Source organism: Salvia splendens, chromosome 4 (assembly GCF_004379255.2).
Source record: "Salvia splendens isolate huo1 chromosome 4, SspV2, whole genome shotgun sequence".
In the NCBI taxonomy this organism is placed as follows: Eukaryota; Viridiplantae; Streptophyta; class Magnoliopsida; order Lamiales; family Lamiaceae; genus Salvia; species Salvia splendens.
Genome location: NC_056035.1, coordinates 13,431,092 through 13,571,634, shown reverse-complemented (window position 1 = coordinate 13,571,634; position 140,543 = coordinate 13,431,092). Strand labels below are relative to the sequence as shown.

Genomic DNA, 140,543 nt, shown 5'->3' with positions numbered 1-140,543 from the left:
GTGTATTTCGCTTTTTCTTATGCTTTTAATTATGTTAAAAAAGATATAGTAGAAATTTCACAATATTTATTCATCATCAATCTTTACTCTCCCCACCATATTTGGAGGGGTTACAATGTTTCATTTTTATTCAACAGTGACATATCTCCAAGATAAAGAATATGTACTGTCATTAATATTATGCGGTAATACAATTTATAAACCCTCAACTAAATCATTATCTCAAAACCTTGCGTCCGGCAATTCTACCTTGTAGAGGACTGCAATTAGGGTCTTTTCAATATCACGTAATTGAACTGGAATTTGAACTAAATTACAATATCAATTCATCGCTATTCCACAATTTGAATGTCTTATCAAAAGCAGACTACACTCATATTACATATATACACTTCATATCAATTCCTTCAAATTCAATTTTGTATATCAATCTTACTGAACAAATGTTTTGGAATTCAATTCCAATTCAGCAGAATTCTAATTCAATTATGTATATCGAACGGGCACTTAATATTATTTAATAAATAAATATGATTTAAAATAAATTAATTAAAACTGTAGTTTAGTATCCATTGGAGTGTGTCTCAATCATAATAGTAGTACTATATGATATCAATATTATAGAAACGAATGTGATTTGATTCCTCGTCGTTGTCAACAAGGTCAAGGAAATGAGATTTAGGAGAAATGCAGTTTTCTTTAGGCAAAATGGTCAAAGAATGATGTGAGCGAATCATGGCTCATGACTGAGGTAACTTTGTTCGCCCACCCTACGATGAGGTGATTATTGGTTTTCCCCACCAGGGAACCCTAAGTAACGAGTCCATTTTTACAGAACAAGAAAACATACAAAGCTTGTTAATGTTTTACTTCTCCACTTTTAATTGTAATGATTTTCTTGTTTATGTTTGTCAAAAATATGCTATAGGAATTGGAATATTTGGTGGTTTTAAGGTAGGAACAATATTTCTCCATCAATTTAGATTGGCCACTACAGCAAATATATGTCGAATTACATATGATCAGTAATTAATACTATCAAGTAAGAATTTTACTAAAAATATACAATAGATTCATCTTAAACCAATTATGTTGAATGCGTGAGAATAATAAGCTCGTTTGGAGCATACCTAACATAAACCTAAAGATAAACTATATAGATTAAAGCAAAATAATAGTCAATACGATGAAGTATAACACAGTTGGCAAATGTTTCACCTCCATTTAATAGGTTGAGGATTTAAGAGCAACCACAATGGGTCGCCCGATGGCATGTCTGATGGCGTCCATCGTCCTCGAGCGCGGACGATAGCACCATTGTGGGTGCCGGCCATAGGGAGCGCCCAATGCTCACGCCCGATACATCGTCCGCAGCGTATGGCACGGACGATGGCCTATCGTCCGCGCCACTGTGGGATCGGCGGACGATGGTCGAGGACGATGACACGCGTTTTTTATTTTTCTATTTAAACCCCGTTTCTCATTCACTTTTCATACGAACATATCGCATCTCTCATTTCGCTCATCTCTCACGAATCTACCTCTCTCGCATACCAAAATGAACCACGACGACGACACCGATAGTTCTAGTTCCTCGGAGTCAAGTACTTCGACATCTGAAGCCTTAGATGCAGCCGTTGAAGAGGCCATGGCGGAATGCTTTGAGGAAATGCAGCGCGAGGAGGCGGCGGCGGCAGTGGCGGCCGAGCAGGTCCATAGGCCTATTCGACGTCGGACGTATGTCCCACCCGACCACGCGGCAGCTCACCAACGTCTGGTTGAAGACTATTTTGCCGATCGACCACGGTGGGGACCGACTGTTTTCCGCCGCCGGTTTAGAATGTCGCGTTACCTTTTTCTCATCATTGTTCGGACGTTGTCGTCACGTGATGAATACTTCACGTATCGGGAAGACGGCATCGGCAAACCCGGCCTTACACCATTGCAAAAGTGCACGGCTGCAATCCGTCAGTTGGCCTACGGCACTACGGCGGACATATTCGACGAATACCTCCATGTCGGTGAAACAACAGGCCACGAGTGCCTTAAAAGCTTTTGTAGGGGGGTTGTGGAGGCCTACGGCGACACATATTTGCGCAAGCTGACTGCCACTGATTGCCAGGGCCTGATGAAGATGCACGAGACGGTGCACGACTTTCCTGGGATGCTAGGGAGCATCGACTGTATGCACTGGCAGTGGAAGAATTGTCCGATGGCGTGGAGAGGCCAATTCACTAGTGGTTACAAGGGCAGCCACCCGACGATGATCCTCGAAGCCGTCGCTGACTATCGGCTCTGGATCTGGCATGCTTACTTCGGCGTAGCCGGGTCGAACAACGACATTAACGTCCTCAACTCATCCACCCTCTTCACTGAGCAATGTAACTGCAACGGTCCGGTCATCGAGTTCACTGCCAACAGGCGCCAATACCACATGGGGGCGACGGCAATGAAACGGCAACGGCCCGGGCATCTACCTACGGTGGCCTGTTTTTGTGAAGACGATCAGCTGCCCAATTGGTGAGAAGAGGGTTTTATTTGCGCACAAGCAGGAGTCGGCGAGGAAGGATGTCGAGCGGGCATTTGGTGTGCTCCAAGCGCGGTGGGCAATTGTGAAAGGGGCCGGCTCATTTCTGGTTCAAGGAAGTCATCTCGGACGTCATGTATGCGTGCATTATCATGCACAACATGATAGTCGAGCATGAAGGTGGGAGCATCACCGAGTGGAACGATGATGACAGTGCATCTAGCTCGTCCAGCACGGCGACCGAGCCCCCCGCTAGAGGATTGTCGTCGGGCTTCGATGAGGTTCTAGCTAGACAGGCCTCAATGCACAACCAACAAGATCATGGTCAGCTCATGAACGACATGGTTGAAGAAGTGTGGGCCCATAACCATCGTCGCTGAGTTTGCGTATTTTTTTTAATTCTTATTGTAATGTATTAATTTTTATAAATGAAATGAAGTTTTTTCCTAATTTTTGTAGTTATTTAAATATTCAAATAAAAACTGATGACGTGGCGCGCCTTAGGGCGCTCCACTGCAGGTGGGGGTTAGGAGGATAAAACTGATGACGTGGCGCGCCTTAGGCCATCCACAACGCTGTTCCTATACCGTTCCTTAAACCACTATTTGAGGGCCCCACTGTACTTTTTTACTCCATTCCTTAACTAAGGAACGGAACCTGCAACCCTCCGTTCCTTAACCGTTCCTTAACCGTTCCTTAAATTACTATTCATTCTATTTCAATTTTTATTTTTATTTCCAACTAAATTAAATTAAATAAACACACTTTATTAAAAACAAACATACTTTATTAAAAAACAAACATACTTTATTAAAAAACACACAATATTAAAAAAAATTACAACTTAAACTTAAAAAAATTAAAAAAAACACACAATTCAAATCCTAAAAAAATAAAAAACACACAATAAAAAACACACAATTAAACGTGGGAAAATAAAAAAACTACTCCGCCGGCGAATCATCCTCCGGAGGCGGTCGAGGTTTAGGGGGAGGGGGAAGACCAAGTAGTCCTGCCATATGCACAATTCCGTTCCACCAGGCCGTGTATTGGGCGTACGAGAAGCGGGAAGTGTCCGCCATTGTGGCGGTTATGTACGCCACCATAAGTGTGTTCGAGCCTCCTTGTGAGCCCGATCCCGAGGCCGACTGGCTTGATTCTCCTCGGCCCTTCCTCGCTCTAGCCGCTTTCGCCGCCTTCGTCCCTTGCGGACGACGGCGCCCACGGCTAGATCCCTCGTACTCGGCGGCCGTAACCCCAACCTCCTGCGGGTCACGATCACTGGGCGCATCGGTGTCACCAGACGAGTACTGGCCGCTCGTCGTGTGCTTCGTCCGCTTTGAGGTTGATCCCGAGCTGGAGCGGACACCACCGGCCCACCTTTCCTCGTCCTTGACGAGCTGCCAAATATCAACATATTTGAACTGTACACCGGTGTCCTGGTGGAAGGCGCGCAAAGCCGCCCTCAGTATGTCGGCGCCCGAAGCTCCGCTTTGGTAGTGCGCCGCTTCGGTGGAGTAGATCCCGCAGAATTTTTTGACCTGTAAATCGACTCGGCCAAAGTGAGCACGAAGCATTGTATATTTGCGCTTCCGGCCCCCTTTCGGCTTAGTCTCGTGGTAGACATCACGGACCTTTTCCCAGAAGCACTTGGCGGCTTGTTGGTTGGTACCCACCCGGCGTCGCCGACCCCTGCGTGCCCGGCGTCGATGACCCAGAACCACCAAGTGTGTTGTACATGGTCTCCCAATCGCCGAACGCGTTGAGATCCCACCCTCCGGCGCCGCCACCACCGTAATTGCCGTCGCCGGACATTTTTTGAAGAGATAGAATATGAAAATTGGAGAGAAATTGATGTTGATGTAGGAAGAATAGATGTGTAGTTGTGTATAAAATGAATGAATTAGGTGTATTTATAGAATAAGAAAATAAAAATAAAAATTAAAAAAATTAAGAAAAGTTAAAAAAAACGGTAATGTTACCGTTTAAAAATTTTTTTTTTAAAAAAATTTGATGTTTATAAAAAAAAATAATTATTGCGTCATTGCTGACGTGTCCCACTCGCGGGCCGGCGAGTGGGAAGCACGCACGCACGGGGATCGGCCACGTCGCCCAGGCGCGTGGCGGCTTGTTCCGTGCCGCGTTACGTGCCGTCGGCACCCGGCACGGAATGGGAACGGGACGGGAGCGGAATGCAGCGCCGCAACGCGTTCCGCGGCGAAACCGTTCCGGCGGAACGGCACGCGGAACGCCGGCGGCACGCGTTGCGGGTGCTCTTAGGGCGCCCCACTGCTAATGGTCTAAGTCATCACGAATCAAATAAAGAACTATTAGGGGTGAGCATTCGGGTTTCGGTTTTGCCGAAAAACCGAATTTAGTTTAAAATCTAAACCGAACCGAACCTGAAAAAACGGAAAACCAAAACCGAACACCAAACTTAAAAACCCCAAAAACCCGAACAAAACCGAAAAAAAATAATATATATATATATATGTAATTTATTTTATTTTATTGTATATACTAATAGGATATATATATATATATATATATATATATATATATATATATATGGTTGTGATCAATTGAGAATTTTAACCTAATTGAAAATTGAGAGGCATTATCAGCCACTCATTTTTATTAAATGAGTGGTCCAAAATTTGCCACATGAAAAATATTTTTAGATTAATTAATTATGAAAGGGCATAATGGTAATTTCATGGTACATTTTATTCAATAAATAATTTTTTTAGATTTTTTTACTTCTTTTTTTTTAATTTTTACTTTGTTTTTTTGTCAACAACATATACAATTCATGTCAACTACACACATATAATGTCAACTACATATACAATTCATGTCAACTATACACATATAATGTCAACTTCAAGTTGTTGACATTTGATGTGCAGTCTATTGACATTTGATATGCAGGCTATTGACGATAATACCCTCGAGTTGACATAATCTACTTACAGTTGACATTTCAAAAATGTTGTGGATGAGTGGCTAAAAATGCATCTCTATTCTCAATTAATAGAAAATGTGGTAGAATATATGAAAAGAATATATATTGTACATAATATAATATATGAAATTAATAGAAAATATATGTATATAATTCGGTTTTTCGGTGTTTTTTTTCTTCGCCCGAAACGAAACGAACCGAAAAACCAATTTTTTTTATTTTCAAAACCGAACCAAACAGAAAAAACCAAAACGAATTTCAAAATCTCGGTTTGGTTTTGTTCGGTTCGTATATTCGGTTTCCGGTTTTTTTGCTCACCCCTAATTTCAATACATAACCAAAAGTAATGAAATTAGTCATTAGAAATAAGCAGACGGTCGACCCACATAGAGTTGCAAGTAGAGATGTCAAATGGGTCGGGCCGACCCAGCCCAACCCCAGCCCACCAATGAAATGGAGCGGGCTTGGGCTGGGCTCAATAGATTAATCGGGCTCCAATTGGGCCTTTTTACAAACCCAGGACCGGCCTGGGCCCAAGCCCATTCGAAGCCCGGCCCTAACCCAGGACAGACCCAAGCCCAGCAGATTCTAACTTAAGCACTTATATTTGTATTTGTTTTCTATAATTACATAGATTAGTTATTTACTTTTTTTTCAAAAATAGTGAATCCTATAATTGATTGTGTTATAATAATTTTGATTTGCATAATTATTACATACAATTAAATTTAACTTATTTTGATATAAAGTAAGTTTTTTGTGTCTAAAATATTTTTGACAATTTCCAATTTTTATTCATTTATGAATATTTTATTTTATCTCACAATTTTTACGAGCGCCATATATATGTGGACTAGTATGTTTACTTCATTTCTTTCCTAATAGGTAAAACGTTTCTTAATATGTCTTATTTCATAGGAATGTATACAAAAATTTTACGAGATTTTAATTCAATATAAATTAATATTAATATGGGTTAAAAAGAATGTTAAGATTTACATAAATAAGTGTCTGTTTCAATATTTTGACAGAATTAGTAACGAAATAAATTAATGTATTGAGATTAGTTGTCAATGATTTATCTCTTTCAAATATAGTTCCATAAATATAGTGATTGATTAGTTATTTATATGTGTATAATATAATTACATAGATTAGTAATTTACTTTTTTTTCAAAAATAGTGAATTCTAGAATTGATTGTGTTATAATAATTTGATTTGCATAATTATAGAGATTAATTGTCAATGATTTATCTCTATCAAATATAGTTCCATAAATATAGTGATTGATTAGTTATTTATACATACTATACTATATAAATCTTAGAATATTCAATCTATTCTATCTTTTTATTCGTTATGAATAATGTCTAATAAAGTTGTAAATAAGGGTGAGAACTAATTTCACTGGAATTGCCAATATATATTTAAACATGTCTCGACCAATATCAATTTAACACCCTAAAAATATATAAAAACAAATTCATTTAAGTAAGCTATAAATATAGAGTAATCAAATTCCAACACCCATTTTTTTAGTTTAATTAGCACAATTAAAAATTTTCAACTAAAGGTCAATATTATTCGATTTACTCTATAAGTCTATAAGGTACAGCTAGCTTTCATAATTATGCGATATTAATATGTAAATTGCATCATTACTTATTGGAAGTATATATATAATCATGAAGTGATAAACATCAAACATAATGCAATATTTATAGGAATAGTTGTCTGTTTCTTTGCCAACATTATATAGCATCCATGTTGATTAAAATGGTTGAAAGGCATGCATGTGAATATGTGATGATGGTAATGATGATTGTAATGCTAATAATTACTATATAGTTGTAATAGTCATAATAATAGAAATTAAAAAGCATGACAAACACCTAATCATTTTGTCCCCAAGGATACTTCTATTGCATGAGAAGCTGTCTTTTCCGTAATTGAAGATATTTTTCTTTTACCTTTTCTTTTATATTAATAATATAGATTCGATCATAATATAGTATTTTTGTTATAAGCATATAACTGGCTGCGATCATAACATAACACTACTCCCTTCATTCCATAGTACTCGAAGCACTTCTTTCTCACATAGAGATTAAGAAAAATTATGTTAAGTGAGTTAAGTAAAAGAAGAATATAACAGAAAATGAAAAATATAGAGAGGTGAAGAGAAAATAAAGTAAGATATAGTAAAATAAGTAAAAAGAAATGTGTTCACTTCTACAAAAAAAGAGAAATTACTCTATTACTATATAGAACGTACTCAAATAATAAAATAACTCCACTACTATGAAACGAACGTAGTACTATTTATAAATTATGTGACATGCTACCACGTATATTGGTTAAATCCTAGCTACATTGACGTGATTAAAGCTTCCTTGATTTTTAAATACTTTTAATATTTTATTTTTTCTATTACTATAGTTTTTGAAAAAAAACATTAAATGTAATGTTAATTATCATGCGAAAATTCTTATCATAAATAATTTAAATCACCAATAAATGTTAGTAATATACACATTTTTGTCAGTATTATACCCATGTATTAAGTGTATTTGGGATTACATGAACCACGCCTGACCGGAACCGTAAAATCAAATCTTTGGATTCTGACAAAAGTGAGGGAGCCATCTCATATTTTGACTAATGCATTCTTCAATTAGCAGTCCCTACAGATCTATTACGAGAAATATTTATCTATATTTAGGGTCTATTTATTTTTTGGAACAAGAGAATCATGTGAATAAGTCGGCTCAGATAACACTTTTGTTAAGAGTGAGTGGTCTTAATTTATTCATTTAAAATCCAAGCAGAAAATCTTTTGAATCCCTAAGTTAATACTACGAAATAAATTGTGATTTGATGTGAGCCTGCTTCTGTTGTTTGGCTGTGGAGATACAAAGACTGATACCAAGAAATCATCTCATTATGATGAGGATCTTTCTAAGTAAATGCTCTTTCAATTACACATTCAGGTAATACTACCACCTAGTCCTTTTTTTCTAGTTTCAGAATTTTTAATTTCACCTACCCTAAAAACTAAACTTTATGTACTCAATAATAAAATGAGTAAACTTTTTAATTTGCTGAAATATCATGTAATTAGAGTGTTGTTTTTTTATTCAAAATTATGATATTTTCCACTAATTTTAAAATTAAATATCAAAAATTTTATATTTTGTTTGTTATTTTTCAACCTAGCCAAATAAGATATTTATAGCAAAAATTATTCGTCATGACAACCATGAAACGTTTATGATATTTTAGACTACTTTTTAAGTTCGAGACATGTAGGATAAAAAGCCACATGGAACTAAGTTATTTAGTTGTGTCAATTAAGATAAAAAAGTCATATGCGCTAGTCGAATATGGCTATGGACCACAGGCCGTGGGAAATAATCCATAGAATGTAAAGTTTTTGACATTTTAGACGATTTTTAAAATGTGTGGAAAATAGCATAACTTAGCTAAAGTTTGTGATTTTATGGATCAAAATCCCTTCATAATTCGACCAAAAAATATTTAATTTATTTAGTTGTCTAAAGTATGAAACAATGTTCACCGGTGTCGTGTAAGTAAGTTATCAACATATATTAGTGGTGAAAGTTTGATTGGTTAAAAAATCAAAGCAAGTCAATAATTTACAGACATGTTTTAAATTTATTTTACAAAATAAAAATATTTAGTGAAAAATTAATTTAAATAAAATTAAATTTAATGAAAAAGTATATAAAAAAGAAGAATATATAATGGAAATTAAATAAGTAGTGGAGTATTACGTCTGTTGATATATGAAATCCGCAATTGATATCACACGATAAATATATCTTTAAAACGGTGATGTAACCTCTTTGACAAAGGAAATTGATTAGGTCTAGTTAGTTGAAATTAATTCTGGTTTGAACTTTGATGTAAAAAGCAGATAATCATAATTTAGTGTAATATTTGACTATTTGTAGTTACATTTCTTAGTGAAGGAAAATAGGGAAACATTGATGACAGAAAGGATTGATTCAGTAAAGAAAAGGACAAGACGATGGGGGCTAAACGACCTTTCAATCACTCGGCAATTATTGTTGCAAAATATTTGATGCTGTATCACCTTATTTATGACACAATCCACTCTTTCTGCAAACTCAAGTACATCAAATTAATTTTTTTTGGGTGGAAAATTAAATTAAAATATGTTGAATGAGTTTCTCACTTTTTATATGTGGAAAAAATGCGCCTATACGAGTACAATGTTGGAAACGTTGGTCTTGGTCCTTTGGCCTTTCCTATTATCTTTCAATTTTTAGAGGATTTGTACTACTAGTAGTACTCTATCCGTGCTAACTAAGTTGAGTCCTATTTTTTTAGGATGTGCTAACTAAGTTGAGTCATTTTTTTTCTTGACTAAAAACAAAACATCCTATCACCCTTATTTTTCTCATTAGCTACTTTACTCTCTATTTATCTTTCATAATTTATTCATCTCTCTTACTTTTCAACACAATTTTTTAATCACCGTACCCAAAGTTTTGTACTCCCTCCGTCCCCGAATAAGAGTCGCTAATTTCCATTTTGGGCCGTCCCCCATTAAGAGTCACTCTTCATTTTTACCATAAATGGTAGTAGGCCCCACATTCCACTTACTCACTCCACTCACATTTTATTATAAAACCAATATAAAAAAGTGGGTCCCACATTCCACTAACTTTTTCAATCAATTTTTCTCTACATTTCTTAAAACCCGTGCCCGGTCAAACAACGACTCCGCTATTAGGGGACGGAGTGAGTATCAATTTAGTTGGGACGAAGGGAGTAGTATTTTTCCACTCAGGGACCTTAAAGCTTCAATCTTATTTCCCAAAAATTAACTTGAATTTCACTCCTTTTAATTACTTAAGTTACTTCAGTCTAATGCTAAAAATAACAAAATATTCTAAACTAACAATGAAAAGTTAGCGATAAAAAGGAACTCTTTGCAACTAGAACCAATAGTTCTATTTTTATATACTACTAGTATTCACCTTAAAAATTAGTCACTTTCGACTTTATAAATTTTTCACTATAGTGAGCTGAATATTATTATTTCTTAATAATACTTTAAATATTTTTAAACCTATTATTTATAAAACTTTTACATTAAAATTTGCATTATTCTCTATTACTAAAGGGCCAGTGTGATAGTATTTAATATAATTAAGTATTAAAGGTTAAAGTTAAAAATTATAGTGAATTAATACTATTTTAGGGTTGCAAATATTTATTCCATCTGTCCTAATTAAATTGAGCCATATTTTATTAGCAATGTTTGGAGTTCAATAATTATTTAACTTTTATAAAAACAATCATTATATATTTTGTACGATATTTTTCTTCATTCTCAACTTAACTTTATATTTTTAGTTTTGTGTAAAAAACCGTATAGATTAACTTAGGATAACGAACCTCGAATCCTATTTGACTTGAAAGAAAAGGGCAGAATGATTAGTAGCGCGGAATTTGTCCTGATTAGGGCGGTGCAAAAGCAGCGTCTGTCCCCATCTAAGTGAATGCTTATGCTTCGCCTAATCAATATGTATTATACACACGGGTCTCTCACGTGACCTTTATTTCTTCATTTTATTTAAATTTTTTGCATTTCCATCACATCGAATTTATGGAGTGCCGCTCCAATCTGGAAACAAATTCCATCTCTCACCAAAAATCTAAAGGAAATAATATTCATTCCTTCCAATTCAAAATGTGTATATACTTATTGGCACGAGATTTTAGAATAAATTATTAAATAGCTTAAATAGAGAGAAAAAAAAGATAGAAGTAGTAGAATATTTTAATCAAGAGAGAGTAATGGAAAATTCATTTATAAATATAAAAGATGACATTTTAAGTTGAACAAACTAAACGAAAAATATTGGATATCTTGTTGAATCTCCATGGCTTCAATTTATGAAGTTATACTACTAGGCCCCATTAGTAGGGCTGGGGAATAATATCGAAATACAGGAATATCGGACTTATTGTGTCGAAAAAATACCAAAAAATAGCAATTTTTTAGTATGCCGTAGTTTTCGGTACGGTATATACCGTACCGAAAGATTTGGTACGGTATCGGTATTAGATTTCCTATATCGTGGTATACCGAATCTTCGGTATACCGGTATACCGATTGATTATTGTATATATAAACACACACATATATATATAATATTTATGTTATATTTATACTAAAATTTAAAAATGGAATTCTCTATTACAAAAATAAAAATAGAATTTTTTTTTGCATATTTTGGGTATAATAGATTTTTTCCGGTATTACAGGTATAACGGCATATCGTACCACAGTTCGGTATACCGAAATGCGGTACGGTATACCGAAAACACGGTATGGTAACGGTATAAAAAACTACCTTACCGAATTTTAAGGTATACCGGAATTCGGTATGGTATTTTGTCATACCGTGATTTTTGATACGGTATACGGAATGACGCTCACAGTACGGTATACCGTACTGAACCACCCCTACCCATTAGCCATTATCAATTTTTATAAATTGTTTTATTCTGAATAAAAGTATGAGTTATAATTTCAAAACTAATTAATTTGACTCAGCATACTATTTTATGAGTATTTATAATAGTCAGTGGAGTTTGAGTTAATTTTAAAATAAAATTAAAGAGTTAAATGTAATGTGTAACCTAACTACATACTACTAAATATACAACTCCGTATTTTTTCGACACCGGCAAGCGAACCGGCGTCATTACTGGTTCACTGGTTCAACCGGTTCACTGGTCGAACCATTGGTTGAACCGGAATACTGTTTATATATATATTTATTTATTTATTTAGTAGTAAGTAATAAAATTTAATCAAATGTTTTATCAATAAATATTATAGTATTATACATTTAATAGTATTATTATAGAAAACAAGTCTTGTACTAGTATATTAGAATATTTAATGACGTTAAGTTTAAATACAATAATAAATTATAATACACAATATTAAAAACTAGTATTAAACTCTATGTATAATTATAAACTCCTATATTATAAAACATTAGTGATTGTAAAAGTATAATTAAAATATAAGAAATATATTAAAATTAACAATTTCTTAAAAGAATATATAAAATTAAAATGAATTATCTTAAAAGAATATAAAATTAAAAAGAATATATTTTTAGTGAATGATAGAATTTTATTAATTTTTTATCAACAAATATAATTAAATATATAAATTATACTAGTAGTAAGTTATTGTAAATAAAAAAAATTAATATTTATGTATAAAAATAAATAAGTTCATAGTATTATTTTCAAAAAGTAATGCGGCAAAATAATATTATACACAAAGATATATGAATAAACATAAATTAAAAACATATATTTAGTAAATACTCCTAGTATATAATCAAATAGTAGTAAACTTTTAATATAATTAATCACATATTCTTAATATATATATATATATATATATATATATATATATATATATATATATATATATATATATATATATACGTATTAAACATGAATTATTAGTTTATATAGATAAATATTTTGTGTTTAACATATGAAAATAATTTATGTTCATATTACTACCAAGAAGTCCTTGTGGTGTAGTGGTAGAATTGTTGGTAAGTTCACCGGGAGGTCTTGAGTTTGATCCCTATCAAGGCAAAATTTTTATAATAAAATTTTGAAAAGCATTTGAACCGGTTTCCGGTTCCTGGCAAGACCGGTCCGACCGGCCGGTTTCGATGGTTCATGGCGGTTGAACATGTCACTGGTTTTATAGTCCTAACCGGACCGGACCACCTACCGGTTCGCGGTTGAACCGGTCGAACCGGCCGGTCCGGTCCGGTTTTTAAAACATTGGTAGAAAAGGTAGATAAGGTTTCTATTGTCGAACCGTCATAAATGATTATATTACTTCTAATTACTCCTATTTGCCGAACATAAAGTGATAGAGATGATAGCTTATAATCATAAGTAAGGTGGGATGCATATAATTGTTTAAAGTGTGATGAGAGTATTAATTTATTATGGACCACGAAGACAAAATAAGACATTGATTTATGAACGAATGCGGTATTTTGATTCATCATTTTTTTGCCATCCCCTTGAACAATTGAATAGACAAAAGCCATGCTCCATGGGGCCAAACTCATGTCCTCTTTTTAGATTATTGATATTATTTTAAGCCATGGACTTAATCTATAGTTGTGACATCATAATTTAATGACTACTAGTATAATTTTTCCTAATGGCGGCTTCATTTGCACTGCAGATGTCAAAATAATGATAAAAGTAAATCCTGAGAGCAATCAAGTGTCAATTAACAACTCATGATGCGTACTTTAAAACATACCGGGTTTATTTAATTGATGAAATAGAAAAATAGAAATTCAACAAAAATATGCAAAAGTCGATACTCTTAAACTAGTTATAGGAATAAAACGCAAATGACAATATTTGAATCATAATTGTCGTGTTGAATCTTTTCCCTTTATGGTTTGCTTTATTCTAATCTCTATGTTTTATAGTAAGTTATTCTGATATATTCTATAATAATAGAGTCATTTTTTTTGGTATATATCAATACATTTCTTCTACTCATTCCGTTCCATGTTAATTGTATCATTTTATATTTTGAAAAGTTCCATGATAATTGAGTCATTTATATTTTTCGCAAAAAGTAATATTCACTTTACTTTATTATCTCTTTTAGTACTTTATTCTCTACTATTTTATTAACCATCCAATTAACACACTATTCTTAATCTCTGTGCCGGAAAGAAGTGTCTCTATTAACAAGGAACGAATGAAGTACTTTACTCAATGAAGGGCTATTTGACGTCCAGTCTTACTGGAGATGCTCTAAGTACTACTACGATTTAACGGATTTCTACATTCTTGACACGTGCCATGACATTTCACACATGAGATAATGCTCTATAGACTATAGACATTATACATACAGAAGTCCAATCTAATTTATATGGTTTTTTAAGATCACTAATTCTTCATAATAAAATTATTGAATAAAATCCTCAATAAAAAAGGTAAAAATGTGTTGCACTCCATCATACAAAATCTAGTTAAAAACGGATGGAAAGCAATAATATAACTAAAATGAAATGCAATAATACTAGTAATAAAATATAATGAAAAAGTATATATATGTTGGGTGTTAGTTATGATTAAAGCCTGCCTGAGTTCAATAATTGCAATGATCCCAAAAGCATGACACAACTGACCAAGTCACCTCCTCTAAGATAGAGATAATGATATGATATGTATATATCTCTCTCTCTCTATTCAAACTAGTGTGGGACCCAACACCTACAACTCTCTATTTACAGAATCAATTGAATTTTAATGAACAGTGTATTCATTATTCTTAATCTCATCTTTTCTCGGAAAGATGATTGAATAACGCATTTTTAATTTAAAACTGTATAAATATGCAAACAATATCAATAAATAAACAAAGCAAAACCTAATTGGACTAGTTGTCCTATTTTTCAGTCTTCCAATCAAACGAATAAAGTAACGTAGAAGGGCTATAATAGATTGGTTGCCTTTATTGGATACGGTTTTATGATCATCCAAGGGCAAATCTGTCCCAATATCTGCGTCTTTGTTCAAGGATCATATAAATTCGTAAGTTTTATTTTGGTTATCTAATTTAAATCTAGCCTATCTAATAAACAATTTGTACATACTACAAAATACAGTAAATAAATTTCTAATGAGGTAATTTTATTTATAACCATTACTTTCTACTCCTATAAACAAAAGTTAAAACTAATTACGAATTTACTTATAGTAGTAAATCGTAGTAATAGCTTGCAGCCCATATATAACATAAATGTGATTCCTATGAATCAATAACTGTTTTGTTTTCGACACTACATACTCCTTCCGTTTTTTAAAAATAAAAACATTTGAAATGACACGAGTTTTAATGCATAATTTGGTAAAGTAAGAGAGAGAGAAATCGATAAAGTAAGAGAGATGGAGAAAAAAATTGGTAAAGTAAGAGAGAGAGAAAAATTAATGTTAGTGGATTATGAGGTCCACTTTATTAGAGCATTAGCAATGGCGTCCGTCCCAGCGGAATTCCGACCGGCGTGCCGGAATTCCGCGGCGGACGTCCGCCATTGTGCATGGTATGCACGGATACGGAATTTCGCCGAGGACACCGCAGTTCCGCGGCGTTACGCGGAATTCCGTCGCGACGGGCGTGCGGACGTCCGCCATTGCGTTGACTCCCATGGACGTCCGCGCGGAATTCCCGTTTATTGCATTGATTTTTTTAAAAAATTTCTATATATACGTCCGCCATTGCGTTGACTCCCAATGTACTTTTTTTTATTTATTTAATGGAATTTTCCCCCTATTTGTGTCGAAATTTTAATTCCGAAAATTATTTAATTTGTGAATTTGTGGTTTTTTTTAATTGTGGGAAGTCCTTTGGGAAGTCTTTGGGGATGTCTGCCACTGTGCAGTGAGAAGTCCTTATGACGTGGCAGTGCAGTGGGAAGCCCGTATGACGTGGCAGAAGGTGTTTTTGGGAATTCCGCCAGAAATTCTGTGCCACGCTGATGCTCTTAGTGTATAAGTGGTAAATAAATTGATGTATAGGTGTGTAAAGATTTCTTAAAATAGAAAGTTTGAAAGTTACTATTTTTAAGGAATTGACAAAAATAGAAAGAGTTATTATTTTTAAAATACGGTGAGAATATTAAATTCAGGAAAACATGAGAAGTTTTTCTAATTCGATCGGAGGTGGAGGGAGTAGATGAGTAAATAAATAAATGAAAGCAATAACACGTTGGAATAATAAAAGATGCTAAGCTTGTCTGGTTATGAAAAAAAAAACATATGGTTGGGAATTTGTTATTATCGAATTTCATGTTAATCCGACCAAACTTACTTACACTTTCCAAAAGTGCGTGCTTTTGTGTAGATCGTGTTTCTTTGTAGTATTCATTTATTTATTTTTCTTGTTTAGATGTTCCATTGATTTTCCTTGACAAATATTCCTCAGATTCTCTGTAGTTGTATCGCATTTTTTTTAACATTTTATTATATTGGAGTTTAGTTTCTTACTTTATTTACTTTTAATTTTCCTATTTTATTTTATTCTTCCTCTTTAACTAAGTGAACATAATTTTCTTAAATTTTGTGTTTAGAAGAAATGTTTCTATTATAAAAAGACTGAAAGGTGATGTTAGCATCCGCATATAAATTTCTTTATTATTTATAGAATAGAAAAGGTTGATATAGACCAATTACAATGTTTTAATATAAATTTCTTTAACTAAGTAATGGAATGTCGTGATAATGAGATAATTAATGATTTGTGAATATATTGTCTTCTCTTTTTGGGTCAGATTAAGACAGCCAAGAAAATATTGTTTGCAGGCAACTATCGATTGGGCTCAGAGTCAAATCATTTCAATTGCAGTCAATTAAATTTTCTCAAAGTGTGATGCCCTAATAACGTCACAAAGAAAATATAATTAAGTTTGACCAGATTATTATTGGGAAATTGTTTTGAAATTAGTCAAGCTTATTGAGATTTAGTCCATGGCCGCTGCAGTGTTGTAAGTATTCAAACAGTAATTATAGCATACGAAATCCAAACCATTTACTACTAGAATTATTATACTAGTATACTAGGACTCTAGGAGTAATTTTTAAGCTGACAATAATTTCTCACAAAGGAAACTACCTACAAAATACATAGTACCTTCGTCCAACAAAAAATATCTTACTTTTCTTTTTATTTTATCTTATTAAAGATGTTATATATCTTGTTTTAAAAAAAATTCTCTTTCATATTAATATAAAATTATATTCTCTTATACTTAACATGCAAAACAAGACCTCCTAAAATCTCGAATCATCTAACAAGTGTAACATTTTTTGTGAGAAAAAGAGAGTATTTTGTAAGGGTACAAAAAGGGAAACACGATTAGTTGTGTTGGAAATTTTTATAAAAAAAATTTCAATTTAGGATACATAAAAATCATCTTTATATTTTTATAAAAAAAGTTACGATTAAAAAAAATTGTTTTTCTAGGACTTTTCAATTTGGATCTCTTAATTTTAATTGTGACATCAATAATAAAGATGTTTTTAAAGTGTTTGTGGACTATATTTACAAACACAAATTGGCGTCACTAATTACATTAAAAATATTCATAACCATTATTTTTTTATATTGGATATAAAACCTTAAATTTTTTGTTTAAATAAGATGCCTACAAGTATACATCTGTATACTATCACCATCCAAGAAACGTAACTCATTTGTTAAGACACAATCACTACAAAAAATAAAGTAAGGGGTACTATATAATAAAAGCACAAAATCGGAGATGCAATTACATGCATTGGAAAATTTTGAAAAATAATTACAAATTAAGAATAAAAAAAACATTATCAGGACGAGTGATTTAGATCATTGATACAACTTTTGCATATCAATTTAATTAAAATTTAGATAAAATAAATAGTCCATACAAAAATTTAAAAATTAAGTTTAATAGGTCTTAAGCCCTAACTTTCATTTGGATATGCCTGTCTGTAAGCCAACATATTTGTTCAGCTTCGGTCAAAAACGTGCTTTTAGTTACTAATAGTCTTTCGATCCACGACTTTACATATCCAAATAAATACTCATTCTGTTCTGAGTAAAGTAATGTGTATATCTTTTCGAGACGTATCCAGAGTTAAGTGAAACATAGTATTTTTTTGCAATAATTAACTTTCTTTTCTCTCTTATGTATTAGTATCTGTTTAATTTTTTTAATTCATTCTCATACTTTATTTTACTTTAGAGCATCCCCATCCGTGTTCTTGCCAACGAGCACGGATGTGTGCCCGGACCCACTTTTACTCCCTACTCTTAGTCAAGAGCACAACACTCACATCCGTGTTCTTCCGCAAGGACAAGCTCAAGGGTCTCACCATTCTATTATTCAATTTAAATAAAAACATTTCCACAAAATTAAAATGCATTAAAAATATCCGGAATACTATTACAAATTACAAAAAAAAATTAAAAATTACATAATTAAAATCCTAAAAATATGAATGAGAGATGAATGGGAGATGATTTGATGTGAAAAATGAATGATAAATGTGCGTATTTATAAATGATTTTGGGAATAAAAAAATAATAGAAAAAATTCCAGAAAAACGGTTAAAAAAACGGCCATATTTTTTGGAATCTGAAAATATATATTTTTAAATTTTTGGTATTATTTTCGATTTTAAAAAAAATGAATTTCCAACGGAAATACTGTTGGCCAATAAGAACGCGCCACGACAGCTGCTCGCTGGCACGGACGTTGTAATAATGGAGTGCTCATTTCAGTTGGAAGAAGAAGAGAAGAAGAAGGAAGCTCGGCTTTGAGCTCGGCTTTGAGTTCGGCTTTGAGCCGAGAAGACAGTTGGTCTTGAGCCGAGAAGCAAAGGAGTTCGGTTTGTGTACCGAGAAAGGAGTTCGGTTTGTAAACCGAGAAGGGAGCTCGGTTGTGAGCCGAAGAGAGTGCTCGGTTGTGAGCCGAAAAGAAAGTTCGGTCTTGAGTCAAGAATAGAGTTCGTCTTGAGCCGAAAAAGAAGAAGCAACAGTTCGGTCTTGAACCGAGAAGAAAGTTCGGCCTAGAGAAACTAGCCGTTGGTGCAGCAGTTAGTTAGCCGAGATGTAGCAGTTATTCTTCTTGCTTTCTTGATTCTTCTTGTAGTTAGTTAGTAGCAGTTGCTACTTGATTGTAGAGCTTTAAATAGCTCAAAACCATGTACGTAGTTAGTAGTGAAAATCAATAAAGAGTTTTCAAGTTTTCTCTCCAAGATTACCATCTTCGATACTCTAAGTGTGAGTGTGTGTTCTTCTGCATTGTGAGTTATCATACAACTGTGAGTGTGTGTGTGATTCACCTGAGTGTGTGAAAGTCTTGTGCGTATTGAATCCCAACAAGTGGCGCCGTCTGTGGGAAGGGGATATTGAAGCTGATTTGCAGAGGATCAAACGGTTTCAGAGATGGCAGCAAGGCTTGATGCAGAAAAGTTCACAGGCAAGAATGATTATAGCCTGTGGAAGATGAAGATGAAGGCGGTCTTGATTCAACAAGGCTTGGCCGCAGTTCTTGCAAATACAGAAGAGAAAGGAAAGGCTCCAATGCTTGATGATAAAGCTCAGGCAAAGATGGAGGAGATGCAGCTCAAGGCACATTCTGCAGTGATTCTGTGCCTTGGAGATAAGGTCTTGAGGGAAGTTCAAGAAGCCAAGACTGCGGTGGAGATCTTGAACAGGTTAGATGAAGTTTACCTGGCAAAATCTTTGGCTAACCGGCTGTATCTCAAGAAGAGGCTCTATGCCTATAGTTTTTCTGGTGAAAAATCTATCATAGAGCAGTTGGAGGAGTTCAATAAGATCATTGATGATCTGGGCTCTGTGGATGTTAAAATTTCAGATGAAGACAAGGCCATTCTTACATTGAATGCCTTGCCTAGCTCGTATGACCAGTTGAGTGATGCAATTATCTATGGCAGAGATAAGCCTATCACCTATGCAGAAGTCTACTCGGCCTTGATGGCTAAGGAACTCCAGAAGACTACCAGCAGAAGCTCTGCAAGCTCCAATGTTCAAGCAGCAGAGGCCTTGAATGTGAAGAAGTTCAAAAAACAGAACTTCAAGAAAAAGTTTGAGGGCTCTAAACCCTCAAGTTCTGATGCTCAGAAGGAAACCAGAGCATGTTTTTGGTGCAAGAAACCAGGGCACTTGAAGAAGGACTGCCATGCCTGGAAGAGAAAACTAGCCTCTGAGGGCCACAACACTTCTGATTGTGTAGAGAGTACTGATCCCCCTGCTCAACTCATGAATGTAAGTGATAATGGGATCAGTCACAGGTGGATAATGGACTCAGGGTGCAGCTTCCATATGTGCCCCAACAAATCTTGGTTTCATGATCTTCAGGAAGCATCAGGGACTGTAGTTCTTGGAAATAACCATGTGTGTCAGATCAAAGGGATAGGGAAAGTGAAGCTAAGTTTGCAAGATGGCTCTATAAAGATCCTAACTGGGGTGAGGTATATTCCGGAAGTGAAAAGAAATCTCATCTCATTGGGAATGCTGGAGGAGAAAGGGTTCACCATATTGATGAGTCAGGGAAAGATGCTTGTGAAATCTGGGAATGCAGTGATGATGGAGGCTGACAGAGAGCACATTCTCTATTATCTGAAGGCTAAGGCTGTTGATGGAGAAAGCAATGTAGTGTCAGATGATTCCATAATGCTATGGCACAAGAGATTGGGCCATCCAGCAGAAGGAAGCTTGAAAGAACTCATCAAGAAGGGCCTGATCTCTGGAGATTTCAACAAGATGGACCCCTGTGAGCAGTGTATACTTGGAAAAGCAAAGAAGGCACCCTATCCTACAGGTATTCACTCTTCTACAGCCCCATTAGACTACATACACAGTGATCTCTGGGGCCCTTCACCTGTAAGCTCAATTGGTGGTGGGAAATACTACCTTGCTATTATTGATGACTACACTAGGAAACTGTGGGTGTATATACTGAAAGAAAAATCAGAGACATTCACAAAATTCAAGATATGGTGTAAAGAGGTGGAGCTAGAGAAGGGAAGGAGTGTTAAATGCCTAAGAACTGACAATGGCTTGGAATTCCTGTCTACTGAGTTTGATCTGTTTTGCAAAGAGAAGGGTATGAAGAGGCACCGCACTGTTCCTGGTAACCCCCAGCAAAATGGTGTTGTGGAGAGGATGAATAGGACTATCCTAGAGAGAGTAAGGTGCTTGTTACTCAGTTCTGGTCTGAGCAACAGATTTTGGGGAGAGGCTGTGTATACAGCAGCCTATCTCATAAATAAGTGTCCATCTACTGCCCTTAAGTCTGAGACTCCTGATTACATGTGGTATGGAGCCCATAGTGACTACTCAAAATACAAGGTGTTTGGGTGTGCAGCCTATGCTCATGCTAGGCAAAGTAAGCTTGAGGCTAGGGCTCTAAAATGCATATTGCTGGGGTATCAGAGGGGTGTTAAGGGGTATAGGCTCTGGTGCATTGAGCCTGGTAGGCAGAAGGTGGTGGTGAGTAGGGATGTTGTGTTCTTGGAGGATCAGATGCCATACTTAAAAAGGAAGCTGAACTCCAATGAAGTTGAGAGTGATTTCCTCAAGGTGGAGCCAGTGGGACTTTGCCAAGGAGCAGGTGGAGCCTCTGACTCAGAAAGTGAGTCTGAACCAGAGGATGATGGTGCTCTAGCTCGAGGTAGAAAAATTGATGAGCCTTCAGCAGATTCTGCCAGAGAGTACCAGATAGCAAGAGATAGAGGCAGAAGAAATACAAGACCACCTGAAAGGTTTTCTGATGTGGTCTACTATGCACTTTGTGCTGCTGAGGGCATTGATATTGCAGATCCTCTCACATATAAAGAAGCCATGAAGAGTAAAGACAGAGAAAGGTGGATTGAAGCCATGAATGAGGAAATGGAATCTTTACTCAAGAACAAAACATGGATTTTGGTGGATAAATCCAGACTGACTACAGATGGAAAAGAAAGGAGGCTGATCAGTTGTAAGTGGTTGTTTAAGAAAAAGATTGAGACCACTGATAAAGATAGAATCAGATTCAAGGCAAGGCTGGTGGCTAGGGGCTTCACACAGCAAGAAGGAATTGATTTCAATGAAGTATTTGCTCCAGTTGTTAAGCACACTTCGATTAGGATCTTGTTGGCAGTTGTGAACCAGCTAGACTGGGAGCTACAACAGCTTGATGTGAAGACAGCCTTCCTCAATGGGGATCTAGAGGAGACTATCTTTATGGAACAGCCAGAGGGCTATGTGAAGACTGGAGAAGAAGGCAAGGTGTGCCTGCTACAGAAAAGTCTTTATGGACTTAAGCAAAGTCCTAGACAGTGGAATAAGAAGTTTGATGCACAGATGAAGAAGATTGGCTTCTCCAAGTCAGAATATGATGATTGTATTTACATCAAGAAGGCAGGCAGGACTCCCATTGCCTACCTATTACTCTATGTGGATGATATGCTACTTGCAGGCCCTTCTATGACAGAAATTCAGAAAGTTAAACAAGATCTGAAGTCGAGCTTTGAAATGAAGGATCTAGGAGAGTCAAGGAAGATCCTAGGCATACATATTCAGAGAGATAGAGGCTGCAAGAAGCTGTGGATGCTGCAAACTGATTATATTGACAAAGTTATGCAGAGATTCAGAATGGAGAATGCTAAACCTGCCTCAACACCCTTGTCCCAGAGTTTCAGATTATCAAAGGAACAAGCTCCTAAAACTAAGCAAGAGGCTGATGAGATGGAGGCTATCCCTTATGCTAGTGTTGTTGGGAGTATCATGTACACTATGATTTGTACAAGACCAGATCTTGCTCATGCTATCTCAGTGACTAGCAGATACATGGCAGACCCGGGGAAGGAGCATTGGAATGCTCTTAAATGGATATTGAGGTACATGAAGTCAACTAAGGACTGGGGGATTGTGTTCAATGGCTGGGAAGGTGGATCTGAGGAGGTTGTGCAGGGGTATTGTGATGCAGACTATGCTGCAAATCTGGACACCAGAAAGTCTCAAACAGGTTATTGTTCACCATGTTTGGAACTGTGATCAGTTGGAAATCAGGTCTGCAGAGTGTAGTTGCTCTCTCAACTACAGAATCAGAGTATATAGCTCTCACTGCAGCTGTACAGGAGAGCTTTTGGATCCAGGGAGTAATTTCTGATTTTGGTTTTGACCAAGAAACAATGGTGATTCATTGTGACAGCAGCTCAGCTATATGCTTGGCTAAACATCCGGGTTTCCATGAAAGGAGCAAGCATATAGACATAAAGTTGCACTTTATTAGAGATGAGATTGAAAGGGGAAGGGTGAAGGTGGTTAAGATTAACACCTTGCACAATCCGGCAGATATGCTAACTAAATCTCTAAGTAGAGACAAGTTTGATCATTGCAAGAAGTTGATCAATGTTTGTGCGAGAACTGAGATGAGCCCTCAGGTGGAGAATTGTAATAATGGAGTGCTCATTTCAGTTGGAAGAAGAAGAGAAGAAGAAGGAAGCTCGGCTTTGAGCTCGGCTTTGAGTTCGGCTTTGAGCCGAGAAGACAGTTGGTCTTGAGCCGAGAAGCAAAGGAGTTCGGTTTGTGTACCGAGAAAGGAGTTCGGTTTGTAAACCGAGAAGGGAGCTCGGTTGTGAGCCGAAGAGAGTGCTCGGTTGTGAGCCGAAAAGAAAGTTCGGTCTTGAGTCAAGAATAGAGTTCGTCTTGAGCCGAAAAAGAAGAAGCAACAGTTCGGTCTTGAACCGAGAAGAAAGTTCGGCCTAGAGAAACTAGCCGTTGGTGCAGCAGTTAGTTAGCCGAGATGTAGCAGTTATTCTTCTTGCTTTCTTGATTCTTCTTGTAGTTAGTTAGTAGCAGTTGCTACTTGATTGTAGAGCTTTAAATAGCTCAAAACCATGTACGTAGTTAGTAGTGAAAATCAATAAAGAGTTTTCAAGTTTTCTCTCCAAGATTACCATCTTCGATACTCTAAGTGTGAGTGTGTGTTCTTCTGCATTGTGAGTTATCATACAACTGTGAGTGTGTGTGTGATTCACCTGAGTGTGTGAAAGTCTTGTGCGTATTGAATCCCAACAGACGTGCTCGCCAGCGGCGAGCAGGCGGTGCCGCGCCGCTGGCACGGACGGACGCACGCACGCACCGCTGCGGATGCTCTTATTTTCTACTAGTATAATACAACTCACCAAATATCATTTTCTAAATTCGTTCTCTAAAATAGAAGTGTCACACTTAACACAATTATTTGAAATTTGGAACACTGAATTACCAATATATAAAAAATACACAAACTAAGGCCACCCGTAACGCGTCACGCGGGTGACCCGTATTCCGTCACGGAGGGATGGGACGACGGCGTGACGCGTTGCAGTGTCCCGTCTCGTCCCCAGTTCGTCCCCGGCCAGTTCCGCGTTCCGTCACTGCGTGACGAGTGGCAAGACTTCTCGCCACGCGCCGAGGCGACGTGGCGAGCCCCGGCGCCATGCGTGACGCCCACTCGCCGGCCCGCGAGTGGGCATCGTCACGCTGACGCAATAAATCATTTTTTTAAAATTCGAATTAAATAAAAAGATAAAAAATTAAAAACGGTAATATTATCGTTTATAGCCGTTTTCCATTTTTTACTCTATAAATACTCCTAATTCATTCTCATTTCATGCACAACTACACATCTATTCTTCCCAAATCATTTCCATTTCCTCTCCAATTTTCATCTAACATCTCATCACAAAATGTCCGGCAACGGAAACTCCGGCGGTGGCGGCTCCGGCGGGTGGGATCTCAACGCGTTCGGCGACTGGGGGAGCATGTACAACACATTGGGTGGTTCTGGTTCGTCGATGCCGGGCACCCAGGGTTCGTCGACGCCGGGGGGTACTAACCACCCAATTTTGACGTGGATGCATACGTCTGTCCCTCCGCCCCGCGGTATTCGCAGGGATTATCCAAGATTCGGAGGATTATTCCGTTGAACCCACTCCGGAAGAAGGCCGAGGCTGGGGAGGAGGCCGAGGCGGTGGAAGCTCCAGGGCGGAGGCGGAGGCGGACAAGGAGGAGGATCTAGGCCGGCATCCGTACGGCCCCAAAGAAACGCTGGCTTAACGGAATTACGTTTATGGCAGCACAACTTGGCATTCCGCCTCCTCACGGCTTCAGTGCACCTCCACCGCCTTCGGGGGATGATTCGCCGGCGGAGTAGTTTTTTTTATTTTCTATAAAATTGTATTTTAAATTATGTCATTTTTATTTTTTTAGGATTTTAATTATGTCTTTTTTTTTTGAATTTTAAGTTGTGTTTTTATTTTATGTTGTAATTTTATTTTTAATGAAGTGTGTTTTTTTAATTGAATTTGGTTGGAAATAAAAATAAAAAATAAAATTAAATGAATAGTAATTTAAGGGAGGGAGGATTGCAGGTTTCGTCCCTTAGTTAAGAGATGAAGTAAAAAAGTACAATGGGACCCGCAAATAGTAATTTAAGGGACGTTTTAGTGACATCGTTGTGGATGGCCTAAGAAATAAAAACGGTGCTCATTAACTAAATTAGCAGTCATAACATTATTAACTCTTTAAATGCTAAATAACCTATTTTCTTACTTTAATGTAAGCTAATTCTAGTTATCAACGTGAACTTTTAATTATTGTACAATTATTTAACAACAATTAGTTATCACTTTAAATTATATTCCGCCAGGCGCCAGCCGTGAATTGGTCTCTTCTTAATTAACTTGTAGATTTGCCAAACCTATATGCAAATTATTCATCTACTTGTTTCTTTTTCTTTGAAATCAAAAAAACGATTATTTATAATTTAACATAAAATATTATTCAATAAAAATACAAATTAAATACCCTTGGCGTATCATGACCTTTACACCTACCAAGGAAAAATATATCATAAGCTTTACAGCTTGCCGAATGTTTGTCCCCGAGACTGTGTATATTATAAAAAAACCTCCGTATCTAATTGAATATCTTACTACTAATATTTTTCTTGCATTACACAAAATCTACAATATAATATTGATAAAAATGATTGCATTTGGCCAAAAGCAATTAACTTATTTTTTTTATTTTTTTTTTCATACAGAAGAAGCATATAGGCCTGTGTTTGAACCAATGTTTCGATCAGTATATTTCGTTGGATTCATGTGCGATTGTCAACCCTAGTGCACATATATTTATCTTTTTTCTTTTTCCACTAATATTTCCCTTTTGATTGCATAAGCCAAATCATTAATAAAAGCCCTTTCTATTTGATCGCCTTTTAAATTGGCTCAGCCTCTTTCAGTTCCCATCCATCCTTCTCCTTCCTTTAACTCTCTCTCTCTCTCTGATCTATCTATGGAGTTAGCTCTGAGCTTGGGTGATACACCGAAGCCCTTTTCGTTTCATGAAAAACCCCAGAAAATTCACAGCAAAGATTTAGGGTTCTGCATGTCTACCGGAAAAGTGAGTTCCGACGGCGGCGACAAAAGCGACGAAAGCCGGTTCTCCGACGATCCGATTCGGGGTTCTTCATCAGATCCACCGGTTCAGCTAGATCTTCTCCCATTCTCCCCGGTTCAAAGAAGCCACCCCTCTTCAGACAAGCTTCCTTTCCCTTGGCTCAAAGACAAATGCAAATTTTTCTCCTAATTTCATTGCTTTTATTATACTATTAATTAATTTGTTCGGTCAATTAATTAAAGACTTTTTTATTTTAATTTCCGCAGTGGAAGGCGCGACGGAGGCGAGCAGAAAAGGCGACGACGGCAGCAGAGATCATGAAACGGCGACGGCGGCGGCGTCATCTCCAAACAGCGCGGTGTCGTCGTTTCAGATGGATTTCTCCATGTTCCGAAGCGCGAGGGGGAAGAGAGATTTCGAGCAATTATCAGCCATTAACGGCGAAGCAGAAGCCGATCGCGGCGGCGCAGGAAGCGACGATGAGGAAAACGGCTTGGCCAGAAAGAAACTCCGGCTCACCAAAGACCAGTCTGCTTTCCTCGAAGAGAGCTTCAAGGAGCACAACACCCTCAACCCCGTAAGTCTCTTTGTGTAGTAGTATTTCTTTTTTTCTTATATTTTATGTAATTTAAATTGATTGTGGTGTAAAAATATATATATATATATATATATGTGCAGAAGCAGAAGCTTGCACTAGCGAAGCAATTGAATCTCCGAGCTCGGCAAGTTGAAGTGTGGTTCCAAAACAGAAGAGCAAGGTAGTACTACTAAATGTAAAACAATAAATATTTCAGCCCCTTTTCGTGTGAAGAAGAATAAAGCAAAGAGTTTCTTGAATCTCGTGAGTAATTAAATGTGACAATAATTTGGTAACATTTATGATATTTTGGCAGGACCAAATTGAAACAGACAGAGGTAGATTGTGAGTATTTAAAAAGGTGTTGTGAGACGCTGACAGAAGAGAACAGGAGGTTGCAAAAAGAGCTCCAAGAATTAAGAGCTCTTAAAGCTTCTCAGCCATTTTACATGCAGCTCCCAGCCACCACCCTCACCATGTGTCCTTCCTGTGAAAGGGTTGTCACCACCACCGCCACATCCTCTACCGCCGCTTTTTCACTCTCGCCGCCGCATGCGAAGACGGCTTCGTGATGATCAGTAGTTGGTAGTTGAAGACTAGCTAGGGATGATAGATGATGATTAATTAATTTTTAAAAAAACACGATTATGTTTCTAGTTTGTTTAATTGCTTTTTTGGGCCTTCAATTTTCTTTCTTGTGTATATATACGTGGGTTTTTTTTTTAAATTTAATTAAATATTTTCTTGTTTCTAATCATGATTTTTCTGATTTGTAGCGCTAGCTTGACTATTAAAAATTTGGCAGCCCTCGTAATTTGACCGAGCGTGGGAAATGAGCTTTCTGATTTTATGGTTTAATACACTAATTTTCTCTGTAATGGTAATGACACGTCTGGAAAATTTATTAATTGCCTTCACACGCCTTGTCTGAATGCAGGTTTATATAATTTACTAAGATTTTGAAAATTGAGTTCAGATTACGTTGCTGTTGTCTTATACTATATGATGTCTTGTTGTCTCTTATTCATTAATATAGGAGTATATAGATTTGAAAATGTCAAATTTGAACGGGAAATGAATTCGAGCATAAATTGATAGAGCTTGAGTGACAAAATTTTATTCAGTCATCTAACGACTTTAATGTGACTTTTATAGTATGCATGTTTATCGTTTTAGAATTAAAACTGAACTATTAGGACTTTTTTAGAGGAATGTACTCAATTAATGAATTAACAAACTATGAAATGTTATGCAGTTAAGTGACTCAATTATGAGGCATGGTGATTTATTTGGCGTGCGAGAATATTATTTTCAAGAGTTTAATGGAGAAATGAATGATGAAGTGAAATGAGTGCTAACTAATGTTGTATGATTTCAATAATCACTAATCAAGCCATGACAATATTATGATAGTGTTATAATATTGCAATAAACAAACATATCATGAATCTGGGGTAGCCAATTAGTTAGACGATTTCAATGTTTAAAAGTTATCCAAGAGAAAATCACAATTTTGAAACCTGATAAATTTTCAACATAATTTTCACATGAAACTAGTTATTTTCATGGTATATTGTGTGCATTCGTACCATTTTGTTAACGCTCTGATAAATTGCATTAAAATTGTTTTTTTCTTTCAATATATGGGTAAGTCTAATGGAATTGGACTGAAATAAATTCCATGTGATAGCATGATAGCGTCATTATTTCTCATAAAAACAGTTAGAACTTCTTTGCTCACACATTATTTTCAGCAAAGAAATTCAAAATTCAAAAGGGTTTCCGCAGTTCTACTAAATTATTATCTCACTCATGTATATAAGACAAAAAAAAATTTGTAATAGCAATTTGACGAGGTAATTAAGTCGAATATAAAGTAGACATTTCTATGATAATATCATTACCGACATTTTATCTTATTCCAATATAATATTGCATTATTGGATTAGATAATATGCACGTCATCTGTTTACAAGTTTATACCGGTCGAAATACAGAAGAGAACAATTCATATTTGATTATATTTACACATTAAAACTTAGTTCAAACCAAAGAACTATATATTTTATCCTATATTGCAAATCAGTTATTCCTAAACGTGATGTGATCTTCTAAATATTCAACATAGCTCATTCAATCATTATGATTACGTGACTTGTTTGTGAAGGAAATATTGACACAATACATTAGTTCCTTAAAAAACAAAATAAAAAAATACATTGATTTGCATCAAATCATTTATTTACATCGCCAATAAAAATGTCAAATACTAGTTTTTTATGGAATGTATAATTGTCAACACACCATTTTTATGCCTTTTCGATTGTCAACTATTAATTGATACTCCTACTAGTTCTACTGTTTATTCGTATAAGATAAAGTGAATAATCAACTATTTTTAATGCGGTTTAAAATTTTAAATCGATTTGACCAATTTGATTACGTTACCTCTTGAATCTAGTTAAATAACACTATCATATGTAACTACTGGATAATCAAACATTCAAATGTGTGCTAAGTTGTCATAATTATTATAGAGTTACTGCCTTGATGCAGTCCAGACATCATATATACACATGTACTGATAACTTGACATTAATTATCGCAAAACTAAAGTTGTGTCTACATAATACGAATGATTGCTCCATGAAATGATTTTGTCTGTATTTATGTTATGGAAAATGTTTTGGAGACATAATGTCTAAGACATAATGAGGTTAAAGTAGTCATTTTAGCTTGTTTTATATTTTTATTTAAATAAATGTTTTGTATATATACTATACTACCCTTATGCATATAAAAACATTTATTTATATATAACAATTACTTGATTAGGAAAGTTGTGTGTATTTATTTGATGAGAATGACGATTACTATTTCGTTGGACGATAACACTAAGAAATTAAGTATGTATATGCATGCAGTCATTTTAATGACTTGGAATTTTAATAATTATTTAATACTACTAATAAAATAATTTTATGAGAATGACTATTACTATTTCGTTGGACGATAACACTAAGAAATTAAGTATGTATATGCATGTAGTCATTTTTATGACATAGAATTTTAATAATTATTTAATACTAATAAAATAATTTGATGCAAATGACTTACTATTTAGTTAAAGAGTGTAATTTGATATGAGTTGACTTTTGATAATAATTTTATTGATGTATAATTAGATAAAAGATAGTAATTTGATATGAATTGCCTTTCCTTTTATGATTAATTGATATATATTTATTTATTCAATTATTATTTAATTCAAAATAAGGGTATGTTAGTCTATATAATAATTTGGTTTATGTCAAATTGACATAGGGGTATTATGTCTTGGAGACATTATGTCTCTAAATCATCACCCTTATGTTATTTAGTCAGAGATGTAGACAAATGCATCAACGTTGCAACAGGTTGACATCATTAATAAGCTCAGTATTTTTATTTATGTATTAAGATTGTAGTGACATAATTGATGATACAACCGAAATATAGGCCATTAGATATTGTGCCTAACTTAAATTATTGATTTCGTCTTCTTTTTTTTTTGTATTATATTTTTAAAAATAAATTGATTTCGTCTTTTTTTTTGTATTTCGAAATGGGCTTTCATTTAACATATTAACGGTATCACAGGAGCTGAATATTACTTGGGCCTCAGCCCAATATATTACCGCCTCTGTTTTTGAGGCAGCACAAACATAAATTGTGTATAGTACTACTAGTACTCCTTATACAACTCGAGTTGATTCAAAATATTTAGCATCTGCAAATATGTGTATAATTATGCATAAAACTTTTATTCTCCCAAAAAAATGTAAGTACTACATAACTATAGTATCCGATAATAGAAGCGAATGCACAAGTCATTTAGTGATGATTATGATGCTACTTATTTAACAGATAAATAGCATAGCCCAACAAAACGCTGAATTATCGTATTAGTTATAGAGTGAACTACATAAATGGTACCACATCTTTAACTTTTGCACATAAATGGTACATAAACTTTGTTTTATATATCGTTTTTGGTACCCCATGACAAAAATAACTGTAGGTACCAAATATGTGATTTTTTATTATGGAGGATACTTTTAGAAATTTCAATCAAATAGTACCAAACCAAACATGTGATTTCTTTTTTCTTCCTTTCTTATTTCTTTTTTTCTTCTTCTTTAGTTTCTTCTTTTTTTTTCATTTCCTTCTTTCTTTTTAGTATTTTATCTTCATTTCTTCTTTCTTTTTTCTCCTCAATTTATGTATCATCTTTTTTCTTTTCTCTTCTTTTTCTTCTTTCTTTTTAGTGTATTAGGGGAGCGTTATTCTCCTATTCATCCCTTAGGTCATTTATTCTTCTTAATATGGGCCGTTAGATCTCATTCATCAACGGTCCAGATGATCTGCATTATTACACTATAATGGTGCATTATTAGTCGGTGTGCATTATTCAACTGAAAATCTGCATTATTAAATGACACGTGACACTAATCTAACCGTCGGATGACAAAATCGTGGGGCTGAGATTAAAAAGAACAAAGAACAAAAGATACAAAAAGGAAATGAATACATCCATATATATATATATATTATATATATATATCTAATTACATTCATAATATAAATAAAAAATAAATACCTAATTAAATTAATTGAATATTTTTAATTAAATAATATACATTATTTTTATAATACTAAAAATGTTATAACAATAATTGAGCCGAAATTTTTTAAGTATATTTGAATGATATTAAAAAATAAATTAATTATTAATTTATAACATCAAAATAATAATTAATATTGATTAATAATAATAGTATAAAGAGTGAGGAGAATGAGGAAAGATAGTATAACTTTTGGTACTAGTTTTGTATATGTTCAAAATATCTTCTATGACACAAATGGAAAAATGTATTTGTTTAGAGGGTATTTTGGGGTGAAAATTGAATTAGGTACCAAAAATGTGATTTATAGGTAAAAAAACGATATAAAATAAAAATCAGGCATGTAGTTCACTATTAGTTATAAAATTTATCATGTTCACATAGAGAAAATGAGAGACGACAGTCAAAAAAGGCTTTGATGCTAATTTTGCCTGAAAAATCGTAAATCGGCTAACTATTAAGTGCTTGTGTAGTTTTGGTTATTTTTTTTATGATCAAAATTGGCTAGAAATCGCCTCGTTATCATATTTACAATCATATGCAACCAAGGTTGGCATGATATAAAAATAGTTTGTTTAATCAGTCTGTATATCAAAATTAATCTCATTTTTATTGAAAACAAATTCATATATTTTTTTTCTCATTCTATTTTATTAATTTTCTCTACTAATTATTGGCCATAATGAATATATTCTTTATGGAGAAATTTATCCATTTTCTCTACTAATTATCATCCGAATATTTTTTATGGACGGATGGGAATAGAGTGAGTTTGAAATTTCAAATCAAGCACGCTGATGACCGACAGTTGCAGTTCACTCATAGCAAATCAGTCATATGTATTTGTCAAAACACCCCATGTGATTGTAGAAAAATTTGCTAAAACAGTCAAACTTAATCGTTTATTTCTAGTTTGACGCTTTTATAATTTATTTATTTATGCCGACGAAAAGTACGGCATCTTCGCATCAAAATTAAATTAATACAGTTGATCTGATATGAAGTAGGAGTACCACTATTCTTATATAATGTCATATCCCATATTTTTTCGTTTAAAAACTACACTCTATCAATGAGTAAAGACAGCAAGTATCTAAAGTAAAGAATGACAAATAATACTATAAATTTGATGGTTAAGAATAGAATAATCATTTTACATTATTTCTGTAGCAAATGGTAGAAGAGTATAAGCTTTAACCTGCCTCCCCTCCCCTCCATTTTCCGCATATAAACATACACCAGAGTAAAAATCTCTTCCTCCAAAAAGATACCAACAACATATTTACCATGTGTATATGTATAATGAAACTGTATATTCTCATCAAGTAAGCACATGAGAGGAGTGTAATGCCCCTTTCTTTAGGCTCATCACAGCGCCCTCTTCATGTAACAATATTTACTGGACTTCATCGGGTGGGAACTCGCGCTCGGTAGACCACCATGGGGATCTGGCTGTGGCTCTGATCCTACGATTCACGTGTTTTACTTACGACCTTTTCTGTTGTTGCCACTGTCTCTGTTTCAACAATAGTTCTGCATACAAGATCTCGTTCCAGGTATCGGGCACGCCTGGGAGGCACCAGTGGCTGCAGTCCTGAAAATGCAACGGCTTTATCTTCTCCTCATCCGACATGTGTTGTTTCCGGTATATCGATGGGTGGCCATCCTTGCGGTAATCCGTCATTCTGGTGACATTCAGATAAGTAACTTGAGTTTTTTTCATTCCTTTCAACACCTTCTCCAAAACAGTCATCTTTGAGGGATATGGGGCGAGATAGGTATCGTTCTTTATTGGCTCCGTCTCGTGGTCACATTGCCCGCCAGAGTTCCACTGGCCACCACTGCAGCAAGATATTGTAATGAGACGGGACCATATACAATGAAAGATAACTGGAAAATTAGAGTTTAAAATGGCTCATCAAGCAGTATTGTGTAACATTTAATTAGTTCTTATCTTAAGACATAGGTGTCATAAACAAGTATACAAAGCAAAACTACAAATGGCTGAACATATTGCAACAATAGAGTGGTTGTGAAAAACTTCGATCTTATCTTATTACACGTTGTAACATACACAAAAGTGCAAGAAAGCATATCATATCCCTCACCAGAATTTGTCATTTTGCTGACTTATTTATATTGAATCAAATCAAATACTAATTGAGAAACAACATCATCAATCAACTCTCAAGCCAACGACTAAACTATTTCATCATCACTTGTAAGTTAGTATTACCTGAAATGAGATGCGGAATAGCCTCTGAAGAATACAAGTGATTTTTTGGGATTGACATTGGAATCGACCCATCTTCCCCACGTTGTTAAAGCTTTGCGGAAAGCCTCATGAACATCGAGATCACTATACACATGGCTGCCTTCCTGATAATAGTCCTTCCTAAAACATTCAAGAATCATTTAGCACGTATTCAAATATTTACCAACGTAAATCCACTACGATCAAAGTTACTACAGAAATTTACCCCAAGGAAGTTTTGTCGTGAGTCCACCAATGCCCTGTGTTAAACACAATGATATCTGCATCCTTATATTTACTGGCACCTCTGCTGAGTAAATCAAGCCGAAGAGTCTCCTTAGTGCCATTCTTTCCAGTTACTTCCCATTCTTGAACCAAGAATGGAGACACAAAGAACTCCACTTTGCATTTGTAATCCTATGAAAGATCACACAAGTTATTACTCCACAATATAACTGTGAACAAAATTAACTACATCAAGACTAGAACACATTCTGTTGAAGATGCAACCATGGATTTTGCTGTCGAAACTTACTTCAAACACAAAGGAATATGAAGCTTCTTCTCGAAAATGATGGCGACCGAATTCTTCATAAACCTTCTTCTTATCTTTCACAGAGTTCCTCAGTATGCAAATAAGGGATTCCCACATGTTCCTATTTAGAGAATCACCAACAAAAACTAACCTTTTTCCTCTCAACATCTCCAACATATGACTTCCATCCAACCTAATTATTCAAGATCAACAAAAATTAGTTTGTCTAAATTACTAACACATCGATCATACACCACAGCTTTCTATTCTCACATTATCAAACAACTCAAACTCGCAACTAATATCAATCAACTGAAATGCAGGAAAGTAGATTCAAACACAAAAAATGGGGGGGGGGGGGGGGAAGCTCATTTGATCAAAAACTAGAGTAAGATTCATCAATATACCTCGGAAGAGTGCAGCCCTTGGGCTTCCATTTAAGCTTGTAGTAGTCATTATCAGGTCTTCCGTTGCGGAAACAGTTGAATTGCTCATCAATCAGAGCACAAGAACCAGGCTTGTACAGTGGATACGAGTCATCTTTCACCCAATTTCCATCAAATAAATCGCAATTCATCAAAGATTTAATCAAATCATCCTTCCCCTTCACCTGAACATTAGTGCCATCGTTCTGTTTCTTCATCAGAGAAGAAGTTAGATTCTTGGGCAAACCCTTTTCCGCAATTCCCTTTTCACCATTTGTAGAGATGTTCTTGGCTACGGAGGAAGATTCCGGCGATGAATTAGCAGTGGTGTTAGCTAGGTCGGGAGATTTTGTGGCCGGAATTACGGTCTGATTTGGCTTCAAGACTCCAGCTTCATCTTGAATTTGAGTTTGATTTTGCTTCGAGCTTTCAACTTCCTCTTCAATTTGAGTCTGATTTTGCGCCGAGACTTCAACTTTATCTGGAATTTGAGTCTGATATTGCTTCGAGACTTCACTTTCACGACTGGAAGTTTGATTCACTTGAGATTTCTCTGGTGAATTGGTGGAATTAGTTGGGTTAGAGAGTTCGACTTGATGAGGTGGAGAATGAGCAGATCCGGCATTCTGGGGCAGTGAAGAATTTGGGAAAAAATAGCCATAAATTGAAGAGAAATGGGATTGATCTGAAGATGAAGATGCATTAGTGGTGGAGGGGAGAGTGAAAATGTTAGTGAACCATGGGGAAGAGGAGGTTGAAGAAGGGGTAAAAGCAAGGAAAATGGTGAAGGCGATGAAGACAAAGACGAAGGCGTAAGCAAAACCAACGGTTTTTCTAGTTCTGATGATTGAGAATAGAGATTTGAACTCTGAGAATAAGTTGCCGCCATTAATGGGTGCGTACTTGGCTATGTCTGCCATGCGTGTTTTTCTGCAATTTTCCCAGAAATTGAGTGACTAGTCTTTCCAGAGAGAGGAAGAGACTGTGTTCATTTGCGTGAAGACTCTTGAAATTGAGAGAGAGAAGTCGATTGTGAGGACTCTTTTAGATAGCGTGCTGTCTCTCACAGTCTCTATGTGCAATGTGTGTGTGAGAGAGAAAAGAGAATGTGGTGAGGACTGTTGTTGCATAGTTGTACTAGTGTTGTCTCTTTGCGTAAGTGTGAAGAGATAGAGAGAGAGTGAGAAAGGAGGGAGAAGGAGGGTGTTGTGAGTGTGTTTCAATGCGTGAGAGAGAGGAACAGAACATGGCCGTCGGTGTGGTGTGGTGTGGTGTCGAATGTGGATATGAGTGAGTGTCATGTGACCAAATTAAATCAAGTAAAACCAATTAAAGTAAAAATTCATTACAGTCAATGATTATTAACATTAATAAGTATGACTCTGTAACTAACTTCAGATGCATCAGCAACAGTAAGACGTGGAGAAAATAACGGAGAATTTTACTCATACAATACACGCAATTACTAAGATATCCACTGTACGGCGGACACGTCTAATAGCCTCACTCCAGTTTTTGTTCATAGCCCCAATTTAGTTGTCTACAGCCCTAAAATTCTATTTCCGCCACTATGGTAGACACCTCCAATAGCCTCCAAATTTTATAATCAATTTTCATTTTAAAATGTTTTTAGTGTTAATCAGGTATAATTAAAATCATAGCATTGTAAATAATTAGAAAACGAGGTAATTGGGACTGAATATTCGCTGCCATAGCCCGATTCCTGAGAGTCGGGTGATTCGTCGTCGCCTCAGTGCATTTTTAGAGAGTGGTTGTGTAGATAGTGAGATGATGGATTTTGTGAAAATGGTGAAAAATAGGTAGTGGTATTTATAGAGGTAAATAAAAAAATTTAAAAAAAAATTGAAAATGAATCCGCCGCGTCGGTTGTCCGCCCCCTATGGGCGCCGCGCCTATAGGCAAAGCTAATTCTCCCCAGCCGCAGGCTCGCCCCAACCCCGCCTATCCCGCGTCCGCCACCCCTACCGCCCCCAAATGTTGTCCGCCCGCCCTCCGAACAACTTCCCCACTATAGGCGCCCGCCCTCCGCCCCAACCCGCGGCTATAGCCGCGGGCTGTCCATAGTGGACACTCTTAACATGGCCGTTTATCGGAATTTTTAATGATGTATGTGATCGGAACAAATACCATGTTTAATTCAAAAAAAATAGAAATTGTTTTACATTAATTTAAAATACTAAAATAAGCAAAGTTTCTCTCCTCCAAAAAGAGGTTAATTGCAGAATTGCCACCACCGTCAGGCTAGCTTTGAGAACTCACCGCTACGATTCGTCCACGTGGCTCGCCTGTGATCCTCTGTCGCATTCCATGGAATTTCTGCTCACCCTGTCCCATGTCATTAAACAAAATACTAAAATCTTTGGATATACAGTTGTCAATTTCAATGCAAATTAATGCATAGCTGAATAGTGAATACTTTATCTATCTACCCTACATGTTGCCTAATACTTTTCCAAAATACTCAAATAGAAATACAAATTAATACTGTATTTCTACTTCTATTTCGAATTATTGATATTGATCATTTAATACTAGTAGAAAGTTTAGTACACGTAGATTGAGTAAGCAATTTCAGTATCCGGGTAGTATCTTTTTCTCGGCCCGTTTATTGGAATTGTGTTGACTAGTTAAGCTCTGCATTAATGATTAATGGTTATGAATTTAAGTGGATAGTTGAATAATATTTAAATAAAATTGGTGAGAGACTATAAAGGGGGGATAATAAGTAAGGAAGGGCGATTAAAGTGAATATTAATTTTCTGGTGGATGGCATGTGTTGGGAGGGGCATCATGTATGTCTTTTTATTTTATTACAAAACCTAAAAATGGAAAACAATTCTAAATGTAAAATAATTAGAGAAAAAGAGTCATTAGCATTGTATTGACGTAACACGTGTTCTATTCCGTACATTGAAAACGCAAACATTATTAGCACCAAGAGTCGTGTCAACAACTCCTACGCTATACGATTTTACTATACAATACTCCTCTAACTTTGTTTTTTTTATCTAAATAAAAATTACAGTTCGACATAGTAGCTTTAGATATTGCAAGTTTGCAACTACCATCTTCTTTTGTTAGATAAACATTAAAAATACTTATTTCCGCCCAAATCTCATTATTATTCTATGTTTCGTTATTTCTCAGCTAAAAAATCTCTATTTATTGTATTTAAGAATTATATTTAAATAAATATTCTGGTGTAAAAGTAGCTGGAAATTGAGCATAGATGATAAGAATGCAAAGTTTATAGCATAATTTTTAAATTTTTGCTTATTTTTTGCACAAATAATGCATTAGGTACAACAATCATAGTTTGGAATTTGATGGAAAAGCTTTTCTTTTCTTATAAAAGAATCCATACATGTGCTGCTTAGTGCATCCGCAACGGCGTACGTCCACCATTATGAAAGGATATGTGCTAGATTAGATTAATATGAATTAAATAATTATAGTTGGGCTACAATTATAATTAGTCCATAAGCCCAACAATCATAAAACCCTAATGACTCTTTGTCTATATAATGGTTATTTATTCTCCATTGTGGGAGATGAGAAAGATCGTAATATTAGAAAGAAAATACGTAAAGCTTTGTAGAGAGAATTCCTAGCTTTCTTCTACGAAGCAATTGTACCGGGATAGTTCCTGCATCGGATTGGAATACACGTGGATCTCGATAGTAGTGGATTCAACTTGCAGGACACAATCGTAGAAGAAAACACAACAACAAGTAAGATTTAGTTTCGTTGTGTTTTACATGCTCAACTTGCAATATGATTATGAATCTAGATCTGTTATTCTTGTCTGCAATTTCTGCTGTGCTCATTAGATGAATACAAGAATTCCTAACAGTGGTATCAGAGCCCATGGCTCGATTCTTAATTAACTTTGTAATCTAATTACTTGTGGAATAATTTTAGAAATCAGAATTATGTGATTCATCTTATTCGAAATTTGATTTCAAAATTTTCATGAAATTGGTTTCATAATTGCTAAGAAGTTGAAATTGGATTTCGATTCCTTTAACAAAATTTTATGAAAATTACCGCAAATTGCAAACCGTTTTGGAGTTTGACTTCAAAGTTACGTTTTTGAAAAGTTAACAAATCATGGTTTGAAAGGATTTATCATTGAAATCTATTTATGGATATTAGATTTCAAAATTCTTTCATCGTCTTCACCGGGCAGCAGCCGTAGTCTTCGAACAGCGGCAGTTTGCTTTCCGGGCAGCCAAGGCAGCGAGCGAAGGGCTGGACAGCAGCAACGCTGCAGTCACAGCAGCTCCTTCTCAACGTGCTCCAGCAGGCGGCAGCTCCGGCGGTAGGAAACAAACAGCAGCTGCGTCGTCCTCAGGCGGCGGCGGAGGAACTGTCCTCGTCGGACAGCAGCTGTGTTGTCGCCGGGCAGCAGCTGCACAGCCACTGGACAGCAGCGGCGATCAGCTACAGATCTTGGCAGCTGCGGCGTCGTCTTCAATCTGCACCACGTCTGACAGCCGTGCCCACCGCCGGCTTGTGGACAGCGGCAGCTCTGACTTCGGTTGGGGCAGTGGCCACGGCGTGAAGGCAACGCTATGGAGGGGGCGACTTTTTTTTTCCGCAGAACCCTAGCTGGTTTTGAAGATACGGGTCGGATCCGAATCGTGGTTTTGGTCACTGTAAATCATATTATTAATTTAGAATTAATAATATTAATCAAGACAATAAATTAATTACTGTCATTATTTTGAATGGTAATAGTAAATATGTTTTTAATATTATTTTAGAATTAATATTAAATATCTGTTTATATTAGTTTGGAATTGATATAGATAAGATGATAAATTTATTAATTGGATTAATGGATTAATGAGCTAGAATTTGTTAATATTATTATTTTGGAATAATAAATAATATATGTGCTTGATGATGATTTGGAGTTATTACTTGATTTAAAAATTTATTAATTTAGAATTAATATAGATTGAATTAATTTCGTTAATTTGATTAACAAATTTGGACATAGTTATCATCTGTAAATGATAATATATACTCTACATCACAATATTAATTTGGAATTAATATTAAATATGTATAATTATATTAATTTAGAATTAATATAATGAAATCCACATTTAATTAGAGAATAAAATTTGATTTTATTTGTTGAGCATTATTTGATATCTTATGTGATAAGCGTGCTATTTGATTTTATGCTTATTTATTTCAACTATAGTAGTTAGAGACCGTTTATTGTCTGGGTAGGCGGCGCCCAGTATGTGTAGTCCGTGTTATACTATGTCTGGGTAGGCGGCGCCCAGTATTTGTAGTCCGTGTTATACTATGTCTGGGTAGGCGGCGCCCAGTAATTGTTTGAAATTTAATATTGGATATTATATTCACAAAATTAGTATCACAAAATTATTCCCCACAAAATATAAGTCTTGTTTTGAAACAAACGCGTCGTCCATCACAATTGTTTGATGCTCCTAGCCTTTTCGACCACGAGTTTTACGCCCTCGCGTTTACTCTAAATCTACAAGGTTTAGGCTCATTCATAGATGCATGGTTGACATCGTGTGATGGGGTTGACTTGCTTAAATTATTTTGAGTAGCCCTCGCAACCAGAATAATTTATGGACGTATATTAATTAGATTAATAAACCAAAAATTGTAAAATTGTTGTTATAATTGGCTTGGAGGCCTACCTGGTGATATTATTGTAGTCATCAGCCATCGCAGAGGTTGCAATAATATAGACTTGGATCTTGGACCACTAAAATTTATATTAGATATAAATTCGTATTTTATGTTTGGGGGACATAATATATGTTAAAATTAGTGGGAGCTAATCAATACAATAAACCCTTGTTTGATTAGTGATGCGATTGTGATCTTTGTATGCTTTTCTAATTTGCTTTTCGTTTTATTTTCTGTTCAGATAATATGTCAAACTTATCTTATGAGTGTATGATGGAAACAAACAAATTGACTAGGTCAAATTTCACGGGGTGGCAGAGAGACTACCCAAAACTCAAGGCACAAGGTGCAATGAGTGGGAGCTCAGCTATGTTTGTCATTGAGATAAATATGTCTATGAATAACTCACAATCCTGGGTATTGGATACCGCTTGTGGTTCACACATTTGTAATAATGTGCAAGGTTTAATTGACAGCAGGAAAGTGAGGCCTGGGGAAGTAGACCTACTTGTAGGAAATGGAGCAAAAGTTGCTGTCGAACGCGTGAGAACTTATAGATTAGATCTTCCCTCAGGACATAGACTAGATTTACATAATTGTTATTTCGTTCCAGTTATTTCAAAGAATATTATTTCCATTCCGATGTTGGACATCGAAGGTTTTTCCTTCCATTTTGCAAACAGCAGGTGCTCGTTTTCTAATAATGGATTGTTTTATGGAAATGCCTCTTTAGAGAATGGATTATATATGCTTGAATGCAAACGGGATATTCTCAATGTGCAAAATAAAAGACTTAAGCTATGTAATACGGATAATGCTACTTATCTTTGGCATTGTAGACTTGGTCATATCAATGAGAAAATGATAGCGAGATTGAGAAAGTTAGACTATCTAAATTCATTTGATTTTGAATCATATGGTGCTTGTGAATTCTGTTTCAAAGGAAAGATGAGTAATAAGCCACTTTCTGGGAAAGGGGCGCGTGCTAATGATATACTAGAGTTGATCCACACAGATGTGTGCGGACCGTTTCCAACTCAAGCAAAAGGTGGTTATTCGTACTTCATTACTTTTACTGATGATTTAACAAGGTATGGATATGTGTATCTTATGAAACACAAATCCGAGGCCTTTGAGAAATTTAAAGAGTTTAAGTGTGAAGTTGAGAAACAACTTGGGAAAAGTATAAAAACTCTTCGATCAGATCGAGGACGGGAATACTTGAGCCGAGAATTTCTTGATTACTTGAAATCGCATGGAATTCAGTCGGACTGGACACCTCCTGGTACACCACAAATGAATGGAGTATCTGAAAGGAGAAACCAAACATGATTAGATATGGTTCGATCCATGATGAGTTTAGCTAGTCTTCATTTATTTCTCTGGGGTCATGCTTTATTGACTGCTATTTACATTCTGAATAGAGTTCCATCTAAATCAGTTGAGAAAACACCATATGAGTTATGGTATGGCAAAAAGCCTTGTCTTAACTATATGCGGACCTGGGGTTGTCCAGCTTTTGTTAAGAAACAAATGACTGATAAGTTGGAATCTAAAAGTGAGAAGTGTTACTTTGTGGGATATCCTAAACAAACTAGGGGATACGATTTCTACTGTACTGAAAATCACAAGTTGATAACATCAAGGAATGTGACGTTCCTTGAAGACAGTTATGTCTCCAAGGAACAAGGTCAAAATACAGTAGATCTTGAAGAAATTCAAGAACCACAAGTTAACAATGAGGATGATGTATTGTCAAATGGTTTGAACAATAACTCAGTGGGAGTTTTTGATGATCTATTGGGAGGGGAAAATACTATTAGAGGAGACCTTAGAGGGACTCTCGAAGAACCTCCTCAAGACAATGAGATGCATCAAATACAAGATGATACAATAGTTGCATCACCTCTACCTCAAGAAGATCATAGTGATACATCTGAACCTACTCACATTCAGAATGAACAGCCCGAGCCAGAAGAAAACCAACTCAATAGGCCTAGAAGGATTCGTCGTGCACCTGAGAGACTGAATCTAATGGTTGAGAACCAAGATGATGAAGCTGATTTAGATGACGATGAGCCTAAGACCTATACCGAGGCGGTGTCAGACACCGATCGAGAGAAGTGGCTTGAAGCCTTGATATCTGAAATGGACTCGATGTACTTCAACTTAGTCTGGGAACTAATTGACTTGCCAGATGGGGTTTACCCCATAGGTTGCAAATGGATCTTCAAAAAGAAGAGAGATGCAGATGGCAAAGTACAAACCTACAAGGCTAGGTTAGTGGCGAAGGGTTATAGTCAGCGCGAAGGCATTGACTATGATAAACCTTTTCGCCAGTTGCTAAGATCAAGTCCATTAGGATATTACTTGCAATTGCTGCATACTACAATTTCAACATTTGGCAAATGGATGTGAAAACCGCATTTCTCAATGGAGAATTAGAAGGCGATGTCTATATGACACAACCAGAAGGTTTTGTATCGAAAGAAAGAATGCAGTGTGCAAGCTAAAGAAGTCCATCTATGGACTTAAGAAAGCTTCGAGGAGTTGGAATATTTGTTTTGACAGAACAATCAAATCGTTTGGTTTTGTCAGAAGCAAAGAGGACCCATGTGTTTATAGTAAACGCGAGAATGGTAACGTTGTCTTCCTTATCATATATGTTGATGACATCTTGATTATGGGAAGCGATCGTTCCATGATGCAATCCGTGAAAGGATGGTTGTCTAGTTCCTTTATGATGAAGGATCTGGGTGATGCTTCCTACATCCTTGGAATCAAGATCTATCGAGATAGACCGAATAGGATGTTGGGATTATCACAATCCACTTACATAGACAAGTTGCTAAGGCGCTTCTCAATGGAGAATTCTAAGAAATGTTTTCTTCCTATGGGACATGGCATTGTATTGTCAAAGAAGGATTGTCCTTCTAATGACAAAGAAAGAGACAACATGAAAAGGATCCCGTATGCCTCAGCTATAGGATCTATTATGTATGCCATGATTTCTACTAGGCTAGATGTGGCCTATGCGCTTAGCATGACATGCAGATTTCAGCAAAATCCCGGTGAGAAACATTGGAAAACCGTTAAGACTATTCTTAAGTACCTTAGAAGGACTAAAGAATATTTCTTAGTCTATGGTAGACAACCAGAGTTATCAGTTACTGGGTACACTGATGCTAGTTTCCAAACAGACCATGACGACTATAAGTCTTAGTCTGGATATGTTTTTGGCCTCAATGGTGGAGCAGTGAGTTGGAATAGTTCCAAACAAGGTACAACTGCCGATTCCACCACCGAAGCCGAGTATATTGCTACATCTGAAGCTGCCAAAGAAGCTGTTGCTTTGTTAGAGTTCGTTAAAGAACTGGGTGTCATTCCGAGTGCCAATAGTGCAATACCTTTGTATTGTGACAACACTGGTGCTGTTGCGCAAGCAAAAGAACCCAGATCTACGAACAGGAACAAGCATGTTCCCAGAAGATATCATCTGATCATAGAAATAATTGAAAGAGGCGACATAAAATTAGAAAGAGTACCCACTGATGATAACTTGGCTGATCCTTTCACCAAACCGTTATGTATAGCAAAACACAACAAGCACTTTGAGAGCTTAGGTGTTATGCATGTTGGTAGATGGCTTTGAATCAGTGGGAGTTACAGTTTTATATGTCTTAGAAACATTTTGTGTTGAGACAATATTACTTGATCACATTATATGAAAATTTTATTTTCTATGGGTTTTGTGCACTTATTGGAATAATTATTTTAAATGTTTGATTTTATTCTAAATATTTGTTCCCTTGAATTATGACTGTCGTTAATGGTGTGAGACATTAATGATATAGTATAATTCTAAAATAGCCCTAACCAATGATCATCAAGAATGGGATATTGATGATATGTTATAGGTTAGCATGGGGTTTGCATCACATTCTTCGAGAATGTAGTTGTTCTCACAACTATGAGATATTAGATACTCGTGATGGACACATGGTATACTTTGGAGAGTATTGGTATACCATACTATTAAATTGTTTTGTTGAGTGTCTACAGTTTATTAGTACATGAAGTATGTAATAGTCCTTGGATCTGAGGTCATTACACATTTTGTTTGTTGAGTGGTGTGCTTTGACCTTGTACAACGCTTTGCCTCCCCTCGGAGGATTAAGACACGGACTTGTGTTGGGTACATCATAAGATAAATGGAAATGGTAGTTGAGCCAAGAATGAGATTCATTCCTCGATTAGAATTTCGAGAGAACACTCAAATTCTCTATATTACTTGACCATTAAGTCATTGGCCAATGCAAAGATATATTCAATTAAAGTAATTGAATATGATCGAATGGGTCATTTAATAAAGATGATATAAAGTGATTGAGCTATTTGGATGACACATGACAAATCTTAGGCTCAATCGGGTGGTTCGTGAATGAAAGGATGTTACTATAAACTTTGTGTAAAGGCTTGTTTACCGAATTCACGTAAACGTCCTTCATATATCAAGCTACGCTGCCAACGCAGTCTAGGAGTTTTGTGCAGACTTCGATTAGATCGTCGTCGATAATGAGGGCCTAAAGGGTCACACTATAAGTGTATTTTGATCCGCTCAAGGGTACAAAGTTGGAACTGCGTATTATATCTAATGCTAGTCCAAGTGGGAGATTGAAAGGATATGGGCTAGATTAGATTAATATGGATTAAATAATTATAGTTGGGCTACAATTATAATTAGTCCATAAGCCCAACAATCATGAAACCCTAATGACTCTTTGTCTATATAATGGTTATTTATTATCCATTGTGGGAGATGAGAAAGATCGTAATATTAGAGAGAAAATACGTAAAGCTTTGTAGAGAGAATTCCTAGCTTTCTTCTACGAAGCAATTGTACCGGGATAGTTCCTGCATCGGATTGGAATACACGTGGACCTCGATAGTAGTGGATTCAACTTGCAGGACACAATCGTAGAAGAAAACACAACAACAAGTAAGATTTAGTTTCGTTGTGTTTTACATGCTCAACTTGCAATATGATTATGAATCTAGATCTGTTATTCTTGTATGCAATTTCCGCTGCGCTCATTAGATGAACACAAGAATTACTAACACATTAGGCAGCAGGAAGGCTGACGCGGACGTGCGTTGCGGACACCGTAGTTCCGCAGCATTTCGGGGACGATTGTCGGGACGTCCGCCATTGTAGTGCCACGACGGACGTCCCGATTTTTAATTTTTTAATAAAAAAACTTTATATATACGGCTCGTTGAACTTCATTTCATTCGCACCACTTGTTTTAACGAGTTTCTCTCTCTACGTTTAGTTTATATATCCAAAATGGCTAGTGGTAGTGGTAGTGGTGCGGGTGGTAGTGATGGGGGTGCTGATGACGTACGCCGGTGAATTAAATAACAGTTGCGGGTCGTTACATACAGGGAGATAAATCGCGCGATACAAGCGGCCTTGCAGCAGCAGCAGTAGCCGGCGGTACCTCGACCCATCCATCGTCGAACTATAGTACCCCGGGACCACATCGCTGCACACCGTCGGTTGTATGAGGACTACTTCGCTCCGGAGCCGCGGTTTAGGGAGAACATGTTCAGGCGACATTTTAGGATGCATCGTCCGCTATTTCTACGTATCGTGGGCGCTTTAGAGCGTCGATACGAGTATTTCAGGATTAGGGAGAATGCGGCTGGTAAACCCGACCACACGCTCATACAGAAGTGCACTGCTGCAATCAGGCAGCTAGCATACGGAGGTGTGGGCGACATGTTCGATGAGTACTTCCACATCGGCGAGACGACTGCCCGAGAATATCTGAAGTATTTTTGTGAGGGCGTTAGGGTGATATGCGGGGATAGGTATCTTCGGAAGCCTACCCACGAAGATTGTCAGGCTCTGATGGATATGCACGGGTGTCAGCACGGGTTTCCGGGAATGTTAGGCAGCATAGATTGTATGCATTGGGAGTGGAAGAACTACCTCGCCGCCTGGAAAGGGGTGTTCACTACCGGTTTTAAGGGCAAGAATCCCCCGATGATCCTTGAAGCGGTAGCTAACTACCGGCTGTGGATTTAACATGCGTATTTTGGAGTAGCCGGGTCGAACAACGACATCAACGTCCTCCAAGCGTCGCCCCTTTTCAACGACTAGTGCATGGGCGTTGGTCCGACCGTCAGTTTCGTCGCCAACGACAACCAGCACAATATGAGCTATTATTTGGCAGATGGGATATACCCTATGTGGCTCGTCTTTGTGAAGACGATCGGATGTGCAACAGACGAAAAGAAGATCTATTTTGCGGGTCGTCAGGAGGCAGCGAACAAGGATGTGGAGCGAGCATTTGGTGTGCTCCAAGCTCAATGGGCGGCAGTGAAGGGTCCATCACGGCTGTGGTATATTGACAGCATCGCTGATATCATGTACGAATGTATTATCATGCACAACATGATTGTCGAAGATGAAGGTCCAGCACTGACTGATTAGGCCAATGATGATGTTGATGTTGCCGGTCCAAGCCACGGCGTGGCCACCTCCAATGTACGTATGGGGATACCCCATGAAGAGGCCGATCGAGTTCGTGCATTTGCCGACATGCGCCAACGACAAGCCCATATTCGACTTCAGAACGATATAATTGAAGAGCTATGGACGCGGAGGGGTCGTCGTTGATATTTATAATGTAATTTGTTTAGACTTTTTTTGTTGAAATGTACTTTTTTTTATTTAATGAAATTATCATTGCACTTTCTCCGTCTGTATTCGTGTCGACATTTTAATTCCATAAATTGTTTAATTTGGTGAATTTATGAATTTTTATTATGCAGTGGGATGTCCGTTATTATGCAGTGGGATGTCCTTATGACGTGGCAGAATATGTTTTTGGGAAGTCCGTCGGGATGTCTGCCGGGACATCCGTCTCACTGTGGATGCTGTTATGAACAAATAATTCGTTTCTCCTTTTAATAATGAAACATTTTGTTAGTACGTTATTTATCTACTTGTTGTCCTTAATATTAATTGTCTTCATAAAATTTAAACAGGAAATTACAATAAATTATCGGGGAAAAAATGATGGGATTTGTGTAATGTTGGTGTAAACTGTAAAGCGGCTTTTCAATCAGTCTACCGATAATGCTACATTAATTGAACGGTCCATTACAGCAATGATCTACTATAAAACAATCCAGATGGCACAAATTCATAAAAATAATTGGTCCGGTTTTGATTATTTTTAAATTTATAATCATTGAAAAAATCCAATGCAGAGCCTGCTTAGAGTTTGTTATTTATTCCAAAATACTAAATATCCATTTGGCTTCAACATAAATGCTCTATTTGAAAATTTTCATTGGAGCTGAAAACAAATGTCACATTCACATATAAAATTGGTAAATAAATAATAACGGAAACATTGTGCCTAATGCCAATCCCTCTAAATAGTACTACTACTATCAATTAACCAATGTTGTGTTTTTTCTGTACGACATACAAGTAAGATGCGATCAAAATTCAGACTAAATAAATGTATTCGATTTGGAATAAAGAGATTGTGAAAATTCAGAAAATTAAAAGTTATAATGATAGAAATTCATAGTTCCATCCTAAAATTAATTGGTGATAGAAGAAGAGATCTATGAGACTTATATATATAGTCTTTGTGTACACCGATTTGAGATATTATTATATTTATTTTTATGTTTCAATTGCCAACACCCTCCCTCAAATCCTTCAAGGTGAATCTTTCACCTTAAAGGGGTTGAACTTTTTCGATCGGTTGGACTACTGGCCCAAATTTTCAGCCCAATTATACTGCTGGGTCAGTATAATATGACCCACAATTGACAACCCGCTCTGATACCATGATAGAAATCTATGGGTTCCTTCCTAAAACTAATTGGTGATAGGAGGAGAAGCTTATGAGACTTATATAGTAGATTAAATTCTTGATGTATACTGATAATATGAGATATTATTATATTTATTTTTATATTTCAATGGCCAATATATATAAGAGGAAGAAATAAATTAAAATAGCATATGTTTTCAAAGATGTGTAGGATTGAGACAGTGACTATTGATGAACCAGCAAAAACTGGGCCCAATTTCATAAATTGCGAACTTGACATTATTTCCATCATCTATCCAACGACTTTATTCCACCGACCCACATTTTGATTTTGTGCTATGCTTAGAGCATCCATAATAGGGCTGGATGTCCCGGCGGACATTCCGACGGACATCTCAAAACACCTCCTGTCATCTTATAAGGACATCCCACAATACTGCCACGTCATAAGGACATCCCACTCCACAATAGCAGACATTCCCAAGGACATCCAGGCGGACATCCACAATAATCAAAATTCACAAATATGTAATTTTATGGAATTAAAATTTCGACACGAATACGTCAAAATTGCAACCACTTTATTTCAAAAAAAACATACATATTTAAATTAAAAAAAAAATACATAGTTCACCAAAAAAACCATCCCAAACCAAAAAATGATTCAAACAAAATACATGTTATACCCTTGAATCTGTATAGTTTGCCGCTAGCCGAACGAAGTCTAGTTTGAATCTATATAGAGTTTGCAATGAGCCGTATATATAGAGTTTTTAAAAAATAAAAAATAAAAAATTCGGACGTCCGTGCGGACGTCCGTCGTGTCACCGCAATAGCGGACGTCCGCAGAAACCGACGGACGACCTCTCATCCGTCGCCGACGTCCGCGTCCGTCGTTTTTGACGCAATAGCGGACGTCCGCCCCGACGTCCGCTATTGCGGATGCTCTTATTATGCCTTCATGATTAGTATATCCAGTATGTCTAATTTACTTCCTTATTAACTAAATCCATATTCAAATTTAAATTGTACGAAATGAACATTCATCACCTCAAGATGCAACTCATAACACAAAACGTATATTTGAAATCTCAGAATTTAAATTTTTAATTATTTAAGAGAAATCTTGCATGCAAAGCCGCAAAGGTAATCTTTAACCTAGGCGACTAGGTCTAAGTCAAGAATTCAACTTTGGGGTAACTGATTATACTCCCTCCGTCCCGCGTTACTTGAACGTTTCCTTTTCGGCACGGAGATTAAGGAATGAGTGATAGATAAAGTCAAATATTACGGCTGTAGGTGATAATTTTTACTAAAAATGGAAAGAGTGCAAATAACTTGGGACGCCCAGAAAGGAAATAAGTGCAAGTAACACGGGACGGAGGGAGTATTAATTAAAGAAATACCATATTTTACCTGAAGAGTAGCATGTAGTTATATATGGAGATTACACCAATAAGCCTGTTTATAAAATAACTTGAAGAGTTTGATTTGTTTTATGGAGTAATACAAAAGAGAAATAATCCGTACATGGGCCAGGTAAATTTTCCAAATAAAGTTGCAAAAAGGAGGGGAAAGGCCCATTACTAGATTCATATTGGTGTTGGACTAGATTGGGCTGATAGATATCGAGTTTAATTCACATAAAATTAATAGGAGTAAAGACCAATGGAAGTTCAAAATTCAAACTGAATCGCCTATGATAAACTTAAATACACAAGGATTGAGCAAAAATCAGTTTGTCGTCGCCTATCATAATCATTAATGTTTATGTGCTATCTATAATATTTAAAAAACAAAAAAAAAAAGAAGATAGTTATCGATAGAGTTCCTGTTCGGTAGTAGTAGATATTAGTATAATATAGGATCAACTACTAGGGTGGGCTTTATTAATGATTAAATTATATCTAAGATAATTTTAATAAGATGTTTGATAGTTTCACAATTTTAATAAATTATAAAATTAATTTTAATGGATAGATTAATTAATTTCAGAATAATTAAACTCAAATCAAAAGTACCTTAGAGCATCCACAATGGGACGCCCTATAGTCCGCCTTATATGACGCCCTATACTCCGCCACATTAGCATTTTATCCTCCTACTCATTTCACTTGCAGTGGGATGCTCTATAGGCCGCCATGTAGTCCACCCTAAGCATTTTATTTATTTGCATCGGGCGTGCTATCGTACGCATTGCCTGCAATGGGGCGGACAATAGCACGCCTGATGCGTGTTCCATGGCCTATCGTCTCTGCGGACGATGCATCAGGCATCGTCCGCATAGCTACAGTGGCGGACGATAGCACGTCCGATGCATCAGGCGAACCCACTGTGGATGCTCTTAATGAAAACTTGCTTTATTATTGTGAAGCGGATTTTAATTATCTACTAATTGACTTTGTTTATGAAAATTTGTTAGGGTTTCTTGGCAGCCATCTCCAGCTGCCGCATACCTCCACCCTTTGCCTCCCATACTTGTGCTTCCATTTTTATTTGTGTTAAGACACTCAGTTCAGGGTTGATTTTTGACGGAACCCCTGGTGAAGAAATTGCCAACCATTCAGGCTAGACCTGACTGAAAATATGATTTGTGTTGCTTTGGTGTTATGGGATTGTGAAAAAAGACACTTGTTGACGGGGAGAGATGAAGTGATAGGAGTCGGACAGAGTTTGAGTAAACTAAATTGCGAACACATGACCTATGTAACAGCGATTATGCGAGTAAATGTAGGCCATGTAAATACCTGTTTCAATAAAATGAATCCCAATTAATTTAGCAGTGCCGAGATGAGTGCACTGCTACAAACTACACAATAGCATTAGCAGGGCTGGACCAGATGCAACTATGTAATAACGATCAAATCTCAAAAATAACGACATTATCGTGTGCAAAGTAACCGGAGAAAGCATCAAAATTACATTCTGATCAAACACTTCATCAAATTTCATCAATCAATCATCAGTTTGATTAATCTCACATCCTGGTTTGTAAATGAAAAAAACACAACATAGTTTAGTTCCACAATTGTGTCTCAAAGCAAACATATTCTAGATGCCGAATCCAAAAACAGCCCGTATTTTGTGGAAGATGAGATCCCTCCATCCTCTCTCAGTGTTTTCAACCACGGTGGCATTGCCATACCTGCATCAACAAACCTTAAGAAACGGAAATGCTGAAGCCAACAGAAATACTATCAATCACTCAAGAAACTAACCTGTCTTCCTCTGGTACATCGGTGTGAGTGAGCTTGACGACAGTAGTCCCAGATTCAGGTTCATCAAAAGCAAGACGTACCTGCATTCATGAGCAAATCGCTTATCAGAGAGACAACAAAGTTGCAGGGAAATAAAGTTTATAAGATCAGACTCCAATCTGTCAAACAACATCATCGAATCAATATATACAACCAACTCAGAGTAAGATAGTAATAGCTGATCATCATCTATCTATCACCATTGCTCAGACAATTATGCCTGTGCAGTGTATCAAGAAAAACAAAAGCTTCCAGTTTGCATACTAACAAGGATTGATAAAAATTAGCTCATTCAGCATCCAAAAATCATAGTACTAACTAGACGAGAGACCTCCTAACTCTCCTATAAACAATGCCAAATCATTTTCTGGTGCCTGTGCACATCATATCTATCAAAATCTACATAGTGAGCTTCAAAATCAGCTTCTACTTCCCACAGTTCTTATAAGGAGCCTAACGCAAACACACTCTCTAGTCAAAACTCAAGGACATTAGCAATATAACCCAATAAACCGTAAACTACGCAGACGCTTTCAATTTCTAAACAAGATTCAATAGAACTAAACTAGCATTCACAGCTGCAGAAAGATACAAGCAAAACACACACATGTAATCCACAGTTGCTAGTAAAAGAGAATCATCAGTCGCAAATAAAGTAGTGTAACAGAGATTCAAGGTTTTTCTGCACTATACCGTGGATGTGATGCCATCAGGCCAGCTCCCAAATCTCCATTGCTGAACAATGAGTTTCCCTTCCTGCAACTCGAGATTCTTCCCTGTCACTGATCCATCAAAAATGCTGAACTCCCCATCCACCTCCTTACTGATCCTCGCATTGCTCTGTGTAAACCCTCTCCACCTATTCTCATCCATTAAAATCTCAAACAAATCCCTCGCTCGACAGCTGAACTTCTCGCTCATCGTTATCGTCTTAAATCCTTCCTTCCTCTTCTCCACCTTCTTCTTCACCTCCTTCACGGCGGCAGTCGCAGCCACAGCCGCCCCGTTATTATTCGCAGCAGCAGCAGACTCAGAGCCAGGCTTCTTCACGGAGACTTTCTTCACTTCCAAATCCTCCTTAGCAGGCCCACCTTTTGCCATTGCGTCAACGTATGCCCTAATTTGCGCAAACACAAAAGGTTTCCCCTTCGCAACAAACGCTTCCTTGAGCGTTTTCCCAATCGGTCCATCGTCTTTGATAGTGATTCTCAAATCGGGATCCTCGCCGGCGTTCTCGTCGGAGATGTAGGGAACTTCGACAGAACCCTCGGTTTTCAAAATCGATTTCCCATCGGAATCCTTGGCCTCCGCATAGTAGGAGACAACCAAATTCAACTCGTAGCCGGGGATAATCTTCCCCTTGCGAACATTGACGTAGGCCTCTCCGTCGAGCTTCTCGACCTTGTTGATCTTGATGTAGAGATTGCCCTCGCCGGAGAGGATGGGCTTGTCGCACAGAAGGTGCTCGAGGAATTTCCTAGACCAGTCGAGGCAATTGGTTTCGGCCCAGTGCCAATTGTGGACGTTGGTGCCGTCGGTACGGTCTTCGACGATCCAGCGCTTGTCCCCTTCGCCCAATCTCGCCATGGTTAAGTAATTGAGATACGGATTGAAGAGAGAGATGTGTGAGTGAGAGTAGTGTGTGTTGATTTAGGCGTGCGACGGCGGGCGAGCGGTGGGGAGATGAATTTATACAAAGATCTGTGAATAGAAAGGTCTGGATTCATGTGAACAATTCCATTTCTTTTTGGCGGAAATTCTGCTCTTAGAATGATCTAGAAGGAGTAAGAAACCTAGCTATACATTGTACTCAAATTAACATGTTCTTTTCTTTAAAAGAAACAAAATACTTGGATTTGATCCAATAAAAATGAAAAGTTTTTTTTTATATTATCATTTCTCTTATTTAACTCTTTTTTCATTAACTTATAAAATAACACTATTTAAAATCTTATGTTGGAAATTAAATGTTTCATATTTATTGCGACAAAGAGAAGATGATTATCGATACAAGAATTAGGCATATAAGAATACATTTATTGGGAGATAACCCAAACAAGAATGCATCTAAATACAGAAATGCAGCATAAATCTTGGGCCTAAGGTTAAGTGACATAATAGTCAATAATTAACCAAAAACACGTGGTCATTATTACACAGTTTTATGTCATATTATAAAATTCAGGTTTAAAGTCATGATAAAATCATTTTAGATCATCTTTTGTTAGAATGACCTAAAAATGCCTTACGTATAATTTTGTTTTGCGTTTCTGTATTTAATTCTAATTTTTCATAGATCAAAACCCTTTTTAGCGACAATAACAGAAAAATATAATCTGAATATTTATGTGCGAAAATATTCTACTACTCCTTTTATAAGTCACATGCCTCACAAACTCTACAAATATAAAAATAAATAAATAAATACAAATTGAAACTAAAATTAAAATTGGAAAGCTACTCAGTGAAATGACTCAATATTCAAGAAGAGAAGACCCTCCTCCATTACATATGTTTGTTGTTTCGATCAAAATTCAGCTCCGCTTCTTTGGGCAAACTAATCTTCTCTCATCACGAATGGACAACAATCAAACCATTCCAAACCCCATAAAGGCAGTCAGAGCTATACGAAAATCTACCCGCTCTGCACTCGACACAAACACTAAAACAAAAGCAAGAGCAAAACCCAAACAAGAGGAGCAAATACGGCCTACAACATCAATCTCTTCGACTCTCTTGGAAAATTTTCCCATCCTGAGTCGTGATTTCTACCAGATTGATGCCCTTGATCTTGCCCCCCCGTTTGCTGGGGAGGCATCTCAAGAAGGACGACGTCGTCCTCCAGATAACTGAGGTAATCGCTCGCTTCATGTATGTACTTGGTTTTGGGACTGGTTATAATTTATGCATTGTATGTGTTTGATGAAAGGTTGAAGCTTACAGGCCTAATGACTCAGCTTGCCACGGTCGATTTGGGATCACTGCAAGGACAGCCCCTGTGGTACGATATTCACTTGTGCAGCCATGTTTCCTGCTTGCTTTGTGTAAATTGCTGTTGCCTTCTTATAATGTAATGTAATGTAATGTAATGAATGGATTTCTTACTTCTAATGGAGTAGTTGTTGCATTGATAATTTGAAACGTAAGTTAGGAACATTTCTGATATAACAAGGTCAAAAACACTCTCAGACCTCTCTAATTTGAAGTGTTGTGAGACAGGGTCACATGTGTATATTGAAGTCAGACCGCTTTCTGCTGTTTTTCTTAACTTGGGCGGTGACAGTGAGAGATGTATCACTGCCACTTTTTGTTGTGTTTGGACGAAGTTTGAATCTGAGAAAGCTTTGCTCCTCTACTAATGTTAAAGAAGGATCAGTTTGAGTGTAATCACGATTCATGAATAGCATTGTCTCAGAACCTTTATGCAATTTTTTGTTTCTTTATTGTTCAATTGAGTGGAATTATGGTTGCTCAATTTCCAGTGTGATAGGAGTATTTGTTTACAAACATTGCGCACCAAAAGTTGAGAAACAATCAGAATTAATGTACTACTTATTTTGCCGCCTATAAATAGGTAAAGTATATGTGTACAAAGCAACATAACAAGCTGGCAAATTATTTTCATAATATGGTGCTTGTATAAGTTGCAGAAGGAGGCTACACTTGAAACCTTATATAATTCACAAAAAGAACACCGGATACTGTACATAAAGGTTAGATATGTTTGAGAATCTAAAAGGCATTGTATTAATAGCCAATTCTCTGAAGTTTAATATTTGTGACGAATATAGAGGTTTTCGGCGGCGGTGCATCTCAGATGAATGGCACTTCCTTCCAATCTAAAAGTGTGGGGTTCTCAGAACTGCTGTCACCTGCCCTCGATGGCCAACCTTTGCTGGTAGCTATGTTATCACTTGTGCAATTTATCATTTCTGATGCAGAGATAGGGAAGCATTTCATGCTGCACCTATGCTAAGGTGTAATGTTTGAAGAGAAAAAAAATCCCTGAATTACCAAATTCTCACACCCTAAAAGATATTCAAGTTAAACAGTTGGTTGATACTCAGAGAGAGAGAGAGAGGCGAAAGAAGAATAGAGAGAAACCTTCCAAGGATCAGCATAGAGGTAATTCTATAAGGGCAAAGGGAGAATTGATAAGAACACAACAAATCATCCACCTATTTATCAGCAAACCAATACAACGAAGCAATGTGACAAAGCTTGGCACAAATATATTGGAGAATAGAAAAAACAACAAAGCAACCACCAATTATAGATCTACAAGCCATCTAACATTAAGCTTGCATAACCAAAACAAAACCAACAAACCAATACAATACACATAGACTATGGCACAATAACCTGGCTACAGAGTCATACCTTCAGCTCCCTCTTTTCTACCAAGCTAAGTGTCTTTCTTAAACTGGAATCCTTTCCTGTTATGGAAAAGAAAGATTCAGATCAACAATCACAAATATAACCAGAAACCATTAGGACAAGCATATCTGAAGATATATCATGCACACCTGTAAAGGCAACACACTGTACAAGCAATGCCAACGTAAACTAGCATAAGGAAGAGCATTGGTTCACAAGTCTGCAGCAAAGATAGACTCAAACGAGCATAAGATAATCTGAACTCTTCAGCATTTTCTTAAAAGTCAGATACTAAAACAAAAGCTTCTGGCCTTTGCTGGGTCTAAACTGGCTGTAAAACTCAGTGAAGTCCAATCGAAACATAAGGAACTTCAAGTCAACATGTTGTTGTATGGGCAATTGAGAAATAAAACCCTCAAAGACAGTTGAGTACTCCTTTGCAAGAGCATCCAAGTCTTGTGCCATGTTTTGGAGAAATTCCCCAGCACGTCTTGTTATGTCTTTCCTGCCTTCACCTAACCATGGACCCTGGTCTGAAGTTTTGTTACTAGAAACTTTCTTCTCTCCTACTTTAGCACGAGAAGTAGAGTCCATCGTTCTACATTTTTTACACAAATAGCTCAAATCAATAAAGAGGATTTCAAAACAAATCATATTCTATAATTTTTATTGGGAAAAGAGGTGCAAAAGAAAATCAATACCTTGACTGCAGCTCATATATGCCTTCATAGAGTCGATCTGCATGGCTTCGGAAGCGCAGTATGAGATCAAATAAAACAAAGAGTGTCTTGCTAAGATTTTGGGACCGTTCGCCAAGAAGAGACTTTTCAACAATTGAATAAAGATACTTTTCATGTGCCCCAAGTAGGTCATCAAGATCTTTAGCTGCTTCCAATTCCTTTGAGAAATCAGACCAAGACTCCTCCAAGACTTCAAACATTATATAATACTGTAGATTTGAAACAAAATGATTCATCTCATCCCAGAGAACTTGGCACTTCCTTGATGTCAATATTAACTGCAATTTAACAGCCTGGGGCAACTTAGAAAAGAACCGAGAAGTAACACAATTTGGTTTCATCATTTTCCAAACACCAATCAGTGCGTGCTCTACCCTTCTAAGCTTCCACAAAAAGTTAAAGATTCTCAGATACCTAGACATAACAGATTCTGTGAAAACAGTATTCAAGGGAACTCTAGCATCATATTCCAAAGAAAACACATCCCAGCCTTTATCCCCTGTGTTATGCGGCATCATTTTCACCCTTAACCTATCAAGTATATCAGGGTCGTCGTATTGGGCATTTGATGATCTAATTGCACTTTCCAGTAATCCAGCTAGCTTGAATGCGCTTATGGTATTGGCAGCCTCAGACAGATCTGGACCAACAATATCCATCAGGTACTGAACAAAATCACCTTGCCCAAGAAGTAAATATCTCTTGATTGCAAGGCAATGTTCCTTGAACTTATACTGTTTAAACATTACATCCAACAAATGCCTATCTATCCTCTTTGCTGCTTCTGTAACCAAAGATTCAAGAGCATCAGTCTCACCGTAACCAAGACCACCTCTCCTAGTACTGGTCCCAGCTGCAGCTGCAGCTTCAATGGCAGAATCTGCCCAGCCTTGATCATCACAACAAACTCGAAGGAAATTAATTGACTTCCCTGTCCTTAAGATGCGCTGAGCAAGGGACTGAGAAATGAAAGTAGGAAGCATAGATGCATGGAGTTGATAACCTTCTCTCCATAGAGATTCTGCTTTTACTGGTTGACCTAAGACAAAAAACTCTGCAAAGATATCCTCCAGCTCCCCCTCCAAAACCCAACTCCTAACCATTTCAAAGAGTGGGGAACATACCCTGCGGAGTAACCTGTTCATAAAATCATGCACAAGAGGATCACCATGTTGAGCATGCATATGAATAGCCCCAGCCATGCCACCACCTTTTAAGACCTTACAGCTATCAACTAAAACAGCCATAAGCTTCATCTTCACCATGGGTTCAGTAAACCAAACTGACAGCCTCCTCAATGAAAGATAGTTACCTGAGCTTGCATTTTCTGAAACTAATGGAATTGGATTCATTGCCTGTGCTTCAAGCACAGCCAGTAACTTATAATAATCTGACAATTCATCTTGTAATGCAGCACAAAAGGCCTGTCCAACAGTCCCGACATCTTCAGCTGGATACCTATCCATACTATCTGTTATATACCCCTTCACTTTCCTAAAAAGCCACCCAAGTTCACAGAGCTTCTGGGCCATAATCCTAGTAGCTCTGGGCACCTTAACCAACTCCGGAAGCACATATGCATCAACCTTCTCATCAAATTTCACATACTTCCCATCAATCCCTTGACACACATACAAAACATCTCTCACCAAAACCACTTCGGAAACCTCATTTTCCTCTTTTATCAGGTCCACAAACTCCCTATATGCCATATCACGGATATTTTCAGGGTCCTTAGATACCAGCAACATCCCTCCACCAAAGTGTTTCTCCAAATTCTCTCTTGTATTGAACCCCCTGGATTTATCTCCCAAACCCTTTAGTTTCTGCATATTTTCAGTCAAACTACTAAAGTTATCAAAATTAGCACCTAAATTCTTTTCGCCACTCTCCAATTTCTCCAAGTTACTCAAACCCCTCAAATTCCTAACAGAGTCAGAGGAACCCTTGAAACAATCAAAACCATTGCCAAACCCTCCAACCTTCGAATTCTTATTCAAATTCGCATACCCCCCAGAACTAATACTCCGCCCATCACTCTCATGTAATGCGGGTAGCCCGCCGGCCAATGCAGAATCTAAAAATCCGTTAGAAATCATATTAGGAAACTGGTTTTTCCGAATTTTCCGATCCTCCGATATAGTCTTCAGCAAGTACAGCACAGACCACTTATTTTTCACGCTTCCCTGCCCGTTTTTCAAAGAAAATTTCGAGTACAGATCGGCAAATGTTAGGGCTTCGGAGGACTTACCGGCGGTGGCAAGACGCCTCTTGATAGATTCCGCCATGGCGGCATCGTCCACAGCAATGGACGGCGTCATGCGGCTGGATAGTATCCGGAGCGAGTATTTGACGGCTTGATTGTAGTCTTGCTCGGTAGGAGCGGATGCGCTAGGGTTTTGAGTGTTGGACGTGTAGAGTAAGCGTTGCACTAGTTCTTTTACCAGATCTACCACTCTCTGGTCATCGTCTTCCATGGCGGCACCGGTAGAGGCGGCGATTAAAGTGCGGCTGCAGGGTGGCGATTTCTATTTTCAATATTGGGCGGGTAAATGAAAAATATTTTTGATGGGAATAAATTTCATAGAGCTAAAATATTACTCCCAACCATGTATATTACTCCTATCAGTATAAGTGATATGTTTTTCCCAACCATATAGGAAGGAAGGAAGGAGTATGATACTAATATGAATTTCTATTTTGATCGATCGGAAGAATAAGCTGTATCTAAAATATTGTTCAAAGTTATGCGATACTCATGAACCTGTTAAATAAGACTTTTATATGTTTAAAACGTGTTTCTAAAATTCTTCTTTGAAATCCAAAATTCGTCATAGCAGTTTGAGCAAATTCAACCTGACATTAAAATTTAAATGTAAGCTGCATTGGTTGCTTTACCTGACCAATACAGAAATCGAAATCTAAATTTGCATACATAATTATCGAAGGTGATTGCAAAATTCAGGCGGTTGAATAAGGCTCTTCGCATCTATCTAGACAAGGAGGCCCAATTGATTAGCCCAATAATTCGGACACTTGGGCCCCACAGTGCCAGGTAATGTAATCCTAATTTCATTAACTTTTTAAATCATTGCCTTCTTATTTGATGTTACCCTCTCATGAAAAAGGTAAATCAATGTTTGGATAGGCCAAATTTTTATTTGAAATTTCAAAAAATCATAATGTTACAGCAACACACTCTAATATCTCAGTCCACTAAGTTGGGGCACTGGAACTGCTTTAAAACCGGGATGTTAGTAGTAGATTTTATTTTCTGAGTTATCATGTAATTAGACTTTTTTAGGGTATGTTTGGTATGGAAGGGATAGCATAAAACTCGGTTGACTCAGAAAATCAAAGAAAGTGGGTGTTAATAAGACTTCTAAGGGCATGTTTGGTATAAGGGATAGGCATGAAACTCAACTAGAATTTGATTGAGAAAATCAAAGAAAGTGAATCTTTGATATAGTTTGAAAGTGATATTGATTATTTTTCTTTTTATTAGATTGAGGTAGTGATAAATTTCGTTACGACTGGCGTGGCAGGGAGGATTGATAACGGCATCCACATCAATCATCCTTTATCTAACTCGTCCCTAAAATATTTATGGGTTATACATGACATTTTATCTCATCCCTTATCGAAGAGACAACGCTTACAATCATTCATCACTTAACTATCTCTTTCTTTCACTATTCATGGTCTCGCTACTTCATTTTTTGTTTCTTTTCACACAACCGATTTAATTTAAATTAAACATTATATTAAAATTATAAAAATAACATATCATTGGTAAAATTAAAATTCCGCAATTGAAATCTTAAAATTACAATTTATTAGACATGATACAATACAGATCTTAAAACGAAAGGCTTCGGCTACTCATTACCAAATCTCACTCAAATGTGTTCGATTAGATCTTCCTGGTGTTGGATGTGGGCAGCAGAATTGTGTGCCAGTGCCCGACGATGTATGTGCTCGCGGAATGGTGCGTGGGCACCCTGGCTTGGGGGACTGCTTGTTGTGGAGTTGTCGGGGGTCTCATCGTTGAACCAATTTGTCACACCCGACCCTTCGTCTTCAATTATCATGTTGTGTATGATAATACACGCAAAAATGATGTCGGTGAGGTATTGCTTATACCACATACGACCCAGGACTTTGACAATGTTCAATCGTGTTTGTAGAACCCCGAACGCTATTTCCACATCTTTCTGAGCACACTCTTGACATTGTGCAAAAAGAATTTGTTTGGGTTCTTGTGGCATATTGAGCGTCTTCACGAAGGTCGGCCACCTCAATTAGACACTATCGGCGAGATAGTACCCATGTTGTATTGTCGGTAGTTGGCCGTGAATGATATCTTCGATGTTCTACCGTTTAAAACCTGGTTGAACACGTCGGATGAGTTGCGCACGTTGACATCGTTGTTCGATCCGAGGACGCTCAAATATGCATGTCAAATCCTTAGGTGGTGGTTGGCAACCGCCTCTAGCAAAATCGCTGGGTGAGTGCCTTTGTGGCCTGATGCGATGTGTAATTTTAGAGTTTCTAATTCTTTGCACAATGTATCTCAAGTTAATAAAATGGCTCTAATTCTACAACAGTACTGTAGTCGGCAATAATATAGCATCAGCCGTCAAGTGTAGTATTTCGAGTGTCGATTCACAGGAATGAAATGTTAGTTTAAAAGCTTAATAAATTTTTTTTGAAAGGTACTCCTTCCGTCCCATTTAAGATGTTCATATTCTTGAATGACACATGATTTTAGATGAAGTAGTTGAGTGTGATAAAATAGAGTGAAAAATGTGATTGAATATTTTAATAAGTAAATAAGAGAGAAGATTTATTACCAAAAATATAAAATGAACATCTTGAATGATACAAACTAAAAAGGAAATGAAGACATGTTTTTAAGTGGGACGAAAGAAGTAAATGATTTCTACAAACCAAATTACAATACTAAAGAAATTAGACATAATTTTAAAATTGAAATATAATTGTCTTCAACCATACACCAAATATCATTTTGATTGCGAAAAATGTAACCTTTTCAATTTTATATGTATCAGTGCAAATATATAATTATATCAATAGAAAAATGTTGATATACTTATACCTTTGTATTATTATTTAAATTTAATATCGATAAAATTATGTATGTTGTGCTAGACAATTTTAATAAATATTGCATTCAAGATTGAAAATTACTTTTATTACAACAAATAAAACGCGACCTATTTTTAGATAGTTTAGTTTATTTTAAACTAATATTGGAGTAACATTTCTAGATAGTTTTAGTTTATTTTAAATTAATATTGTAATTAATACTCCCTCCGTCTCGCGTTACTTGAACGTTTCCTTTTCGGCACGGAGATTAAGGAATGAGTGATATACAAAGTCAAATATTACGGCTGTAGGTGATAATTTTTACTAAAAATGGAAAGAGTGCAAATAACTTGGGACGCCCAGAAAGGAAATAAGTGCAAGTAACATGAGACGGAGGGAGTATAATTATAAGCGGGTGGATAGTGGTAATATGTCCGGACGATTTAACTTTTACGGTCTCTTCGAAATTAAATACGCCTCCTTCTACAGTCTCTTTCAAATTGAATTTTAACTTTGAAATATTTAAGTAGCTCAGGTACCAACAATTACAACTGCAATCCCTTTTGTCTTGACCCCATAAGAGTATCCACTATAGTTCCGCCGCGGCGGTCGCCGCGATTGGGGGCGGAGGGGGGCGAAAGGCGCGGCTATCATAGTGAGGGGGGTGTCCGCCTCGGAGGTGGACGCGGCGAGGGGGGAGGGAGGCGGCGGATGCGGGATAGCCGCGTGCGGGGCGAGGACGCGGCGTGCGTCCCTATAGGCGCGCCTCCTATAGCGGAGGACAACCGCCGCGGCTGGCGATTTTCCGAATTTTTTATTTTTTATTTTTACACTTCAATTCACCTATAAATACACCCCACTCCATTCATTATTTTCACACCATTCCAATACAACATCTATACAAATTTCTCTCACTACAGTACAAGTCACGGTGTCGCCTCCGCGCCCATCCAGATGGGTGTACCACGGAGCAATGAATATTTGATCCAACGCTTCGCGGATATGCGCAGGACCACATCACATAACACACTGCAGACGGATTTGATTGAAGAAGTGTGGGCACGTAGGGGAGGTGGTGGCGTTGGGTAAACTTGGTAGTGATTTGTACTAGATTCAATGTAGTGTGTAATTTTAATTTTAATTTTAATTTTAATTTTAATTTTAATTTTAATTTTAATTTTAATTTTAATTTGAATTTGTATTTTAATTTAAAGTTAAATTTTATTTTATTTTTAATTCGTATAGTTGACTTTGTCTACGTACGTATATCCCGATAAATTTGTTCGTAATTACTTGAAACATTAATAAAATGAAAGTTGATTATAAAATTTGGGAGCTATTGGAGGTGTCCACCTTATAGTGGACACCCTAAGTATAACCAAATAAAAACCTTTTCCCATTCGGTTGAAATTGAGTTAGATGACAAGAACTGAATACAAAATGTGAATTTAGTTTCTGTAGACAAAGTATAAGACAATTGCATCTTGCTGCATGGCCCGTTTCACTTTCTTCCAACCCAGGTGATGAACATTAATTCCTGCAAAAATGTTGTCTCTTCTTTGCATTTCAAAACAGTGAAAATCGAAACTCGTGTTGTCGGTTTCTTGATTTTGAACGGAGAAAAGGTGTGAAATTTCTAAGCTTTAAATGGGATGAATAAAGACAGTGATGTTGAAGATCTCGAGCTAGTGTTTATTTGTATTGTTTCGCTCAAGGCTGTCTGGTTTGTTGATAGAGATAAAAAGACTCAAACTTTTTGTTTGAATTTTGACGGATTTAATGTCAAATCAGCATCTCTCTTGTTTGACCTTTTCCCCAATTTTCTGGTTTTGTCCGTGTTGGAATTTTTTTATTTCCTTTTTCTTTCTAATATTAGCACTATACCTTTCTGGGAATGTGATATAAGCTTGTTTTTATTGTTGTTCCTTCTCCTATAAGGATTATACTTGGGTTTTATATTGCATTGTTACACATGAAAAATGTTTGGTTAAGGCAAAATAGAGTGAGAAGGTGGATTTGAAGTGAGCCCATTGGGTATTCTTTCTCCCTCCTCTGATGCTGAGCCCATCGGAAATTTAAAATTGTGTGTTACTTCATAATTCACATGTATACATACTGCTGGTGGAATGAGGTTAAGCACAAATCAGAATGTTAGTGAGAGCAGCATAATGATTGAGGATGGAAGTAGACTAGTAGTTTTGCAGTAATTTCTTCTTCTTTCTACTCTTACTTAATCCTTATCCTTCTTTTCAATCTGTTTTGGTGTGTGTAAATATAGTGAATTTGTGAGAGAATTTTGAAGATTATTCCTTTGTAGCTTTGCCAATAGATGGTAGTCAACAGCTAACCCCATGAATTTGAAAATTCAAGTTTTATATATTTAGTAGACACAGAATATTAGTTGTGGGATGGTGAAGAAATAATGTTGAAATGGTTGTTCAGCTATCAGTTCATATGTAGAGCTGTGTTAAGCTGGGACCTTTGAAGGTGCTGTCTTCCATATTCCTGGTCTCTATGGCATCGTTATTATTGCATTTCTTTGTTGTTGGAAAGCCTTGCAGTTTGGATCTTTACCTTCATATTGTTTTATCTTGGTGAAGGAAATCATGTCAGTTGAAAATTTGAAATGAGAATAAAGTTTCATGTGAAACTCTCTACACGTGTTTTCTGTTCATGGTGATCACTCATAGAGTCGTTTTCATATACATGTCATGAAAGCAACAAATCCATATTCTTGAAAGAGAAAGCTTTATCTTCTTCTGATTTTATATTGAGGTCCTAGGGTTGGTGGTGGAATCTAATCTGATATAAGTTAGTTTTATAATCTACCAAACCCCACCAAATGTGAGGAAATGGAAATAATTTCTTTATCATTAGGTCAGGGATGATTATTTAGCTACATAGGTTTCCATCTATTTTAAGTGAATATATATTAACATCAGTGTCCTCTGTCCATTTTGCCACACTTCTTCTTCCCGATCAAAAACCAATTTAGCTAAAAACCGGATGTGTTCATTTCTCTAATCTCGGTGTTCTTCTTGTTTGATTGTCATTGGCAGGTTATATTTGTGATTTGGGGAATAGATAGCTAAATAAGTAACTCAGCGTTGGGAATAATCTTGGATTCCACATCACTCATGGCACCAGGGAGTAGTGCCTTCAAAGAGGTTGTCGAATCACATCCAAAACAGATGAATCATAAAACGTTGAAGATGAAGGCAGAGAGTGGTACTGTAAAGACTAGTATGTCACCGGCAGAGAAACACAACATACATGGTGTTCATGAGCTGCTTCAGTGCCCGACTTGTGCAGATTCTATGTATCCTCCTATTCATCAGGTTTTTACTTTGAACTCTTCTTCTGCAGTAGATTTTAATTAGTTAAAACATGTCTGCAAAATGAAATTTTTTTACCTTACATTGACACTTGATCCTGTTGTTTCCTTCTTGGCTTCCATTTTTTCCCCTAATAGATTAGTAAACTTGAAACATGAGGTGTGAAATTTTTGTTTAATAAAAGTTATTCAATTCTATGCAGTGCCCAAATGGTCACACATTGTGTGCAAACTGCAAAAGAGTTCATAAGTGCTGCCCAACTTGCCGTTTCGAGCTAGGGAACATAAGGTGTTTAGCTTTGGAGAAGGTGGCCGAATCTATGGAGCTTCCCTGCCGATATCAGAGCTTAGGCTGTCAAGATTTATTTCCATATTATGACAAGGCCAAGCATGAGAAACATTGCCCATTCCAGCCTTACACCTGTCCTTATGCAAGCTCTGAGTGCTGTGTAACTGGTGACATTCCATTTCTCATGGCTCACTTGAAGGAGGATCACTCAGTTGATATGCATGATGGATGCACTTTCAACCACAGATATGTCAAGTCGAACCCCCATGAAATCGAAAACGCTACATGGATGCTAACTGTAAGTCCTTAACTACATAATTCAACCATTCAGGTTAGTATAATGAATCGGTAGAGAGAGTTAATTATTAGGACCCTTAGAACTGCTGATAGAAGAATTTAGCGACTCCCATAGCCTCAAAACTCGCGTTTCTGTCAGTAGAACTTGTATATATGATCTATGCTTGACCTACAAATACTGCAAGTCGAAACCCAAGTTGCCTACCCGTCTCATCTTTGTGCAGGTTTTCAACTGTTTTGGAAGACAATTCTGCTTACACTTTGAGGCTTTCTTGCTCGGAACAGCACCTGCCTACATGGCATTCGTGCGTTTCATGGGGGAGGACAGTGATGCCAGGAAGTTCAACTACACTCTAGAAGTTGGGGCATTTGGGCGGAAGCTCATGTGGCAAGGAATTCCAAGGAGCATCCGCGACAGCCATAGGAAAGTACGCGACAGCCAAGACGGACTGATCATTCCAAGGAACTTAGCACTCTACTTCTCTGCCGGTAGTGGTCAGGAGCTTAAGCTGAGGGTCACAGGTCGGATGTGGAAAGTTTGAGGCGTCGAATATATCGATTGTACAGTTCGTCTGAAGTCTGCACCTCCCAGAGCTTACAAGCCCATATAGCATTTCTTGATTATATGTTGTTGTATCATTAAAATCAGTTTTTTTGTTGGCCCTTTGGATCTATGAGGATGCTGGCATATGTTATGCTTCCTCTTGGATGCAAAAAAATGGATCTTCTTCAAATGTAGCCTTTTTGTTTCTGATACTACTTACTTTATATTTCCTTTTTCGTTTAATCGCTTGTATGCTCTAACTTAATGAAACAAATTCTCCTAATGGATATACAAAGGAGTGAAAAAAATACAAATTTAATGAGCCAATAACTATTTAAGGGAATAAATATATATTTGGAGATACTATATATTCAGGTGGTGAAAATCCTAGTCAAACATCAAAGAACTGAGATAGGTTTGTTGTTGGCATATAACATAATAATAATAATAATAATAATAATAATAATAATAATAATAATAAATATAATAATAATAATAATAAATAATAATAATAAAATAAAAAATAATAATAATAATAATAAATAATAATAAAATAATAATATAAAATAATACTATAATAATAATATAATAATAATAATATATAATAATACATAATATAAATAATAATAATAATAATAAATAATCATAATAAATCCTACAAATCATAATCATAATATAATATAATAAAATCATAATAACAATTAAAATCATAATTACTATAATACTCCTCCTCATTATATCTATAAATAATAATAATAATAATAATAATAATAATAATAATAATAGAATAATATATATAATATAATAATAAAATATAAGAATAATAATAATATTTCCCTACAAAATTACGGACGTTTTGTAGAATGATTTGGGAGTTTAAGTAGATGTGCAAGATGAAGGCATTTGCGGTTGAAAAGAGTTTGCATGCGTGTTTGTCGCCAAAACAAAACAGAAACTGAAAAAGTCTTGAGAAAACATATTCCCTCGTCCTCTCTCCCTCCATTTTCTGCTCATCTTTCTGTCTCTTTACAGGTTCCGATCTCTTGATTCTTGATCATGTTCTTTTTTTTTGCTTTGATGTGATTCAATTTTCTAAAAATGAATGTGTTTCCTCTTTGATCCATTCTCTTACATGCATACTATGATGTCTCTATCAAATGTGTGATTGACTGTAGGACTATTACAGCCTCATAAGAGATCAGCAAATGTGGGCGTCGATATCTACGACGTTTGCCTAAGCTGAAGATTTCTGCTGCCACCACCTCAGATTTGAACAATGTTGTGTTGCGGAGGAGCAGAGGAGGAGCCTAATCCTCCGGCCAACCAATACACTGCTCCACCTAAGGCCGGCATTCCCTATGCTGGCGCCGGTGGAGGTACGTACGCACGCATCATTCTCATCCTCATCTCTCTCATGACGTCTCTTGGTTGAATGTATAGGCAATGGGAGGGGAGAACCGAGGTCTGGTGCAAGAAATGGACCGCCGCAGAAAGCGTTGCCTATTGAGATACCAGCATTGTCATTGAGTGAGCTGAATAGACTGACCGGTGATTTTGGGACAAAGGCCTTTGTCGGAGAGGGCTCCTACGGCCGTGTCTACTACGCCAAGCTCAGCGATGGCCGTGAAACCGCCATCAAGAAGCTCGACACCTCATCAGCCGAGCCAGACTCTGACTTCTCAGCCCAGGTGAAAAACAAAGTTCAAATCTTTGTGTTTTAGGACAATGTTTGAGGCTGAATGAGGCTGTTTTCTGCAGTTATCTATGGTGTCGAGGCTCAAGAATGAGTATTTTGTGGGACTGCTGGGATATTGCCTTGAAACAAATACCAGAATTCTTGCCTATGAGTATGCCACAATGGGATCCTTACATGATGTGTTGCATGGTATTGGGATGGTGCAGTAGAATTGATGCATTTTTTGAGATAAAAGTGGTTCTTGGTCTGAAAATGTTGCTGCAGGTAGAAAAGGGGTGCAAGGGGCTGAGCCTGGGCCCGTTCTAACATGGAACCAGAGAGTGAAGGTTGCATTTGGGGCTGCAAAGGGGCTTGAATTTCTGCATGAAAAGTGTCAACCTTCTATTGTTCATCGCGATGTTAGGTCAAGCAATGTGCTGCTGTTTGATGATTTTGTTTCGAAAATTGCTGATTTCAGCCTAACGAACCAGTCGTCAGACACGGCGGCCAGGCTGCACTCGACAAGAGTCCTTGGAACATTCGGCTACCATGCTCCAGAGTCAGTTGATTGATTGAGTGATTCAGTGTTAAGATTCAGAGAGAGTTTTGATAGGGAGTTTGATTTGTGTGATGATTTTTCCAGGTATGCAATGACAGGGCAGATAACTCAGAAGAGCGATGTTTACAGCTTCGGGGTCGTGCTTCTTGAACTCCTCACTGGAAGGAAGCCAGTAGACCACACCATGCCTAAAGGCCAGCAGAGTCTTGTCACTTGGGTGAGTACTTGCTTCTGTTTTTGGTTCAAAAATCAAACCCCCCTAATTTTTTTTCTGCAGGCAACTCCAAGATTGAGTGAAGATAAGGTGAAGCAATGTGTTGATCCCAAGCTAAACGATGATTTTCCACCAAAGGCTATTGCAAAGGTCTAAAAGCACACTACACTCTCTCTATATATATAATACATTGGCATCATGCATCATGATAAATGCAAGAAAATGTTTGTCCATTTTCAGATGGCTGCTGTAGCAGCACTTTGCGTGCAGTATGAAGCAGATTTCCGGCCAAACATGACTATCGTGGTAAAAGCGTTGCAGCCGCTTCTAAATGCTAAACCAGCTGGACCTGATTCTAATGCATAAAAACTGCACTAATGAAGCAGCAAACATAAGTTTTGCGTGTAATACTCTCTGTTTTTCATGTATTTGAAAGAATCCTATGTAACAGTAGCTGCTTCTTCAGCAGTGGTACCATGTAATACCTCATATGCAGATGAATCTATTGCCGTTGTTATAGACCAAAAAACAGTTTGATCCAACAAAGTTCAGCTGCCATATTGTTTAGAAGCATAGAGTTTATTATGTGACCTAGCAGATTCAAAGTGTAACTGTAAACTCGTACTGTTAATGCTATATATCGCGTTTTTGGCCAAGTTAGACGGACACCATTAAACAACAACTCCAATAATTTTTACATCAGAAAGACATTGTGACCACATGTTCTGTACCATTATGATGTCTTAACTCTTAGCTCACAACATTCTAGCTACTTCCAGTAGTTGCCCAAACCAAGAATGCAATAATGGCTGCTTGTCTGATTAGTTTGACACTCAACTTAGTGGCTGAACTAGGCAATGTCTCTGCAATCCATCGAAACTGGCAAGAGGGAGAGAAACAGAGAAAATAAATATGGGAGTAAAGAAGACAAGTAAGCTACCTCCAGCATGTGTACTATTGCCAAATTGGTCAAATATCTGAGCCTCAGGCGAGTTCGGGGATAGGTGCAAGAGTTCTGCTCATACCAACAAGTTTAAAAAAAACGAGAAGTTTTAACTTGAGCAGGATATCTGAGTTGATGGAGTACAGTTACATACCGGGACAAATTGTAGCGTTTGAGTTGGTTTTACACAGGGAATTAAGGCTCAAAGCTCGAGTGGCATTGAGCTTGAACTCAAGGCTGGGCTCATTCCTGTCTCTAACAAGGACGCCGACACAGAATTTGGATTTGTCGACGTCTTTGTGTAGCTCGGTGCAGCATGCTGGGGATGGAGCTTTGGCATCTCCAGTGACAAAATTGAGACATGAAGATAGGTTAACTAATTGCTGTTGGCACACTTTCTTGTCCTGCCCAAAATCAGAACCCGAACGACAAAACATCATTAGCATCGTCAAACTTATTGCTAAAACCTTACCGGCCATTGCTGATATGTATGTGTTTTTATGTTGTTTGTTTGGTGTTCTATTCACATGTTGCAGCTTTGATCACTTATTTGTACCAGTGGATTCTTTCTTGAAGAAGAATTTAAGCCAATTTTGGGTTATGCGACTTGCAAGTTATAGTAATGAATAGATGAAAATGACATGATATTTCTGAAATCGACGTTTGCACCAATCCTTCGTAGAAACTTGAAACCTTAAAACATTGTAGATCTAAAATTATGAGCTACTACAATTTTTTATAAAGAAAACACTTTTTTCTACTTAATTCTAGCAACACTTCATAAAATCTCATGCCAAACAAAAAAAAGTCATTTTGCAGATTGTATAATTCATTTCTTACTGTTATAGTTGTTGAAAGAAAAAGAGGAACCCATGCAAAAGGGTAGTGAAACAACAACACATTTCGATTTCAAGAATGTTAAAAATGGCAAACTAATGATAACATTATCATAAATAAATTTTCTTTCAGACAGAAGGTTGCATGATACAAGGGGGGTACAACGGGAAAATCAACATGTAGAATGATTTCATCATTACAATCACTTTCGTTATCCTCTTCTTCAATAGTTTGTCACCACTCGAACTCCTCCTTTGGGTGGAACGGACCTGCACGGTACAAATCGAAAGGTAAGAATCATAATTTCCACACAAACGTTTCTCCTCCAGACATAAAAACCAGTATAACCAGAGAGACAATTTTGATGGAAAATGTAAGCAGCAACAAGAAATATCATACCCCATCGGTTAACGTCTAGTCCTAGATTTGCAGCGGAATTCAGCTAAGAGTGCTATGTGATCCGATGACCACTCAGGAGATGGAAGAGCAGTATCTTTGCGCAAACTCTCCTCATCCACCAGCTCCAACAGAGACTCCACGGTTAAGGAATCAGCTACACGGATAAAGCAAGTTATGGTCTTCATCGAATTAAAAAGATTACCATAATGTACATCAGATCCAGAAATATAAAGATTGTGGGAGGACTACTCAATAATACCTGAATAGAATATATAATCATGAGTTCCAATAAAATCACGTGTGCAGTTTGTAAAAAGGGGTTCATTGGTAGCAGGATCCATTTTTCTTCTCTGCTCCAGTCCAAGACCAACCCCAGCTCTGGCAAAGGATGAGTAAGCACTAACCTAAAGTACGATGCCAAAAAAATAAATCAGTATAAGTATGAACACAAGCTTTGGTAAGTACATATTCAACAGTCATTGTCAAGTGGTACCAATGGCAGCTGATGTGTTAGTTTGGTGATAGGTCGAAGAATTGCAAGTGGGTCTACAGTTAAATCTGGATGAGCTGGATCGACTTTTCCCATAGCCAAGAGAGCATGAGGAGCACTGTACTTTGCAACAAATAACAAGTTACTCATCACTTACTAATCCCTACACACCAAGGCTACTTTATGCATGCAAACTTAGATACCACATAATAATGAAAATAGCTAAAGCACCTTCCAGGCACTGAGTTGAAATCCCCACACACCAGCATCGGTATATTTGCACTTGCAGCTATTTTTTCCAGGCCCTTCAACAGCGTGTGGACCTGATATGTACAAAGCATAACGCAACTTGAACAAAGTGAACTTCAGAAAGGAACCATGTCAAGAGAGGGGATCACTCATAAATAAACCTGCCAAAGCCGAACATCCTTCAAATCTTGGTGCATATTTACATGTGTGTTTGCCTGTGTTCAGAAACATGAGAAGGATATTAGTTATCAGATGTTACACCAAATTGACTAGACAAGACATTAAATGAAAACAATGCATTATAAAAAGTATTTACCACATTAAAAAGTTAAGACACAAGGAATAAGATTATACCCGAAGGAAGCATCAAAAAATTCAAACACTTTTGACCATTTTGAAGGAATAAAAGGAAAAGCATATCAATGGGACTATTAGTAAAAATCATGATTAAGTCCACTGAAAACAAAAATCTGCCCTTGGTAAGGGAGAAATTGTAGTCAAGAAACCTCATTCTCAATCCATGAGCCAAGCTTTGCAGTTAAATTTAAAACCAAAATGTCATGTTTGCTGCTGATGTATTAGGAAATCTTACCACACAAACAAGTTGACGCTTCCCAGGGCTATCAACTCCCTGGTTTCCGAACTTGGCTTCAAGAACTAAAATCAAAGCAACATTATCCTGTATGCCAGAAGAGTAGAACAGGTTATTGTGCCTAGAAGATAACTGATGATAGAATGCAAAACTATAGAAGTACTCAAGAAATAAATATAATTATGAAGTTCATGAATACCTTCACCAATCGATTTAAGGCATTTTTCTTCTGTGCAAGTGGAACCACAGCATCAGTCAGAGACTGAGCGGCTTTGTTAAACTCAACCTGCATTTAAAAATATTTATGATTAAAACATTGAAAAAACATATGATTAAAACAAAAAGAAAGGCTCAGAGCATGTTAGATGCATTTTAGGAATTTCAACCACCTCATATTTTTTGACATGTGAAAATCTATCACGACGAAAGAAAGTTGCACAGCCATCAAGTGTGTTCATGTTCCCGCTAAAAACCTCTGCCGTTTTCCTTTTAAAGAATGCTTGATAACCATATTTATCCAGCTCAGGTGCAAAAAACTCCTCAAAATGATTGCTTTGAACCTGACACAAGAGAAGATGCCAAACTTCATTAGTACTGGGTCAAGCGTGACATATCAACAGCCTTTAGATGAATTACACAAATATTTTTGTTTATTCCCTGGTCTAAAACCCATAATTAATAAAGCTATGAAAGGCATAATTTGATCCCCCACTGGGTCTTTTACCTCCTGAAGGCAAACAATGTCGGCACGGTAGCCAACTATTTCTCTTAAAAGGTTTTGCCTGCGGTAGGTCCAAGAGAGAGCCCAAGTGGGGCAGTAGCTGTAGAGTTCATTTGTAGCATATGCATCACATAAGATGTTGTATGAGAGCGCAGTAAATGTCCCTCCAGAAGAAATACGACCATCCATATCTAGATGCCCAGAAACATCCATCCCACTCACAGAAATCAAGCGTCGTGGAATAGGAGATGGAGCTGGAATCACACGCGAAGTTGATAAGGCTACTGGAGCTCCCACAGCTAACTTGGTTTCAGCATCTACCACAACACACTCAAATCTGAGGACATGGCCAACATCATCAGCTGTAGGTGTATAAGTCTTCGAACGTCCAACTTCAAACAATGTCTCACCACCACTCTTTTGGGTAACTGCAGCAGGATACAAAGCAGTCGTGCCATTTGAAAAGCTGGGGTTTGATTGAGATGTACTCATACTAACCATACTCGATGTTGTACCACCAGTACTATTAAATCGCCCAAAAACTTCGTCCTCCTCATTTCCATTTTCATTTACCGCACTAGCAGCACGTTCATGCAGAACACGATGATGTTGCCAGGAATCACAAAAACACTTGGGAGAACAATGGTAACTTTTCGAAACAGGTAATTTGGCCTTAAGACATCCAAGGCATTGTATTGTAGCTTGTTCTGTTGGGTGAACACTACAAACTGCAACATTTCTATCACTCTGTACGCGGTACCTGCATCAAATATACAACAATTGATCACGAAAGTCACATCCACATACACAACGAAATTCTTCTGAGCCCTCCTTTCAAAACAAGAAAGCATCAGTATTCAATAGTAGCAACGGGCGGTCAAGCCACATGTTTAATCACCAATACAGAAGCTATAAAGATAGTCTATCGATTGAGGACAGTAAAAATGGAGTTAGTATTTAACATCATTAAATCCTGTACAGGAATCACTCCATAAATTTTACGAAGTACTGTAACACATAAAATTAAAAAAGCACCCTATCCAAGTGTGAAGCAATAAGCTAAAAGCAAAGCACAAGATAGTAGCAGAAAAGAAAACAAACACAATAATAAACTAAAAAGAGGAGGCAAAGTAACATGTTGATGAAGGAGGTATTAAGATGCACTTCTTAAAACAGCCAATGAAACATAAGTGACATGATTCACTGAGCAAATTAACCACAGCTAACACATTTTTTTGCACCCTACGTGTGGAATTTTCAGAAGGAAGTCGTGTAAACTAAAATCAATTCCTCGATTTGTAAAGCCTCAGCACTTGGCAGATACACATGAAGAAGAAACTAGCTAACATAACTAGCAGGAAGTAGATAAAAATAACGAACTCACCATCTATATCTCAAGAAAAGGCCATCGATGGGATTGAACTCAGTAACATCCTCTGTCACAACGCTCTTATCGGGGCGCCTCAAAAGTACATACGGCGTCAACTCGCACCCCACAATCGGTATATCAGACGGCAGGTGCACCCGTCCCACGCTCAGCATTTTATCCTCGTAAGTAGCAACTTAAAATCCTCCCTCCCTTCTTTCAACTTCGTTTCAAACCCTAAATTCACAGAAATCGAAGATTCTAGCACAAACTGTCGGCGGACTTGTGGCGGTCCTGGCGGATCCGCCATCACCAGTGGCCCTCGTCAGTCGCCAGACTTGCTATCTCGAAATCCTAGTCAATTACAGAATCGATGGATTAATCCATTCAAATTTTGACGGGGGGAAGAGCAAGCTTGAAGATATTTCGGCAACTTGGATTTGGATGAGGGGATTGGGAGATTCAAAGAGAAATGATTGCTAAGGAGCTGCGCCGGCAACCTTGCATGCTAGTGCCGAGAGATAATTGGGTTGGACTTTTAAAGAGAGATGGAGAAAAGGAAACGGGGGAACTGTTGATTGAGAGTTAGGGTTTTACCTGAAAAGACTGGTGTAGACTACACCAGTCGTGTAGTAATAGATGAAGATGATGTTATGACACGCACATATTAATGGGAAGGACAGTACTTTCGAAAATGATATATTGTCTTAATTTGTCTATTTTTTAAACATTATTCAATTTTAATTTGATAACTGGATTTTCTATTTTTTATCTTTATTCAATTTAAATTTCAGATATACACTTTAATAGTTCAATTACTCTTTAATTTGATAACTGAATTTTCTATTTTTTTTAACTTTATTCAATTTAAATTTGAGATTTACACTTTAATAGTTCAATTACTCTTTTCTTTTGCAACTAATTTTTTGATTTTAGAGTTTAATTAGTCTATTTGTCTGCAAGATTAATAATGAATGTAACATTTTACTATAAAACAAATAAAAAATATAAAAAATAGAGTGAAAAGATAATTAAAATATTATTAATAAAAAATATAATTCACTTTATTATATCTGAAAAAATTACCAAATATTACGAACATATTAACGGGAAGGGCATCGTACCTTGAAAAGTAACATGTCCGGCATGTCTTAATCTTGCATTTTATTAACTTTATTCAATTTGATTTTGATATGTATGCTTTAAGAGTTCAATTACTCTCTTTTTCCGCAACCAATTTCCTGGTTTAAGAGTTTAATTAGTCTCTTTGTCTGCAACCAATATCTTCATGTTAATAGTAGATGCGACCAGTTTCAATACAAGATTAGTAAAATATAAAAATAGAGATAAAGTTATTAAAATATTATATAAAAAAATATAATCCACTTCATTATATTCAGAAAAAATACCAAAAATTACTCACATATCAATGGGAAGGACAACGTACCTTCAAAAGCAACCTATTTAGTATGTCTTCATTTTCCATTTTATTAACTTTATTCAATTTGAATTTGATATGTATGTTTTAAGAGTCCGATTACTCTCTTCTTCCGCAACCAATTTCCTGATTTAAGAGTTCAATGTCTCTCTTTGTCCGCAACCAATCTCTTCAGGTTAATAGTGGATGCGACTAGTTTTAATATAAAATTAGTAAAATATAAAAATAGAGATCAAAACTGATTAAATATTATTAATAAAAAAATATAATTCACTTCATTATACTGAAAAAAAATACCAAACATTACTCACCTGGGAAGGACATCATACTTCGAAAGTAACCTATGCAGTGTGTCTTAATTTTCCATTGTATTAACTTTATTCAATTTGAATTTGATATGTATGCTTTAAGAGTCAAATTACTCTCTTCTTCTGGAACCAATTTCAGAGTTTAATTACTCTCGTTGTTCGCAACCAATCTATTCGGGTTAATAATGGATGCTGCCAGTTTTAATATAAAATTAATTAAATATAGAAAATAGAGAGAAATGATGATAAAAATAGTATTCATAAAAAATATTGTTCACTTACTATATTAAAAAAACTGCCAAAAATTATGACATATTAATGGGAAAGAACGTACCTTCGAAAGTAAGCTATTCAGTATGTCTTAGTTTTCCATTTTCTTAAATTTGTTCAATTTGAATTTGATGGCGAACAGAGGGAGTAGTATGCTTTAAGAGTCCAACCTATCTATTCAGGCTAATAGTGGATTCGACCAATTTTAATATAAAATTATAATAACATTAATGAAAAATATAATTTACTTCATTATATTAAAAAAAATTATCAAAATCACGCACATATTTAAGGGAATGGCATCGTACCTTCGAAAGTAACCTATTCGGTATGTCTTAATTTTCTATTTAATTAACTTTATTCAATTTGAATTTGATATGTATGATGTTTTTAAGAGTTCAATTGCTCTCTTCTTTCGCAACCAATCTCTCAATTTTTTAAGAGTTTAATTACTCTCTTTGTCCGCAACCAATCTTTTCATATTAATAGTGAATTCAACCAGTTTTGATATTATAAAATTAATAAAATATAAAAAATAAAATTGGATTAAAATATTATTAATAAAAAATACAATTCACTTCATTATATTCAGAAAAATTACCAAAAATTAAAGCAGATTATTTTCATGCATCGATCAAAATGAAAAAAATAGAATTATTATGTGTGTGTAAATCAAATAATGAAAACCGAATTATTGATTGAGATAGAAAAAGTAAATTTATATAGAGGATAATACGTCCATTTTTTCCAGAAAAAGAAAAAAAGAACAAAGAGGGAGAATCAATATTGAGCTTCTGTATATTGTATTTAATTTTGATAAATGAAAACTACAACAATAGACATAGCATAGTTATAGTTGTCGAATGTGAATATGGCATGCAAACAAGTATTCTGTGGTGAGATGAATGATCTATGCTCTTATTAAAACAAAACAGGGTGCAAATACGAACAAATATAAATTCAGACATCAAAATCTCAATTTAAGAGAAATGCAACTAATTATACTATCATTTAGGCCAAAATTGGTCTTGAGTTGATTGCGAAACCACAAGACATAAGATAAATAAATACTCAGACTTAGTAACCACCCTTGAGATCATTAACCACATCGTATGGAATGGGCGTGACAGTCTCTAGTGTAGCACCCTCCACCATGAAACCGGGCTTGGGTCCCTCTGGCTGTCTCTTGGTGCTGATGATTTTGCCCTGAGCCTTTGCATCAGCCTTCAATTTGTCGTTCCTCTTGATCCTCTCTTGAATCTCCTCATGACATCTCGAAGGTTGGACGTGCTCCACACGAACATGAATCCTCTTCCTGATGATCCTGTTTCCAACCTTTACCACAGGACAAGCAACACAGCATTTTAGTCAAACTCTGCTAGATAAGCAGATACTCCTACTTTATAAATGTACTACTGGAATGTAGACGGACCAAGTTTCACTACAACAGAGTGCAAGGAAAGGAAATGCCGTTTAGGGAAACAACTACAGAGAATGTATCACAAATTCATCAATGCTCAAACACACAAGAAATCACCAATTAGAAATATATTACTCCACAAATTAATAATTCAAACATTGTTTAAACCAATTAATAGATTAGCCAAATTAGGAGATACATGGTCGATTTACGACTCCAAATTAGCCAAATTAGGATATACTTGTACAATATTCAAAAGAGATCTAACCGTTCTACTCATTTATTAGTAATGTATAATACGGATTTAGAATTAGAAATGTTGGAGCTCCAGAATCAACATACAACTCTAATTTCTCAAATTGTAAAATCATACTACTATCATCCGCAAAAGGTCCTAACCAAATACTACAAAACTACTATAACAAACAATACCAATATCACAGCTCAAAAAAGCAGATTTTTCAGCAAGAGACAACAAAATACAGAAACGTGACTGAAATTAGGGTTAAAGAGCAAGCTCAAAAGACACCATACCTGTTTGTTGACTTCAACACCGACAGCGCGCTTGGTGATGTTCCAGACGCGACCGGTGCGGCCATGGTAAAACTTATGAGGCATACCCTTGTGGATGGATCCGTTAACCTTAACGTCGACATAATCGCCGATTTTGAAGATCCGAAGGTAGGTGGTGAGATGAGTAGGACCCTTCTTCCTGAAGGCGCGGGAGAAGGAATCTCTGGTGCGCGACCTCAAACCGTGACCCGCCGGCATTTTGCGATGTTTTCAGTAGCGGATTTGTGGGGGAAATGAGGGCTTTTAGGAGAGGGAAACGGCTTATACATGAGTTTACGCTATTCTGATGGGCCATAGAGTTTATGGAATGGGCTTTTATTTTATGGCCATTCATCATGTTTAGTATATGGGCCTTCTGAAATAACACCGAAAGAGATCAATTACTTGAGAAAATAATATGCTGAAAAATAACACCGAAAGAGATCAAAATCAAATACTGGTGCTTGCATTTTAATCCATTTCTCTTTTGCAAAACATTAACAACAATTTAATATAAAAATAATGGCTCCATCAATGAACTTTAAATAATACCAACATTGAATAAAGATTGACTGAATTTTGTAAATACAAGCAAAATTTGTCGCCTAGATAGTGAAAAATGAACGTGAAATTATCATTTAATTCAATAAATTAATCATTACGGGTACAGGTGATTAAAATTCTATTTTCTTATAATGTTGTTTATATCCCAGAAAAATTATTAATCTGTGAATTGATTAAACAATCAAGATAATAATTAAAGGAAGACTAAAATAGACATAATTTTTTGTAAAAGATTTCTCTAGTTTACTTTGTGTTGAATATGATTTATATCGTTCTAGTTTATTTGTATTTGTCTAGAAGTATCTAAACATTTTCGAATTCCAAGGTTAAAGGTGTTTGACTATGATGTCCTTTTGATTATTATGTCTACTATTCAATATCACACCCAATTTTACTTTAATAATTAGCATTGTTTTTAGTGGTTTTAGTTATTTAGTTAATAATTGAATGGGTTTTTGTGTTGTTTTTGTGGTGAAACGTAATGATTGATTAAATAACCAAATATCGTAGGGCTTTCTTTTCTTTTTTTTTTTCTTTGTTAGGAGGAGAAACGTCTTACTAATTAGGTTACGCTTTGTTGCCAATCAATATTATAAGGCAATGGAAGTGAGAGATTTAAAATCAGGTATATAAGGAAAATTATGAACTATTAGGCAACATACATATGATATGCTAATATGGTGCAGAAGTCCTAATTTGTAATCCACGATCTGAACGCTTCGAAGGAAGCTTCAAGGTTATTTGTGATCATTCTAATATAACTTGAGTAATAATCAGATGTTAGATTAGTGATCAAATTACTGAAGAGTCAATGAAATTAATACCTTAAAATTGAATTTATTAATTATTTAAAAACCAGAATTTTAATTTACTTTCTTTATTGTTACTGATTATTTTTATTTATTAGTTAAAACAAATCTCCAACTTTTATGGTCTAGATAACTAGATAGCACAAGGTTGAATTGGGGTACTTGAAACCTAGATATTAATCCCTGTGTATATAATATTCGTATATATCTTTAGTCATACTATTAGAAAATTTTAGAGCTGATGTGCAAATCTTTGATGAATGGAGCTGATGGGCTGGACGTTTGGGCCATTAATGATAATTTTGTGAGCCCAAATTGTTGTTCATGTTTTTCGCGCGAAAAGCCTGCAGTCAAACGACTTCAAAATAATTAATCAAGAGAAATGAAAGTTGCAGATCAAAAACAAAAGCAAGCCGCGCGCTAATTCCCTTGGTATTTGTTCGATGCCTACTGTTATTTTTTGGGATACGGGAAAATTCAGTGCCACTGATATGGTGTGCACAAGCCGGACATTTTGATGTGTAGTTTTAAACCTTTTGTTTCTGCCTGTTATTGGATTAGTTTAATTCGGGTTTAGTGAAATGAATTTGTATTCGTTAGACTGTTCGGTGGTGTGAAATGCTTCAGATTTCAAGTCGAATGAATTCTCATTATTATAGAGATGTTAGTGTGATACGAGTATATCTACGTACTATTCCCATAGGTGAAGGCATGATTTACATATTGGCGGCCCAAATTACGTTAACAGTTATAGGATTTTTAGAATCACAGTGGGAATCGAACTCTCGACATGGAGAGTGTGAGGCAGAAGGGAACACTATCTACGCCAATACATTAATACATTTGATAACTTAGGGCATCCGCAATGCTGCGGATGTCCCTCCGCCCTTTCTGACGGACTTCCCAAAAATCCCTCCTACCACGTCATAAGAGCATCTCCAATAATAGGCTAGCGGACCGGCTAGCCGATACCGGCGCTGGCCGGTCGCTAGCCGAACTATTGTAGGCGGCGAGCGGCAAAACGGCTAGCCGATCGGCGAGCTCTAGCCGATTCGCGGGCTCTAGCCGATCCGCTAGCCGATCTGCTAGCCGCCATTGTAGGCCCGGAATCGGCTAGCCGATTTATTTATTTATTTATTTTTATAATTTACTTTTTTAAACTTAACTAAAATTATTGCATTTTCCCGTATCTGTGTCATAAATTTAATTCCGTATTTGCGTGATTGTAATTTTTAATTTTGTAATTCCGTAATTCGTGTGTGGAAGAAGGGGTTTTTTTTTAATTATATAATTTTTTTATAATTTACTTATTTTAATTTAAATAAAATTATTGCATTTTCCCGTATATGTGTCGTAAATTTAATTATGTATTTTGTGTGATTGTTAATTATTTGTTTTTAGTGCTGATGATGTGGCTAGGCTATGGCTGGGCTATTGCTTGTCCAGTTGCTTGTCCTGATGATGTGGCAGGAGTTTTTTAGTGCTGATGATGTGGCAGAGGAGTTTGTGGCTGAGCTATGGCTGGGCTATTGCTTGTCCACGAACTATTGGAGATGCTCTAAGGACCCTCCCACTGCACTGCCACGTCATAAGGACATCTCACTGCACAATGGCAGACATCCCCAAGGACTTCCAGCGCGGACTTCCCGCAATAAAAAAAATTCACAAATTCACAAATTCACAAATATGCAATTTACGGAATTAAAATTTCGACACGAATACGAGGAAAATGCAACAACTTCATTAAAAACAAAAAAAACATACATAATCATCTAAAAAAATACATAATTTTGAAACAAGAAAAATACAACCCCCTAGCTTCGACAAATGAGACCCCCGTCTCACTCCTCGTCGTCCCCGTCGCAAGTGCAACGAGCCGTATATATAGATTTATAAAAAAAAAATTAAAATTAAAAAATGGGAAGTCCGCGTCGGATGTCCGCGCGTCGCTGCAATGGCGGACGTTGGCACGGACGTCCCGCGACGACCGCGCCCCTCCCGTGTTCGCAAGCCACGGGCGTGTCCGCCCCTCTCCGCCCCAATGCTGGACGTCCCGCGCGCCCTTCCCCGAAGCCTCTCTGACGTCCGCCGGGAAGGGCGGCATTGCGGATGCTCTAAATATGTATAAATCTATAGAAAGAGGTAAAATTGGTGGGGGACCATGGGCTCCCCTGGCCATCAGGTGGCTTCGCCACTGCCCATATCTCTAGTATTTCATATATTATTGATTTAGGGTATCTTTCTTATTTCTTGATCACTAAGTTAGGTTATTATGGAGTATTATAAATATGAGTCTTTGTTATCTTTTGAATTAATCATTGAAGAAATATAATTTATCTCTTTATCGTCTATTACTTTTCTGCAATTTACTTTTTCGTCTTTGTTCATCGGTTGCTCAACGGATTTCCTTCCGCGAACGGACCTCATTTATCCGGTGATTTCTCGCCATTATTCTCCGATACGAGTTTACTCGTATCATCTGGTGCTTTCATTTCGTGCTCATCTCCCAATTCAACCCCAAGCTGATCGACGGAGGAAATTCTTCATCGGTGACGGCGATCTCTAAGTGCGAGGAAGACACAGCCACATATTTTTTTTCCATTATCAGTTCTTCGGTCTCCAGCATAGCTAACCTCTTTGAATCGACGATCCAGAGATGCTAGTGCTGGAGGAAATTGGTCAGGCCGCCTATACACCGTTGTGCTTCAACACGAACGTACCAGGCCACTATGCACAGCCGAGTTACTTCAATGCTGGAACTCAGTCATGGCAACCTGTCTATCAACAGATCTGACAGGTCTCACAATTCGACAGACCGTTCCTCTCGCCACTACCCATGCCGAGTCCCACATCGTGTTGGTACCCCAGAGCTAGAACGTGCAATTTGGATACTCCTATCCAGACGTGGGGCGCCCGATTCCAGCGCCTCCCTTTAGTGTGCCAAGGCCCTCTTCGGTGTCCTACCCACGACCCGAACCTGACCCACCAGACGGGCCTATGCTATATACACCGCTGCACAGTCGCCTTACCAGTCTCTCCAACCATCATCGCCTCCATACCAACCGCCTTACAACAGTGTCGGCCATATGGATCCCCTCGGCATTCCATGTGATTTGGTGATGCCGACTTTGGAACCGAACCTACAGGAGGTAGCCTTGGTTTCACCGTTCGAGCACCTGACTGCAATTGTCAGAAAATTGGAGTCTTGGATGGATGCAAACGAACGCTGCTTGGGCGATCCACACGCTGCGACGAGCCATTGCCGCACAGCCGCCCCGCTACCCGCTGCACCTGCTGTCACGTCCTTGAATCTTCCCTAGCCAGCTCATCCGTGCAGCCCCGGTATCAGGGGAGATGAGGGCGAATTGTTAGACGATGACCCACTCCCACCAGCTTTGATCTCTCGGTCGGGCGACTCCGATACCAGTCCATCATCGGTCCCTCAAGTTGTACTTGTTGTTCTCCCGTGTTCAATAAAAATGGAGACATCAGAGGGTGTGAATTCTTCTCTCGGCAAGAGAATAGCTAAGGAGAAATTTCACAATTTTGATGATTTAAGTTTTAATTATGAAACAAATTCAAATGATGGTGATGTTGCAAGAATGAATCAGTGACCATCTAACATGAAGACGGTGAAAGTGAACAGAAGTTCTGGGAGCCTGAAGCAAGAGCTTGAGACAATTATGCCCCAACTGAAAGATGAGAGAGAAAACAGAAATGATAGGAAGAACCAATTTTCAAAGGCTATGAATCAAATTAATAGCATCTCTATGGAGCTTGCTAGTTCAACGGAAACAAGTTTTGTTGAAATATTTGTTGATGAGAGTGTTTTGTCTGTAAAAAAGTTGGTTGAGTTTCAAGTAAGAACTGGAGAATTGGTTATGAAGGAGAGTACATTCTTTCATACGATGGAAATATTGAAAAAGATGGAGCAGAGGCAGATTTGTGTATTTGACCCAGGAGGGATACGCTATTTGGTATGTTGTGGTTCCACCTTGAGGGCAAGGTGAATTTTAACCGGGGAAGTTGATACGAGTATATTTACGGAATATTCTCATATCTCTATTATTTCATATATTATTGATTTAGCGTTCCTATTTCTTGATCACTAAGTTAGGTTATTAGGGAGTATTATAAATAGGAGTCTTTGTTATCTTTTGAATTAATCATTGAAGAAATACAATTTATCTTTTTATCGTCTTTTACTTTTCCGTCTTTGTTCATCAGTTGCTCGACGAAATTCCTTCCGTGAACGGACCTCCTTTATGCGGCGATTTCTAGCCATTATTCTCCGATATCATAGTGTTTGTTTACGAAGGAGTTTTAGTAGCTGCAGGGTTTGCCATAGCTCCTAGCTCTGTAGCACTAGGGCGTACTTGGAGTCTGATTGAGATTTGTGGAGATCAAAATTATTCATGAATGATTCTACTGCTCGATGGATGAAGTTCTTCTTAGCGAAAAATTTGCCTCTCTATTTGAATTTTGCATCACTTTTCGAATTTTCATCATTTTCCTTTTACAGTTACAACATTATCTGCATTCTGAGTTCTCTGCTGGGGTAAGACGATGTCAATCACACAACCGTTAGATATACATATGCATTCATTTCTCAGTCCATCTAATAGGTTTTCAATACCACCAAAGTATCCTTTTCCCTTATTGAAAAGCTATATTGATTACCTGGTATTGATGAAACCTATGATTTAATTGGAGAGCCAACAATATCTGGATGCAGATAGCTATCTTTACTGCCTTCATAATTCACATAGTCACCAAGCAGCCAACCTGTTTGGGCTTATCCAGAGCAGTTGAGGTTTTTTATGACATCTGAAACCTGTAAAGTGTTGCAGTTGATCCCGAAAGAATTAGGCTCACTATCGAATTCATTACAAAGTTATTTACAGGTTACGCACTTCCAAGGTTCTCACAGCTCACAGTGTCATCCTATTGTTCATTTCTTACTAGATGCACTGAGGATGATCATGTTTCCCGAGTTCAGAATTAAGAGCATAGATGATTAGTCGCAGGTGCTGCAGTTTGAATCTATTTATACACCATTTGCTTCAGTTTTATAATATACTTGCCTGAAACTGGTACTAATATGTAAAATTTTAAAGACATTATCTCCCTTCTCCTTTTGGTAAAAGTTATATGCACTGCCTCTTGAATCGTTACAGTTTGCTTTTTACTCATGGGGTGGGTATATGCTGGTGTACCATCAATGGAACATAGAAACATCTACTCTGGAAAGATTAAGGGTGATTTTCAATAAGATTTAGGCAGCATTTAGTGTGGACATTTTTAAATATATAGTCCAGTATGCTTGATACTTGTTGGCAAATGGCAATGCTTTACTTTAAGATTTTTACAGTGTATGTTAGGGTTTGTATGCATTGAGTTTATATTGGGAGTACAGAAGGTTGATGACCCCTGAATTTCTGGTTACAACAGTTCTCATTTTTAAGGTTTCACAGTTGTGAATTAACTAATTGAGCCTGTAAGTTGTAACTGCCTAAGTAAAACATGGTGGGTATCTTACCCTGATATATTGTATATTTGTATACTCAAGTCAATTCTTATAGCAGAGATCTATCCAACTTATGCTCATAAATGCTCACAACAACTCAAGAAAGGACTGTTTGCTCCTTCATATTAGTACTATCTTGGATAGTATCAAATGTCTAGTACTTGCTTGTGCCATTACATATGAGATACGGCCACGATGCAGTTAATTTGTTATTAAAGCAAAAGATATTGGTGATTGAATATATGGTACTAATGCAGCTCTTTATCCAATATAAAACGTGTATAGCCTCTGAGCTAAATAAATGTGATATTGTATCGTACTAGGACAGTGGCATATAGGGAATGCAAAGGGCGTGCTCTAAATTCTTGATTGCTGTTATGCTGGATCCAACAATATTGATAATGAGGGAGTGGCATACATTGCTATCTTAGCTTAGAAATATTAGCACTAAGAGGGGGAAAAGACACATTTTTATTGATATTGTACATGCATTATATTGAGATTGTTTGATGCATTTATTGATAAAATCTGATTATTAACATATACGAAAACTGAAATAAAAATTACTACCTCTGTCCCTGAAAGTTTGTCCCATTTTTCTATTTCCGTCCGTCCCCCAAAGTTTGTCCAATTTCAATTTTACCATTTTTTGTAGTGGACCTCATATTCCACTAACTCATTATTACTCACATTTTATTATAAAACTAATATATAAAAGTAGGACACACAACCCACTAACTTTTTCAACTCACTTTCTATTATATATGCAATTCGAACGTATTTCAATGTTTGATTGGGAAAATAAGAGGGAAAAATGCATTTGGGTGATGGCCTGAGAATGTTTTGGCTTTTCTGATGCAAATAGGATTTGATTGCTTGTTTGTTTTTTATTTGTTGGAGTTCCTCGTGGTATGACATCAAGGCTAGGATTTTTCTAAGCATTTAAAGGTGCCAAATGCTGTCTTGTCATTTTGGGTGTTTTGCTGTCTGTGATGCAAAACACGGTCATCCTTCTTCTTATTACTAGTATGGCACGATTAGATTCTGTTAGAGAGAAGAAGCAAATGGACAATTATCCAACATGAAAATAAAGTGAAAATTATGATTAAAATAAAGTATAATTCATTCAAAAGAAGTCCCTCTTTCCTTATTGAAAAGTCTTGGCCAAATAACAGTTGCCCATTCTTCCCATTATCTGATAACTGCTTTCGGCTTCGACCTTGAAAACCATTTAATCTTCACTCTGAGTGTATCAATTGCACCAAAACAGCCTTGTCCTCAAGACAAGGTCTGAAACTTGAATGTTTTGCATTGATTGATGGAGGCACATACTCAAGTTTATGGACATGAGTAAGAGAGTTGAACCAAAGATGGCCAAGAATATGAAGGAACGAATGTTGCACCTTGAGCCAAGAAAAGAACGTAACCCTAAACTGTTGGCACCCTTAGAAATCTTGGTGATCATGTCCATCTTTCGGGATTGAGAAAAACCTCGGTAACTGGAGTATGCACAAGTTTCGGATAAGAAAAACATCGGTAACTGGAGTATGCACCTTCAGTACATATTGGTTGGTGGGTAGCTGATAGAGATCAAGATCAAGCTAGAGATCTCCATTATCTCTTGAGATCACTATTGGTGGGTAGCTGATAGAGATCAAGCTATGCTGCATCATGGGTGACAGAGGTCTGGACGGAACCATAGAGTTGAACGAGCGCTCTCTCCATCACATCAGATGTATTTGCTCCGATTTATCTACTAGGGTTACAACCTCAAGTCTAAGCTGCATAATTAAGGGAGTGAACTTACATAACATGACTGGAGACGCATCTTCCTCTGCTCTTTCATACTCCAGTGGATCTAATGCACTGTCTCATGTTTATATTCAATACCCACCTCTAAGGTGCCATGTTCCTGGATCAAGGAGTTTGTTCTATGATGACGGAAATAAACTGATTTTGTCGCTGACCCCTAACCAGGTAATAACTTAAAAACAGACTCATGATGCAGGGTTTATATCTGTTGGTTTCAGCTAAATATTATGCCATGTGTACGTATTTTCATGGAAAATTGCTACTTATAATCCTTATGCTGCTCCCTCATTTGATCCAATAAGCGAAGGGTCAGTTCTTTCTATTCGATATTCATTAGATCTCAAGCATTTGGCTATTCAACGATCAAGTCACGAGATCCAATTCTGTAACAAAGAGACTGGAGATATTTTTAGTCAAAAGTGTAGGTCCGAGTCAGAAAGCATTCTGGGGTTTTTTTGGACTGATTGTCCGACCTGTGATATTTTTTTTGTGAAAACCAGGTAACTACTTGAAATCCTTGTCGACCAATGTGAATTTTGTATTGCTGTACCAAAGAATAGATCCTGTAAGAAAAATACAATCTATGAATGCCTGAAAATTACACAGCCGGTGTTCTGTTCATCTACCTAATCAGAAGTCTCTCTCTTACTCTCCGGATAAGTAGCATGGGAACCTGTTAATCTATTATCTGAATTATCTTAATCCAATGCTCATTCCATGTCTTAAGATTTCTATAGTTTACTTTGTTCATACCACCATTTCATGCACGGTCTTGCTTGCTGTCATTATTATTAGAAATGTAGCTGTTTTTATTTCAGCTCTGAAATATTATTTCTGTGCTCTCCTACTGCTCTATGAGGGGATGATGTTATGCTTTTTGCTGCAAGAATGCTGGTGAACCTGTATATGTGTCATGGCTGTATTTCAGTTGTTTAAAGTCGTATGTGACTGCAGTGGACTGGAGTTGTACACATACGGTACTGAGTCTCGGAATCTCCAGTTGGTTCAGACGAAGAAACTGAGCATTAGCTGGTATATCTACACTCATGAAAGCAGGTTGGTGCTGCTTGCATCAGGAATACAATGCAAAAGTTTCACTGATTTTCAGGTAGGAGGTCCTCACTTCCCAACTAAGATGACACACTTTCCCTTTTAGCAATATTATCAAATAGCGGGTATGGCGACGCCATGGCGCTATGGCATGGCGTTCGGTGGTGGAAACGCCATAGCATCATGGCGCTGCTATAGCACCGCCATATCCACCATTTCACAACATTGCGTGTGTACTGCATTTATGAATGAGGCATTATGCAAGAAATATGGAGGTTAGGGTTGTATTTTATCCTTTATTAATTGTTTTAAGAGTTTTAGATGTTACTATATTTTTATTACTCCCTCCGTCCCAGATTAAGAGTCACTTTTTGCCATAAAAGTCCGTCCCAGTTTAAGAGTCACATTTAGAATTTTCCATATTTGGACATACAATTTTACCCAATTCTTCATCAAAATTATATAAAAATGCCATTATCTACAATAAAATAAACCAAAACAAAAATCCCACTTTTAATTAACCCCAACCCCCCATCCCACCAAACCCTAACATCTTTTGACTTTCATCACTCCCTCTCCACCCTCCCGATTGTGCGTCTTCGATCTGGAACGAACCCTAATCGTCACCTCTGTTTTTTCACCGCTCTAAACCCGCCGTTACTCCATCACCGTTGCCTTCTCATGGGTGATGAATGGGTTGCAACGCCGGAGGCACAGCCAGAAACCCTAATCGTCCCTGAAACTCCACCGGAGGTCCTTGACCGGTGGGAAAGCGAACGAGCGGTCGATTGGTACCACCGATCGGGAAATCAACGACCGTTTGCTGTCGTTGATGGGTCTGAAACACCTCCACCATCTGAGGTCGTCCGAGAATCTGAATTTCCTCCACCGGCTGAGGTCTTCGCCTGATCTGAAACCCAACCACCGTCCCACCCCTTTGTGGACTCTGAAGCTCAACCACCGTCTTCATCAAAGGTGGAGTACACCGAGAATGAGAAAGCAATGTTGTTGATCTTGTTGCCTAGCATGAAAGATTTCCTCTAATTTGTGAGTATTTTTTCTGAGGTAAGCCACCCCTGTATAGGGTTTGGAGGCTGTTTCTATGGAATTGATTGAGGAATATTGCTGCATTGGCTATGTTGGATGTTCTGATTTTGTGTGGCAGTTTGAAGGCTCTGATTTTATGTGATTGGTCCTCTGTGATTAAAGTTTTCTGAGATATGCATGCTATTATGTGTATGCACTGCCTTGGTTGGATAATTATGCTTAGAGCCACCCCTTTGATGGTTTGGAGGCTCTGATTGTGTGTGATTTGTCCTCTGTGATGAAATTTTTCTGAGAGATGCATGATATTCTATCTATACACTGCCTTGGTTGGATAATTATGCTTAAAGCCACCCCTTGATGGTTTGGAGGCTCTGATTGTGTGTGATTTTTCCTCTGTGATGAAATTTTTCTGAGAGATGCATGCTATTATGTCTATACACTGCCTTGGTTGGATAATTATGCTTAGAGCCACCCCCTTGATGGTTGGAGGCTCTGATTGTGTGTGATTTGTCCTCTGTGATGAAATTTTTCTGAGAGATGCATGCTATTATGTCTATACACTGCCTTGGTTGGATAATTATGCTTAGAGCCACCCCTTTAATGGTTTGGAGGCTCTGATTGTGTGTGATTTGTCCTCTGTGATAAAATTTTCCTGAGAGATGCATGCTATTATGTCTATATACTGCCTTGGTTAGAATATTATGCTTAGAGCCACCACCCCTTTGATGGTTTGGAGGCTCTGATTTTGTGTGATTGGTCCCTTGTGATGGTTTTTAAACAAAAAACACACACTTACAGCAATTACACCTGCAATTCATACATACTGCAACTTTTAATGCAGTCTATATACCCTAAACACCAAAAAAAAGGCTACAAACCAAAAAACAAGTTTACATCCTAAACACCAACCTATTTTGATGCTTATACTGTAAACCCCATGACCCAAGTGCCCTAGCTACTACCCTAACACATTTCTTAGATGCCCTATTTCATATGAGCCACCCACATCATTCTGAGGGAGTAGTAGAAACTCCAAGCTGTCCCTAACCAGATTCTCTTCAACCTCAAGTGAGGTAGGTAGCCCCACTGTCCTACTCAACCTATCTTTGTTCAAGTGGGGTATTTTGTAGTTGTTGCCCCCATGGACTTCTAGGATCTTGCTTAAACAGCTTTGCAATGTTAGTAAGACCTTGTTCAGAGTTTGTGGTGTGAGTTCCTCAAAAGAACTCCAAACATTTGCCAACAATTCATCTATATTGGTGGCTAGTTTGTCATCTTGCAGTGACTATATGGCCATAAAAAAGCCAAGGTCCAGCACATTAGTATCCGGGGAGTTGGGTGGTTGGCTAATTAGATGGAATTTAAAACCATCTGTACTTGCAATAGCCTCAAATTGTAAGTCAGAGGATTTCAAGTGGGGTTTGGCATTATCTTGTTGGATGTATATCTCCTTGCTTGCATTGGCTGGCCACTTAGCCTTGATTGTTGAAATAATCTGATCATGATTTGTGATTGAATGCTTAGATGACTAAGTGATGACATTACTAATGTCTGATAGTAATGTGAAACACATAAATGTACATACATGATTAAGGAGGCATTCTCTCATGGCTTCTTTGTTAACTGATGGGATAGGCTTTGTCTCAACCTCTTGGCCTATTCTTTGACTTCCTTTTGGCTAAAACTTGTTGTGTGAATGGAAATATGCCTATTTTATCATCAAAGATGGACTGCCCATCACTGCCAAACATTGGCCTACTGACAGCACACATGAACATCACTTTAGTGATGAATCTTTTTTACTTACAAGACCTGTAAGGCTCATCCTCATCCGGCAACAGGTAGTATCTGTCTGAAGCCTTTGTCATGTAGAACCATTTCTCATCGATGTGAACAATGTTGTGCATTGCATGATAGAAAAGCTTACCTTCAGCTATGGATGGCTGAATATGAGTAAGACTCCATCTCATTCTTGAAATTTTGTTCATATCAGTGAGTGCAGGCTTGATGGCATTTGTATGTGGTCTTATCTTGTTTCCCTTCACCCATCTGCCAGCTGTGGACTTGCTAACTTCCATCTTAATAGCAAGTTTTCTGATGGAGGATCACCCAAGCATAGATAAGTGTCTAAACTTGTCTTCATCAAGATTTACTTTACCTTTTTTCTTACTATAACCTAATGCTTTGCCTTTCATGAAAACAGGTTCTCCTTGTTCAGTTTGATGAGTGGCTATCATCCATAAGCGGCTGGCTATCCTTGGATGCACTCTGAATTTTTTTGCTGCTGCCGTGAATGAACCATGTGGAAGTGCTCCAGCACGGCATTGCTGTTGAAGGAACTGCACAATAAGGTTCTTCTCTTGGCTGCTCAAACTCAGAGAGGCCCTCGGCCCTTGCCCAAATTCTGCCTCTTGAAGAGGCTCTGCCTCTGGAAACTGCACTGCCTCTGGAAACTGCACTGCCTCTGGGGCTTGAAACTGATCTTCCTCTTCAAACAGCTCCTGCTCCATCTCTTCATCCATCTCTTGCTCCATCTCCATTGCCCTAGGATGAAAATTTTCTGAGCGTAAATTAGCTATAAATATGTTTGCTTTCTTTTTTGGTAGGTGGAATAGAAGTCTTTGATAGTAATGGTGGAGTGAATGTATTTATAGGTTTAGCTTAGCATTTGATTTTTCCCTCCATGGATTGGACTGCATTCCCTCTCAAATTTTCTGAGTTTGAATAAATGAAGTGAGATTGGTTCCAGCTGTACATGTTGTTTGAGAAAATGTTGGCCGGTTGGCCACTGTCCCTTTAAGCTGCATTAATTTGTTTTGTTAAATGCTTAATCATAGTGAACATTAAAAACCTTTAAGCTGCATTAATTTTTTTTGTTAAATGCTTAATCATAATTAACATTAGAGTGTCCACTATGGACAGCCCGCGGCTATAGCCGCGGGTTGGGGCGGAGGGCGGGCGACTATAGTGGGGAAGTTGTCTCTGGAGGGCGGGCGGACAACATTTGGGGGCGGTAGGGGTGGCGGACGCGGGATAGGCGGGGTTGGGGCGAGCCCGCGCCTGGGGAGAATTAGCCGCGCCTATAGGCGCGGCGCCCATAGGGGCGGACAACCGGCGCGGCGGATTCAATTTTGAATTTTTTTATTTTTTTTATTTACCTCTATAAATACCACTCCCCACCACCTATTTTTCACCATTTTCACAAAATCCATCCACTCACTATCTACACAACCACTCTCTAAAAATGCACCGAGGCGACGACGAATCACCCGACTCTCAGGAATCGGGCTATGGCAGCGAATATTACATGTTTGCAATACAACGAATATTCGGCCCCAATTACCTCGTTTTATAATTATTTACACTGCGATGATTTTAATTATACCTGATTAACACTAAAAACATTTTAAAATGAAAATTGATTATAAAATTTGGGGGCTATTGGAGGTGTCCACTATAGTGGCGGAAATAGAATTTTGGGACTGTGGACAACTAAATTGGGGCTATGGACAAAAACTCGGGCGGGGCTATTGGGCGTGTCCGCCTTATAGTGGACACCCTTAAAAACCTTAAGTTTATTTAATTTAATGAACTTGTCTTACAAGTCAACAATAAACATCTTTTAAATCCAAAAAGTCAAAAGGGACCCACCTTCTGTTAGAAGTGTAGAGATTGAAGAAATAAAAGAAGACAAGGTTGAGGAAATAAAGGAGAATGAAGATGTGGATGAATGTCGTGGCAATCATGACATGGCTTCATGCACAGCTGGAAAGAAGATTGCACGAGCTCAACTTCATAATGTGAGCACTGGATTGATGCAACCAATGGCTAGAACTTGTGGCTCAAGGGACCACTTCCGTACGTTTAAAGATGTGTTGATGCAAGGAATGAAGTGCACGGCTGTTTGTTAGTCTTGCTTTATTAAAGCTGTGTTTAGTGGTTGTTTTAGCTGGGGAATTATAACAGAATAGGGATCTAGATTGTTCCAACACTTAGTATATAATGCAGCTTGTATTACTCTCTCTTCAATCAATGAAACAGTAACTTTGCATCTCCATTCTATTCTTGGTTACAATCTCATTTACTTTCTCGGCTATGGCTTTGTGTTGTTTCTTTCATGGTATCAGAGCAAGATCTTCTTGATCTTGTCTCTATACTGCCTGTTCTTTCCTTATCTCTTTGTTTGTTTTCAACAAATGGCAAGTTCCAATCCGTCGCTTGGAACCATAGTGCAGATTCCACAAAATCAACCAGCCTATGGCCAACTACCACCAATCTCAGTCAAGCTGACTGATAGCAATTTCCTAATGTGGCAGCAACAAGTAGATATTGCAGCCTACGGGTATGGATTGGAAGGCTACCTAAATGGTGAGAAGAAGCCCCCACCTCAGACTGTGTTTGTTGCAGAAGGTGAAGGAGGCTCTATTGTTCAAAATGAAGACTTCATTTCTTGGCAGAGACAAGATAGGAGAGTGGCTGCTTGGCTCCTTTCTTCCCTCTCTGAAGGAGCCCTTGGCCTCGTAGTTGGACTAAGGTCTGCAAGGGACATATGGTGTGCCCTTGAGACTAACTTTGCTAGCAGATCTACAGCCAAGATTATGCAATATAGGCAACAAATGCAAAGTCAAAGAAAGGACTCACTCACTATGAGTGAGTATGTTGGAAAGATGAAGAACTACTTTGATCTACTGGGATCAGTGGGTTGTAGAGTCTCAGAGGATGAGCAAGTGATGCACATTCTTGGAGGATTAGGGCAAGAATATGACCCTGCTGTCTGTGCCATTAGCTCAAGGTCAGATTCCTGGAGTCTAGCAGATGCTACTGCCTTTTTGCTCACCTTTGAGTCAAGGATGGAAACTATGAAATCTCACTCCACTAGCTCAGAAGGTACTCAACCATCTCTCAATCTGATGCAGCAGTCACAGCAGTCAAATCTGAAAAGGGATTTCAGCCCCTACAATTCTAGGTTTGAACCTGGAAATGGAAGAGGAGGTGGCAGAAATCAGAGAGGATGAAGGGGAGGCAGAGGTTTTGGAAGAGGCAACAACAAAGTGGTGTGCCAATTGTGTGACAAGCCAGGGCATACGGCTGCCAAATGCTGGCACAGATTTGAGCAAAACTATGCTCCACCTCTGTCTCAGCCTCAGTTCAGAGGAAATTCTCCAAATCAGCATCAGGGATCTTTCAATCCCTCGGCACACCTGGTTCACACCACAGCAGCAAGGCCTTCACCTTCCTTCAGCACTGCATCTGCATCAGAGTTTGGCTTTGAATCAAATCCACCAACCAGCTGGTACCCGGACTCAGGAGCTACTCACCATGTTTCAGGGGATTTGAGCAACCTTAATATCAGCTCTGAGTATTCTGGAGGTAAGAGCCTCTTACTGGGAAATGGTTCTTCAATAGCCATATCTAATATTGGAGAGTCTGAGCTCAGACCTCACTCTTGTTTCTCTAGAAAACTTACCTTGAAAAATCTCTTGCTTGTGCCTAGTATAACCAAAAATCTTCTTAGTGTGTCGAAGTTTGCAAGAGATAATTCTGTATTTTTTGAATTTCACCCTGATTTCTGTTTTGTTAAGGACTTGGTAACCCGGGAAACCGTACTCAAGGGAACTTTTGACAAAGGACTCTATCACTTCCTTGTTGATCACTCACCAATCAAGAGAAGCTCTAGCTCCATCATCCCTTCTTCTGCCTCATTCAATCAAGGCAATCCGGCCATACATTCTGTTTGTTCAAACATTCCAGATTCTAGTACTAGTTCTAACAATGTTGTTGATCTAGATTTATCCTTGTGGCATAATAGACAAGGCCACCCTTCTCTAGATGTTGTCAAAAGGGTACTCAGCGGTTGTAATATCTCTTTAAATCCAATGAATGAATCTGAACTTTGTCACTCTTGTTGTGTAGCCAAGGCTCATAGACTCCCATATACTTCTTCTATATCTGAAGTGAGCTCACCACTTGCTCTTGTGCATAGTGACCTCTGGGGACCTTCTCCAGTGGTTTCCAGAAATGGCTATAGATATTACATTTCTTTTGTTGATCATTTTACAAGGTTCACTTGGATATACTTACTAAAGAACAAGAGTGATGTTACTGATGTTTTTAAACTTTTCAAAGCCTTGTCAGAAAATCTTTTGCAAACAAAGATCAAATGTCTACAATCAGATTGGGGTGGTGAATTTCAAGGCTTGACTGGTTTTCTCAAAGAAAATGGCATTTCTCATAGGGTTTCTTGTCCCTATACTCCTCAGCAAAATGGCTTGGCTGAAAGGAAACACAGACATATTGTTGAGACAGGGCTTGCTCTCTTAACTCAGGCTTCACTCCCAACTCAGTTTTGGGATGATGCTTTTGTTTCTTCTGTTTATTTGATCAATCGAATGCCATCCAAGACTATTGCTAATGTGTCTCCGTATCAGAAATTATACTCAAAGAAGCCAGATTATTCAGCTTTGAGGGTCTTCGGTTGCTTATGCTATCCTTTGTTCAGACCATACACCAAGCACAAGTTGGAAAGCAGATCTCTCAGCTCTGTGTTTTTGGGATATAGTGTTTCTCACAAAGGCTATAAGGCCCTTCTGCCAGATGGTAGAGTAATTATCTCCAGAGATGTTGTCTTTAATGAAAGAGTTTTTCCTTATTCTACCCTTTTTCCCACTGATGCTGCAGAAAACTCCACTGGAATCCCGGCTGCTTTCATTCCACCATCTCCAGTGGATTCTTTCACCATAGTCCCACCATCATCTTCTTCTGTTAGTCACTCTGATAGTGCACCAACAGATGCACACTCTGATTTTTCCCCAGCTCGAGGGACTCCTCATAACACTGATCAAGATCATCCTTCACCCTCAGATTCTATTGGAAGCACTCATTCTACTTCTGTTGTTCCTGTTGTTGTTGAGGATATTCCTAGTCGACATCACGTGATTACCAGATCCAAGTCAGGGATTTTCAAGCCAAAGGCCTACAATGCAGTGGTTTCTCCACACATCACTCCAACATCAGCTCTTGAAGCTATTCTGATCCCTGCTTGGAAAGCTGCAATGCAGGCTGAGTTCTTGGCTCTCCTCAGGAATATTTAGTTTGTAAGCTGAATAAAGCTATCTATGGCCTTAAGCAGGCATCGAGGGCTTGGTTCTACACCATTCACTCTGTTCTGATTGCTCTAGGCTTCTTACAATCCAAGGCAGATGCCTCTATGTTCATCAGGAAAACCAACACAGAGACTATCTACTTATTAATCTATGTGGATGACATGCTCATCACTGGAAATTGTTCTTCAGCCATCAAGAAGGTCATTCATCAACTGAACAGTCACTTTTCTCTTAAGGATCTTGGTGCTGTCAGTCTTTTTCTGGGTGTTGAGATTGTCAAGACTTCTCTTGGTCTTCATCTATGTCAATCATCATACATCAAAGATCTCCTGAAGAAGGCCAACATGACTGGTGCAAAGGGTTGTCCCACACCTATGGTATCTAGTTGTGAGCTCAGCAAATGTGTTGGTACTCCTATTTCTAATACTAAACTCTACAGAAGTATTGTAGGAGCTCTACAATATGCTGCCATTACAAGACCTGATATTAATTATGCTGTTAACAAGGTGAGCCAATATATGGCTTCCCCACTTGACACTCACTGGAGAGCTGTGAAACGAATCCTCAGATATCTATCAGGCACTCTAGACTATGGAATTCAAATTCATGCTTCCAATGGAGTTCTTTCTGCTTTTGCTGATTCAGATTGGGCCTCTGACTTGGATGATAGAAGATCCACCTCTGGCTTCTGCACTTATTTTGGTAGAACTCTAATTTCTTGGTGTGTTAAGAAGCAGACCGTGGTTGCTCGCTCCAGTACAGAGGCTGAATATAGAAGCTTGGCTCATGCAGCTGCTGAGCTTGCTTGGCTCAGTTCTACTCTGACAGAACTCAAACTCTCCACACCATCTGCTCCTGTTGTTTGGGTAGACAATCTAAGTGCTATAGCTCTAGCTTCTAATCCTGTCTTGCATGCTAGGACTAAGCACATTGAACTTGACATCCATTTTGTTAGGGATAAGGTGTTGAATAAGGACCTAGACCTACGGCATGTCCCAACTCATAACCAAGTTGCAGACATCTTCACTAAACCGTTAAGTCAACAACCTTTCATGAAACTCAGAAACAAGCTCGGGTTAGTTTCCTTAGCCTCACTCAGGTTGAGGGGGGATGTTAGAAGTGTAGAGATTGAAGAAATAAAAGAAGACAAGGTTGAAGAAATAAAGGAGAATGAAGATGTGCATGAATGCCGTGGCAATCATGACATGGCTTCATGCACAGCTGGAAAGAAGATTGCACGAGCTCAACTTCATAATGTGAGCACTGGATTGATGCAACCAATGGCTAGAACTTGTGGCTCAAGGGACCACTTCCGTACGTTTAAAGATGTGTTGATGCAAGGAATGAAGTGCACGGCTGTTTGTTAGTCTTGCTTTATTAAAGCTGTGTTTAGTGGTTGTTTTAGCTGGGGAATTATAACAGAATAGGGATCTAGATTGTTCCAACACTTAGTATATAATGCAGCTTGTATTACTCTCTCTTCAATCAATGAAACAGTAACTTTGCATCTCCATTCTATTCTTGGTTACAATCTCATTTACTTTCTCGGCTATGGCTTTGTGTTGTTTCTTTCACCTTCAACCAACTAACTTCATTTATTACACACTCCACCATCTCACTTCATTTATTACACACTACAACTCTTCCTTAAAACCCGAGCCATAACTATAAGTGACTCCTAAACCGGGACGGAGGGAGTATTTTCTAATTTTTGAATTATATATAAATATATAAGTACTCCCTCCGTCCCCAAGAATATGCACTTTGGGGACGGAACGAGTTTTAATGTAAAATTGGTAAAGTAAGAGAGGGGTAGAGAGAAAAAGTAATTAAAGTATTGTTAGTGGAGAATGAGTCTCACCTTATTAGAGAGAAAAGACTTTCCAAAATTAGAAAGTGCATATTTTTGTGGGACAGACTAAAAAGGAAAGAGTGCATATTATTGTGGGATGGAGGGAGTATTATTTTATTTACTTAATTATTGACCGCCATATCCCTTTGGCGGTTTTTAGGCGAACCGCCATAAGCCGCCATACGAGATTGATAACATTGCTTTTTAGTTTGTCCCAACTCCCAGCCAAGATGACACATTTCTATTTTTGGTAACTTTTCCTCTCCAATTAATATATTCAACCACTTCTTTCTCTCTCCAATTAAATATTCAAATCCTTTCTCTCTCCATTTAATACTTACACTCACTATTTCTCTCTCCAATTAACCACATTAACTAACAACTCCTAAAATCCCGTGCCGACTAAGAAATGTGTCATCTTAGTCGGGATGGAGGGAGTAATTTACTAATGATTGTTTTACTAGTGCAATTGAGAATATAATATATGAAGGCATCTCGGGCTATAGACATATTCATACTTTATTTTATGCTTATGGATATTATTAGGAAGTTAATACAGTATATGTAGAAGATGATAATGATGCACGGGACAAAGAATATTATTTCACCTCTTCCAATCTATGTTTTGTTTTATTTTGTTTTGTTGAGTTCATGTTTACAGTTATCCCTTCATCAAACAACACTACTGGCTTAAAAGTTACTTTAATAGATCATACCCATCTTTGTTGTGACAAACGTGCAATTTCTCTATTTAGCTGTCATATGCGGGAATGATCAGCTTACCTAAGTTTGAGATGGCAATGGCCAAATCTGAAGCAAATAGTAAGCCTATTCTTGCTGCTGAAGATGTCCATATTATCACAGTGTATGTTCTTATCTTTACCTTACTAGTGGGTGGATGCAAGATTTACAACCTTGTCTTAATATCTTTCCTTGCTTTTACAGGTATGGCAGGATTTACTGCCTGCAGTTTGATAGAATTGCTAGGCTACTGAACTCATATAGGTTCTATAGAGATGCTGTAGTTCAACAGGTAAGTATTTTTCTCATTCCCTTCCACCACCTTCACCAAACCTTTGTGTTTCTTTTATAGTCTACTTAACATTAACAACCTAAAAGATGGCTACGTCTTGATGTTGTCTCTATGAATTGTCTACCTTTGGATTTGATAATTTATCAGAAGTGCTTGCCTGTAGTTTTGATAGTTTAACTTCTGATAGATGTGAAATTATTCAGGTGTGGTAAGTTGTTACTCCCTCCGTCCGTGAATAGGAGTCATGTTTTTCCATTTTAGTCCGTCCGCAAATAGGAGTTCCGCTTCACTTTTACCATAAATGGTTATAGGGTCCCACCTTCTACTAACTCATTTCACTCACATTTCATTTAAAATTAATATATACAAGTGCCGCCAACTTATTTTCACTAACTTTTTTTCCACCCACCTTTCTTAACATTTCTTAAAACCCTTGCCGCCAAAAAATGGGACTCCTAATGGCGGACGGAGGGAGTATTATATTGGACTTTATTGTTGATATTTTTTATATTACATATTCAGATGTGGTTTGTCAAGTCAATTCTTATTTGAATTCTGCAACAATGTTACTCCATCATGTTTCAGGGTTCTCTGCCAGTTTATTCGGATAGAATTGCTGTGAGTGTGGTTGACAATGTTTTACTAGTTCATCAAGCGGAAGCGAAAGTTGTCATTGTATACGATATATATGCTGATTCGCAAGAACAAATTTCTGCCCCACTTCCACTATTTTTGAGAGGTTATTCTAAAGCTAATGTTGCATTTTCTCAAACGGCTGGCAAAACTTCTGGTGCTTCAGAGCCCAGAAATTTGAGTGACACCAAAGAAACTACATATGGAGATCAGTGGAAATTTCTTGTACCTGATCTTGTTCTTGATGTTTCTAATGGCTCTCTGTGGAAAATCAGTTTGGATTTGGAGGTAAGTTTGGTAGCTGAAAGCATCTTGTAGATTGATAGTTTCTGATCTTTCATCTAATTCCATTTATCTTTCATCATTTGCAGGGAATATCAGCTAGTAGCTCAGAGGTTCAACTTATTCTTGAGTTCTTACAAAGAAGGAAACTGGAAGCAGAGAAGGTTAGCATACATCCATTTAAATTCATTTGCAGTCTTTCCATATACCTCAAGGAAATTTATTGTTGTTTGCATGGACGTCTAACTTAATAATTGGTTATTGAGATTAAAGGAAGAAATTTATGATATCAAAGATATGTTTTGACCAATGATTTTTGGCTATTATTTTGCTAGTTCAGTTGAGGAAGATCAATATTTTTCTGCATGTGTTGCAATACAACCTTCCTTGTACGTATAATCTGCCATTTTGGGGTTTTTTCCAGGCTAAACAGTTGTCTCTGGCGATTGTCCGTACTATTATTTTGGAAAGGAAGCAAATACATATGGTTGCCAGGGCTATGGATGTCTTACTTGCAGCATACTCACAAGCAATCAATTCAGGCAGCTATAACAAGAGAAGCAGAACAGAAGAAATTTCATCATCCAATACTCTTAATGCATCTGTTGATGAGTCAATCACTGGAATAGATGTGTCTAGAAGCATCAACCAAAAACCTGAAAGTGTCCCTGGGAATGATTCTCATAACAGATCTGTTATGGCAACTTCAGAGTTAGATTGTCCATCTATTGAAAAAAAAAGAAAGGGGGGACTTGTTGGAGCCTGGTTTGTTAGGTAGTGAAGATCTTCCAACTAGGCAGTCTCAAAACTCTTGTACCTGCTAACAACCAGTTAAATTCTACTGCTCCTCAAAGGAACCAATCCCTATTGACTTCCTCAGCTGCAACCTCACCTGCAGATTTTTACAGCCATGTGTTTTCTCCTATAGAGGAAGAGATGACAGGAGATGGATCTTATTTGACAGCGATCACTATTGAGTTTCTTCGAAGGTATTCTTGGAAAGAACTAGCTCCACAGAGCATATCATCTTTAAGTTATTGTAAAGTTAGAAATTTCCTGCTTCTTTATACCAGGAACTGGTTAATCTTGGATGTAACTCCAACGGGATTAACTGGAAGCCATTGATAAGTCACTAGTTTCGTGAAGTTTAAAAGTTCTATTTTGTAATCATGCCATTCCATTTTTAATGTGAATTGTATATTGGCTCAACGAGTTGCATGCTTATTTTTTAAATAGCTTCCTTTTCTTAGCTGAGGACTCTGGTTTTTTCTCTTCTTGTTTAGTTGTCTGATTGTTGTCCTTCCCTACAAATTGCAGTTGTAGCTTGGAAAAATTGAAGGTATATCCCAATACCTATGCTTTGTTGGTACAAATCCTTGCTCGGGATGAGCGTTATGCTGAACTTGGATTATTTATCATGAACAAGGTCACATTTTGCTCAGAGTATATTTAGACAGTTACTGAAACCTGCTACTTTGAGAATTATTGAAAAGAAGGTTTACTTGAATATGAAATGATGACAGAAAATGACATGTGGTATGATGCAGATTATTGAGCCTTCCAAAGAAGTAGCAGTGCAACTGCTGGACTCTGGGCGTCAAAACCAACAGATAAGGAAGCTTGGCCTGGATATCCTCAGACAGTTATCATTGCATCATGACTATGTTTTACTCCTTGTACAAGATGGTTATTACCTTCAAGCTCTTCGCTATGCACGGAAGAACAAGGTAATATTCTGTGACCCAAAACGTTTACACGAGACTTTGTTTACCAGTAAATACCATCTGATTGGTCACGTGTTTGTGAATTTTATACTTTTTTCTGTTAATCTGTTACCTCTACTAAGAAGTGTCTTATAGATAAAGAATGATATATGTAATACAAATTCCCAATATTCAGTTTTCATATGAATGATATAGTCGTATAGATAAAGAACCCATCCCTTATGTTTAAGCTTCTCTTGAGGTCACCGTGAAATATATACATTCCCTGAAAGCGAATGCCTTTCGGCCTTTGTTATGTGCTAAGTGCATTTGTGTATGGATATAAAGAGTTCCTTTACCTGTATTTCACTTAAGCCCTACACTTCCTACGTTGATATTAGTGTGAATTGAATCTGAGCCCAAGTCTCGTGTGTCTTTCATTTTACTCTTCCTGATAGTTTAGTCTAGTTACAAAATGCATTGTATTTTCTGGTACATCTCTATATGCATTAGGTTTAGTCCTTCTGGTGGATTCCCTCAACTATGTTCCTATTGTTTCTTCATCAATTTATATCCGATTCGATGCTTTTCTGTAATGATTTATTCGTTCTCTTTTGGAAGCTGAGAATTTGGACTAAATAAATTTCTTCTTGATGCATAAATTTGTGTCGGTTTCAGGTCAAGACCGTCATGCCCTCTTTGTTTCTGGAAGCAGCATATATTTCTAAAGATCCTCAACATATAGCTGCAGTTCTCAGGTTCTTTTCTGATTTCATTCCGGCTTTAAGAGCAGTGCCGACCACAACACATATCATCACTTTGTTGCTGAGTTGAATTCCTAAGTTGCCGGCTAGGGTTTTATGGAAGACGTCACCCAAAACCCGACCAACCAATGAAATAGAAGTTCTAGACCTACTTTAGCTTGTTTGTTCATCTCTGTTTTCCATTGATGAAAGCATGAACATGCATATTTCCCTGGCTATAATATTTTGACTTGTAACTGAAGTATGTTCCTAATTTTAAATGAAAATCTGATCTTCCATATTCCTACTTTTTAGGTACTTTATTTTTCTTCCGTAACCGTTTGTTAAGCTCTTTTGTCTATGATTGGCTTAGTACATGTGGTTGATGCATTCATAATTAGTGTGTGAGTGGGAATTCGAATTCATTATTTCTATTTCTTAATATAAATATTTTTTTTGTGTTTGCACGACAAACTCATTACAGTATTTCATAAAAATAAAATAAGTGGAGTAGTTTTGTAAAGTATGATGCCGATTGGATGCACTTTCATAGTCAACAAACAATATGTGCAAATTATAACATTAATCATTGGCGTAGAATTTAGTTAATTTTTTTAATACCTCTAGCCTAGGCTTTAGTATCTTTGTCAGGATAAATATTATTGTGAAAGATGATGGAATCTACGTGAAGTTTCACTCATGCACATGATGGAATCGACGTGGAAACTTCTATGTACACACAAGGTTCGAGCCAGCAACACAAAGCTTCATAATTCACTCCTCGTTCAAGTCGTGACTGCCATGTCAGCTTAGATATTTTGGAGGAAGTTAGTTAGTGAATAAGTTGGTTAAGAAGTTAGTTAGAGAGTTGTTAGAAGATATTTTCTCTGATATTTTTAGTCTAAGCCCTTGTATAAATAGAGTAGCTAGATCTTTTGTATCGGTTGAATTTCTCAATCAATAAGATTGAATTTCCTTTCTTCTTGGATCATATGAATCCATGTTATACATTTTCTACATGGTATCAGATGTGATTTGAATTCCTTCCGCTGATTCAATCACCTTATCTTCTTTTTCATTCTCTATTTCTCTTTACTTTCATGATGGTGAGTGGTAGTAGTTCAAACTCCAACGCAAACATCACTCATTCTTCACCGATGGAAGACAATTTCAGTCCATATTATCTTAATCCAAGTGATAATCCGAGTCTGCAATTAGTTCCTCATGTACTCACCGGATCTAACTTCGTCCATTGGAGTAGATCTGTAACCACTGCTCTTGTAGCAAAGAATAAAATCGCCTTCATCAATGGCGACTTGCGCAGACCTCATGCTGATGATCTGCTATTCTCAGCTTGGTTGCGATATAACAGCATGGTTGTTTCATGGCTCAGAAACTCCATCTCTCCTCAGATATGTTCTAGTATCATGTACCTTGATGATGCTCATGAAATCTGGTCAGATCTACGGCTTTGATTCTCTCAACTTGATTCTGCTCGAGCTTATCAATTGAAGCAACGAATAATGTCTCTGAATCGAGGAAAAGATGATATCAATGCCTACTTCACCAACCTTCGCATTGTCTGGGATGAGTACAAGCATTCTCAACCAATTGCTTGGTGCATTTGTGCAACTTGCAGATGCAATAGTGCCTTGAAATGGCATGAGTACCAGGAGTAACAGTGCACAATGCAATTTCTGATTGGATTGAATCCTACATTCTCTCAGATTCGATCTAATATCCTTTCTATGGTTCCAATTCCTCCTCTAGCAAAAGTTTTCTCACTTGTTTTGCAGGAAGAAAGACAAATGAACATTGATGGATATTCTCCAGTTATTTCTTATCCTATGAGCGAGCAGCCTTACTTAGCTAATGCTGCAACCTCTCATTCATATAATAAGGGAAGAGTCTGCTCACACTGTGGTAAAACTAACCATACAGTGGATAAATGCTTTGTTCTCCACGGTTTTCCACTCGGTTTTGGTAAAAACAAAAGCAAGTTTGGTGCTAGCAGCAATGAGATGAAGTCTGTGAACTTTGTGGAGGATAATCTCGAAGATTCTTGTGACAAATCCAGTATTTCTCCATCCTTGAATTTGCCTACTCAGCAGCAATGTCAGCAATTGATCAGTCTGCTTCAGTCTCAACTTGTTGCTGCTACTCTCACTCCATCCTCTCCATCTCAATCCTTTTCTGCCGCACCAAACATGCCTTCATCCTCACATTCCTCCTTTCTCAGGTACTACTCTCTTCACCAATCCTTTCATTAATTCCATTTCGAAGTCTCCATCTGTTTGGTTATTAGACACCGGAGCCACACATCATGTGTGTTGTGATCTTTCTATGTTTCATTCTTCATCCCATATACAAAATGCCTTTGTAAACTTACCTAATGGGGCTACAACTCCTGTCACACACATTGGATCTGTGCATTTAACCAAATCAATCACTCTGTACTCTGTCCTTTATGTGCCTACCTTTTCCTTCAACCGCATTTCTGTGTGCTCCTTGACTTTATCTCTGCCTTGTACTGTCATTTTCACTCATGATGCTATTGAAATTCAGGCAGCCTCTCAGGAAGCTGTGATTGGGAGGGGTAGCAGATTGGGCAACCTGTACAAACTTGATGTTTCTCCTGTTCCAAAGCATGTGGAAGGTTCTATAATTCCTTCTTCATCTTCTATGTCTCCTGATGTTTCCTATGCTAATTCAGTCACTAGCATAGATATTTGGCATAAGAGGTTACGACATGTATCATTTGGGAAGCTTAAAACCATGTCTGACACTATGAAATTTTCAAATAAATCACATTCATTGTGTGACATTTGTCCACTTGCCAAACAAAAACACCTATCATTCTCTAAATCTGACTCTCATGCCACCAAATGCTTTGATCTCATCCATTGTGATGTCCGGGGTCCATTCAATCCCTCCACTACCCAAGGCTATAAATATTTCCTAACTATTGTTGATGACTGCTCCAGATTTGTATGGACATTCCTTATGCACAGCAAATCTGATGTTGGAACTATCCTTCCCCAGTTTTTCAACACAGTTCTCACTCAATTTTTCACAAAAATAAAAGTCATTCGTTGTGACAATGCCCCAGAACTAAACATTCCTTCATTGTTCTCATCTTTTGGAACCATCATCCAACACTCTTGTGTTGAAACTCCCCAACAAAATGCCCGGGTAGAAAGAAAGCACCAGCATCTTTTAAATGTTGCTATAAGCTTGTTATTTCAATCTTTTCTGCCTATTCATTTCTGGGGTGATTGCATACTCTCAGCTTCCTATCTGATAAATAGAATCCCCTCATCTGTTTTATCAAACAATCATACTCCCTTTCAAGTTCTTTTCCAAAAACCCCCATCATACTCTCATTTGAAGGTCATTGGTTGCCTCTGTTATGCTTCAACTCTAGAACGGGGTAGGGATAAATTTTCACCTAGAGCCACTAAATGTGTTCTACTGGGATATCCTTCTGACTATAAAGGGTACAAACTCATTGATCTAGTCTATGCAAGAAATTATCACCAGAAATGTCACCTTCCATGAAGATATTTTTCCCTTTTCTCACCTATCTCCATCTGAACTTCCTATCTCTTCTCCACCTCAGCCTTCTCCTCAACCACCTCCATATACTTCTTCCACTCCAAATCCTGATACCTCTAATCCTTCTTCAAACAAAACTATCACTTCCAGCCATGGTAGACCAATAAAAACCCCATCTCATCTCACAGACTTCATCTGCAACACAGTTGCATTATCTACTCCATATCCAATATCTTCCTATCTTAATCTATTCAAACTCTCTCCTACCTACCTAAAATACACCATACTCATGTCTGCTATTCATGAACCTGCCACTTACAAACAAGCCTCTCAATATAAAGAGTGGCAACATGCAATGCAAGATGAACTAGCAGCCTTTTCTAGAACTGATACTTGGTTTCTCATTGTGCTTCCACCTGGCAAGATTCTCATTGATTGTAAATGGGTCTACAAAGTAAAATTTAATCCAGATGGAACCGTAGAAAGATATAAAGCAAGGCTAGTTGCAAAAGGCTTCACTCAACTTGAAGGCTTGGGTTTTCTGGACACATTCTCTCCAGTAGCCAAACTTACTACTGTGAAGATGCTTCTTGTTTTAGCATCTGTTCAAGGCTGGTCCCTATCTCACCTTGATATCAACAATGCCTTTCTCTATGGTGATTTAAAAGAGGATATTTATATGACCTTACCTGCAGGATATGATGTTGATTGGCAGTCTGTTGAAGGGGCAAACTCAGATTCGACCCTTGTGTGTAAGCTAAAGAAATCTCTCTATGGCCTAAAACAAGCATCAAGGCAATGGTACCTAAAATTATCTGAAGTATTGAAAGGCTTTGGTTTGCAACAGTCTGCCTCTGATCACTTCTTTTTCTTCAAGAACAACAATAGTGGCAGTGGCTTCTTTGGAATAGTCGTATATGTTGGTGACATTTTAGTTGCCACCACTCATCCTGACATGACTGAGGATTTTAAGTCATTTCTATCACAATACTTCAAATTCAAGGATCTTGGAGCACCTAAATACTTTCTGGGATTGGAGATTGCAAGAAACAAGAAAGGATTGTTGGTTTCTCAAAGAAAATACACATTAGACTTGCTGAAAGATACAAGGTTGCTTGGCTGCAAGCCCTCTAATGTACCCATGGATCCCCTTAAAAAGCTAAGATTGGATTCTAGAACTCCTTTGAAAGATGCTTCAAAATATAGAAGACTTATTGGAAGACTACCCTATCTCTGCATCACAAGGCCAGATGTTACTTTTGCTGTACATAAGCTCAGCCAGTATGTCTCAAATCCTAGTGATGAGCACTGGGAAGTTGCTGAGAAGATCCTTAGATATTTGAAGGGTACACCAAGTCATGGATTGTTCTATTCAAGCAGTAGCAAGACCAGCTTAAGCATCTTCTCTGATGCTGATTGGGCAGCATGCCCAGATACCAGAAAATCAATGACTGGCTATTGCTTGTTCATTGGTTCTTCATTGATCTCGTGGAAGGCAAAGAAGCAAAACACCATTGCTCGTTCATCAGCCGAGGCTGAATATAGAGCCATGGCTCAGGCAACGTGTGAAGTAGTATGGGCCATTGCTCTCCTCAAAGACTTTGGAATAAAGGTCGAAAAGGTTGTGCCATTATATTGTGATAATCAATCCGCAATCCACATTTGTTCGAATCCAGTTTTCCACGAGAGAACTAAACACATTGAGATTGATTGTCATACGATGAGAGAAAGGTATTTGGAAAATGTGATAAAGCCCCTGCATATAAGAAACAATCTGCAATTGGCAGATATCTTCACTAAAGCATTAGGAGCGTTGGCTTTTCATTCAATATTAGACAGGATGAATTTTGAAAGCTTATACAATTCATCTTGAAGGGGCATGTGAAAGATGATGGAATCTACGTGAAGTTTCACTCATGCACATGATGGAATCGACGTGGAAACTTCTATGTACACACAAGGTTCGAGCCAGCAACACAGAGCTTCATAATTCACTCCTCGTTCAAGCCGTGACTGCCATGTCAGCTTAGATATTTTGGAGGAAATTAGTTAGTGAATAAGTTGGTTAAGAAGTTAGTTAGAGAGTTGTTAGAAGATATTTTCTCTAATATTTTTAGTCTAAGCTCTTGTATAAATAGAGTAGCTAGCTCTTTAGTATCGGTTGAATTTCTCAATCAATAAGATTGAATTTCCTTTCTTCTTGGATCATATGAATCCATGTTATACATTTTCTACAATTGTCGTATTAAGAACTCAATTATCATTTGGCATATTATTGCAAGTTCGTATAAAAGTAGTAACTGGTTAGGTGGTTAGTTTGATATTTTTCGGCATGGTCTCTCTCTAAATTTATTTGGTTTTTGTCATTACTTGCCTTTTCTCAGTTCATGGAGTTGGTATTATTTTCATAAATGGATTATCTAACCAAGATTTCAATTATTATAAGAGGAACAATGAAAGTGAATAGGCCCATAAACGCTTTATTGCTTTTTATTGTAGAGCAATGAAACGTGACTATGCAATGGCACTAACATAGATGGATTTTAGTCCAAGTGTTTGATGAAAAAATACCCATATTCTCATAATTATGTAGTAGTAGTACTAATGTAGCTTTTATCTGAAGTGGTTATCGTGAATAAATATATACTGGAGGATTATTATTTAAAATTATATAAACTATGACAGGTTGTGATTTGCTGTTGTTAAATCATTTTCTTGATTACTTTATGTTAGCATTTAGACTTAGGGGTTTCATAAAGCAAAAATTATGGTCCCAGTGATAATTAGAGTACCTAAAACTTATCATTAGCTATCATCTGCCTTAATGGGACAACTTTAGCTGAATTATGCATCTGATCCACCAAATACTCCCTCCCACCACCAACTTATAATTCAGTTATACTAATGGAACATCTGGCTATGATATTTATCTCGCCGTCATACTGATTCCAACTTCTAACCTTATTGGTTGGAACTTGGAACTAATCTGTCATTCATTCTCATTTCACAGTTAGGTTTGCAACCCATATACTATATATACTAGCGCTAAGCAAAGTAGCAAACTAATACTAGTATTTAATTCTTCTCACAAAATCTCTTCCATCAACTCTTTTATTATGATTCATACTTAACAAAAAATAAAATACAAATTTTACGTGTGTAGAAACTCATTTTCTTTCACTGAAGGGTAATTTAATAGTATGAAAAAAATAATTTTATGCGAAAAGTATAAAATTAACGTTTAATACTATTAAAAACATATTGTTTTATGTGTAATTTTTTAACACTACCATTTTAAAAATAATATTGACCATCCGTTATTTTTTCAATTTGGTCTATTTATTAAAATTTGTCCAATCTATTTATGATAAATTTAATGTGATGGGTTTAAAATTCTAATACTTCAGTTTTTTTTTTCTATCTTATTGATACTTTATTAATTTTATATTAAAATACGTATTGTCAATTATAACGATTACTTTTCATGGAGGCAGGAAATATATATAATTTGTCGGAATTAGTGTGATAAATTTCCATATGAAAAAGTATGAAGAAGATACTTTTATACTACTTGGGTAGTTGGGTTGGGTCAAAATATTTTGGCAACTCCTTTTAACTTTTTAGTTTACACTAAATCCTTCTCATATGACACGTGCGAGGCTGTAGTTGGCTGCAAATCGTGGACCCTATTGAAGAAGATTCTCGTGATCCTTATTGCAGATGCCAAAAATTGCGCCCCCATGTAAGATTTACTTTAGATTATATTCTAATATATCTAAGCTATTTTCATAATTTGCTCAGTTGACCATGCAATTATTTTTCATTTTTATTCCACCCAAAAAGGTTATTTTTCTCCCTTTTTATCTTCTCTCTTTACTTTTAGACGCATCAACGCTTTACTATTCCAGTATATAGAAACTTCTGCTTTATACTATACTATAGTATTTTATCCGGGTTACTGATACTATAAAATTTAGGTATTTTTATAAAGAAAATGGCTTCAGGTTTCTTGTCTTCCACTAATAATTACTCCATTTCCCTTATTCAGTTGAAATAGCTATTTAAGTGGTCTCTGATTTAAGATAAATTATAAGTATGAGAGAATTTAAAAATAAATTTCGACTAAGGAAAAGCTATTTACTAAAATTCCTCTCCCATAACCCAGAAACATTGTCAAAGGACATGTTAGTGTAGAAATAAACTTTGAAAAAACAACCTTGGATTCTTCATAACCACCCATCTCTTGGTTAATAACTTCTTCTGCCATTAATTTCAGAGTTGCCATTTTGTGTTCCTTAATTTCGAAACTGCTATTTCTACATAAAATCAAACAAAAGTTGAACTTGAGATTGAACTTCAATTATGGCTATTTTCAACATTCAATTCAACCCCCCTAAAATAGACTTAAGAATCATAGGGCAGATAAAATTTCATAAAGTTCAAGAAATCAAAAATGGAAATTAGAAAGTTCAAGCAATCAAAAATTCACAACCACTGAAAAGCTAATTAAATCCAAAAAATCCAATGAAGAATGTCGAATAAATGCCAGAAAATACAAGAATATGTACATAATAAAAGAACCCAAATCATAGACTTTGAAATCCAAGCATTGAAACCACCAAACAAGGTAGAGCTAATAAATGTTGTATTCATATGTATGGAACTAATTAGTAGAGCTCATAAATCTTGTAATTAATTTGTATTGAACTAATTTAATTTCAAAAGGAAAAAAATGTTAGCGCTTTAAATTGCAATTAGTGTAATTTAAATACCCATTTAACAGCTCGTGAGTCATGAGTAATTATCTAAATACATGGTATAAGATTAAATACATTTGTAGGCACAACTGGCACGGCATTTTGGGTCACGAAGTGTAGTGGTGTGCCCTCATTCTGTCTCTCCTTTATCGGTAAAACTCAAAAACACTCTCTCTCTCAGACCTTGTTTTTTCCAGTTTTTTTATAATCTCCATACGAACTCTCTTCTCCAAATTAAAAAAAAAAATTAGTATTAATTGACCAAATTGAGTACAGAAGTTCAACTGCTTCACCACTATAGCTTCCTGCCTTTAACAAAACAGCATCGCTTCCAAGGCAAGCATTAAATCAAAATTTATCTATAAGCTTTCTATTTTCGTTTATTTTTTCGGTTTTCTCTCTCACGCGCGCACGCACACGGAGGGGGAGAGAGAGAGAGATGTGAAATATTCTCTATTGTTGATAACGATATTGATGATGTTTCCTTAGAACTCACCTGATCTTTTGAAAAGATCTGGATATTTATTTCATTTTCTCTCAATTTGGATATTCTGCCTTCGAGTATAAATTGACATCTGTTTTCTGTTTAATTGTACGAATGTCTTGTGCTGAGCTGAAGAGGAGTTACTGATTTTATTAGGTATTCTGAAATTTCTCTTCAGCTGAGCTGCATTGTGCGTTCTGGCTTTATTCGTTGAATTTTGGGGAAATTTTCTTCTGTTTATTTGATTTGATTCGGTTGTTTCATTTTAAAGGTAAACAAATGGCCTATAGACAAGGATTGACAAAGAAAACACCTAGTCAAAGAGTTACAGCCAATAACAATTCTTCCGCGTCGTCGACGACATCATCATCTCGCCAGTTTCCGGAGCCTTCCATAGACTGCCTGAGTTCGCCGGCATCTTCTTCTGCACGAAGTAAACCTCAGTATACATACTCTGAAAGTGTTTTGGATGTTGAGAGATCTAAAGAGAATGTTACAGTCACAGTGCGGTTTCGACCACTCAGGTATATTAATGAAAACTATGTTTTGCGAAATTGAAGACATCAGCTTTGGCTTTAGTATGATCCCATGGTGAATTTCTGAGTTTCAACTTGTGCAGTCAGAGGGAAATCCGACAAGGAGAGGAGATTGCGTGGTATGCGGATGGGGAAACTATTGTGAGGAACGAGCATAATCCATCAATTGCTTACGCATATGGTAATAATGTCTAGTGTTGAATTATTGCACTGATTCTATATCATTACACAATTCCGGACTAAGTTTTCTTCTTTTTGGAGGTGGAGAATAGTTTTGTTAGGATATCTCATGCACTCTAGTATATTACTTAAAAAAATATTTTGTCCTCAACAAGTCTGATTATACATTAAACTTCAACCACTGATAATTCTATGAAGCATCTGTTTCTTACCCCCAAAAGTCTGAATAGACATTAAATTTCTTCTGTTTCACTATGTATAATGATTTCCAGATCGAGTATTTGGTCCAACCACCACAACGAGGCATGTATATGATGTTGCTGCACAGCATGTGGTTAATGGTGCAATGGAAGGAATCAACGGTATGTTTTTGTCTGGTTGAGATCTTTTAGTTTTTAGTTACATGATCTTCTGTTTGCTTTGACTTGGATAGGATCTTCTTTTTAAAAACTTGCAACTAAATTATTCATCATAAGGAAGATGCTAACCTTAAAAGAAGTTATCCGGCATGTAAGGACAATAGAACTTGAACATATAGTGGTTTATTGGTGGTTGTTTATTTATTGCTGAGGGTTATACTTGCTTGACTAATGAGGATACATATTGTAACCATGACATATAGTAATTTATTTACATTCTAAAATGCTAAAATGTCCTTACTTACTCTTTACATAGTAAAAGAATACTCCGTATTATCTATCATGAGGAAAGATAGTTGTTTCCTATTTTGACCCGATCTTCTTAATGGTAGCCATTTCATCCTTTTCATTTTCTTCAATTACAGGTACTATGTTTGCTTATGGGGTCACTAGCAGTGGAAAGACTCATACCATGCATGTAAGGAAATTTCTTCTGGCTTGCATTAAGTTTGTCAACAGTTTAACATGTTAAAGTTAGAAAGTTCTATTTGATTTTTCTTGGTACCTTCTAGTTATTCCTTTGCTTCCTAAATTGATAGTATTAGGTTACATGTCTTCATAATGAAATTCATAAACCAGATTTTCAATATTAATAATCAAGCACAAGGCTGGCTAGAAGTGAATTAAACTCGATATCCAGCTATATTGCTTCCTCACACATCAGTTTTCACATGTATGTAACATCTTTTTACATAGTAGCCACATGGAAGTGTAAAGGGTTTGTGTTAGATGTATGGCCTATGTTAATATTTCTCATATTGCATACTTGGCTGTATAACATTTGCATCAGGTGCTCTCATGTGAAAACCTCACCATCTCTTTGCTGAACTTACATCAGAAACTAAATTAGATAATGTTAATTCTATAGGGTGATCAGAGGTCTCCTGGTATCATCCCTTTGGCTGTAAAAGATGCTTTCAGCATTATTCAAGAGGTATCAAAAATTACTTGGTGGTATTGCTTTCTTCTGTATTATGTTCCGATGTTATTGGTTGCATTATGTCTTGTGACATCCGCAGACTCCAACTCGGGAATTTCTCCTTCGTGTTTCATATTTGGAAATCTACAATGAGGTATGATTCTAATCAATCTTCGGCTTCCTGGATTCATGACCACTGTTTGATGTACCTAATCTTACTATCATGCAAGTGTTTGTTATGAAGCAAATATCTAGAATAAAACGGTCTGGTATAAGATGTCATAAAAATATGTAGGATCCACCGTTTTCAGCCAACAATTACACTTATGGGTTCAATAGGCTCCTTTGATACACACCTTGTTATCCTTCTAAAACTTTGCCGTATGTGCAGCCTATGGCTTCCCAATCTTCTCTGTTATTTCAACGAAATCAGTTATAAGAAACAATTTTATCATTTCCTTTGTTTCTTGGCTTCTGTCAACCCTAAGATGTGTGTGACCGTGTGAGTTTGTTGGGCTCTCAAGAAAGCTTTGCTACTGGCTTTTTTCCATACTGTAAGTAATATTGGAACTTGTGTGCCCCTGATGCGGTGATGCCTAGCATTTTCTATCATATTTTTCTGTTTTCTATTGCAAGTAGATACTTTTGGTACAGTGGTACTATTGTGTGTGTGTATTTGTGTGATTTATATTTCTTTAGTTTCCATTTAAAATTAGTCAACTTCCTTAGGGTTCTGTTTAATGCCTTTATATTATCAGGTTGTTAATGATTTGCTGAACCCTGCTGGACAAAATTTGAGAATCAGAGAAGATGCACAGGTAATATTTTTGCTCATTTTAAATTGGGAGATCTCCTTTAGTATATTTGAGGAATTATGTTCTGTGATTTGTTAATTCATTTTCTGATATACTCCCTCCGTCCCATAAAAATATGGGCAATGAGTATGACACGGGAATTAAGACAAAACTGGTAAAGTAAGAGAGAGGAGGAGAATGGTATGGTAAAGTACGAGAGGAGGAGAATGGTAGTTAAAGTAGTGTTAGTGGATAGTGGGACCTACATTATTAAATTGATATAACTTTTTAAAAATGGAATGCACATATTTTTGTGGGACGGACGAAAATGGAAAGTGCACATATTTTTATGGGACGGATGGAGTAATAAGCTCGTGACTTATTTTACTTATCTACTTCTCCTTTTAGAAGAGAACCAAATTGGAAATGAATCTGAACTTGACCACCAAGCTCACTATTCAGTCTCAATAGTTTATCCAAACACCAATAACCCTATTATGCCCAGGACATGTCTGAATTTATGATCTCATGCCCGTATCAATTCATGATTTCTGTCTACTGATATTTTACTAATTTCTAGAAAATTTGCCTGATTGGTTGTAGGGAACCTTTGTTGAAGGAGTTAAGGAGGAAGTTATATTATCCCCAGCACATGCTCTATCCCTGATTGCAGCAGGAGAAGGTAACACTTGGCATCTTTGATGTGGCATAGCGCATGCTCTATTTTACGAATCTCTTCTTTCACATGTAGGTTCCCTGATTATTAATTTATGCTAAAGGATGCAAGGCTCCTTTGCTTTGTGTGCCATACTATTTTAACTGAAGACCAACATCCTGTTTGGTCACTTTTATTTTCAAATGCTTCAATATAAGATTTAAATTTTTTAGCAGCTCATTATGGACTGAGGGCTGGATTCACTTGATTGTATTTCTTAGTTTGTCATGATAACCTTGGCCTTCTGTATCTGTGGTTATTGCTGAAGTTAGCTATATTATGATTGCTAATGATAAAAGATTCAAGTTTCAATCTGGTTGAAATATGAAGTAAGTAACATTTTAATTTATGTCAAAAAGTTGTGTTTCTTGTTCATTCTGCAGAGCACAGACATGTGGGTTCAACAAATTTCAATTTGCAAAGCAGTAGAAGTCATACAATCTTCACACTGGTATTCAGTTATTTGCTAAGCTTAAATTTCTTAATTGCAGATTTTAGTGGTCTTTTCCTTCCATCCGTTCCATGATTCTACTGGCAGTATGATAAAATTGTTTGCTTTGCAGACTATAGAAAGTAGCCCTTGTGGTGAATACTCAGAAGGCGAGGCTGTTACCTTGTCACAATTGGTATTTGTTTTCCTTCATCTACTTCCCTAAAAAGATTGTACGAAGATTTTACTGAACTGTTCTGTCCTTATGGTATTAATTGTTTCAGTAACTCTTCCTTTCTAAATTATATTGGCAGAACCTGATTGATTTAGCTGGTTCTGAGAGCTCAAAGGCTGAAACAACAGGCTTGCGAAGAAAAGAGGGTTCATACATCAACAAGAGCTTGTTAACTCTTGGAACTGTAAGTCCTAGATCTTTGTGATTATTCTTTTATATTGTCCCTAGACAAACTTATCATTCTAGTGCACACACTATTCCTGACACCAACCGGTACACACTCCTTGACACAAATGGGATGAAGATACACATGCTTAAATCTGGTGGCCGGTGTTTTTGCATTGCCAATCATTTAAACCTTTTGTAGATTTAATCCCTTGTGATATGTTTGTGTAATCAATATAATGTTTGTTAGTGATGATGTAATCTGTGGCTGCAATAGGTTATCTCGAAATTAACGGATGGGAAATCGATGCATGTCCCTTATAGAGACTCCAAATTGACGAGGCTTCTCCAGTCCTCACTCAGTGGCCAAGGACGTGTATCTGTAAGAGTTCAAGCCTGTATATCTGTTGTAAATTGATGTCTGTTTTGTCTATCTTAATGATTCTAGCAAAGTAGCAATAGATGTCTTGTTGTTCTAATTTGAAGGGTGTAATCTTCTGGACTGCAAAGCTTTAGCTAAATTAATCTGGCGACCACTTTTAATTGGTTCTGTCAGAAGAAAAAATAGTCTTATCTTACACATGTTCGATTCAGCTGATTTGCAATATTACTCCCTCGTCAAGCAATTCTGAGGAGACACATAACACATTGAAGTTTGCGCATCGAGCAAAACATATTGAAATTCAAGCAGCGCAAAACAAGGTATTTCAGTACAGATATCACATTGTAACACCTTTTTAAAATTGTCCCATTGAAGCAATCCTGTGAACGTGCAGATAATTGATGAGAAATCATTAATTAAAAAGTACCAATACGAAATCCGCTGTTTGAAGGAAGAACTGGAACAACTGAAAAGAGGCATAATCACAGTTCCACAAATAAAAGACAGTGCAGAAGGTGATATTATGCTTCTGAAACAAAAGGTGATTCTCCATGCCCTTTGTTGATCAGGAATAATCTTAGTCTTACAGAATAATTTGATTTTGTTATATTGACCGATGGCTACATGTTATGGTGGTATGACCCCTACAGCTAGAAGATGGTCAAGTGCGATTGCAGTCAAGACTGGAACAAGAAGAAGAAGCTAAAGCTGCATTAATGAGCAGAATACAAAGGCTGACTAAACTGATCCTTGTATCTACCAAAACTTCCCAATCACCTAAATTTTCTCAACGATCAGGACCAAGAAGAAGACATTCCTTTGGAGAAGAAGAGGTTTTATGTACCTTCCACATTCCTTTCTTTCCATCATCTGGGAATGTGGGTGGGTGATTAGAACTTATGTCATTCCATGATAAAGTGCTCCTTTGTTTTGATGTTACAGCTGGCTTATCTTCCACATAGACGACGTGATCTTGTCCTGGATGATGAAAGTGTGGATATGTATGTTCCTCTTGATAGTAGTGCTGAGACTGTGGATGAAAAGTTGAGAGAAGAGAAAAGGACCAAGAAGACTGGATTGCTTAGTTGGTTAAAGCCTCGGGTATGTGAGATACCATTTACTTATAACAAATGTTACTTTTTGACTGAGTCACTGACCTTGCTTTGTACATGGGTCACTACTCACTAGAAACGTGATAGTGGCATAGGAGCCTTGGCAAGCTCTAGCGACAAGTCAAGTGGCGTCAAGTCAACAAGTAGTCCTTCAACCCCTCAAGCTGATAGCACAAATAGTCACATGGAAGCCAGACATTCACATTCTTTACCCTCAGATAACACTCCTGTTGATCAAATGTCTGATATGAAGCATGCTGAAGAAGTGTTTGAACCTGATGATACATATCTGGGGCCAGAGACTTCACTGGTATGCCATAAAGAACTATGGTTTGTTCCCTGTGAACTCTGACTTATTTAATTCTAGAGTAAAGGCCAAAATTGGTCCTGAACATATAGTCATTTTACGATTTTGGTCCTAAACATTATCTTTTGGATTTTTTGGTCCTGCACATATGGACATTTGATCATTTTGGTCCTGCACATATGGAAATTTGATCATTTTGGTCCTCCGTCAATATTTTCGTTAAAAACTAACGGTCAACATTATCTTTTGGATTTTTTGGTCCTGCACATATGGATATTTGATCATTTTGGTCCTGCACATATGGAATTTTGATCATTTTGGTCCTCCGTCAATATTTTCGTTAAAAACTAACGGTCAACGGCCGTTTTTTGACTAAAACAATGGGTTGGGTCGGGTCGTGTTTGGGTTACACGTTAAGAAAAAAAATAATTATTTTTTATTAATTAAAAAATTATAAAACTTTAATTTTTAGTTATTTTTGTTGATTAAAAATATTATAACGACTAAAACATTATGTTATTATACGATTTAAACATGATATTACACGATAAAATAAAAAATTACCAAATTAAAATAATCATTTTTTAATCAAAATAATAAAATTAAAGTATACTAATATTAAATCTATATAATAAAATTAAATAATTAAAAATTATTTTTAATAAAATCTATACTTTAATTTTATTAATTAAAAAATATTAATTAATTTTTTAAGAATATTATGCTTAGATTTTAACGAAAATATTATGCTTAGATTTTAACGAAAATATTATGCTTAGATTTTAAGAAAATATTATTTTTTTCTTAACGTGTAACCCAAACCCGACCCAAACACGACCCGACTCAACCCATTGTTTTAGTCAAAAATCGGCCGTTGACCGTTAGTTTTTAACGAAAATGTTGACGGAGGACCAAAATGATCAAAATTCCATATGTGCAGGACCAAAATGATCAAATGTCCATATGTGCAGGACCAAAAAATCCAAAAGATAATGTTGACCGTTAGTTTTTAACGGAAATATTGACGGAGGACCAAAATGATCAAATGTCCATATGTGCAGGACCAAAAAATCCAAAAGATAATGTTTAGGACCAAAATCGTAAAATGACTATATGTTCAGGACCAATTTTGGCCTTTACTCTTAATTCTAATGACAGTTTAAAACAGCTCATATCTCTGATATTGTGCGGTCAACTTGCAATCCCCTCTTCATTTATTTTATAATTTTATATGTGGTGCGACATTGATCAACTTTTGGATTGTCTTTTTTCCATTGTATACTTCTTATCAGGGCATTGTGAAGACTATGGATGAAATTGACTTACTGAGTGAGCAGCACAAAATTTTGTCAGGTGAAGTGGCACTGCACATGAGTGCCTTAAAACGATTGTCAGAGGAGGCTGCTCAAAATCCCAAGAATGAACATCTCCATGTAACTTTCTTTAACCTGTATTTTTATGTTTAAAATTCACTTTGTACATCCATCCTAGAGTATATCTTGTATATTTTCTATTTCAGGTGGAGATAAGAAATTTAAAAGAAGAATTTCACCAAAAAAGCAATCAGATTGCTTCACTGCAGCAGCAAATTGACTCCATCATTCCTTATGGTGGACGTGAAAAACTGGAGGAATCGCTGGTATTTTAAGATTTTATCAATTTTAGACACTTCTGTAGTATTTTAACTCTTGTGTGTATAGTAACTACTATTTCACAATTCACACTGCAGTCAGTAGCTGATTTGATGACACAGTTAAATGAGAAGGCACTTGAACTTGAGGTAATTAATTGTATATGTGAACTCTAATTATCTGCAACATTGCTGAAAAAAGTTAGCTTGTCATAATATAAACTAAATGAAGTCGAATCTCCTCTATGGGAATATTACAGCATTTATTTATTTATTTGGATAGGAGTGGTCTGGTCCCCATTTCTAAAAGTCTGACTGTAGTTATTACTATAAGGAAGCTGGATTTTCCCTTTCGATTTAGTCGAAACACTTACTATGTTAGAACAATTGAACAATCATTTTATGATATTTTCACCAAAATTTATGTACATCAACTTGTTTCCAGGTCAAAACTGCAGACAATCGGGTTATCCAAGATCAACTGAACCATAAGGTGCCAAACTGGTCCTTCATATTTAGAAGACAGTCTTATATCATTTCATTGAAATGTGAGAGATATTTTTCTTTCCTTTTTCGTTTTAATCAGATTGCTGAGTGTGAAGAGTTGAAAGAGACAATTGTCTCATTGAGAGAACAGCTATCTGATGTCGTTGAACAGAGAAACTTAATCCCATTGACCGGTCCTTTGCAAGGCTTTTCTGAAAGCGGAAACCTGCATATGGGATATCAAATTGGTAGAGAAAATTCAGTGCCGAAGGATTCAAATGGCACGTTGGTTCTACAAGCCCAGGTTCCAATCCTTCTTTTCCCTTCCGGCCTTCCCTGAACTATGATCAATTATTATAATATAAGAAACTCCATATCCATACTCATCTTATGCTATTATTTCACACCTCTTAGGCAAGTAGGATTGAAGAACTAGAAAATAAATTAGCTGAACTGACAGCGTCAAGGGAAGATCTAGAGCAACGGAACCACAAACTTGCTGAGGAGAGTTCATATGCAAAGGGATTAGCATCAGCGGCAGCAGTAGAGCTGAAGGCACTTTCTGAAGAAGTTGCGAAGCTCATGAACCACAATGGAAGATTAGCGGCCGAGCTAGAAGCACAAAAGAAGGTACCAGCTCAGAGACGAACTGCCATTCCCAACAGGAATGGCCGGAAGGATGGTTATAGCAAAAAACCTGATCCAGCTGTCTTAGCCTCTGAGATGAAGAGAGAATTGACTGTTAGTCGCGAAAGAGAGCATTCGTTGGAAGCTGTACTAGCAGAAAAAGATCAGCACGAAGTTGAATTACAGAGGAAAGTTGAAGAATCCAAACAGAGAGAAGCCTACCTAGAGAACGAACTCGCAAACATGTGGATACTTGTGGCCAAGCTCAAGAAATCTCAAGGAGCCGAGAATGATGAATCGTCAAGGGAGAGCCTGAAGATTGATGAGTCGTGAGAGTGAGATTGAGTTCGAACAAAATGATTTCAGTAGTTAGGCTTTGTAAGTGGTAATAGGAGACGAGTTTTTAGTTGTGTAGTGCTTAGGTAGTTCGCTTTCTGGGCAATGTGAGGAGCCCCCTTTTTTATCAAGTGTATCTTGCCTGGCTTGGTTTGTTGTGTTCTTAGCTTGAATGGTGATTGTAAAAAGGTTGACACAGTTTCTAATGCTAATTTGTGGTGTACAATAATATGCAGCATCAGTTATTTCGGCCTCCAACTTGGTGTGTACACTTAACATTCTTTAGCGTGTATCATATTTTCAAACAGCGTGACGTGTATTTTTTGATATTTTAGTTATCCACATACTGATCTGATATCTTACTACTCATGTTATAGGTTTATTGCATAAATAAATAAAAATAGTTACTTATTGATAAGTATGTTTAGCGCTAAATGGAGTAGCATTGTGGACCCCTTTCTCTTGCATCTTCCTTGTTTCAATGCTGGGAAGAGATCGAACAATGAAGCGGCGTTGGCATTCAGGTAGGCGAGGGTTTCATCATGTTGATCCGTAAGTTGTGGCAATATGTTACCAGAAGTTGAACCTGCATCATACTTGATCAATAGCTGAAAAACGGTAATTAATATCCCTCCGTCATATAGAGACTTTTAGGACGACATGGGTTTTAATGTATGATTGATAAGTAAGACATGGAAAGAAAAAGTAATTGGAGTATTGTTAGTGGAGAATGAGATACACCTGATTAGAGAGAAAGACGTTGACAAAAATAAAAGTGGTTATTTTTATGGAACGGATCAAAATGGAAAGAGTTTAATTTTATTGGACAAAATGAGTAGTAAAAATTTATTTCAAAGACTTTTGATTGGGATCAATAAGTCAAAATTAGTAGATGTCATCCCATTCCATCCCTATAGTCAAAACAAATTATATCGAGACAAATTAAACAAGAACTTACTCGAATACATAGTATATAGAGCACTAATCTACTCCATCACAGCAACTCCACCAACCGCTTTGATTTTCGCTATAATGCTACTCGCCTCATCCTTTGTTACCTGCTGCTTCAATATAACGGGTGTTTTTTCCACCAAATCTTTAGCTTCCTTCAGTCCCAGATCTGTAAAGGAACGGATCTCTTTAATCACTTTTAGTTTAGCACCTGCGTCGAATTTCTCTAATTTGATATCAAATGTGGTTTTCTCCGCCTTCTTTGCCTCAGCCTTGGACGATCCAGCATGTGCCCCGGCCTGGCTGCCCACATCCACTCCTTCAACATCAAGTGGTACCAGCTTGGGATGGCTTACCTTGAGATGCAGATTTGGACCTATTTTCACTCGCTCTTCAAGAGGCAGGGCCGCAATTTTTTCAGCAAGCTGAACAATTTTGTCTGAAGGTGGTGGTCTAGGTCCATATGGCTCATAGACATCCGGGTATTTGTATTTCTTAGGCTTGGATTTGGGATCTCTTGGAACAAAGTCAGGTTGAAAGCAGCGGTACTGCAAAAGGTTGGTTTTTCGACACACGACTGGGTGGCCACAAGCAAGACGATACAAAGTAGCTAGTTTCATGGTTTATGGATTGGGATAACAATTAAGTGGGTATCACCAGTGGCCTTGCAGCAGCAAGATATGTATCTGTAGCTCCAACTGCAAACAAACTAGTCACTAGAAAGAAGGGGAAAAACAAAAGGAGGAAAGGCAAACTACGATCATTTTCCTTTAACTATGAAACAAAGATTAAAAAGAAACACAAATATCTGTCGCAAAGAGACACATGGAGACAAAAGCTCTAAACTATGAAACAAACTGAAAAATAAATTTCCCCTTAGTTTATAAATACAAGTGAAGCAAAAAATAAATGCTTTCCAGAACTCTCCTATTATTCCCAGAAGAAAAAAAAAAGATAAACGCAGGTCAAAAGGTTCCGAAAGCCATACTTGGCTGACAATCCATTAACATCTCAGGAGTTCACAACTCGCACAAAGAATTATAAAGGAAAATAAATAGCAACTATAAATTGAAATGGAATGGTTAGGTGGGCACAAAACTGTGCTCTCATAAAGAGGGGCATCTAGGGGGTGATCATTCTGCGGTTTATGCAGTTTTCCTAGTACTTTTAGATCAAAATGCCAAAAACATCACAGCAAATGCACACAGTAGAAACAGATGCGGTTTTTAAAATAATTGTACTATAGCGTTATGGTTTTAAAAAACTGAAGGGAAAAAAAGTGCATTTGTGTGACATAGATATAAGTATTACAGTTTAAACTAAACAGAAAAAATAAGTAATAACACTACATTAATTTATGTTATGATGTGTTATACTAGTATCAAATGCATCATAATATTAACATAGGTTAACTAGGACCGAGCAGCAAGAATCTATCAGATAGAGAGTATGTCTTGAATTCTTAGGACTCGGAATTTACATAATGTAATATAAGCAATTGATTGAAGATTATTCATAAAAAAAATTGCGAAGCAACAGAGGAGATTGAATAACCATTGTTCAATGCTTAGCTTTAGGAAAGCCGAAAGTGACAAAAACTGTAAAATCCTTGCGTAGATAATTATCGTAAGTAAGAATCCTAGTCTATGAGCTTCTGAACCTCAATATCCTTAAATTATTCCTCTTCAACAATATCTAATTCACCAGTGACGCAGTCCTATAAGCTTACGCTTAGTAACATGAATATTGAAAATACATCAAAAGCAGGCCACGGAAGCATAGATGCATCAGTTAAGCTAAAAAATACGAATTCGACTACATTCAAAATCCTGATCCGGTGCCTTTACCAACAAATGAGAACCAGTGCACCAGACAAACACAAACTCACAACTCAATCTAAACCGATATCACAGTAAAATAGGAACATTATTCAGAAGGAGAGCGAGAGGGAGAGATTACCGGAGGAATTAGGAGTTCGAGTATGTTTCGTCCTCCAAATCAAATGTGTGTGAGAGAGAGTGACTCCGGCTTCGAACAGAAATGTTGCCAATTGCGGGTTGAAGATTGAAGGGGAGAAGAAGGTGGTGAATTGGGGATTGGGGATTTAGGGGTTCGGGTTACAAATACAATATACATGCTAGAGAAAATCGGGTTTATAGGCTACTTTGCCACTAAAATAACGAAAATGTACCAATTTTGTTATCTCTTCCATAAATGGGAAAAACGCCACCATGGTTGGCGTGTAAAAACGCCAATATAGTTGGCGTTTTATAATGTCGTCGTATTTTAGTCGTATTTTCTCCAAATACAGTTAAGTTAAAACACGCCAACTTGAAAAAACGCCAACCATGTTGGCGTTTTATACTTCGCTCTTTCCTTCAATTTTTTGCCGATGAAAACACTCATTCTGTATTGACTCGCCCACCCGATTGGCGTTTTTATAAGAGACGCCCACCTGATTGGCGTTTTTACTGAAAAATGCCACCCTCGCTGGCGTCTTTTCTGAAACACGCCACCTTCATTGGAGTTTTTATGGAGAAATTCAGTTATGGAGAAGCAAAAAAGCTTCTCTGTGAAACCCATCAAGTTCTTGGTCTCCTCCTCTTCACGATTAATCATCTTCGTCATCTTCTGCTTCACCCCGCTTCCATTCATTTGGGCGCCCAGAATCTCGGCGTGGAGAGCTCCGAAGCATTCAACAACGCTTCTTCGGATATGATAAATTCAATCTCAATGGATGAAAGCTATGTGGGCGGTGGCAATTCTTCTTCTTCTTCATCTCCAGCTGTTGCTGCTGACGTGGCGGCGGAGAGCGAAGGTAGTTTGCTAACTCAAATTCTAGCTCCACCCCTTTTGGTAATAGCAAGAATCTGTTTATTGATGGTGTTAATGTTTCGGATAGTACCAACTGTGGGAAGTTGTGAATTTTGATGAGAAAGTTGGAGAATTGAGTGGTGTGGTGGTGGAGGGAGTTTCTAGTGAGAGAGAGGATAGTTCAAATTCTAGCTCCACCCCTTTTGGTGAAAACAAGAATTTGTTTGTTGATGGTGTTAATTATTCAGATAGTACTAATCCAACAAGGAAGTTGTGAATGTTGATGGGAAAGTTGGAGAATTGAGTGGTGTGGTGGTGGAGGGGGTTTCTAGTGAGAGAGGGGATAGTTCAATCATAAGTAATGTTGGTGATGGGAAGAGCAAAGTATAAAACGCAGGTGTTTTTTTTTTAAAGCAAAGTATATAACACGCCAACATAGTTGGCGTTTTTTCACGTAACACGCCAACTTGGTTGGCGTGTTTTAACTTAACTGTATTTGGAAAAAATACGACTAAAATACGACGACATTATAAAACGCCAACTATAGACATGCCAACCATGGTGACTGTATTTGGCGTTTTTACTTATAGACATGCCAACTATGGTGGCGATTTTCCCATTTATGGAAGAGATAACAAAATGGGTACATTTTCGTTAATTTAGTGGCAAAGTAGCCTATAAACCCGATTTTCTCATACATACTATTGTACTAGTATTTCATTTACTATTTTAATTTTTATTACTCTATTGCATATTCCCTCTGCTCAAAAATTGAAATAACAGCTCCTAAATTTGTAGGTTTTAGATCAGATCAATATTGACTTCAAATTTATAAAGCTTGTCATGATAATTGCACGACTTGTACATTAATTCAAACTTTAAAATGGGATTGAAAGGTGTACTAAAAAGATTGCTGGGAAAGAAGCATATGAATTGAAACATTACTAGTTGAGACGTGTTTGAAAAAGAAAGTGATCTAGCAAGAGAAAGTAGTCAGATGCAATGAATAGTGTACATCCTTTGTGAGCTCATACAAATGTCTACAAAATCAACAGGTGGGGAGAAAAATACAAGATGAATAAACTAGGAAAATCAGATTCCTGAAAAACTAAGATATTCCGGTTATCTCATAGTAGTATACAAACAAATGGTAGTGCACTATGAAATAAGCTCTTCTGGTTCTTGTCGAAGAGACTTCAACTCTCCAAGGCAGTCGGGGAACTTGAATGGAAGGCTCAATGGTGTTGTGTATTGTGCGCCTTGCAGCGCTTTCGCCAAGCAATAGCCTAATGGCATTGAAACAGAAAACGAAACAGCATTTCCTATTTGCATGTACCTGTAATAACAGTAACACATAAAATACACCAAAAGATATCAACACACTTGTTGTTGCATATTATACTCAGAATCTATACCTCTCTCTTACTGGTCCAAAAAGCTTATAGCAGTCCGGAAATCCTTGTAGTCTTGCATTTTCACGGACAGAAAGCACTCTATCTTGATTTGGATGCAGGAGAACCTATTACGAAAAACAAAATAAATTTCAAACATTCCTTAGTATTGATGACTAACTCTCACAGTCCAAACCTGGTTATGGGGTTCAGGCCTGGTAACTACAGTGGCCACAATGTCATCCATCCCTAGTCGACCAAAAGGCCTGTGGAAAGGTTCGGGGTTAGATAATGAGCGTCAAAGTGGGCTATAGATAGCAAACACGAAATCTTACTTGCAAGACTTCCCTTCTTCAAAACTTAAGGCATAATCAGGTACCTGTTTACACATAACATGAGTTATCCATAGAATGAACCAAAGAGGATCAAATAGTTCTGCAACGATGAGTACCAGAGGTTTGCCTGACGTGCACCTAGCTCTCTCGACAGTTTCATCCAGTTTTACAACTCGATCGGGTCCAACCAGTACTCCAGGCAGGTTTCTAAAGTTGGCTCCCTGTAGACATGCAACAATCAAAACTATTATGGTAAAAAGCTGCACAGAAGCATTGGGGACGATCCAATGGACAAATCAATTCTAGGAGCTAATATTTGGAAACAAACAAAAAATATCCAACCTTGAACTTGGGAACTTGGCAGACTCTTTCATAATCATCCTGATTCAGTTTATGGGGACGATGATCATACAGTATGGACTTATGTGAGTCTTTCCTTTTAGCATCAGAGCAACCAAATATATCTGTAGAGAAAATGATCAAATAAAGAAAACAGACAAGTACTCATAATTATGAACCCTCACATTCTTAATTCTTAATTGACAATGGAAGAACATTTCATTTAGGAAAGAAAATTACATTCAGTCAGCACCATCAAGTAAAAGTAAGGAGGTTAACTATTGCATTTAGAGTTAACCAAATATAACTATACTAACCTTTTCTGCTCAATCTAATGAGTTTCTGATATTCAGTGCTAGGAGCTTTATCATAAGGCATTTCATCTTCCTCTGTGTCATTTGTCACCTAAAGAAACATAGGCATGAGAGAAATGAGTATTAAAATTTGGAAAACATGTAAAAAATAAATGCAGTTCACAGATTTTCAACTAATAGGGGTTGTACCGCTGGCATATCAGAAATAGCATCTCCTAGTAGAGCAGATTTATGCAACTGACCATGCTCATCTCCATGTCCAATTATAAGTTCCTATATCAAAGTCAAATTGCTGTTAAGAAGAGGTACAAATGATAGGATTTTAAATCAGACTCAGTGTAGGCCACACCTTATATTCATTTACAACAACTCCTTTCTTCAGCGCTTCATGTGTGGGCAGTGGAAATTGAGGTAAAATCTGGAAAAATCAATGTAACTTGTTATTGACACCAGCAGTATCGATATGAACTAGTTCATCGAGGGTATTAAACTTACCTCTGTTGGCCCAGCACCCCAAAGGAAAAAACGCATCCGGCATTGTGGAACACCATATGCACCAGCAGCCATTATACCTAATCGGGCTTGGTAGTTCATAGAAACTAGTCGTCCAACAGCATAACTAGTCAACTGTGCTTTTGCAAATTTCAGTATATCTGTAACATTCTCCATCAACACATATCTTGGTTTTAGAAACTCCACAATGTTCATGTAGACAACAAGTTGGTGATTCTTTTTGTCCTTTAAGGGAGCAAGAGCATCTCTAAATCTGTTGAAGCCACTAATTCCTTGACATGGCGGACCACCACATATAAAGTCGACATCTCCCTGAAAAAACATTAGTAAATGAGCTACATTAAAGGGACAAGATAAAGTTAAACTTAAGCATAATCCATGGGATGTGATATAACTTACTGGTAGAGGCAATACTTTAGCTCTATAACCTCTTAAGACAAACTCCTGTAATCTTTCTTCGCAGTTACTTTTTTCATAAAAAAAGACAGAATATGAGATAAGATGGTAAGAAATATAAAGATATAATTGAGCCATAGTGATTGGTGGGACGAATATTATTTATACCTTAGGCCCTCAATAGGCTCCCAAGTATCATCAGCACGGCCATAACCTTTCCAGCGTACCTAGCAGTTTAAAAACCAGAGTTAGCTGAAAAGATGGGTAAAAAAAGCAATTTCCCTTTGCTCTGTGAGCCTTTTATCTTTGCAAATCCAAATGTTCTTACTCCTCTTAGGTTATATGTTGATGAAAACTTAGTACAAATATAATTCCATTAACCATATTTTACATACAATAGCTCCTACAAGGATCGTATGCTAGTTAATAAGATTAAAGAAAGTACCTTGAAATATAGACCAGTTTTTTTCTTCTGATTTGGATCCCCATAGCAAATTGCAAGCAACTTCTGCACTTCATACTCCCCTTCAGATGGAACCACCACTCCATCGTCTACTTCAGATTCATCACTGTCTGAACTTTGAGGCTCTAGTTCAATGTCTTTTGATCCCACCACATTGAACTTTTTGCAGAGGCTTTCCCATTCTTTTAATAGAATAAAAAAATTCTCTGCATCTTCATTTCTTACCTGGAAAATTCACCAACATTTGCTTCATACTGCCAAGATAGTAATAACCATTTGCAACTCAACATAAATGTGACAGACTACCTCAGTATTTGGATGGTTATATTTTATACTCTCACACGCATAGGAGTTGAAATCAACAGCCCACTTCTGTTTATCAAAAAAGGAAAGCATCAAGTGAAAACAATGATAAAATGTAAAGAAAAATTTGCAGTTGCTAGTTCTGGTCACTTTTTCCTTACCGTGACAATTTTCTCTCCGAGCAAAGATACACCAATACCAAGTCCAGTGGACATTGCACCACAACCACAGTACAAATCCAATAAAGTGACTTCTGATCGCTGGGAATCTTCCAGAGGTTTTTTGACATCAGGAGTTTTTGTTTCCACTACCTCATCAGTTAATGATAAGTTATTTATGTCTGCATTTTAGTTTTTTCCAAAAAATATCACATTAACAACAAAGAGGAAAAAAAGGAGAAAGAAATTTAAATCCATTCAGATAAGCTCTCTTGAAAAAGGAACCTTTTCTCAAACTTGAAAAGGCATGTGGGAAAGTGTACATCGTATCAACGTAAAGATCACAGGAGGCCATGGATTTTTCTCTTGCATCAGCAGCCATCTGCTCAAAGATTGCAGCTTGATAAAAATTAAGTGGCTAAAAGGAAAATGTCAAAATGACAAATGTATCACTATGTTCCTTACATCTGGTGCAAGTTGGTTAATTTTAGCTTTTCTAGTGATACAGCTTAACAGATTGTCATCCTTTATGTCCGAGTAAAAGACTCGTCTAGCATCAATGAGGTAATCTTGATCCTTTATAACCTGAAAGCATAAATGCAAAAGTGATTTTGCCATATAGCTAAAGCAGTTTCAAAAGCCAATCCATTATAGAGAAAGTTTCCGCACCGTATCTTTGGCTCGATAAAACCATTGGGTGCAAATATACATCTCACCACTTGTGGTTTGAAACATTTCCACAATCTTTGCAATAAAATCAGGTTCACCTTCTGAAGACTGTAGGTACCCAAATCAAGATCAATTTGTATATGATGTGAGGAGCGACTACTAGAAAATCATAATTTAATATTCCAATCCGAAACTTATAAGATAAAAGAAGAAGAATAACCTGAATGTAAGCATCGTCAAAGAGTTCAAACTCCACCCCATCAACGGCAGCTCTCGTATAGTGGGATTTAGCTTGAAAAAGCTCCTTTTCCCTATAAATAAAAAAAATCTCCAGCAATGAGAAAGGGAGAGTCAAACATAATGGCACAAGAATGGGGGCTTAATCAGTTACGCTTACTCAGTCGAGCCATCTGATAAAGTAACGGTAACTGTAGCTTTGGTTTGCTGTAAAACGAAAAACAAGAAAAACGGTGATGGGCTATATTGCGAAAGCAGCAAAACTGAAAATGAAGCGCTAATTTGAAGAGGTGGTGAACCTTAGTTTGATATCTGTGAGGCCATCTTGATTTGGCTTGGTTGGAAGGGACTGGAGCACTGAGGAAACCAAGATCGGTCACGTCTGGGGTCGATCTCTTCGGCTTCTTCGGTGACGCAGTAGGTGCAGGCGCCGGGGATGTTGCCTCCGTTCGCTTGTTACCTCGTCCCATTCTCTCTCTGTGTAGTGTACTTTGAGAGAGGGGGTTGGGAGAAGAAAAAGAGGCCCAAAATCAGATTTTGAAGAAGACGAAAATTTTAAAACAAGAGTCGGCGGGAAAAGTAGAGCGTCCATGTATTTTTAAAATGACAAATACATTTAATTTTACATTTGTAGCAAGTACATGCACCTGAGCCGAGGCCAACAGGCAAATTCATTTTAGATATGTTAATCGGACTGTTGATATTTTCCATTCACCATTAAATATAGAGTGAACTGCATAAAATAACCCTGACATTTTCAAAAGTTTCACTCCAGACCTCTGACTAAAAAAAATATCGCCACAAGCCTCTGACCTTTAACATAATCACAAATCAGGTTTTTTCGGACTAAAAGACCCTTCAGCCCTAAAAGGGCATTATGGGCATATCACACGGACTTCTGCAATGGCGGCCTGCGACCTGACGCGATTTGACGGCTGTGCGTCAGCCGTCAATCATGATGACTATGCGTAGCATACGTGCCACGTATACCAGACTTCATTTGTGATTTAACAAATACATTTCAAAATTTTCACTTTATGGTTGTGTCTCATCTTCTTTTTTATTTATAACATTGTATTTTAATTAATTAAAATACATTTAGTTTATAATTAAAACAACATACTCCTAGAAAATATGGTCAATACATATAAGAATCATCCAATGTAGTTTTTGAAGTTGCATTTTTAAATGGAGGGATGTGCACTACATACAGATATGCTTCATTGCTACTTAAAATCGAGAGCCTAAAATAAAAACAAATTTTATCAAATAATTCAAACTTTTTCTGAAGTCGAATCTACAAATTATTTAAGTTGTACACGACTTATATTTTAGTATGGGAGAATACATAAGACGTAAAAGTTATGCACAAAATAAAAAAAATAATAATTAATAAAATAGAAAAAGTATTTAGTGAGAATTAAAAAAGCCAGTCATTATCAAATGGTATTAATGTACTAAGGTGTTTTTTAAGTGGAAATGTTTGAAATTTAACATTATAAAGATAAATCTTCCAGTTTGTTTTTTAGTCATGAACAATTAATTGATTTGACAACTTCGCGAACATTACATATTACAGTGAGTTAGATTAATTAATTCTAGTACTCCACTATTCAATATTGTATGAGTGTTGTTTGCTAAAATTTGCTTATATAATTATCAAGCATTGAGTTGTTTCCAATGATAGCACTCTTTAATTTGAAGATATGATATAGTGTATGTTTTTAATTGGAATTATATAAGTTGGGTCTAAACCGAATTAATACTATATCGCAGATTTGATACAAAGATAATTAAGGTCGGCACATGTAATGTCTTTTTATAATTTTTATTACAAGACAAAATACAGTCTTAACAAATTTTTATGGTATTTTTTATGGTATTTGTGAAAACAATTAAATCAACTCAAACAATCAAATTTGATTTGACAAAAGCACAGCCATGTGCAGAGCTTGTCTGCAAAAATGCAGTCATGTGCATAGTAAAAATGACTGAAATGACCTTCAAGGCATAAGGGCCTTTTAGTCCGAAAAATGGCTACAAATATCTCATTTGTGATTATGGTTTAGGTCAGAGGCATGTGACGATATTTTTTTTAGTCAGAGGTCTGGAGTGAAACTTTTGCAAAGGTCAGGGTTATTTTATGCAGTTCACTCTTAAATATATAAGTACTACTCCATTCACCCGACGAGTGTCTTTTTGTCTTTCGAAATTTTCAGCATTAAATTACATGTTTTATTTGATTCTGGTCTTATATTATAATAATAGTATTTGATAAGTAGGTCATATATTTTATGAATTCATTCCATTTATTTTTTTTAAAGTACTTTTTTCTCTTACAATTTTAAAATCTTTTTGGATCGCAAATGGAATAAAGTAAATGGTGGATGAAGGGAATATTTGGTATATTTCAGCTAGAACTGAGACTCGTTGACATTAAAACTAATTTCAGTTTATGATTCTATTTCTATATTAATGTCGCGGCGATAAAGAAAAAAAAGGTAATAGTAGTAGTAGTAGAATATAATTATTGCAAGAGTTAAACGCGTATGAATTGTTCTACTCCCCTTTCCCTGAACTGATCTTAGTAGTAGTTGAATATAATTACTGCAAGAGTTAAACGCGTATGAATTGTTCTACTCCCTCGTCCGTGAACTGATCTTAGTAGTAGTAGAATATAATTACTGCAAGAGTTAAACGCGTATGAATTGTTCTACTCCCCCGTCCCTGAACTGATCTTATTAGTAGTAGAATATAATTACTGCAGGAGTTAAACGCGTATGAATTGTTCTACTCCCCCGTCCCTGAATTGATCTTAGTAGTAGTATAATATAATTACTGCAAGAGTTAAACGCGTATGAATTGTTCTACTCCCCCATCCCATAACTGATCTTATTTTCATTTTTGTTCGTCCCAAAAAATTTGTCATCTTTACTTTTATTATTTACGGTAGTGAGTTCCACATTTCATTAACTCATTCACACTCACATTTTTTTATAAAATTAATAAATAAAAGTATGACTCACATTTCATTAAAAAAATTTAGCTCACTTTCCTATAACATTTCTTAAAACATGAGTCAGGTCAAATGTTGACAAATTAGTAAGGACGGATGATGGAGTACTTAATTTATTAGGAATTAATTGGTATTTATAAGTTTAACGTTTAAAAGTTTAAGTTTCTTAAATTGCAGTGTAATAGTTACCTGAATTTAGAAAAGATTTTGCGGTGTGGGTATTACTTACTCCGCCCGCGAATAAGAGTCTCGTTTCATAATTACTATAAATGGCAAATAGGTTCCATACTCATTTAAAATTACTCACTCCGCCACCAATAAACATCTCATTTTACCATTTTCGTCCATCTATCAATAAATGTCTCATTATTTTTTATACTTTCGGTTAGACCTCACATTCCACCAACTTTGTTTCACTAACATTTCATTATAAAACTATATAAAAGTAACTCACATTCCAATAACTCTTTCTATTCACTTTCCACTATACTCCTATTTCTTAAAACTTGAGACGATCAAACTTGGTCTTATATTGGTGGACGAATAGAGTAATATATACAATTGAGACTCATATTACACTAATTTTTTTTCCACTCACTTTTCTTAACATTTCGTAAAGCACGTGCCGGAAAGAAATGTGACTCCTCTTCGCAGACGGAAGGAGTATAACATGAGTACGATGGACTCCTATCTTACTCATTTTATACTCCTTCCGCAATTAACCTCTTGGAACCCTATCAAATTTCTTGTCACATTTCGTTTCGCATTCCTCGTCTTATACGCCGACGATGCATATATCAAAGATTGAAGAACTAAGCCACATCTTCATAGTGAAATCGGGTAAACAACATCATTCTTAAGGAAAAATTGAGTAACCATATAGCTATACTCGATCAAATTACAGCAACAGCTAGTGAGATCTTGCATAGGTAGACAACAGTAGGACAAATCACATCATCTTATAATTAGGTCATCGCCCAAACTACCCAATTTTTACAATTGATCATCGACTTGTAGGGCAACAAAATCTACTTAGCAGCGACCAGAAGAGAACAGAAAAATTGTGATACATAGCTTAGAAGGGGCGTCTTACAGCAAGCTTCGTCAAATCAGGATGATGACTGTCCTGCGAAAGTCGGGAATGAAACTCTTATGTGCTTTGAGAGGATTTTGACAAATTTGTATGAAATTAATGGGATAAGCAGGTATGGAATGTAGAAGACTAATTAACCAAAATTTTCACAAAAGTTATAACTACACGTTACAGTGTAAATGGCCTAGACCTTGTGCTGTAACTCTCCTATTTTATTCTCTATTGTCTTTTTCATGTGTCTCTCCACTTAATTCACTAAACCTTATTCCTTAATCTTTATGATAAAAAAAAATCGACTATGGTAGATCGAAGGGTAATTGAATATGTACAAAAAAAGGATAGAAGCCACATTTTTTATGTCACTGCACTTCCCAACGCAAAAGTAACAAAAATAATCAAAGTTTATAAGGTGTATCATGAATTTGGCGAAGTTTACAAGGGTGAGACTGGATATTGTAGTAATAGAGCAAGCAAACACTATATGCACATTTTACCCTGTCAAAAGTGGGAAGAGAGATCCAAAATTTTACTACTGCAAAACCCATTCCGCAAACTGCATTTCCGTCCAACTAGCCAATATCATTTACTTGAAACTTATCATCATGAACAAGATTCAGAGTGTATGCTAAGTGACAATGACTTCATTTTGAATCTAGAACAGTTCTTATATAGAATGTTGGATAGCATTAACCAAAGCACATAAAAGGAACTGGAATTCTTGACGATGAAATAACATTTGCTTGACATTCAGAAATACACATAGCAGTCTCAACTCTCAAGACACTCAACAAGTTGTAATCAGAGCATCCCAACAAAATTGATGAACTGACTCAAGAACAACTCAATCAAAAGAGTCTGGACTATGGAGTACTTCAAAATACTTCCTCCAACTTAAGCAATTTTGAGTGAAGTGACTGACAGGTACAAGAAAAACTCAAACAACAATAATATACTCCTATTAATATGAATCCAATCCTTTGACAAAGAAGGACGAAACCAGTCTTAGTAAAGCATTCATAACAGACTACAACAACTAAAGATTCTTAAGTAAAAACTTTTCGCTTCAAGTTTTGAGCGAAGGCCATAACATAAGAATACATCAACGAGGAAGGTCGTACAATCACAAAAAAAATCATGGGTACAAACTTGTTACATGGAAAGTATTCCATCCAATTTTAACAACTCTAAGCAAACAAAGGCAGCTATAAGTAGAGCCACAAGAACAATAACAAATTAATAGATGGACAATTCATTGACAAAAAAACTTGTAAGATTTAGTTTCTAGGATGTACAGGAAAACTAAATTAACGCACACCTACATTCGGAGCTTCTTGAATTGAACTAAGGTTATCTAAGAAACACACTCTCATTACACAAGCAATTTATACTATTTCCCAGCAATGCACAAACACAAGCATCTGGATGGAGTGTAAGTAAGTTTATGACAACTTCAGATTATACCATGTACCAGAAACAAAATATTAATAAAGCAAAGTTATAACGATGATAGTTACTAAAGGGGATATCGTTAAAACGACGAAAGAAAGAAACGTCAAATATTCAAATTACAGCTCTTATTCAGTATCCGAATAGTTAAGAGAGCTAAATATAAATAAAATAGTGCCAATCTCATTTAATGAGAAGGAATAATCAACCAAAAATAAAGCAGCAAAAAGACCTGGATCAAATTCTGATTCCTCAGCTGGACTTGGGATCTGGCATTGGGAACAAGCCGGCGCCAGCAGCTCCACGCGGTGGGGAGAATCCCAAAAACTTCTGCAAATTGGTCCTAATGCTGATCGAACACAGCAAGTACAAAAACGCCATGGAACAATCCGTCATATCATCACCCGCCAATCCCCTGTGGCTCATCTTCTGCACTAATTTGATCGGAACAAACGGAATTTTGGCGACCGGTTTCCCCTCAAACAAACTATTGAGCAATCCGAAGACCATGAACAAAACTAGGGCAACGACGCCGCCCGATTTGAACTTGAACATGGACAGATCGCGGCTGGATTCCTTCAGAGAGGTCTCGACGCGGTCGATTTTCTTGGTTTTAGAAGTCTTTTTGAGGAGGTTCGCGGAGGCGGAGTTGACGTCCGTCGTCTTCATGATCTCGAGCTTTTTGGAGGCTTTGTCGATGGTGGATTTGAGGGATTTGTAGGAAGCGGTGCGGTAGATGAGCAGCCATGAGATGGCCTCGCAGACGACGGCGGTGCAGAAGGAAATTCCGACGACGGTGAGGCTGTCGGAGTATCTGAGGCCGGAAAATAGGGCTGACGCCATCGCGATGACAAGAATAGCGAGTGATGTGGGATCTGAATCTGATGAGAACGATCTGAGATTTTGAGGTATGTTGCAAAATCGTGGTTGTTCTTACCTTTCCTATAACGACTCTTAACTCGCTGAGATTTAACACACCTCTTTTCTTTTACGGCATATATATACTACAATTCCAACAAAAAGTTCCACATAACTTAATTTAAATTTTAAACATTAGAGCATCTCCAATGCACGGATGTCCCATTCGAACATACACTAGGACTTCCCAAAAACACTTCCTGCCACGTCACTAGGACTTCTCATCCCACTGCCATGTCACTAGGACATCCCCTTCACAATCCGCCCTTCCCATCGCCCTTCCCACTAGGACTTCCCGCAATAAAAAAAAAATCACAATTATTTATAAACGTAACGGAATTATAATTTTGACATGGAATACGGGAAAATTGCGAATGCTTCATTAAAAAAAATTACAAAAAAAGAAAAAAAAATTACATAATAAAAAAGAAAAAAAATTACATAATAAAAATAACATAATACGGGAAAATTTAGACTCGGCTCACTCCGCGTTTTACTCGTCGCCCGTGCCGCCCTCGCCCTCGCCCGTGCCGGCCCCGTCGTCCCCGCCGCTAATCTCGGCGCCATCATCTTCAATTGGTGGCATCCCCAAATCGTGCCGACATCCATCGATGACATCCTTCAACATCCTTTTGTACACAAGATCTGTCGTGCTATGCCACCTATGCATGGTCCGGACCAAACTAGTCGTTATTTGCGCGCGGGCGAGACGATCGTACTCTTCTGGGGGAGCAGCGGCCTCCGATTGGACCTCGAACGACCCGCTACCGCTGCTGCTTCCCCTAGCCTTCCGCTACGCAGCCTTTTGCCCAATCGGGCGACGTCACCGGCGGGAGTCTGATTGAGGTAGCGGGGACACTTCCTCGGCTTCTGGGAGCTCGTGTGAACCAGCACTGCTGCTGTATTCACCGGAAGCATTGATCTTTGTCCGCTTCTGCCAGCCCGATTCGACACCCCCACAAAACTTTTGGGAATCCTTCACCACGAGATAGGCCTCCCACTGGTCGAAATCTTTGAACTTCAAGGATCTGTCGGGGTACTGCGCCAAGGCACGGTTCTTCACATCCTCCTCGGACATACCGCTGGTTGTCTGGCGGAGATTGTTTTGGTATATGCCGGCAAATCGACTAAGCTTAGACCTCAACCGCTCCCACTGTTTCCGGCATTGTTCGGGAACGCGACACTTCGCCCCAACCGGTTTGTGTGTGAGGTAGGCTTCAGCGACGCGATGTCACAGTCTGTCAATATGTTGGTTAGCACCGACATAGGGATCCTCGACTATTGAAACCCAAGCCTTCGAAAGCGCGACGTTTTCCCATACGCTCCAGACCGTCCTCTTTCCCGTCTCCTCATCATCCTCCTCCTCAGCCACCGTTCGCGAGGAAGAGCCCATGGCTTTCCCCTTGCCCTTGCCCCTGCCACGGCCCTTGCCCCTGCCCCTTGCCGCTGTCCCCACATCATCGGGAGTCTCCCTGACTGGAGATAGCCCCAACTCCTCAAAAGAGAAAGTTTCCACGCCGGCGATAGACATCGTCCGCTAGTGGTTCAAGGCCCCTGCCACCCCCTCCCCCAGGCATAGTCTGCATCATCCCCGGCATCATCCCACTCATCCCCATCATATTTGGGGTCATGCCCCCCATTCCCATCCCCATCCCCATCATATTTGGGGTCATGCCCCCCATCCCCGCTGCCCTGGGCATCATACCACCCATCCAATTGTACATATTGCAGTAAGGGGACATCATACCACTCATCCCACCCATCCGACCCATACCACCCATCCTACCCATTCCACCCATCCCCGATATTGCTGGAACCGTTGTCGCATTTCCGCTAGAGTTTCCCTCCAGTTCGGCGGGAAACGTCGGAGTCGGCGACTCGCTCGTGGCGGGGGAGTTCCTGTCGTTCTCCATTAAGTAGAAATGAAATTTGTAGTAAAAGAAGAGAGAAACTTGTTAACACAAGTGGTGCGAATTAAATGAAGTTCAACGAGCCGTATATATAAAGTTTAAAAAAAATTAAATACCGGACGTCCGCCCGCCCGTCGCCCGCACGTCCGAGGACATCCGACGTCCTTACGGGACGTCCGTATCCAACTTGCCACGCCACAATGGCGGACGTCCCGGTCACTCTTCGCCGATATCCGACCGGACGTCTGCCATTGGAGATGCTCTTACGAATATGAAAGCAATTCTCAATAGTATATTGGAATCGTGCTTGGTCAAATGATTTTTGACTAATAATAAATATTACAAGACATTTAATTTTGTGAAATTAAATGCAATAACGTCGATCTACGTTCCGAGTAGATGACCGTAGTATATTCATTTTCTCAAATCCAATTCCCGGTGAGTGAGAAATAATATATTAAAGTTGGTCACAATAAAGCTAGAAATGAGCTATGTGAAAAGACTAAGGGATTAATTAACTAAGTATTAATTATCCCACATCGGGGATGATAGACTTCTTTGATGAAGTATTTAATCAGATGAATTATTATGTGTAATAATTATCGTGGAATAAGACGGGTGACAGAGCCCACACGCGCGCGCCGCCGCCGCCCGCCCGCGAGTCGCGAGCCGTTCACCGTGCCCCGTGCCCCGTGCCCCGTGCACCTGGTGCCTGGTGCCTTGTGCCTTGGGTGGTCTTTGGGCTGTTCTTTGGAGCTGGTCGTTGAGCGTGGTTCGAGCCCCGCTTGTTCTTTTTAGACCACCCCGAACTCCACGCTATCCCCGACAGGTCAGGTCCACGTCATGGTCCCGCTGGACCCCGACGCATGACGGGAGACAAAAGGTTCCCCCTGGACCCCGACGCATGACGGGAGACAAAAGGTCCCCGCTGGACCCCGACTCACAACGGGAGTCAAAAGGTCCCCGCTGGACCCCGACGCATAAAGGGAGAAAAAAGGTCCCCGATGGACCCCGACGGTCCATGGCGTATCCCGTCGTGTAGCATGTCCAGGTGCGTCGTGTCTCTTCAGCTCCCACTGGCTAGTGCACTAGTCAATAACCCCCGGCGGTTACGGTCAAGCCATCATGGCACACATAATGGCTATTGACTCCATCAATGCCCTGCAGGTGGACTTGGCCTATAAATAGGCATGCATCCATTGCATTCTAGACATAGAATACACAAGCATTCCTGCATACACGCTCTCTTCCTCTCTGCATATCTTCTCGTCGAAGCTCTGCCCCCGCCTTACTCCCGTTCACCGGAGCTCTGTTGCTAGCGGTGCTGCTACTTCAAAGACGAAGCCGTTTTATCTTTGGGGACGACACGCCAAACCGAGAGCACTACCGGGGTGTATCTCGTCTTGCGGAAAGGGGACTCCTCGACTCGGCTTACTGCTTTCCACAGATATTTTCCCATGTAATTGTTTCAGTTTTTCCATGTAATTTTCCTTTGTTTATTTTCATTGTAATTTTCGCTCGGCAAGACTTGTATCTCATTTCGACAACAATCGCAAGACGAGATATTCTTGCCACTAAAGAACTTTACACACACCAACTAAACTGAAATCAACACCTTTGCTTGGAGATGTCGACTGACCCGTCTACCGCCGCTGCCACCGTTCCATCCACCGTGTCCCCCGTCGCTTCCGTCAACACGTCGTCGGACATAACGACGATTCCGACTCCTGGCTTCTCAACCTCTTCATCAACAGCCCCTTGGGTGTTTGACAACCCATTTGGGACAGTTTCTGGATTCACTTCGAGTGGGTCGATCGGTTCCACTTTCAGTGGTTCCATTGGATCCTTCATTGGGTCAAGTGTCGGGGGCCTTCGGGCACGGCACAGGTGCTGGACCCTCCGGGGTCGGCACGGGTGCTAGCTCCTTCGGGGGCAGCACGGGTGTTGGACCCTTCGGGGTCGGCACGGGTGCTGGATCCATTGGGGTCGGCACGGGTGCTGGATCCATCGGGGTCGGCATGGGAGCTGGATCCTTCGGGGTCGGCACAAATGCGGGGGCCTCCATGCTCCACGCAACTGTGGGGGGTACTGTGCCCCAACCAATTGTTAGCTCCTACGGGGGCAACGGATTTGGTCCATTGACAGCTGAGAAGCCGTCGAAGTTCACTGGAACGAACTTAAAAAGATGGCAACAGAAAATGTTGTTCTACCTAACAACGTTGGGCGTCGTTAACTTCCTCAAGGAGAACGAGCCAACCCCGCCAAGCGAGGATGAGGCACGTGTCGAGATGTACGTCAAGTATGACGCTTGGCGCAAAGGAGACTATCTTTGTAAAAACTTTATTTTAAGTGCTTTAGATGATAGTCTCTATAACGTGTATTGTACTATTCCCACATCAAAACAAGTGTGGGAAATGCTCGATAAGAAGTACCGTAGTGATGATGCGGGTACTAAGAAATTTGTAATAGCTAAGTACTTGGACT

At 37.5% G+C, this 140,543-nt stretch overlaps 14 protein-coding genes and 1 pseudogene across 25 annotated transcripts; 6 read left to right on the top strand and 9 right to left on the bottom strand.

Annotated features, from left to right (window-relative positions):
* Positions 1 to 26,266: 26,266 nt before the first annotated feature.
* Positions 26,267 to 27,900, top strand: LOC121801418 (homeobox-leucine zipper protein HAT14-like). Its single transcript, XM_042200901.1, has 4 exons — positions 26,267 to 26,741; positions 26,836 to 27,146; positions 27,248 to 27,327; positions 27,463 to 27,900. The coding sequence occupies exons 1-4, from the start codon at positions 26,465 to 26,467 to the stop codon at positions 27,716 to 27,718; spliced, it is 924 nt and encodes a 307-aa protein (XP_042056835.1). The 5' UTR covers positions 26,267 to 26,464; the 3' UTR covers positions 27,719 to 27,900.
* Positions 27,901 to 32,904: 5,004 nt separating this feature from the next.
* LOC121798693 (protein trichome birefringence-like) lies at positions 32,905 to 36,291 on the bottom strand. The gene is made up of 5 exons (XM_042197825.1): positions 35,007 to 36,291; positions 34,600 to 34,792; positions 34,291 to 34,481; positions 34,047 to 34,205; positions 32,905 to 33,651 (listed from the first exon to the last, which is right to left on the bottom strand). The coding sequence occupies exons 1-5, from the start codon at positions 35,942 to 35,944 to the stop codon at positions 33,297 to 33,299; spliced, it is 1,836 nt and encodes a 611-aa protein (XP_042053759.1). The 5' UTR covers positions 35,945 to 36,291; the 3' UTR covers positions 32,905 to 33,296.
* Positions 36,292 to 51,504: 15,213 nt separating this feature from the next.
* On the bottom strand, positions 51,505 to 53,637 carry LOC121801172 (activator of 90 kDa heat shock protein ATPase homolog). Its single transcript, XM_042200618.1, has 3 exons — positions 52,537 to 53,637; positions 51,805 to 51,884; positions 51,505 to 51,731 (listed from the first exon to the last, which is right to left on the bottom strand). The coding sequence occupies exons 1-3, from the start codon at positions 53,428 to 53,430 to the stop codon at positions 51,638 to 51,640; spliced, it is 1,068 nt and encodes a 355-aa protein (XP_042056552.1). The 5' UTR covers positions 53,431 to 53,637; the 3' UTR covers positions 51,505 to 51,637.
* A 679-nt stretch (positions 53,638 to 54,316) lies between these two features.
* On the top strand, positions 54,317 to 55,351 carry LOC121798691. The gene is made up of 3 exons (XM_042197823.1): positions 54,317 to 54,697; positions 54,773 to 54,844; positions 55,063 to 55,351. The coding sequence occupies exons 1-3, from the start codon at positions 54,623 to 54,625 to the stop codon at positions 55,222 to 55,224; spliced, it is 309 nt and encodes a 102-aa protein (XP_042053757.1). The 5' UTR covers positions 54,317 to 54,622; the 3' UTR covers positions 55,225 to 55,351.
* Positions 55,352 to 55,366: 15 nt separating this feature from the next.
* LOC121798690 (gamma-tubulin complex component 3-like) lies at positions 55,367 to 59,715 on the bottom strand. 3 transcript variants are annotated; one of them, XM_042197821.1, is made up of 4 exons: positions 56,922 to 59,715; positions 56,370 to 56,818; positions 56,224 to 56,279; positions 55,367 to 55,871 (listed from the first exon to the last, which is right to left on the bottom strand). In XM_042197821.1, the coding sequence occupies exons 1-2, from the start codon at positions 59,435 to 59,437 to the stop codon at positions 56,512 to 56,514; spliced, it is 2,823 nt and encodes a 940-aa protein (XP_042053755.1). In that variant the 5' UTR covers positions 59,438 to 59,715; the 3' UTR covers positions 55,367 to 55,871; positions 56,224 to 56,279; positions 56,370 to 56,511. The 3 variants fall into 3 exon arrangements, with proteins under 3 accessions (XP_042053755.1, XP_042053756.1, XP_042053754.1); XM_042197822.1 differs by having other exon boundaries at positions 55,367 to 55,775; XM_042197820.1 differs by lacking the exon at positions 55,367 to 55,871 and having other exon boundaries at positions 55,937 to 56,279.
* A 3,777-nt stretch (positions 59,716 to 63,492) lies between these two features.
* On the top strand, positions 63,493 to 66,740 carry LOC121799081 (E3 ubiquitin-protein ligase SINAT2-like). Of its 3 annotated transcripts, none has more exons than XM_042198417.1 (4): positions 63,493 to 63,589; positions 65,129 to 65,407; positions 65,607 to 65,990; positions 66,214 to 66,740. In XM_042198417.1, exons 2-4 carry the CDS (start codon positions 65,207 to 65,209, stop codon positions 66,529 to 66,531), a joined length of 903 nt encoding a protein of 300 aa, XP_042054351.1. In that variant the 5' UTR covers positions 63,493 to 63,589; positions 65,129 to 65,206; the 3' UTR covers positions 66,532 to 66,740. The 3 variants fall into 3 exon arrangements, with proteins under 3 accessions (XP_042054351.1, XP_042054353.1, XP_042054352.1); XM_042198419.1 differs by lacking the exon at positions 63,493 to 63,589 and adding an exon at positions 63,600 to 64,103; XM_042198418.1 differs by lacking the exon at positions 63,493 to 63,589 and adding an exon at positions 63,600 to 64,272.
* Positions 66,741 to 67,502: 762 nt separating this feature from the next.
* LOC121799079 (probable protein kinase At2g41970) lies at positions 67,503 to 69,541 on the top strand. The gene is made up of 8 exons (XM_042198416.1): positions 67,503 to 67,565; positions 67,709 to 67,909; positions 67,974 to 68,221; positions 68,292 to 68,418; positions 68,494 to 68,767; positions 68,852 to 68,984; positions 69,045 to 69,131; positions 69,222 to 69,541. Exons 2-8 carry the CDS (start codon positions 67,810 to 67,812, stop codon positions 69,345 to 69,347), a joined length of 1,095 nt encoding a protein of 364 aa, XP_042054350.1. The 5' UTR covers positions 67,503 to 67,565; positions 67,709 to 67,809; the 3' UTR covers positions 69,348 to 69,541.
* Positions 69,542 to 69,645: 104 nt separating this feature from the next.
* Positions 69,646 to 70,439, bottom strand: LOC121800390 (non-specific lipid transfer protein GPI-anchored 22-like). 2 transcript variants are annotated; one of them, XM_042199963.1, is made up of 3 exons: positions 70,079 to 70,439; positions 69,922 to 69,996; positions 69,646 to 69,844 (listed from the first exon to the last, which is right to left on the bottom strand). In XM_042199963.1, the coding sequence occupies exons 1-3, from the start codon at positions 70,401 to 70,403 to the stop codon at positions 69,747 to 69,749; spliced, it is 498 nt and encodes a 165-aa protein (XP_042055897.1). In that variant the 5' UTR covers positions 70,404 to 70,439; the 3' UTR covers positions 69,646 to 69,746. The 2 variants fall into 2 exon arrangements, with proteins under 2 accessions (XP_042055897.1, XP_042055896.1); XM_042199962.1 differs by having other exon boundaries at positions 69,646 to 69,996.
* Positions 70,440 to 70,810: 371 nt separating this feature from the next.
* On the bottom strand, positions 70,811 to 75,226 carry LOC121798689 (carbon catabolite repressor protein 4 homolog 1-like). The gene is made up of 11 exons (XM_042197819.1): positions 74,597 to 75,226; positions 73,216 to 73,972; positions 72,881 to 73,051; positions 72,691 to 72,777; positions 72,492 to 72,578; positions 72,061 to 72,114; positions 71,882 to 71,973; positions 71,654 to 71,768; positions 71,420 to 71,564; positions 71,161 to 71,314; positions 70,811 to 71,030 (listed from the first exon to the last, which is right to left on the bottom strand). Exons 1-10 carry the CDS (start codon positions 74,752 to 74,754, stop codon positions 71,169 to 71,171), a joined length of 1,812 nt encoding a protein of 603 aa, XP_042053753.1. The 5' UTR covers positions 74,755 to 75,226; the 3' UTR covers positions 70,811 to 71,030; positions 71,161 to 71,168.
* A 2,347-nt stretch (positions 75,227 to 77,573) lies between these two features.
* LOC121798309 (60S ribosomal protein L21-2-like) lies at positions 77,574 to 78,831 on the bottom strand. The gene is made up of 2 exons (XM_042197238.1): positions 78,549 to 78,831; positions 77,574 to 77,929 (listed from the first exon to the last, which is right to left on the bottom strand). Exons 1-2 carry the CDS (start codon positions 78,783 to 78,785, stop codon positions 77,672 to 77,674), a joined length of 495 nt encoding a protein of 164 aa, XP_042053172.1. The 5' UTR covers positions 78,786 to 78,831; the 3' UTR covers positions 77,574 to 77,671.
* Positions 78,832 to 86,104: 7,273 nt separating this feature from the next.
* On the top strand, positions 86,105 to 103,061 carry LOC121799350 (annotated as a pseudogene).
* An 8,042-nt stretch (positions 103,062 to 111,103) lies between these two features.
* On the top strand, positions 111,104 to 121,051 carry LOC121798685 (kinesin-like protein KIN-7K, chloroplastic). 3 transcript variants are annotated; one of them, XM_042197811.1, is made up of 24 exons: positions 111,104 to 111,188; positions 111,792 to 112,044; positions 112,140 to 112,237; positions 112,509 to 112,598; positions 113,021 to 113,073; positions 113,524 to 113,589; positions 113,675 to 113,728; positions 114,333 to 114,392; positions 114,972 to 115,050; positions 115,467 to 115,534; positions 115,647 to 115,709; positions 115,828 to 115,932; positions 116,191 to 116,295; positions 116,508 to 116,615; positions 116,690 to 116,836; positions 116,946 to 117,128; positions 117,238 to 117,396; positions 117,484 to 117,717; positions 119,007 to 119,147; positions 119,234 to 119,353; positions 119,444 to 119,494; positions 119,790 to 119,837; positions 119,931 to 120,134; positions 120,245 to 121,051. In XM_042197811.1, exons 2-24 carry the CDS (start codon positions 111,800 to 111,802, stop codon positions 120,788 to 120,790), a joined length of 3,027 nt encoding a protein of 1,008 aa, XP_042053745.1. In that variant the 5' UTR covers positions 111,104 to 111,188; positions 111,792 to 111,799; the 3' UTR covers positions 120,791 to 121,051. The 3 variants fall into 3 exon arrangements, with proteins under 3 accessions (XP_042053745.1, XP_042053744.1, XP_042053743.1); XM_042197810.1 differs by lacking the exon at positions 111,104 to 111,188 and adding an exon at positions 111,199 to 111,372; XM_042197809.1 differs by lacking the exon at positions 111,104 to 111,188 and adding an exon at positions 111,423 to 111,676.
* A 39-nt stretch (positions 121,052 to 121,090) lies between these two features.
* LOC121798688 (50S ribosomal protein L7/L12-like) lies at positions 121,091 to 123,863 on the bottom strand. Of its 4 annotated transcripts, XM_042197814.1 has the most exons (3): positions 123,704 to 123,863; positions 121,752 to 122,442; positions 121,091 to 121,379 (listed from the first exon to the last, which is right to left on the bottom strand). In XM_042197814.1, the coding sequence occupies exon 2, from the start codon at positions 122,362 to 122,364 to the stop codon at positions 121,780 to 121,782; it is 585 nt and encodes a 194-aa protein (XP_042053748.1). In that variant the 5' UTR covers positions 122,365 to 122,442; positions 123,704 to 123,863; the 3' UTR covers positions 121,091 to 121,379; positions 121,752 to 121,779. The 4 variants fall into 4 exon arrangements, with proteins under 4 accessions (XP_042053748.1, XP_042053749.1, XP_042053747.1 ...); XM_042197815.1 differs by lacking the exon at positions 121,091 to 121,379 and having other exon boundaries at positions 121,593 to 122,460; XM_042197813.1 differs by lacking the exon at positions 121,091 to 121,379 and having other exon boundaries at positions 121,593 to 122,442.
* Positions 123,864 to 125,516: 1,653 nt separating this feature from the next.
* LOC121798687 (DNA (cytosine-5)-methyltransferase CMT3-like) lies at positions 125,517 to 130,206 on the bottom strand. The gene is made up of 21 exons (XM_042197812.1): positions 129,976 to 130,206; positions 129,837 to 129,883; positions 129,660 to 129,750; positions 129,440 to 129,547; positions 129,236 to 129,355; positions 129,056 to 129,152; positions 128,774 to 128,952; positions 128,616 to 128,681; positions 128,292 to 128,534; positions 128,015 to 128,073; positions 127,850 to 127,916; positions 127,433 to 127,762; positions 127,287 to 127,355; positions 127,127 to 127,210; positions 126,941 to 127,028; positions 126,627 to 126,748; positions 126,401 to 126,505; positions 126,285 to 126,328; positions 126,146 to 126,215; positions 125,974 to 126,077; positions 125,517 to 125,894 (listed from the first exon to the last, which is right to left on the bottom strand). Exons 1-21 carry the CDS (start codon positions 130,144 to 130,146, stop codon positions 125,717 to 125,719), a joined length of 2,442 nt encoding a protein of 813 aa, XP_042053746.1. The 5' UTR covers positions 130,147 to 130,206; the 3' UTR covers positions 125,517 to 125,716.
* A 3,371-nt stretch (positions 130,207 to 133,577) lies between these two features.
* On the bottom strand, positions 133,578 to 136,184 carry LOC121801499 (calcium load-activated calcium channel-like). 2 transcript variants are annotated; one of them, XM_042201002.1, is made up of 2 exons: positions 135,464 to 136,184; positions 133,578 to 133,813 (listed from the first exon to the last, which is right to left on the bottom strand). In XM_042201002.1, exon 1 carries the CDS (start codon positions 136,072 to 136,074, stop codon positions 135,484 to 135,486), a length of 591 nt encoding a protein of 196 aa, XP_042056936.1. In that variant the 5' UTR covers positions 136,075 to 136,184; the 3' UTR covers positions 133,578 to 133,813; positions 135,464 to 135,483. The 2 variants fall into 2 exon arrangements, with proteins under 2 accessions (XP_042056936.1, XP_042056934.1); XM_042201000.1 differs by having other exon boundaries at positions 133,579 to 133,818.
* Positions 136,185 to 140,543: the final 4,359 nt, after the last annotated feature.

What these genes read in the sequence shown, in the direction of transcription:
- LOC121801418 (XM_042200901.1), top strand. Translation starts at nt 26,465, where the DNA reads ATGGAGTTAGCTCTGAGCTTGGGTGATACACCGAAGCCCTTTTCGTTT. An exon ending in AGCACAACACCCTCAACCCC is followed by an intron (nt 27,147 to 27,247) that starts GTAAGTCTCTTT and finishes ATATATGTGCAG; the next exon opens with AAGCAGAAGCTTGCACTAGC. An exon ending in TTCCAAAACAGAAGAGCAAG is followed by an intron (nt 27,328 to 27,462) that starts GTAGTACTACTA and finishes ATATTTTGGCAG; the next exon opens with GACCAAATTGAAACAGACAG.
- LOC121798693 (XM_042197825.1), bottom strand. Translation starts at nt 35,944, where the DNA reads ATGGCAGACATAGCCAAGTACGCACCCATTAATGGCGGCAACTTATTC. An exon ending in CATATTCCTTTGTGTTTGAA is followed by an intron (nt 34,482 to 34,599) that starts GTAAGTTTCGAC and finishes GATCTTTCATAG; the next exon opens with GATTACAAATGCAAAGTGGA. An exon ending in TATTCCGCATCTCATTTCAG is followed by an intron (nt 33,652 to 34,046) that starts GTAATACTAACT and finishes ATCTTGCTGCAG; the next exon opens with TGGTGGCCAGTGGAACTCTG.
- LOC121801172 (XM_042200618.1), bottom strand. Translation starts at nt 53,430, where the DNA reads ATGGCGAGATTGGGCGAAGGGGACAAGCGCTGGATCGTCGAAGACCGT. An exon ending in CTGATGGCATCACATCCACG is followed by an intron (nt 51,885 to 52,536) that starts GTATAGTGCAGA and finishes TCATGAATGCAG; the next exon opens with GTACGTCTTGCTTTTGATGA. An exon ending in GATGTACCAGAGGAAGACAG is followed by an intron (nt 51,732 to 51,804) that starts GTTAGTTTCTTG and finishes TTGTTGATGCAG; the next exon opens with GTATGGCAATGCCACCGTGG.
- LOC121798691 (XM_042197823.1), top strand. Translation starts at nt 54,623, where the DNA reads ATGCCCTTGATCTTGCCCCCCCGTTTGCTGGGGAGGCATCTCAAGAAG. An exon ending in TCGTCCTCCAGATAACTGAG is followed by an intron (nt 54,698 to 54,772) that starts GTAATCGCTCGC and finishes GTTTGATGAAAG; the next exon opens with GTTGAAGCTTACAGGCCTAA. An exon ending in CTGCAAGGACAGCCCCTGTG is followed by an intron (nt 54,845 to 55,062) that starts GTACGATATTCA and finishes GTTGTGAGACAG; the next exon opens with GGTCACATGTGTATATTGAA.
- LOC121798690 (XM_042197821.1), bottom strand. Translation starts at nt 59,437, where the DNA reads ATGGAAGACGATGACCAGAGAGTGGTAGATCTGGTAAAAGAACTAGTG. An exon ending in ATATATGAGCTGCAGTCAAG is followed by an intron (nt 56,819 to 56,921) that starts GTATTGATTTTC and finishes TAAAAAATGTAG; the next exon opens with AACGATGGACTCTACTTCTC.
- LOC121799081 (XM_042198417.1), top strand. Translation starts at nt 65,207, where the DNA reads ATGGCACCAGGGAGTAGTGCCTTCAAAGAGGTTGTCGAATCACATCCA. An exon ending in TGTATCCTCCTATTCATCAG is followed by an intron (nt 65,408 to 65,606) that starts GTTTTTACTTTG and finishes AATTCTATGCAG; the next exon opens with TGCCCAAATGGTCACACATT. An exon ending in ACGCTACATGGATGCTAACT is followed by an intron (nt 65,991 to 66,213) that starts GTAAGTCCTTAA and finishes ATCTTTGTGCAG; the next exon opens with GTTTTCAACTGTTTTGGAAG.
- LOC121799079 (XM_042198416.1), top strand. Translation starts at nt 67,810, where the DNA reads ATGTTGTGTTGCGGAGGAGCAGAGGAGGAGCCTAATCCTCCGGCCAAC. An exon ending in CTTACATGATGTGTTGCATG is followed by an intron (nt 68,419 to 68,493) that starts GTATTGGGATGG and finishes ATGTTGCTGCAG; the next exon opens with GTAGAAAAGGGGTGCAAGGG. An exon ending in TTCGGCTACCATGCTCCAGA is followed by an intron (nt 68,768 to 68,851) that starts GTCAGTTGATTG and finishes TGATTTTTCCAG; the next exon opens with GTATGCAATGACAGGGCAGA.
- LOC121800390 (XM_042199962.1), bottom strand. Translation starts at nt 70,403, where the DNA reads ATGGCCGGTAAGGTTTTAGCAATAAGTTTGACGATGCTAATGATGTTT. An exon ending in AAACGCTACAATTTGTCCCG is followed by an intron (nt 69,997 to 70,078) that starts GTATGTAACTGT and finishes TGGTATGAGCAG; the next exon opens with AACTCTTGCACCTATCCCCG.
- LOC121798689 (XM_042197819.1), bottom strand. Translation starts at nt 74,754, where the DNA reads ATGCTGAGCGTGGGACGGGTGCACCTGCCGTCTGATATACCGATTGTG. An exon ending in ACATTGTTTGCCTTCAGGAG is followed by an intron (nt 73,052 to 73,215) that starts GTAAAAGACCCA and finishes CTCTTGTGTCAG; the next exon opens with GTTCAAAGCAATCATTTTGA. An exon ending in TAACACATCAGCTGCCATTG is followed by an intron (nt 71,565 to 71,653) that starts GTACCACTTGAC and finishes ATCGTACTTTAG; the next exon opens with GTTAGTGCTTACTCATCCTT.
- LOC121798309 (XM_042197238.1), bottom strand. Translation starts at nt 78,785, where the DNA reads ATGCCGGCGGGTCACGGTTTGAGGTCGCGCACCAGAGATTCCTTCTCC. An exon ending in GTGTTGAAGTCAACAAACAG is followed by an intron (nt 77,930 to 78,548) that starts GTATGGTGTCTT and finishes CCTGTGGTAAAG; the next exon opens with GTTGGAAACAGGATCATCAG.
- LOC121798685 (XM_042197811.1), top strand. Translation starts at nt 111,800, where the DNA reads ATGGCCTATAGACAAGGATTGACAAAGAAAACACCTAGTCAAAGAGTT. An exon ending in GAAAGACTCATACCATGCAT is followed by an intron (nt 113,074 to 113,523) that starts GTAAGGAAATTT and finishes TTAATTCTATAG; the next exon opens with GGTGATCAGAGGTCTCCTGG. An exon ending in TTAGTTGGTTAAAGCCTCGG is followed by an intron (nt 117,397 to 117,483) that starts GTATGTGAGATA and finishes ACTACTCACTAG; the next exon opens with AAACGTGATAGTGGCATAGG.
- LOC121798688 (XM_042197814.1), bottom strand. Translation starts at nt 122,364, where the DNA reads ATGAAACTAGCTACTTTGTATCGTCTTGCTTGTGGCCACCCAGTCGTG.
- LOC121798687 (XM_042197812.1), bottom strand. Translation starts at nt 130,146, where the DNA reads ATGGGACGAGGTAACAAGCGAACGGAGGCAACATCCCCGGCGCCTGCA. An exon ending in CATTAGATTGAGCAGAAAAG is followed by an intron (nt 126,749 to 126,940) that starts GTTAGTATAGTT and finishes TTTTCTCTACAG; the next exon opens with ATATATTTGGTTGCTCTGAT. An exon ending in GAAGAAGGGAAGTCTTGCAA is followed by an intron (nt 126,216 to 126,284) that starts GTAAGATTTCGT and finishes ACCTTTCCACAG; the next exon opens with GCCTTTTGGTCGACTAGGGA.
- LOC121801499 (XM_042201002.1), bottom strand. Translation starts at nt 136,074, where the DNA reads ATGGCGTCAGCCCTATTTTCCGGCCTCAGATACTCCGACAGCCTCACC.